This window comes from Schistocerca cancellata, chromosome 7 (assembly GCF_023864275.1).
Source record: "Schistocerca cancellata isolate TAMUIC-IGC-003103 chromosome 7, iqSchCanc2.1, whole genome shotgun sequence".
Lineage (NCBI taxonomy): Eukaryota > Metazoa > Arthropoda > Insecta > Orthoptera > Acrididae > Schistocerca > Schistocerca cancellata.
This window is the reverse complement of record NC_064632.1, coordinates 307995938-308140116: the sequence shown is the minus strand read 5'-3', so window position 1 is coordinate 308140116 and position 144179 is coordinate 307995938. Positions and strand designations below refer to the sequence as shown.

The window sequence follows — 144179 nt, the reverse complement described above, 5'->3', positions numbered from 1 at the left end:
CTTCATTAATTCCAAAGTATTTCACAGTTTTGTCAAAGTATTGTTTACATAACTATATATGTTAATTCCATCATTTAAACAAATAATTTGGCTTAACCCTTGCAGTGGAAGAAACTGTTGAAAAGAGCCGATTTTTTTATTTATTCAGTTAATTTGAAGAGTTAAGTTCCAATTGCAATTTCTGTAAATTTAACATTGAACAATGTGTAGTTTCAGTACCTATTATTGTGAGGATATATAAGAGCCCAATTTTTGGTCCCGAGACAGTCAGTCCACAGCCGAGTTTCAGACAAGAACCTGTGTTGGTCAGAACAACAACAATGTACAACTTAACTGTGAAATAAGTGTAACACAATTAGACTTTGTGTTAAAACAATGACAGTATCTGTTCAATATGCACTGTAACATTTGAAAGACTGTGAAATGTGTGGTTAGGTTTTTAGTGCTCACCGGGGTCAGGGATTTTTCCTGCCTCGAGATGACTGGGTGTTGTTGTGTCGTCTTCATCATCATCATTCATCCCCATTACGGTCGGAGGAAGGCAATGGCAAACCAGCTCCACTAGGACCTTGCCTAGTACGGTGGTGCGGGTCTCCCACATCGTTCCCCTATGCTCCATTACGGAGTATGGGACTTCATCATCATCATCATCATCATCATCAGATGTTCAACAGTAAACTATTGTAGCAGTATGTGGATGTTTGCCTGCAAACTGTTACTGAGGCTTATCAAAAGTTAAACAATAGTGCACTGGCCATATAATTGTGTATTATTGGGGGTTGTGAACAGTGAAAGTAAAGAACTGTGAAACGCAACTCTGCACCTGTTGGCTACATTATTTACAGTAGTCAGTGTTGAAATTACAAACCCCATTTTTGAGCCAGTGTAGCAACACAGTACATTGACACTGAGGACAATCAATGAAGAAATAAAGCAAGGGAACATCACATTTGGTGGCCTGTGTTAGGAATATTATATGTAGGCACAATGAACTAGGACTCTCAAACTTCGAACAGTGAACTCAAGTGGTTTACAGTACAGTTTTAAATGGAGGAGATGCAACAGTCAATCAGCACTTGGGTTTCATGGCCACAGTAGGACAGCAGCCAACCAGTGAGTGGGTTCTATGGAACCCGCCATTGAGTTCAGGAGCAGCCAAGAAGTACACATGTGGACACAGCTGAACAGGATAAACAAGATGCAACAACTTGCAACAGCCATGCAGACAGCAAGTCAAGATGACAACAGCTGCAGCAGGAGACGAGTGATTAAAAATAAGGTTATTTCATAGCAAAAGCTGTTTTGTAATGATATGTAATGAGTGACCTTAATGAACAAGACAGTGGGACTTAGAACAAAGCTGTAGAGGTTAAGTTGTTAAATGAACATAAAGACCTAAGTGGGACTGGTCCTGTAGATGATAGTTGTTATAAATCAGACATGAATGTAACTTTGAGTGATGCAGATGAAAGTCCTATTGTAGATTAAATGATTAAAGTGTCATCTACATTGTGTGGTGATTTGGGCAAAATGGATGAAAACAGTACTGAATTGGATGAAATCATTAAGGTTAAGGAGGAGGAACCTAGTAGCAAAAATCAGCAAGAGCAAAAGTATATGGCAGATGGAAAAGCAGAAGTGATTTTAATGCAAATTATGAGTAGTTTGAGTAGTATGTCTATGAAAGAGGACATTAGTAGTAGGAAAGAAGACATTGGTAGGTTGGAAAGTAGTATGAAAAAAGACATTAGCAGGGTGGAAAAAAAACTGATACCATTAGAACTGACATGGTTAACTTAAAGGATGAACTCAAGAAAGAAATTAAAAAAGAGATTAAGGTAGTCAGCTCTAATATTTTAGAATTAAATAAGAAAGTTGAAGTGGTAGTTAAAGATCATTATGAAAAGATAAAGAAAGTAGAACAGAATACTAAGGATAAATTAATATTAATGAGTAGTAAATGTGTAGAAGAGAGAAAGGAGCTTTGTGATGACTAGTAGGAGGGTGGAGACTTTTGAGGAACAGTGCAAAGATGGAGTCAATGCTGCCAGGAGATTTTGTGCTGAAAACATGGTGAAACTTGAGAACCAAAGTGATTAGATTAAAAACTATTTAAAAACTGGCATAGAAACCAAGTGTGCAGTAGCGGTAGAGGAAAAACTGGTAGAAGTAAATGAAAATGTAGATTCAAAATTGACTGAAATGGAGAAAACGGTGGAAGAGGTACAAAATCTAAAGCATAGAGAAAGTGAAAGTGGGTCTGATTCTGACAGCAGTTGTAATTATGATAGCAATTATGAATTCAGTAGTGATGAGGATGAGGTATTTGAATTTATAATTGATAATGATGGAAATGTGTTAAGCAAAGAAAGAATAAAGGAGGATAAGGTTAGGCCTAATGAAGAGTTAGAGTATGAGAGTGGTAATGAGGATGAGGACCATGTTATCTGTTATTTGACTGTCTGATAATCATTTTGGTAAGCAGGATGATAGTTTTTCCAGGAAAAGGATTAATGAGGATTTGTTGTATGGAGATCACATGGTAAGTAAAACGGAAGTGTGGCACCCCATAATAGCAGCAAGGTTACAAGGGATACATGTTAAGTGTTTACTGGACAGTGGTAGTGACTTGAATGGCATTCCACAGGCATTTTTTGAATCTATTAAGAACACAGAGGGTTTAGTAGTGATGCATGTTTCTGAAATAAAAATTATTAGTGCTACTGGTAAGCTATGAAAGAGTGTGAAACAAGAGGTACTATTGACATCTTGGGTTGTTGGGTGTTCTGCGGGATATCAGCATCATTCTTGCATAATATTTCAGTAATGTAGCTCGTAACCTTCATCAGGTGCAACCTGAGACTGCTCCTCGAGTGGACCTGGTCCAGTACTCATGTCTGTGGCCTTCCCCCTCCACTGGCAGTTGCAGGCATTCCCTCTACAGTCTGTGCCCACTCGCTGTGACCTGCCATTCTGTTTTCCGTCCGCTGCGGTTCTGGGCATTACCTCTGCGGTCCGCACCCTCCAGGTCTGCTCCTGGGTGTTCCATGTAAGGCCTGGTGCATTTGGAGTTCTGTCTGAGTTTCCAAGCGTTCTCTCTATAGTTCTCTCCTGCTCACTGCAATCTTCTGGAGTGTTGCTATTCCGTTTTCAGTCTGCTGCAATTCTGGGTGTTCTCTCTGCAGTCTGCACCCGTCAGACCTGCTCCCGGATGTACCATCTTTGGTCCGTAGAGCCTGGCACTCTGTCTGGGGATCGTTTTCTATATCCACACCTTCAGTAGTTCTATTCATGGAGTGCTGCAGCTGTTTCCATTGCTCCTTTAACAATTCCAGAGCAGGATCACAGGCTCTGCTTAGATGATACCCCTCATCGTGGTTCATGAGATTGTCAGCCTCCTTAACACAGGAAGACTGGAACTGGGCAGACCGTGCCTCCTGGTCTTTAGTGGAGTGTGCCAGAAGGAATCTACAAAGTTTGACCACATGAGCAGGAAAGTACAGCAGATGGAGGAGACTCGCTCTATGATGAAACAACCTTAAAGATACTCAGCAAGGGTCTCAACTTCGCAACACACCCTAGAAATATGCCCATTTCAGGTTTCATCAGTGCAATAGAGCTAGTTGCAGCCACACTTCCACCTAATATGGCAGAGGAAGTCCACCAAGATATTTTCAGGGCTCTCACCAACGACAAGCCACCAAAATCAAACATCACAACTGAAGAGAGGCGTGCACTCAGGAAGCTTCAGGAAGACAACAATATGTAATACTGCCAGCAGACAAAGGGAATTCTACAGTCATTCTGCAGTGGGTGGATTACGATGAGAAAATATACCAACTTCTGAGGGACCCTTCATATAGAGCCTTGGAGTCTGACCCCACTGACAAGGTGGACAAGAAGACCAGGGCTCTTCTGAAGGAGATGGGGATGCCTGATAAGATCATCAGACAACTCCGGGCAACTCCTAAAATACACAGTAATATTGGGGCACCTATGTATGCAACAGCCAAGTACTCAAAAGATCTGCTGTCTCCGTAAGTGCGGAAATGTGTTCACCACATCTGAAACTCGGAAGACTTCCTGTAATGTCTCAAGCAACTACACATCACAGATTTGGACATCATGGTAAGTTTTGATGTGGCATCACTGTTCACTAAGGTCCCACTGAAAGACTCACTAGAATTGATTGCAGACAAATTTGCAGTGCTCTGTTGGACCTGTTCAGGCATACACTGACATCCATGTATTTCCTGTATGGGAACCAATATTACGAGCAAACTGAAGATGTAGCTATGGGCAGCCCACTGTCTCCTGTGGTCACCAACATGTTTATGGAGAGATTTGAGGAGAGGGCATTAGAGACAGCCAGATATACACCCACATGCTTCTTCAGGTATGTGGACGACACCTTCGTGATCTGGCCTCATGGGAAGGACAGGCTGAATGAGTTCCTTGAACATCTGAACTCCTGCTACCCAAATATCAAGTTCACCATAGAACTGGAAAAGAATGCCCAGCTGCTGTTTCTGGATTTACTAGTTAAAAGGAAAGCAGATGGTTTAACTGGCCACAGTGTGTATCAAAAACCCACACACACTTAGTTATATCTGCAGGCCAGCAGCTATCACTGCCCTGTGCAGAAGAATGGGGTTCTTAAGACATTGGTCCATAAAGCATGTATCCTGTCAGACCAAGAGGGTCTACCAACAGAAATAGGGCATCTTAAAACAGTGTTCTGCAAAAAATAGATATACCATCAACCAGTCACTACACTGCAGGTTCCAGAAACAGAGCAAGATGAAGCAAAGAGGGTGGCCTATCTGCCCTATACTGGTCTATTTCTGGCAGAATCAGTAGGATTCTCCTTCAACACAACATCAAGTGCTTTCTCTGTCCACCCAGCAATATCGAGGGACTGGTGCGAAATGTTAAAGATGACCTAGGGTTACAGAAACCAGGCAATTACAATATACCTTGTCAATGTGGCATGTCCTACATTGGCCAGACAACAAGGACAGTGGATACCAGGTGCAAGGAAAATCAAAGACACATCTGATAAAGACAGGTGAGAAATCAGCCATTGATGCACACTGTCTAGAACTAGATCATGCCATGAATTATGATGAAATCAAGATTCTAGCACAGACACCCAGATTTTGGGATAGTGTTATAAGGGAGTCGATAGAGATAAAAGTAACTGACAATCTCATGAACCGCGACATGGGGTACCAGCTTAGTAGAGCATGGGATCTTTAATGTTGATTCTGTCTGTTTTAATTATTTGGGAGTTGATCATCTGGTTTCAAACTTTCTTTGCTTTTTGTGTTTAATTTGATTGGGAAACCGTTGAGATTGAACTTAACATATACACGTATGAAATATTCTGTTGCAGAACAATAAAAATTAATTTCATTGAATATTCCAAAATAATGATTCAAGTTTTACTTTTATTCGAATACTAAAGCTGGTTGTGCAACAATGAAAATATTATTGTCCATCGAACTTAGCAAACATTTTCACATTGCAGTGGATTTTTGTTTTACTGGATATACCCCGACTAGCTTTGAAGCATAAGACTATCTTTACTATATGAAAATGTTTTCCTTTTTTATATTGCTAAGCTCTCATGAAAATTATCCACTTTTAAATACACTTTATGATATGTTCAGAATTTATCACTGAATGAAAATTTACAAATGCTGCAGCTTGTATCCATCTGTGAATGCACAAGATAAAATCTACTATCTCTTTTTATTCTGTGTCTGGAATGCTGTGAAATGGAACACTTTATTATTCTCCTTCACCTCTACCTGCACCCTTTTTAGGATGTGGTCGTTAAATGTTAGCCAGTAAAGACAACTGGTGTGCCATCAGAAGGCTTAATGCATTCTGTCCTTCCTAGCAAACCTAAAGAGCCTAGAGCAGTGGACCTTCTAGGAGCTTTGCCTGCATCTACAGGAGGCTATAAATATATTTTTGTTGGTTTGGACACATTATCAAAATATGTAAAACTGTATACAGTTAAGAAGGCAAATACTAGTATGTACCACAACTGAGAAGTTGACATCTGATTACTTTTTCAATATAGGGGTACCAAAATCACTTTTGTCTGACAATGGTCCACAGTTCATTTCAGAGAGGTTTGAACACTGTATGGCAATACACAAGATAAAACACATAAAGATTTCTACCTATTTTCCACAAGGTAACATAAGTGAAAGGGATATGAAGTAGATTAATCGACTGTGCAGAACTTATTGTAGTAAGAAACACACTGCCTGGGTGGCTCATGTTAAGCATTTTGAAAACATTATCAACAACTTACGGAACAAATCAACAGGATATGCCCCATGTGAGCTTACGTTCAATGAGAGATCCATCAGCGTCATCAGAGAAGAAGTGGATTTCCCTCAAAAGTGAAGTAGCACAGGACAAAAAGATCAGATTGGCAAAAGAGATGATGAAAAAGAAAGCAGTGGGAATGAATCTGACTAGTTTAAAAATAGGTGACCCTGTCCTCATTAAAACCAAAGAAAAATCTAGCAAAGTAAATGATGAGATAAAGAAATTTTTGCATGTGTATCATGGTCCTTTCAGAGTAATACACATTGCACATGACAACTCTTATGAATTAGCTTACACAAAAGCTGGGTTAAAGAACATTATTGACCTGAAACCCTATGTATCACCAATTAGATGTTTGAATATTGATCCACAGCAATTTAAAACGTTTGTAAGCTTGGGTAGTATTGATTTTGTTAGGAGAATGGAGTGTGCATTGAACCAGAAGTGAGGCTGGCAAGTATGGGGTTCAACATTCAGTGTTGGATTCATTATATGGCAATAATGCTTACGCCAGCTCTCTGTCTCAATTTTCATGTTTCCTGACACAGTCAAACTCTTGTCCTATCTTATCTGTAGTTTATAAGTGAATCAGAAACATTCTATCTTCGACTTTCATGTGATTTTGGACAGTAGGAATCTTTAGTATAAGAATATTTTAGAAAATGTTTCTCCATGGAAGAAAGCAAATTGGTATCATGGTTCAAGAATTTCTGTGAAACAAAGAGGTAAGGTAAACAGAAAGTGAAAGGTATCAGCATATGTGGAGGATAATTAACATATGAAGTAATCAGTTCATGGGGGTAGCAGCAGAGATAATATGCGGTATATACCATCCCAAAATTGTGGTATAATAGAAGTGTTTGTGTTCAGTGCAGTCAGTATATTGAGATAACTATTTACCCGTAGAAGTGTCATGGTACAGCCTCTTCTAACATTAAAGAAATAGAACTCTAAACATAGTTGTATGGAGTAATATGCATGGAAAGAAAAAGCAAGATTGGTATGTATATCACCCTGCAGTCTAGAATATCAAGCAATTTGATGGAATACAGTGAAATGATAGTTTGTCTAAGTGATAATTTTGTCTGGTCAGTAATGAGAGTTATGTTTGCCTTCGCATAAGGATCTGTTTCTGTGGAGAGTTTTTCAATACAACCAATTTTGAATTGAATAAGCAGAGCAGGTGGTTATTTATTACTTAATGGAGCAATAATGAAATAATAAATTAATGAATAATGTTAAGGTCTTAATGGTTAGGGAGCCTGTCTCTGCAGTAGGGATATTTTTTGAGTATGCACTCCACTAGCCAACAAGGTAAGGAATGTAAGTAAAATGATGAAGCTGACAAACTTGGCTGAGTAATGGAGAAGATAACTGTATACAAGCAAATATGGTGTAACTATATTGATGATCTGTTTGTGAACTAGGCAACATTGGGTACTGTTTATATTGTGTAGTTCATGACACTGCAGCTGGGAATGAGAGCTTAACAAAAAGAGCAATATTTTAGTGAGGTACAAGTCATATAATGCTGCATCATTGGATTGATAGGTTATCTCAAAACTTCTATTTGTGTTGGTAATAATGGGATGAAGAACAGTAATTTTGCTGATGAACTGACAACTGTGGTGCTAGACAGATGTGAATATTTCTGACAGGTCAACTATTTGGTAATATTTTTTGGTTTTGTGAGGATTTAATTTTATGGTTGAATGAGAGTAGTGCTCAGAGTTGGGTAGAGAAGTAGGCCTAGGATTTGGCACAACTTCCATCCCCTTAATTTTGATTTGAGTGGTATTTAAGTTACGTAATGGTGACTATTCTTTTTTCATAACATAATAATTAGTAAATCTATGCTACTGAACATCTTGAGTTTTCGCAATTTTGGAAATGGGAAAGAAACAAAAGTCTTTCAGGTTTAACCAGTTTCAGACAGTTATGACTTAGAGTAATGTATTGTAGTGTAATGAAGTTGATTTTAAATTTTTTCTAGTCACCACTCTTCATACTATACTCAATTTTAGTGCTAATTATTGTAACATTATGAGAACTATGTAATGTATTTATTTATTATGTAATGTATATCATTTACCATTAGTGTTGTACAATTTTCTTAGGCTTAAGTTAGAAATAGAAGTAAGTGTACTAAAGTAGGGTATTTTGTCTAATTTTTTCATGTAATGTGGTGGAGGAGAACCACCTCCAAGGGAATTGATAGCAGTGCATTTCCTTACTAGCTGCAGCTTGGACCTATTGAAGGCATGGACAACGTGGTGAGACAATGTGAAAAAGCTCATTAAATGTGTGAAAGTGCTTGTGAAAAATACTGAACATTGAGCAAGTGAAATTTTCTGTCTAAAAAAGTGAACTGCAGTGCGCAGTGTAATTTAACTATTTTCGACCCATGAGGATTTATTTTTTTAAAGCAAGACAGGATTGTATAAAGTGGTATGTATCTTTAAATGTAATTCTTGTTTACCCAAAGAGGACATCACTTATGATGCAGATGCATAATTTTTGTGACATTGTACAATACACTGTATGTAAAAATATTGTATGGGGATTTTCATGTGGCCAGTTTGTAAAGTATAAATTTGAAAAAAATATATGTACTGTAGTTTTGGTAAGATTTCTTAGGTAATATTTTTTTGTGCATAGAATTTTTTAAATATATCTTGTGCCCAGATTCACTCTAATTGACAATGGATTCTCCGATGTGATCTGTTGCAGGTCATCTTCTCCATGATGATTATCTCATTTTCCTTTTCCATAGACATGTTCCTTCTTATCAAGTCCTGTCCTTTTTCTTTCTCATTCACACTAAACACACACATGAACTTATTTTTCATCTTAATACTATTATCAATAACATATTCTTCATGACATAAAACATGTAAGAAAAATATTTACATATCTAGAATCAATTCTTCATTCCCCTGAATAACACGTTTGGAATCTGTTAGCATTCCCTCTCTCTTTAACGGAAAATATGTTATCCAATTATTTTTCCAATTCTGCTGCCGCTTTTCGATTCTTATGGCTTTCCTCATTCCGTCTCCTCTTAACACACACAAGGATGTGGGTTTTAAGGGAGAAGGTAAGGAGTCATTCCAAAACTGGGAGCACAAAGGCTTACCTTAGGGGGAAAAAAGGACAGTTATACAGTCGCGCGCACACACACACATCCATCTGCACATATACAGACACAGGCTCTTTGCATTTACACATGTCTGCCTGTGTCTGTATATGTGCGGATGGATGTGTGTATGTGTGCGAGTGTATACCTGTCCTTTTCCCCCCCCCTAAGGTAAGTCTTTCCGCTCCTGGGATTGGAATGACTCCTTACCCTCTCCCTTAGAACTCACGTTCTTTTGTCTTTCCCTCTCCTTCCCTCTTTCCTGATGAAGCAACCAGGGGTTTGTGTTTGTGTTTTTTTATTGTGTTTTTTTTATTGTGTCTATCAACATACCAGTGCTTTCTCATTTGGTAAGTTAAAGCACCTTTGTTTTTATTCCTCCTATGTACATATAATATTTTCATAACAAGAAGAAAATACTCTTCTTGACTGTATATTACCAACACACAATAGCATTCATGATATGCCTTTTTATTATTCATAAGGCTTCATTGCATTCATGGTGTCTCAGTATTAAATTCCTACTTTCTTTTTCTTTCTTGCAGTTTATTTCCATGTTATTGTCCTTCAATTCTAAAAGTATTTCTTAATTTCTGTATGGTGAAACAACCCCTTTATGGTATATGAGCCACAATCAGCTAATATGTAACCTCCTTCATGTGATATTTGAATTATCTTGTGAGGCCTGGTATACAAATAGTGCCACTTTTTGTTAAGATTCTTCTTGCTGGATGGTTCTGGATGATTTCTTAATAGTATTTTCTCACCAACTGTATATCTGATTACATTTGCTTTCCATAGTTTAGCTTGATGTTGTAAGTTCTCATAAACTTTTTGCAGAATATCACCTTGCATATGATCATCTTCTTGAATTCTGTGCCAATTCCCTAACCAATCTTGAAATTCATTTCTTCCACGCATTATCTGGTTTGGTGAACATCCAGTAGAACCATGTGGCAGGTTATTGCAGATCCTCCCAAATTCTGGCAACCCATCAATCCATCGGTATTGTCACTGTGGTGTATGTGCCCATAGAAAGCAGTTTACTTCCCAAAATAGTCTCTCTATTGGATTCCCACAAGGATAAAATCAGGTTATGTATAAATGTTTGATGTTATGTTCCTTCATAGTCCTTTTCCACAAGCCACTAGTAAAATATGCTGCATTGTCAGTCAGAATCATTTTCGGTTTGCCATAATCAGTAATGTAACTGATGATAAATCTCCTTAACATTGGTCGGACATGGAGACTGTAACAGATATAATTTGACATATTTTGAAAAAATGTTGTAACAAGTCAGTATATACTTAAATCTTCCTTGTGCAGTCAGACACGGACCACACACATTGTAAGCTATTAGTGTTAAAGGTTGGTGAGGAATTATGGGATGTAGTTAATTATTTGACAGTAATTTATGGGTTTGGTCTGTTGGCATATTTTGCTTTTCGCCAGAATATTATTTGCTAGTCATTCTAGGTTCGGATAATAACAATATTCACCCATCTTGGCTTTGCATTTAGAAGGCCAAAAATGTCCACACTTCAAATGAGTATACCAAAATGGCTCTATATAACCCTGTGGGGCACAGACTTTCCAGCTGGTACTGGTAGATTCTTTCCTAAATAATACTTCAGATTGTAGGGTATATTGATATTTAGTATTAGTAGGATTTTTGTGTGCTTAATCTTGTCCCTAATAGGCTTCCAATGTAGGTCTTCTTCTTGCAACTGTGGCAGCTTTTGACATAGCTCTGAAACTTGTTCTTCATGATAATTTACTGATATGTCCATTACTTTAAAATTTAAAGACAGTTTATCATCCTCGTTCTCCCTTTTAGTAGTCGAGATAAAGCATCAGAAATTACATTGTCTTTTCCTCTTATGTATTGTATCGAAATATTGTATTCTTGTAACAACAGGGCCCATCGTTAACCGTGAATGAAACATTTGACCTGTCAAGACAAATGATGAAGCCTTATGATCACAGTATATCGCAGTCCCCTTGCCACAAACAAAATATCTGAACTTCTTGATTGCCCAAATGACAGCTAAAACCTCTAATTCAGTGGTACAATATGCTCTCAAGACCCCCAAACACAGGGTACGGCCATTTTCAAAACAATCGGGGAGGTACTATCTATAATAGCCGGTGTCAATCAAGATCTCAATATCGATACCATTTACTACTGCTTGCATGACAGCTTGTAAAATTTGTCCACATTTACTGGAAATATTCGGCACTTCCTCACTCAACTCTTCCCTTAAGTCCATATCATCATTATATCTCAATAGATCTACTGAAAAATGATGCCTGCCCTCCTTCCTATCCCCAGTCATTCTAGGAAGGCTTTTGGAGACCGTTTTTAGTATAACCTTTCGGTGGATATCTTCATCGGTGGTTCATGAACTTTCACTATACGAATATTGTGTTCAGAGGTCGGTATTGGTTTGTCACTCAGTGGTATCGGTCCTGGGGCATTACCTTGCTGATAATCTACCCACAGTTGTATCCTATCAGGGTCTTTTTCCGGATATCCATCATGTCTGCGTTTATGATTAGGTTTTCCTGTGTTGACATAATTTACACGATTACCATTATTCCCATAGGTTTTCTTAGTGTAACAAGCATCACGTTTATATCGATCTCTTTCATTGTTAGTTTTATCATAGTCATAGTGCGTTGTTTGCTTTCCTTCTGTTAGTGTAGGTTTAGAATTCCTATCTCTGTTGTCGTCATTACAACCATCACTACAATTAATACCAGCATCATTACGCTGTGTATGGACCATTGGTTATTATTCCAAGTTCTGGCATCTTCCATAATCAGATCAATAGAATCTACTACAGACAAAAACTATTCCACATCACAATCAGCAATATTTATCAGTTTTTTGAGAATATGAATTGGCTATCTTCCCTTTATAATGCGTATTACTTCCCGATGGGAAATGGGCTCGCTCCAGTATCTCGTTTTTTCAATGTATTTTTCGAAATACTGTTACAGTGAGCTTCACTTGCTGTTATAATATTCAGGTTGGTATACTTCCTCACGCAATCGTTCCTGTTTGCTCTTTGCCCAATATTTGGACAGAAAAAGCTGCTCAAATTCTGCACAAGTTCTCGCTTGCTTCTGTAGCCCACAGTGCTGCTTCACCTGTAATTTTGGATACGATGAACTGAAGCTTATCATGTTCTGGCCAACTATGTGGAAAAATATGCTTGAAGTTATTTACGAAAATTTTGGGACGGATGTTCTCCTCTGACGAAAATGTCGGAAATTGCCTGCTTTTAAATATGCTAACTCTTAGAGATGATAGATACCCTCTCTGTACAGACGGATCATGTCCATTCTTGTAACGTTCAGAAGATTTATCAGGTGCCGTGGTACCACAGTTACATTTACTCTCACTACAGTGTCTACTGTTTTTCGATTTGTCCATTGAATGATTATCGTCAGTCAAAACATTTTGTGATGACCTCCGACCTAAATCAGACATTTTAAAATTCGTGTCATTTTGGCCCTTCGGCAGTTCTTCAATTATCCTTTCTTTAACTGCCTGAAATTCAGCAGTAAACAATTTAACAAGTTCGTCATGTTCCGACTGTCTCCTTTCGATAATTTCGGGTCGTTTCACTTCGAGAGCGTTATTAAATTTCTCCTCAACCTCCTTATTTTTAACCTCAATCCATTCGTTAAGATCTTCCTCCAATTTTGAAGTTTGTTGCTTTAAATACTTATCAATATCTTTACACATATCCTTTTCGAAATCTGTCATTTTTGCTGACAGATCTTCGATCTGCACACCAGTTTTCAGACAACTACTTTCGCAACTACGGACTCTGTTTGATAAATCAGTACGCCCTTGTGAAATAATATTACAGTTACTGTCTACTTCATTTACTTTTCCTGTAATTTCAGAATGTAAATCATTAATATCCTTAGACACTTTTGTTTCAAATTCTTCAAATATAGCATTTAATTATTCTTCCCAGTTAAGCTGTAATTTCTCAAATTTCTCATTTAGGGAACCCATTTCCGTTTTCAATGAACCTGTGTCTGTGTTCAGTGAACACACGTCTGTTTTCAATAATACTAAACATTGAGAAAGTGAAATTTTCTGTCTAAAAAAGTGAACTGAAGTGCGCAGTGTAATTTAACTTTTTTAAACCATGAGGATTTATTTTTTTAAAGCAAGACAGGACTTGTATAAAATGATATGTATCTTTAAATTTAATTCTTGTTTACCCAAAAAGAACATCACTTATGATGCAGATGCATAATTTTTGTTAAAAGTATAACTTGTGGATATTTTGTGACATTGTACAATACACTATATGTAAATATTTTGTATGGGGATTTTCATGTGGCTAGTTCATGTAAGTGTAAATTTGAAAAAATATATGTACTGTAGTTTTGGTAAGATTTCTTAGGTAATATTTTTTTGTGTCTGTCTGGGGTCACTTGCGGTTGTTGTATTGCCCAGTTAGCTATTTGCAATATCTATCTGCTCAGCCCCATGAGGGGGTGATGTGATGAATCAAGCTGGGATACTTTTACTTCCCCCCTTGTTTTGCCATCTGCCTCCTTAAATTCATTTTTTTAAATTTTAACTATTTAACATTAACAAACATGAGTATAATTTTCATTTTCATAAAAGAGAAAGGTTGGCTCTCGTTTAAAATAATATAACACCAGATCTAATTTTGTGCTTAGTTCATGCACGTAATGGATTTCGTAATTTAGTTTGATTAATCCTAGTTAATACTTTCATTATAGGGTGAAATCAGTAATTGTTTGGTAATGTAAATTCTATTGTTGACTTATAAATAAATATTAATTCTATAGTAATTATACACATTTGGAAGATGAATTACTAGTAATCTTAAACTATCTATTTGGCTCTATTCGAAAACATGTTAGCATTAATTTTAAAGAATTTCACAGTTTTGTTAAAGTATTGTTTACGTAACTATATATGTTAATTCCATCATTTAAACAAATAATTTGGCTTAACCCTTGCAGTGGAAGAAACTGTTAAAATGAACCAATTTTTCGATGTATTCAGTTAATTTAACATTGAACAATGTGTAGTTTCAGTACCTATTATTGTGAGGATATATAAGAGTCCAATTTTTGGTCCCGAGACAGTCAGTCCATGGCCGAGTTTCAGACAGGAACCTGTGTTGGTTAGAACAACAACAATGTATCAACTTAACTGTGAAATAAGTGTAACAAAATTAGGCTCTGTGTTAAAACAATGACAGTGTCTGTACAATATGTACCGAAATATTTGAAAGACTGAAATGGGTGGTTAGGTTTTTACTGCTCATAGATGTTCAACAGTAAATTATTATATTAGTATGTGAATGTTTGCCTGCAAACTATTACTGAGGCTTATCGAAAGTTAAACACAACTCTGCACCTGTCAGCTACATTATTTACAGTAATCAGTGTCGAAATTACAAACCCCATTTTTCAGTCAGTGTAGCAACACCGTTAGCCGACACCTAGGACAATCAATGAAGAAATAAAGCAGGCGAACGTCACAACATGAGCATTCTCACATCCTAATGTGCTACATTTATGAACAATGTGCCAAAGCAATTACAGCACTCTAGATAAAAGGGACACTGTACAGTTTGCAGAGTCTCTTGTAAAGAAAACAATGAAAGAACGAGGATTTCCCAGAAAGTAATGCACTGCATTTTTTTTCTGAACCAAAAACAATTCTAAAAATGCAAAACATTAAGTATGTATTATCTGAAGATTCTTGGGTGAGTGTGCCAAGTTTCCATCACATCCAACAGATAGGATAACTGCAGGACAGTTCCAAAATAGCATCTGTATGTGATGTAAGTTACAAGCAGCGTGTTGAATTTCTCACTACAGAGAAAAAACCGGTGGGGAATATTCACAAACACTTGTGCAAAGTCTATGGAGCATCTGCTGTCGACAGAAACACAGTTACTTGCTGGGCACAGAGGGTGAGATCATCAGAAGGCGACTCAGTGAAGCTCCACGATTTGCAGCAGTCATCCATGACTGTCACACCTGACATGTTGTAGTGAGCTAATGCTGTCATTCATTAAAGGATGTCATTCATGAAAGACATTATGAGGGAAATGAGGAGATGATTCACACAGTGAAGCACTGGCTCCACTATCTAGACAAGGGTTGGTACTGACAGGGCATACACACACCCTCGTTTTGCGATGGAGGAAGGTCATAGAATGGGATGGAGATTATGTGGTGAAATAGGCTGTGTAGATAAAACACCATTATTTCGTGTGGTAATTCTCATTATGTTCAGTAAAGAATTGTTGAGGGAAAAAAATGCAAAGCATTACTTTCTGAGCAATCCTCATACTAATGTGCACTGAGACATTTGTCAAGTGTATCAAGGAGATTAGAGCTGTGTGTCACTGTCACCCCAAACACACCTAAGAACATGGTTCACTACACTTATGTTGGTGTGTCTTTCACACCGTTTGATGAGTCAGAGGGTTATGCACTGCTGTATGTTGTAATGGAGCGAGTCCCATAGTCTCTACTATGTTGCACTACACGCAAAGGGCTGGACAGCCATGGGAACATCTAGGCCATCACTATCACAGGTAACAGAGCACCTGCGTAGCTGCATCTGTCAGTCGTGGCAGCCGGCATGGACATCAGGATAATTCTCTGGTCATGCTGGCAACACCTATGGGGTTACATCATCTGTATTGAGACATAGAACTGCTGAGAGATCATGAGCAATAACAAATGAAATGAAGTAGAGTAGGGTAAACATATGTGCATCCCATTTAAGGAACTGTTATTGGAAATAACCATTGTAGAGGTCTCGGACAGACAAATAAGTGGATTCCCTGGAAAGCCCAAAGTTGCAGAGCCACAACTTGGCTATTACGAAGCTCTCCAAAGGGAGAAAGACAACAGCATAATCCCAGCATCACGCCTCAGCATCTGCAATAGGGACACACTGCCCTTGACACAGCAAGCAGCATGTCAGGTGACCTAGATTAGTTGGCCGCCGAAAGCATTTGTCCTTTCTGCCAGTTGTGTTTATACCAGTGCAGTATCAGCATGCATTCAGGCTTCTGTCCATTGTCTGGCCACCACCAGTGTGTAAAACCCGGATTAGTGAACCTTTCAGATACTGACCTCATCGCAATGCTGCCCGGCAAAACCTGCATAATACTACAGCTATGCATTCCGATTCTGCATGGCTGAACAACAACATGACACAAGACACAAGAACCAACATAAACAAAATCGTCATTACTAATTCTACAACTACTTCCTTAATTACGCCATGACTACCTAATAGATCTTCATGTCTACGCATGCAACACATTCACACCATTAGGATACTTAACGAAACTGTGCCACTACCTATTTACCAGTCAAATTAAAATAGTAAAGTGGTCCTGTGAATGAGAGTTGTATGGTTACAGACAGAAAAATGCACTTCTTCTTTTTCTTCTTCTTCTTCTTCTTCTTCAACCTTGTTGGTGTCCTGTCTTTAGTTCAGACTTTATTGCAGAGGAACCTACGTAGAATGTGTGTTAAAAATCTCGTTAGTAAATGTCTTAACCTAAGCTGTTGTACAAAAGGATGAACTGTTCCTGGAATTGAAGCAGATGTAAGCATTGGTGCATCATTTCTATTTGTAGGCCTTGTCTGCTTACTTACAATCCTGCATACTCTGTGCACCTACAAGAGACATAAAAACCAGTTCTAATACATGTGGTAAGTGCAAATGCTCCCTGGTATCATACTTCACAAAATAAAAGAAAATCTCCACTCTCCAAATGTGGGTTCATGCAACAGTGGCGTGGATTTGTCACAAATCAAAGTGGCATCCTTAGAATGCTCAACTGCCACAGACAACCACAACAAATAACAATAGCAAAAAACAACAAACAAACAAAAAATACTTCCGATAATAGGACCCGTTACCCACAGTAGACACAAACGTTTTTCAGTATTCAGAATGAGATTTTCACTCTGCAGCGGAGTGTGCGCCGATATGAAACTTCCTGGCAGATTAAAACTGTGTGCCCGACCGAGACTCGAACTCGGGACCTTTGCCTTTCGCGGGCAAGCGCTCTACCATCTGAGCTACCGAAGCACGACTCACGCCCGGTACTCACAGCTTTACTTCTGCCAGTACCTTGTCTCCTACCTTCCAAACTTTACAGAAGCTCTCCTGCGAGCTTCTGTAAAGTTTGGAAGGTAGGAGACGAGGTACTGGCAGAAGTAAAGCTGTGAGTACCGGGCGTGAGTCGTGCTTCGGTAGCTCAGATGGTAGAGCGCTTGCCCGCGAAAGGCAAAGGTCCCGAGTTCGAGTCTCGGTCGGGCACACAGTTTTAATCTGCCAGGAAGTTTCGTTTTTCAGTATTCTTCCGGAATCAGGTGGTTCACCCTCCATCACAGCCAACTCAGTGTTAGGCACATGGACAGATGAATTATGTACCCACATTTTTTCCCATTTCCACACAACTGTATTTACATGGATTACCTAATAATAATCCAATAATGCAAAGCTATATAAAACAATGCAAAATCATTAAATAAACCTCTTAGCCTACTTATGCTATACTACATACTCCTACAATCCAACGCTGTACTAGTTGATGAATGGTTTCAGGTGGCTAGTGTGGTGAATTCCCATGGATTTCCCAGTCTTGAGTGTCTCCACTTTATACACATTTGGATGTACAACCCATCTATGAATAACACAACACTGTATTCTGGGAAAAAATTATGGCATATATGTTCTTGTCGATCGGAAAGGCAGAAGGATTTCAGCAACACTTTCTCCCCCATTTGATACAGCTGGATCCTTGCTTTCTTGTCAGCATGCTCCTTTCTTTCGAGGGATGCTTCCTGGATTCTACACTATACTTGGTCCACTATCAGCATACCACTGTCATGCTCTGGGTGGCTAACACACAATCTCTCTCAGTTTATTCAGCGGATGTTGATTCTTGAGCTCAGCAATGGGAGACAACATTGTCATGCAATGTGGTGACTCGCTCATCACATCTTGTAATTCCTTAAGAAGGATGTCCCAAGATGTGTGCTGTTTAACACAGTAGAGCCGGCGTAGTTTCCCAGTACCTTCTTGATCCATTCCATGCAATGTGATGATGGATAATGGACTGATATGGAGAATTGATTGATTTTATAGAGTTGTAAGGTCTCCTTCCACTTCTAGGGACTGAATTGTGGACCATTGTCAGATATGAGCAATGTGTTGGAGGAAGTCTTTGCATAATGCTTCAGAGACAGTGTGTCCCGTCACCTTTGCATACAGATAATACCTTCTTGATGCACCTCTCCATATTTTTGAAGTGGCACAACATGTTTAATTTGACAAGGCATTTCCAGGGACCATAATCCGCACAGCTGTGATGCATGTACCATATTATCTTGTTTATTAGATTGTCAGGGATACACTGTACATACATAGAGTCCACCACTTTCCTGTGGTAAAACAAATACCCTTTCTCAGGAGGTAAAACTGCCTGATGTGCTCTTTGCTCCTGTCTTTTCACATGTTCTTCAAATTTACAGGAGCTAGACCTTTGTCCTATTGTCTTGCAATGCCTCTCATTGTTAGAGTAATTTCACTTTACAATACAAACCTTATGCATGTAGAAGACACTGAAATGATTTTCTTCCAGTCACCATGAACCTAACCCACCAGACCTGTCAGACAGTGCTACAGTACGTTGGCAATTATGTTGGTTTTTCCTGGCACATAAGAAATTTTGATATCGAACTTCCGCAACGCTAACACCAATCTAATTAGCCTTTCACTCTTAACTTGGCAGTCAAGAGAAATTCCAGGGCGCTATGATCAGTGAAGATACGTGTCTTGTGACCATACATGAAGTATTGAAACTGCTTAAGGCCCCAGACGAGGGCTAGAGCCTCCAATTCTGTGATCGAGTGGTTTCTCTCACATTTGGTAAGAACTTGACTACCAAGAACAATGGTTTAGTGCACTAGTACACCATTCTCCTTGATCTGTTGAAAGACCAAACTCACACGACTGATTTGGAGCTATCAGTTGCCATACAGCACTCTTGTGAAAAATCGGGGTGTGACGATAAAGGAGCATCTTTCAAAGATAAGAACTCGCTCTCTGCGGCGTATTCCACACCCAAAGTGGACTGGGTGTTGTGTTGTGTTGTGTTGTCATCATCATCATTTCATTCTCATCATCAGCCCCAAGTCGCCCAATGTGGCGCCGACTGAAATAAGACTTGCGTTTGGCGGCCGAACCCGAATCGGACCTAGCAGCCAACAGTGCCATACAATCATTTCATTTTTTTTCTTCTCGAGTATATGGAGAGGGCTGTTACATGTTGACACAGTTTGTTCAATTACTCCATCATTGAGCATCCGCTGTATTCCGAGTTTTACTTTCTTCTTATACACCAGTGGTATTGGCGATAGCATGACAAAGAACTCCTGTTCTTTAACTTTAAATGCACATCGTAAATCCTTAATGACGCCCACTTTCAGTGCAAATGCCTCCATGTTGGAGAGCAGTATGTCACACAGCTGTTCCTTATAGTGGCGGTAGACCTGGTTTATGTGCTCGATTCTTTTGTCAATTTGACTTACAATCTCTTGTATAATCTTGTCATCCTGTGGTTGTTGGTAACGGTAATCATAAAGGTCCTTTCTAGTTTTTGCAGAGCGTTCATGCATATAGTCAAATTTCAGGCAGCTTGCAGGGATTTGGGTGCTTATAGCTTCTTCTTTGAAATGCAACTGGATCTCCTTGCCCTCTTTTAATGTCAACACACTTCTCCCGAGACCGAGTACAGCCTTTTGTTATTTTAAGTCATCTACCCTGATCATGAGGTCAGATGGCAATTTTGGCACCACCACTGCCTCCCATTATCATTATGGTGGTAGAACTGGTTATTCCACCATCGGGTTTGGCGAGGATGGTTGCAGTTGTGTCCTCTATCACCTATGGTTCTATCACCATTAGCATGCCCTTGTTCATAATGCTGCAGATGTTTATTGTCTCTAGAATCAGGCCTGTGTCAGCATTCCCCCACGCTCTTTTCATCCTGTGTGAATTTCAGACTCAGGGTATCTTTGAATGATTCGATATCATTACCACACTTGCCAATCAATAGTTGTTGGAGGTGTGGTGGGAGCTTCATATGGCAGAAGTGGATTATTATGGAATTGCTGCATGGGTCATTGAAGAACCTGTTCTTTTTGACTAGCGCCTTGAATTTCTCAGGGCTCTTTGAGGTGACTATATCCTTCCTAAAAATAATTTCATACTTAATGCATTCCTGCATCTTTGTCGACCAATAGTTTGCCAAAAACGCATCCCTGAACTCTTTGTATGATGAGCATGTTGCCACAATCATATGCATTCTTTCTGTGACACTTCCCTTGAGGTACCCACATACAATATCTAATTTGCACTCGAGAGCCCACCGTGGAAGTAGCGAGAGGTGAAACTGATAAATGAAGATCTTCAGGTGTAGGTTATTTCCATTGTCTCTGTAGTTCTGAAATTTTCTGATGGACACAAAGTTTCTGAAATCGAAGTTGTCGTCCTTATGTCTGCATAATTATGTTCCTGAAAGACTGTCTAGTATCGACTCTGAACTCATAATGCCTGCATTGCTTAGTACAGGACTCGCCGCATTGCTGATGTACTCTCAGTTCTGTGTAGTGGTACACAGTTGTTTATACCACTTGTCTTTCTATGGTCTCATAATACTTGTCGGTTGTTTGTTTGTTTGTTTGGTTCAAGGGGAGAGGGAAAGGAACCAAACTACTTGGTCATCTGTCCCTTGTTCCTATAAAACAAGTCCATGGGGGAAACAATAAAACAAATGAGACTTACTGTACAAAATCGAGAGAAAAGAAAGACCACAAGAATGGCAGAAGGGCAATAAACACTACAATGGACAAAATAGGACAAGAAACAGGTAGAAGGGATTAAAACATGAGAGCAGATGACCGTGACTGGCTGATCATGAGAATAAAAAAGGATAAGCCAGCCACTCTGTAACACTTTAAAACCTCTAACCTAAAAGCACTAGGGTAGAGAACACAGAGTGACAAAGGGATGCGCTAATACTTAGGTAGAACAATAAAACCCTAACTCACGTATAAAACGTAAAACCAAATCAGCTAATGAGGTGTTGTCAGCGAAAATTAACAGTAACAAGTCCGATAACAGAAGATTATGTCACAGGGCAGCCAAAGTAGGACAGCGTAACAGAATGTGGGCCACCATCAACTGGCTGCTGCACCAACACCGAGGTGGATCGTCGTGGTGTAGACGATAGCCATGGGTCACCCAAGTGTGGATGTTGCAGTGGCGGCAGAGAACCACAAAGTCCCTGTGAGAAGCCAGCCTGGGATTGTGACATGTCTAGGATCCAGACAAACAAAACTGAAAGCCCAACCATTACAGGGGGTAGATGGACTCCAGGATGGTCGCTACCAAAGGATGGAGAGGGTAGCACTGGTCAATAGCTTGAAAGCTGCTCAAGGAGTCACTACATTCAAGAAAGGACTCGCCAGAGCATGACTGAATATGCGCAAGAGCAGGAGATATGACCACGAGCTCTGCAGTGAAAACACAGCACCCATCTGGCAAGGAGTGCTGTTCAGTATGTCCTGTGTGAGCAAAGGAGAAGTCAACGTGATCATCAGCCACTGAGCCGTCAGTGTAAACTACTTCAGAACCCCGGGACACATCAAGAATTGAGAGGAAGTGACAGCAGAGAGCCTCAGGAGGAACTGAGTCCTTAGGGCAATGTGAAAGGTACAGACAAAGCTGCTGTCTAGGTATACAGCATGAAGGTATACGCGAATGGACCCAGAGGAGAGATGGTAAAGGAAACGACTCTAGTTCCAACAGACGGAATCGGACACAAACCGCAATCTTAATCCCTGACCTGGGTTGCTGATGCAGGAGATGAACCGCCATGGTTGGGGAAGGAGATGCTAATTTGGATGCTCAGGAGAGCTACGAATGTGCACATGGCATAATTGGCAAGCAGTTGTCGGCATCTGATCTGCAATGGAGGGATCCAAGCCTCCACCAGTACACTGGTCACCGGACTCGTCCTAAAAGCTTCCATCACTAGTCAAACTCCACAGTGGTACACTGGGTCTAGTAACCGCAACACTGAGGGTGTCACCGAACCATAAACCAGACTCTCATAGTCAAGGCAGGATTGAACAAGGGCTTTGTAGAGCCACAGCAGTGTAGAGCAATCTGCACCCAAGTTGGTGTTGCCCAGGCAGTGGAGGACATTGAGGAGCTGCCAGAACTTCTGCTTAAGCTGATGCAGATGAGGAAGCTAAGTTAATCAAGTCTCGAAAATCAGTCCTAACAATCGACATGTCCCCACTACAGCCAGTGGATCGTTATCAAGGTAAAGTTCTGGTTCCAGATGAATGGTATGATGCTGAAGTGCGTGACACACAACTTCGTGGCTGAAAACTGGAAGCCATGGATGGCTCCCTGTAGCTGCCGCTCGGCAACACCAGTACTGGAGGAGCAGTAGGAAATGCAAAAGTCGTCTGCATACAGAGAAGGTGTGACACACAGCCCCATAGCTGCTGCTAGACCGTTAATGGCCACTAAAAATAGAGAACACTCAATACTGAGCTCTGCTGGACCCCATTCTGCTGGGTATGGGAGGAACTATGGGAGACACCATCTTGGATACAGAAAGTATGGAGCGAAAGGAAGTTTTGGATTAAAATCGGGAGTGGGCCCCAGAGACCCCACTCATATAATGTGGCTAGGATATGGTGTCACCAGGTCGTATCGTGAGCTTTTCTTAAATCAAGAAAGATGACAACCAGGTGGTGACTTGTTGAAAAGGCTGTTCAGACGGCAGACTCGAGGGACACTAAATTTTCAGCGGTACAGCAACCCTGGCGGAAACCTCCCTGGCACGGAGCCAGTAGGTCCCATATCTACAGCAGTCAATACAACTGCCAACTCACCATACGTTCTAGCAACTTACAAAGAACATTAGCGAGGCTGATGGGCTGATAGCTATACACATCAAGCAGCTTTTTACCAGGTTAGAGCACTAAAACAATGGTGCTCTCTTACCATTGCAACGGGAACATGCCATCGCTCCAGATGCTGTTGGAGATAATGAGTACATGTCACTGGTAGTGAGAGATGTTTAATCATCTGAGTGTGGATCTGATTTGGCCTAGGAGCTGTGTCAGGGCAATGAGCTAGGGCACTGAGGAGCTCCCACTCAGTAAATGGAGCGCTATATGGTTCACTGTGTAGTTTCGCTTCCACCCGCTGTTTTAGGAAACGAAGGGCTGACACAGAGGCCTGAGCATAGTGCTCAGTAAAGTGCTCATCAATTGCATTTGCGTCGGTAGATAACACTCCATTGATATTAATACCAGGGGTTCATGTCGGGGTCCGGTACCCAAAGACACATCTGATCTTCGTCCAGACTTGTGAAGGCGACATATGGTACCCAATGTTATTTCCTGTGCTGTCGTTATCCTGGCAGCCACAGCTTCAAGAGGAGTTTGTAGGTGCACTGGTTCGCTACATACTGAGGACAGGACAAACACATACTCCTCCTGACACGCTATTATATTCGCTATGGTTTTTGTAAAATCCTCGATAGCTGCAAAGAGCAGGGGTCTGTATTTCTGGGAACCAGGTTTCCTGGAGGGCAATGCAGAAAGCAGGTGTGAAGCTTAAGAGTTCTCATAGCTCAGCCAGATGGTGGAAACAACCACATCAATTCCACTGGAGGAGGACTTTATCTTGAGGCTCGGAAGGCATGAAGCTCTCAAGGAGGCAGGTTACACCTTAGTGTCACCTACTGCCACCAGTTGGGTACCTTTGCGATCTATATCCATTGTGTCTGAGGGTCTGGTGAGATCTAGGTTCTCAAGGGGACGCCAGAATCTCCACCTCATCCTCAGACGCAGAGCTTGTAGGGAGCGATGGTGAGGGTGCCACTGCAATGTATTTGTTTTTGGAAGTCTTATTCTTTTTAGGTTTCTCTCACTGCTCCTTAGGTTTCTCTGGCTTGGAGGGCTTCACTGACTCATTCTCAGGCACTGAGGAGGATCTTGAAACTCTATGACCAACTGCCTGTGGGCTCTTCAGTGACTGGGTGTATGTCCTCTTTCCCCCTAGTAGGAACCTGGGAAGGGAGTGACCCAACGGACTCCTTACAAGTGAGAAAAGTCAAAGGAGATTGATGCTTCTCTGGCTGAGAAGTGGGGACTGATATCCCCGATGGTTGTTGGGGGGGGGGGGGGGGGGGGGGAGGGGAGGCATTGCTCCCATAGTAGGCAGTGTGGGAGCAAGTGGGAGAGGAGAGCCCCTGACCATCAAGGGGGCAGATGTAGTCTTACAGCCCTGAGAGCCAACTATAAATAGTGGAACTGATGGAGCTGGAACCAGGTTGTTCTAGTGACAGTGTAAGATGTCATGCACACAGGATGTAACTTTTCAACTTTCCTCTTAGCCTCGGTGTAGGTCAGTGGGTGCACGGTCTTGTACTCCATGATTTTCCTTTCTTTCTGGAGAATCCAGCTGTCTGGCGTGCAAGGGAAATGGTGCTCACCCCAGTTGACACAGATGGGAGGCAGGGCACATGGAGTATTGGGATGTGAAGGACATCTGCAATCGGCACATATCATGCTGGAAGTGTAGCAGGAAGACATATGCCTGGACTTTCAACACTTAAAGCACCACATTGGGGAGGGAAATATGGTTTACATCACAGCGGTATACCATCACCTTGGCCTTCTTGAGTAATATCTCACCCTCAAGGGCCAAGATGCAGGCACTGGTAGCAACCTGATTATCCTTCTGGACCCTATGACAAAATGGACACCATGTCATTCTAAGTTGGCACGCAACTCACCAGACTGCAATAGAAGGTCCCTGAGGAATATAACACCCTGGATCATATTTAAGCTCGTATGGGCTGTGATGGAAACAGAAACATTCCCCAGCTTGTCACAGGCAAGTAATGCCTGTGACTGGGCAGAGGATGCTGTTTTTATCAGAACTAACCCAGAGTGTATTTTGAACAATCGCTCCACCTCCCAAAACTTGTCCTCTAAATGCTTAACAAAAAACTGAGGCTTCATCAACATGGAGGATTCCCAATCAGCTCTTGTAAATACGAGGTACTGAAGCGAATAAGGTTCACTTCCATCCTTAGCCTAGCATTCCCCCCCATGGCATGGCCAGGGAGGGGATCGATTTGGGGTCATACTCCCTTGCATTAAAGTGAGACCTCAAACGTTTTGAGACTGCTGGTGTTTGACCACCAGCAAAAAATGATGTAGTTCACATCATGGCATGCCATCTGCTATTATGCCACCCACTCTGATCAAGGGGCCTCCCCACAGGCAGCACTCAGCTTCAGCAAAGGCGACCTGGCAGGATGGCCATTGCCAGGGGTCCCAGTGCTGCAGACAGACGAGCATCTACTCAATGTCGTACATGGTGAGTTAACAGTGCAAGCATAAGCAGAGGCATACCTGTGTAGTCAGGGGGCTATAGCCAGTACGGTACATGGCGACCCCACTACAATGGACTGGCTACCATGCTGGATATCAGGTGCAAACAAGTCCATGATCAACGTCAGTGCAGAATACGACACTGCACAGTGGATAGAGGAAAACGCACCCAGGAAGGTGTCCTCGCCCAGCAGCTGGAGAATGAGCGGAATTGTCAATCAATGACAATAAAGTACACTAAAGATCTCAGTGCACGATAGACAAGATGCGCCATGTAAGGCACCCTTCCCCAACTGACTCGCTCTTCGGACAAATGTTGTAGAATGGAGGTCAAACCCTACATAGGACCATCACAGAAAAGTCAAAACCATTGAGACTCCTTTTCGTCACCTCTTACGACAGGCAGGAATACCTCAGCCCTATTCTAACCCTCAGACCAGCAGGGAGTCGTGAAACTAGTTCCATGTGCTCCCACAATTTGGCAAAATCATACGCAATTTCGTCATAACAGACGATGCATTTCATTTCCACCTTATCTAGTTCTTGCTTTATATCGTGACCTTGCTTTCTTAATGTCTTGAACGCTGTGTGAGCCTTCTTCCCCCTCTGACTACTGTAATTGCTCACTGTTTAGCTCCTTGTACCTCCTTCAAGGCACGCACAGCCAGTGTTTGGATCTTTTTGCCTTCCTCTTTGGCTCCCAACTTAATCTCCTCGATCACTACTTGTGCCCTCTGTTGTTCTCTTCACTGCTCTGTCCTCTGCTTCTTTTTTCTATGTTTTTCCCTTTTGTCTGATTCTTTGACCTCATTTTTTAATATTTCCTAAATTCTCATTTGCTTTCTTCCTTCTTAAAAAAAAAAAAAAAAAAAAAAAAAAAAAAAAAAAGACGTGAACAATCGTCCCCACTCTGTTCACCGAGCGAGGTGCGCAGTTGTTAGCACACTGGACTCGCATTCGGGAGGACGACGGTTCAATCCCGTCTCCGGCCATCCTGATTTAGGTTTTCCGTGATTTCCCTAAATCGCTTCAGGCAAATGCCGGGATGGTTCCTTTGAAAGGGCACGGCCGATTTCCTTCCCCATCCTTCCCTCACCCGAGCTTGCGCTCCGTCTCTAATGACCTCGTTGTCAACGGGACGTTAAACACTAATCTCCCCCCCCCCCCCCCCCCCCACTCTGTTCGTTTGTGACCCTACTGTTGAATGAGAATGTGCATGAATTTGGCTGTGATGCGACCTCATCATCGTGCACTCTTACGCCAACGCCACAGTGGTGGATATCGGCCTCAACTTGGATCTGATTCCACTGAACTGCATGATAGAACCCCTATGTGAGACTGGCTGTACCGTAGGAATGACAGCCTGATTTTCCTCCGTGTTGGCGACACTCTCAGCCTGACTGTCCTCTACTTCTGACATTGCATCCACTTATATTACAGTAATTTTTTCCCATGCCTTACCACACGTAATTATGCACACAGAATACTAATGTACACGTTTACCAAACATGAAGCATAATGCAATAGAATCACATAATGAGTGATTCCCTAAAAGATACGTAATAACGATAACATCACCATCTTAGTAGCCTTCACACACACACACACACACACACACACACACACACACACACACACAAAACGGCAGTGTCAGCACCGTTAAACGATACAGAACCCACAGATCCTCAGCACATGTAAAACTGAAGCGACAAAGGAATAGGCACCGGCAAACTAATACTGATCTAATACTAACGTGGAACTAGTAAAGGTTGCCACAAATCGTGAAATCGGATAACAAAATGAAACAAACCTTAGATCAGCTGACTGACTGCGAAAGAGCAAAAGAAAAAGACTGTTCAAAAATCTCCCAAAGAATGAACAACGAGCAGGGGTCACCAAATTATGCAATATCCTGCGGTGTGTGAGACTGCGAGATCTATCAGAGTAATGGGACCTATCCAGTCTCTGTCACACTCCCCTTAAGACTCCATGTTAGCTGTTAATAACACACAGAACCGCTATCTTGAAAAGCACTAACACAGAATGATAAGGCGGGAAACTGCGATAATCCTACTATATCTATCCATTCAATAAATAGAATAAATCATTGACTTGAAAGGAACTACAAGCACCTTCAAATAAAAAACACAAATGAAACATAAGCTGAATAGTTACTATATTAATCAACTACAAAGTATTTGTCTCAGCATTCCACAAAAAAAAAAGAAAATGAGTTGTCGACGAGAACTAACAAGCTAGTCAAGCAGAGGGATGGCTACTGTATCCTTGCTGCACAGCATTACAACCCAACGATTAATTTAAAAACTCCCGTGGTCAATTGGACACCACACCAAATGATACCAATGCATGAATCGGGTTTAGCTGAGCTGTGGAAACGGTATGCTTCCTATATAGCATGAACCGCCATCTAGTGAGCCATGCTGCTCTATACTGTCGCAGTAAGTCGGAGGACAGTGGTCACAGTAGAGAATCAGAATCTCGCTCGTCAGGACTCTGACACCTCCAAGCACCCCAACGTCTCGAACCAGCGATCTTCCTTCATCCACAATTACACCAGGAGTTTTCCTTTTTCTGCCATTAGTTCTCGACTCGGCAATTTGTGCCAATCTGGTCGCAAATGCCTATCACGAAAAACGTTGCAATGCCACGCTTTACAAATTCCCACCCCGGAATGTCGTCAGTCATAGGCCAATCAGAGCACATCTTCCTTGCTAGTTTCTCCCAGAAATTCTCATCTGACGTCAGCCAGCGATGGGCAAATCAGAGCGTTGTTTTACACTTCTGAATTTCCCAAGGTCCCTGTTCTCGCAATGGTTTGCTCCAACATTCCAAGACCTGTACATTTCCGCCATAAATTGTGGTTTGTATGGTTCCAGCAAGCACTTGAAACTGTTGCCCTCGACCATCTGAAGAGGCAACTTGGGCCACAGGCCGCTAATCCCGACTTAGTGAAAAGGACCAGTAGGTTCCGTAAGCTTCCGTCAGTGACTGCTTGACATGTGGAAGCCAGCACAAAGCTCTGCGTGTCCACAACACACGTGCCGCATTCTGAGCAGTGTGCGGGCTGTGCATTTCTCGTGTATTCACAGAGAAAATATTAGCCCCTTTACTGACTACCAGTGACATTTTTATATAACATATTTTCCTATAATAAATCAACGTAATGAGACTAAATGGAAGCAACCAAGTATCCTGCCTATCGCCAGTTGTGACAAGGGGAAAATAAATTTAGTTTAAATGGAAGGAGGCAAGCCAGACGGCTTGTAACATTCCAACTGAAGTACTAAACCAGATTGAAAAGATAGATGTGTATGTAGTTACACTCAGCAAAATGAAGAAAAGGGAAACATGGGTAGAAATATTAAACAACGATATTCATTTTCGGGGTGGTACACCACAACATCTTAGAGCAAAAAGTGGGCTGTCAGTACTGATTGAATCGAAATGGCCTAGCAAGTGATAAGGGTAAAATATATAAATGATCAATTTTTAAAGCTGGACTTCTTAAACTTTGGAGGACCTACAACTATAACTGCAGTAATATGATGAAAAGGACATGTTGCTATTCCAGGATATGGGCAGAGAGAGAAAGGTGCTGTCAGGTGGAGTGTGTGGGGGATATATGGCGGCATGACAAGGTTATCAGATTTATAATTGTGAGGCTGTAGAGCAGGGAGGGGAGGGGGAATTGGGAGTGGGAAAGTAGAGGTGCAGGGAAGCAGAAAAGACTGGTGGGTGGATCGGCACTATTATAAATGAGAATACGAATGTATAGTTGCAGATACCTTATTTCAACACAAGAAAATACACATGCACACTTGGGAGAACCTGATGCGACATACTGGCTTGATGATAGTCTGCAGAACATTCAGGGTGAGAGGTAAGAGTTTTTACGCAACCTGGAAGAGCAGGTAAGCACACTGTATGGTAACAGGCAAAATCATCCCTTAAAAGAAACGCACTGAAGACCCAAAGAAACTGGTACAGCTACCCAATATTATGTAGGATCCCCACAAGCACACAGAAGTGCCACAACACAATGTGGCATTGACTTGACTAATGTCTGAAGTAGTGCTGAAGGGAACTGACACCATGAAACCTGCAGAGCTGTTCATAAATCCGTAAGAGTACTTGGGGGTGGAGATCTCTTTTGAACAGTATGTTGCAAGGTATCCCAGATATGCTCAATAATGTTCATGTCTGGGGAGTTTGGTGGCCAGCAGAAGTGTTTAAACTCAGAAAACGGTTCCTGGAGCCACTCTGTAACAATTGTGGGCATGTGAGGTGTTGCATTGTCCTGCTGGAACTGCCCAAGTCCATTGGAATGCACAATAGACATAAATGGATGCAGGTGATCAGACAGGATGCATACATATGTGTCACCTGTCAGAGTCGTATCCAAACATATCAGGGGTTTCATATCACTGCAACTGTACATGCCCCACACCATTACAGAGTCTCCACCAGCTTGAACAGTCACCTGCTAACATGCAGGGTCCATGGATTCATGAGGTTGTCTCCATACCTATACACGTTCATCTGATTGATACAATTTGAAACGTGACTTGTCCAACTAGGCAACATGTTTCGAGTCATCAACAGTCCAATGTCTATGTTGATGGGCCCAGGCAAGGCATAAAGCTTTGTGTCAGGCAGTCACCGAGGGTACACGTGTGGGCCTTCAGCTCCGAAAGCCCATATCAATGATGTTTTGCTGAATGGTTTGCATGCTGACACTTGTTGATGGCCCAGCATTGAAATCTGCAGCAAATTGGGGAAGGGTTGCACTTGAGTCAGGTAGCACAATTCTCTTCAGTCATCATTGGTCCCATTCTTGCAGGATCTTTTACCGGCCGCAGAAATGTCAGAGATTTGACATTTTACTGGATTCCTAATATTCATGGCACACCCATGAAATGTTCGTATGGGAAAATCCCCACTGCACCACTACCTCAGAGATGCTGTGTCCCATCACTCGTGTGACGACTGTAACAACAAATTCAAACTCACTTAAATCTTGATAACCTGCCATTGTTGCAGCAGTAACTTATCTAACAACTGCACCAGACGCTTACTGTGTTATATAGGCGTTGCCGACCGCAGTGCCGTATTCTGCCTATTTACACCTCTCTATATTTGAATATGCATACCTATACCAGCTGTGATGGGTTATCTATGATAAATTACGAAAACACCAAAAGTAAACAAAGTGCTCTTGCATCGTCAAGAAGTAGTGTGTTTAGTAACTACTGTAAAATAAATAATGACAGCTACAAGAAAGTTTTAAGGGAGCATGAACTTTTGAACAAACCTTATCTACAGAAAGGTGATACAGGCTCTAAGTTCAGAATTAAGGCAAACAGTGACGGTGAGAAGTTGAACATGCCATCTCTTGGACAAAGTAATGGAACTAATGTGACAGACAAAAATTTAGAGCAGTGCAAACACGAAAGTAGTGTTTATTTTTAACGGACAGTCAAGGGAAAAACATGAGACTTTTCAAAGAAAAAAAATACGATGCAACAAGTATTGTGAAGCCAGGAGCACCAACGAAAAACATTATTGGTGTCGACTTACAGTATAAATGATTACGTTGTGTGTATAGCGGGTGCAAATGATATTGCAAAAAACGAAGCAAATAACTGCCTAATGGAACTAAAAATGTTCCTGGAACGCAATAAACAACGAAATACAATAGTTGCAACATATCACACAGATATGGTCTAATGTATCACTCGTGTGTCAACAAAGAAATACGAAAAACTAACATTAAAATAAAACAAATGTGTTCTTTGTTTGGTTAATGTAGCGTCCTTGATATAGGCAAATTGGACAGATGTCAGGATACAAAACACGGAATGCATCTAAATTACGAAGGAAAAAACTTCGTGTGTAAAATGATAAATGAAATCACTGTGAACAGAGAGAGAGAGAGAGAGAGCGAACAGCAAAATTCCATGTACCAGTCTCAGCAGCGGGAGAAGCAGCATCTTCAAAAGCGCAGAATCATCAGGGGCAGGACCAATAGCTGAAACATCAACACATGCAGCAGAAACTGTTGCCCGTCTTACACGCAACAGAAAGCAGATCCAACGTTTTTTATGTTCAGCCACTCATCCCCTTAACAAGACAAGAACTTCACCACCATGCCATCTGAAGAAGCAATCAACATTGGAAAACCCATCAAATGGCCGTATACTAAATGGTTCAAACGGCTCTAAGCACTATGGGACTTAACATCTGAGATCATCAGTCCCCTAGACTTAGAACTACTTAAACCTAACTAACCTAAGGACATCACACACATCCATGCCTGAGGCAGGATTCGAACCTGTGACCGTAGCAGCAGCACAGTTCCGGACAGAAGTGCCTATAAACGCTCGGCCACAGTGGTCGTATACTGAGGAAGAGGAAAGCAGCAGTTCCATCCCATCTCAATGATTTTTTGCTGAAGGGCTACAGCAAAACAACAGTAAGATAAGTGCAATGCTCTTACATATTAATGTGTGGTCTCTTAAGAACAAACTTAATGAATTTCAATATTGGCTGGAAAACTTAAACTGCACTGTTATTTCAATAAATGAACACTGGCTTAGCAATGAGGAACTAAAATTAAGTGTACCATTTGGATATGAATTGGCAACCAGCTACTGTAGAACAAGTATTAAACATGGTGGTGTATCTGTAAATGTTAAAAATAGTGTGAACCTAATCTATGAAGTTGTAGATGTAAGAGGACTGTGCATTAGAAGTAAAATTTGAAGCTGCAGCCCTAATGTTTCCAAACCAGGAAATTATAATTGCTCAGTATACAGCCCTCCAAAACACAATGAAGACATGTTTGTGGAGCTTCTAGAGAAACTGATACTCTTGCTACTCAAATATAAAAACTAGAGAGTACTAATATTTGGTGATATCAGTATAGACATTAGGTTCAAGAATAGACAGGTTGATCACTTGCTAAATACATTAAGATCCCTTCAGTTGCATAAATGACAAACCCACAAGACAGGAAGCATGTCTAGATAACATAATTTGTAATTTTCATAAAAAAAAAGACAGAATTCAACACAATCAAGCTAGGAATTTCAGATCATGAGGGTCTATGGCTCAGACAAACTCTTAACAGAAAGCAACTGAAACTTCCACAGACTGTAGAAAAATTGTAAGACCAATTACTGAATCAAAGCTAAACAACTTGATAAGTAAATTGAATTTAATAAAATGGGTAAAATAATAACCACTGCAGGTGCAAATGAATCTACCAACAAATTTCTAGAATTGTTAACCGAAAATTTTGAAGCATGTTAACCTAAACACTGCAAAAAAAAAAAAAAAAATCAAAGCAAAATTGTTACACCAAACCACAAAATCTAAAAAGTTCGTAGACCCCCAACATCTAAGTAGAATAAGAATCATAATGCTACTCTATTGTGATAGGTCCAAGCACAATAATGCTGACAAGGAAATGTACATGAAAGTGAAAAATATTTACAGGTCTGAAATCAAAGCAGCTAAGTACAAAGGTCTGAAATCAAGGCAGCTAAGTACACAGCAAATGATACATATACACTGAACTCAGTAAATAAATGCAAAGCTGCATGGGAAATTATTAAAACAGAAACTAACTGTGATGATAAAGTATACCAGACACCAATTCCACCTGATTATTCTAAATGTGCATCTTGTCAGTCCTCAATCAGATAACAGCATAATGGAGAACGTGAGTAAGGTAGAGGCACTGCTGCCAGAAATAAACAGGAAGCAGACAGACAGCTTTCACTAGACTTGGGTAACTGAGAAGATGGTCAATGAATCAATAGCTAAGCTCAGTAATTCTAGAGCAGAGGAATACTGCAAATTATGTTACTAAATATATCAGAAATCAAATTGTAATGCCACTGACTAAAATAATCAAGAACATTTTAAATGAAGGTAATCATCCAGAATGTTTAAAAATATTTTTAATTAAACCAGTACATAATAAAGGAGATATTGCATCACCAGATAACTATCAACCAATATCACTTATACCCATAATATAAAAAATAATAGAATACTGCATGCATAAACAGATGTGTCAATATTTTGAACATAATGATATACTTATCTCCTCACAGTATGGCTTGCAAAACACATAACAGCTACAAATATCTTGGTCCTGTCTACTTCAACAAATTACCTGAAAATGCCTACACAGTGCCAGTAAATAAATTTAAAACTAGTCTTTCGAGGTGGATCAAAAGTAAAGTGATTTACTCTGCTCAAGAGTTCCTTGAGTATGTGACAAATGACCCACTTTCCTTATGACAATCAACTATAAACTAACTGCAAACTATACATTTGCCACACTGTGCAACTATTTTATTACTGTTTCATGTACTTGTTGTTAATTATCTGTTTGATTAATTATCTGTCATTCACTGAACTATGTAGTTCATTTATCTTGTAATTGATCTATTAGGAAAGTTCTTGTTGTGTTGTTATTGACATTTGCACAAATATGTATTGTATCCATCCTGGATTATTATATTGTAGTTAATAACATATGTCATGTCAAAGTTTATGTTATTGTTATTATTATTATTATTATTATTATGTAAACAATGATGGCACCAATTGCATTTAAATATGCTCAATGGTGGAATAAAACATTTGTATTCATTCTTTGGCACTTTAGTGTAATATCTACTGTAAGAAAACAAATAAATGAAACAACACACACTTAAAAGAGACCTGCAGAGACAGCATGGTGTTAAGACAGTACACCAAAATAGGCTGGAGAATAAGCTATTTCTCTGTGGGATGGTTACATCAGAACAGTTCTATGATCACTTTAAGAGCAATGTCTCACATGTGGCCACAGAAGCTTTATGGACTGAGACAAGAAGGGACAAGTATATGGAAAAACTGACTGAAGATTTGGACATTTGATTAGGGAGAAGAAACAAAGCCTTCCTTAAATAGTTACCAGATAAAGCTGTTCAATTTAGAAAAAAAAGAGTACATTGTTTTAAGGAATAGGGTCAAGGCAATGTTCAAAAAGGAGAAACAACACCACTGGGAAAATGTGAGGCAATGTTCAAAAAGGAGAAACACCACCACTGGGATAATGTGTGAACATGAAGTGATAGTACCACAGGCTACAACAAATCCAGTAAGCATGGAAGACCATACAGAACTGAGCAGTAGTCAGGGGTGGCTTGCTCGTAATGGCCAGAAGAGTTCGGCCCCATCACAAATTTTGTGGTATAATTTTATTCTCAGTATTTTTCCAGTAGTATATCAAACAGTTTAAGTATGACTTGATATTGGTGTAGCATAAGTTAGAGAGAGACCAGAGGTAATCAGACCCAGTTTCCACTGATCCGTTGCATAGACATGATGTCACTCTGAGTCCTCATAGCTGGGCTAGGCCTTGCTGCTACCCCTCCCTCATCTTCTCCACAGCATTTCCTTTCACAGTGATGAACCTTTTTTCTTTCCTCACGCCATACATCCAATTCTGCACTCCCTCCATGCCCTGATCCAAAAAGCTTCAGTGATAGTGATGTGACCAAGATATTTCCTTCTCTCCACTTCACCCTAGCATAGCTTAGGACCACATCAGGAGGTTTCAGTGAATGGACTAGGTCACACATACTCTCCTGCCCCCCACCCCTCTTTCCTCACGCCTGAGTGAACATTGCTGTCCCTCTCCCTTCTGTATGCACCTGTCAGTACGTCTACTCTGTTTGGGCCTAGCAGGCTTGGGCATGTAGCCAGAGCTACACTGAGCTGATCCTGTATGCCTGGTAGAGCTGCTGAAGCTGTGCACCCTCTCCTCCCCCATGCCCCTAGTCCCCTATCCTTAATCCCTCCACACCTGGCTTCAGAAAACCTACTATTCTGCAATGAAGTGTTATTGAAAAATATTACTTATGTTAGCTATATAGATGAAAAAAATATCATGCACAAGAAATAAAATATATCATTGTAGGAAATAAATTACAAATTGTACAAATTTAATGGCTATGTCATATTCACAAATTTAATGGCTATGTCATATTCTACCAACAAGACAGCTAAATTTGACAGTCTGTTACCTTAAGTAGTTTTTTATATCAACTTTAATTTGCTGAAATTACACTGAAATTGTAATAAAATATCCTCATAGCTATTCTGATGTTTTCATAAGCATCTCGTAACGCATACTTTGCAGGAAAAAAACTCATATCGGAATCTGTGTCAGCACTTTTTATCGGCTCTTTCTATTGGCATCTGAAAGCAGCTATTTTGTTAACAGGCTATGCTAAATAGAAATTTTTTAGATTTGACACTGAAACCTACTGCGTATCTTCAAAAATGATATACAAAGCTCTCATTTAATGCTTTCCTGTCCGGAAATTAAAGTGAGATGAAATGGTGTGTTACATGTAATATCTGTTTCCCACTTCACTTATTATTTTGTCATCTGTTTTGAAACAGACTGGGTTAAACAGTTTCATTCCAGTCCTCAGATGACAGAAATCGGCAAAAATAGGAAGCCTTTGGTTAAAAAATACATTATTTGCATCAAGACCAGGTGGCTAACCTCTGAAATCCTACAATACTGTAGCAAAGAAGCAGCAAAAACACTGTTGTTGAACATGTGCTAGCAGTGTAGGCAGCAGCCACACAAATCAAGTGCACTGTTGACACACAACCTAAATGACGCCTATTTGATGGCAGTCATTTCTTATGGGCTAATTGGATGAAATGACACTGTGAAAACGGCATGCATTTTTAGTGTTGTGCTGAGGGAAAGGCTTCTTCTCACAGGTCAAAGACAGGAACACGTGCCTCTTTCTCATTTGTTTTTTCAACCAGTCAGTTTCTACATCCTTTCCATGCCTGCATGCTTTGCATGGGCCTGTCTCACCATGGCCTTGGTATGGTCCTGTCTACAGCCCGAATTTTCACTCACATCACTTTCAAGCTTCTGGAGCTACGTGGTTGAAACTCAAGTATTCTTGCAGTGATTTTACAATGAATAAAGTAAATTGTTTGCTTTGGTTTATTAAGTATGGAAGAGAAGTAGAAATAAAGTGGCTAGGTGCACATCAATGAACTACAATACAGTATTACACACACACACACACACACACACACACACACACACACACACACACACACAAAAATTGTTGAGTTCACTTCTGTAATATACTTATAACTGCATAATCACCATATTTATTACTTTTCAAGCAATATGACATAAATGACAAGAACAAACAATTTGGAACAATCCTGCTGTAAAGATTATTGACTTTTTGCCCGTGCTCCACCAATGAAAATGAGCAGTGACAGCCACTGGCACTAGTAAAAGAGAGACTTTCAATACAGGTAATATCACCTTATCTGTGGATGACACATTACAATAGACTGTTACAAAAGCATAGAGAGCACTGTATCACAAAGATGGTTGTGTAAGAATGTGAGAGGACAGAGGAAGTAGTAGTGGAAAATGTGAAGAAAGTTCTAAGGAGGGCATGAAGTAACAACATTCCTGGTCCAGAAAATATTAGAATGGTACTCTTGAAATATGGAGGTGAAAAGATTTGTGTGCAATTTTTAACAAAACAGAACAGAACAAGGGGAGGATACACCTAAAGAGTGCAACATGTCTTTTTATTAGCATCTATAGAAAGGGGGACAAAAAGTCTTGCTCAAATTACAGGGAAATTAATTTAATGCTTTCGGAAGCAAAACTTTTCTTTAGTATCCTCAAGGAAAGGATTTAACACAATGTGACAAATTTCTCAGAAGAACAAACTGGCTTTAAGGCTGGTAGATCATGTCTAGGTAACATCCACTGTGTGTGGTTAGCAGTAGAAAAGAATAGAGCTAGTAACTGGGAAACACACATGACTTCCATGGATTTGGAAAAAGCATAACAGGATCTGAGATTAGATCTGCTATGAAGAGATTAAAAGTATAAGATAAATGGATTAATATAATTAAGGGAATGCACAAAGAGACAGTAGCAAAAGTAAAGTTGGCAAATAGAATAACAGAAAGCTTGAAAGCCAACAAAGGCCTTAAATAAGGTTGCAGTCCGTCCCCATTACTTTTTAACATATATGTAAAACAAGCACTGGAGGGATGGTGCAAATAATCTCCAGGAATGGATATTTAAGATGGGCAGGGCATAATGCATACATTATTTTTTGCAGGTGATCAAATTATTTTTGCAAACAGTAGACAAAATATGGAAAACTTGCTGGATAATTTGCAATGAGAATACACAATCTGGGGTCTAAAAATTAATTTTGAAAAGAGAGAGTACATGTATATTAGTAAACAAGGAACAGATACAGTTCTTGAAAGATGGAAAAATTGAAAAATGTGAAAATTTTAAATATATAGGTTTTATTATACACAGTGATGGCATCTGCAACAAAGATATTAAGACCAGAGTATCAATGAGTGAATGGGTGACGAAGTCACTACATGGACTGATCTGGAACAGTAGTGTTAGATCAAAAGAGGATATTCCATAGTATTATAAAGAATATAGTTGCTTTTGGTGCAGAAATGAGGCTATTTATGAATAAGACAAGGGAGATAGTCAGGATAGCAGAATTGGATTTTATGAGAAGATGCCTGCATGTCATCCACGAAGATAAGATCAAAATGTCAAAACTATGGGAGAAAATGGAAGTTATACAGTCCATAACGAGCAGTTTGGAGAATAAAAGTCTTCAGTGGTTTGGGTATGTCAAAAGAATGATGGTTTGGGTATGTCAAAAGAATGAGTAATGACATGTGACCCAACAAGGTGTTAATGTGGACTTAGAGAAAAACTAAAATGGTTGGCCACCTGTGACATGGGAGTCACGCATTGACAGAGTAGTGGATGGGAAGGGATTAACAGCTTTTGAATGGGATAACCACAGCTACTGGAAGGAGCAAATTAACATCTACTGGGAAAATTTGAAGAAGAAGAAGAAGAAGAAAAAGACGAAGACGACTTAACAGCATATTGCCAGCCTGACAGCTGGGAGTGGTAACAGAAACAACATTGCAGGATGTTCCCATGTTCCATTCATTAGTATCTAATGAAAGCTGACAAAGACAGTGATACTGTGTAAAGGCAGCAAGACGCTACTACTAGTTTTTCATACTTCATTCAAGAAGATGGAACTTCACAGCCAATGAGTTGCACATTTCTTACTGACCCAATGAAAAGCAGCTATGGTTGTGAAGGATATGATAACTTTGTGATTAAATCAAGTACATGGGATAATTGTGCAGATGAAGTGTTCTTTTTCACTGTGTGATAATGTTTATTATTATGATTGTCACTGAGAGTGCTTTAAGAACCTAATTAAAATAATTAGAGACAAATGTTCTTAAATGATCTACTACTCCTGCCCTGACAATATAAAAGCCAAGTTAAACGCTCAGTCATTCTTGAGACTCACTCCTTCAAATTCAAACAAGAATGCTTAAAATTTTAATACAAATTCTGTAACAGCACAATAAGAGTATTGGAACAGAAGCTAAAATCAGAAATCGCAATTACATACCAAGTAAATCGATTACCACATCATGCTGAAAACATGTTAAAATCCACTACCTGATATGTCAGTCTGAGGGTACACACATACAAAATTTGACTCAACATTACATAAAATGAAATACAGAGCAGATCAGTCCACAAACTACTCATATCGAGAAAGACCATCTTCCAGGAAAACGTGTGCTTGCTGACATGACTTATACAAGCTAATGCTAACAATACCACATGTCAGTCAGTCATGGTTCAGTTTCTTGACAAGCAACACGTGTTTATATCTTGATCACCCTGTGGTAGCCAGCAGCCACACACCTGCCATGGCGTGGCCTATTGGAGAAACATCCATAACTATGTGCATCGCTGTCAATGTCTTAAATTCCCTAGCCTCAAAATACACAATATAACAACCACACTGAATCCATTAAGAATGTCACCAAGTACCATCTCAGTTTCCACACATTACCACTTCATAATCTGCAGGATTCCACTACCGGTGCACGGAAATCTGTTTCCATCTATGTTAAACCATGCATTCAGGTCCTATAGAACTATTACAATGTCAAATTTCAAGTGATGAACAATGTACTATAAAGTGGATGGATATAACACCCTAGTTGCTCATGTACTTCTCATATCACTAAGACGGAATTCATTCCAACTCTGCTAAAATTACGGTTACACTCCTCATATACAAAAATGGTGACAGAGAAATGCCAGATAACTATACATCAATACCAATTGTCCCTATACTGGCCAAAATCATAGAGAGCTGATCACACTCACTAATTTACATGTATTTTGAGAGCAATGAATTACTTAATGACAGTCAGTTTGCATTTAGAACTAATCAGTCAACCACAAAAGCTATTGAAAGCCTGATAACTGAAATCCACAACGCTTTTGAAAGGAAACTGACCATCTGTGCAACACTCATAAACTTAAGCAAAGCATTTGATTCAGTATCACATGAGATAATTGTTAAAAAATTAGAATATAATGGTATTGCAGACAAACCACTTAATTTGATTAAGTCATACCTAAATAACAGGCAACAGTTAGTGTATGTGAACAATGAAAGGTCAGATATAATGAAAATTAAGAGAGAAATTCCACAGGGCTTCGTTCTTGGACCCTTCCTCTTTGTTATCAATGTTAACGACTTCTGAAACTAAATAGCCTGCAAAAGTGTTTTATATGCTGATGGTATGACCATGATCTCCACCAGTGAGAGTATACAAGAGGTAGTACACAAAAATAATGAACTTTTTGAAAAATGTAGGGTGTGGTGTATTGCTAACCAGTTATGTATAAACAACACAAAAACAGAGGAAATTTATTTTAATCTGAAGGTACAGAAAGTAGAGAATCACAGTGCCAAACTATTGGGACTAAAAATAGACCAAAGGTTTTCATGGGATCACCATATAAGCTAACTGACAAGCAAACTTGCACACATAATACTCCTGCTATATAAACTAAGATATTCTGACAGTAAAAGATTATTGATGCTTAGCAACTATGCATTCTTTCAGTCACAGCTACAATACGGGATTCTGTTATGGGGCAATTCACCAGGCACAAACTATGTATTAAAATGGCAAAAAAAGGCAATTAGATGTATGCAAGGATTGGGTCCAAGAGAAACCTGTAAGGAGCACTTCAGTATATCAAACATAATGACACTCCCAAGTCTTTATATGTATAACAACTGCTTATATACGTAAAAGAAAATATACAACAATTTACACAGAGAATGAATTTACATTTGCACAGCACTCAAAACAACTGCATGTGTGATATACCATATTCTAGGCTGTCACTGACACACAACACTCACAAACAACTAAGTCTAAAGTTCTATAATAAACTGCCACAATCTGTCAAAACCATCACCCTCTTTAGATTTAAGGAGGTACTAGACACATGGCTCAAAAATAAAGCATACTACTCAATTGCAGAATATCTTGGAAGTAATTTGGAAGGAACGTATAAACAATGAATTAATGTATCAATCATTAACTAAATGTGTAAAACCATATAATTAATTCTTGAACATAAACTGTATAATGATTGTGGCAACAGTTGACTGCCAGTGACTTCACTGGCGAAGCGCAGAGTAAAAGGTCTTTGGGGACTCGAGCTTCTTTGGGAGTCCCGTCTGCGTTTTGACTAGTGATACACGCGTCGTGAAATTGAGCATTGTTTTTCTAGTGTTTCTGTAAATATACGAACCATAATAAAAGTGCCTTATCGTAATAAGTTGGAATTTTTGGTGCGTGGACCGTCACTATAGCCATAAAAGCCCACATTGGTGACCCCGAGTCGCAAAAATACGTTGCAGTCGCTCGCTGTGTATCACCGGTTTCGCGCCAATGGACAATGTCGCAGCCTCCAGTTTTTACAGCAGTGCACGACACCACGACCGCAGAATGGACATTCGACTCTGAAGCGCAACACTTCACCCCGTGTGCCACTAATACACCGGGAATGTTCGTATCTCCCGTGTTTGCCTCGCCTGGCCGGACGACTCTAACCTCTGCCGGCATACGACACCGGGCGCTGTACACATCGTCGCAGACACCTTCTATGGCATTCTATGCTCAACAGAACGCCCCTTCAGCACAGGACCCCGGAAACCCCGAGTTTCTACCACACAGCATGGACCACGCGGCTGGCAAGTTTCTGGATCCACATGCACGGTCGCCGTTTAACATGCGCCAACTCGCGCCGGACAATCTATACGCCTACCCATCCTGCTGCCCCGCGCACACCTCGGGCGACACACCTGCCGTGGTTCCGCCCCGTCACTCAGCGCTCAATCGCGATCTCGTGCCTCTGCTCGAGATTCCGGCTGCAGCGGCAGTTGACCCGCCCGCGCCTGCCACGCCGTGATTGTCGTGTGGCCGCACAGATTCCGTGCCTACATGGACTGGATACCACGTCTCACCTACACAGCTAATGGACGTTCAACGCAACACATCGCCTGCCACTGAGGCACATTCCGCAACAGTGAACACCGTGCAGAATCCCCGTGCGTTTCGTGCCCCTCCTACAGCCTCGCAAACACTGGCCCCCGGCCGTTTTCCGAAGCTGCCGCCGTTACAACCGGACAACCCAGTGACATGGTTTACCTTGGTGAACAACATGTTGGACATACACGGTATTGCGGACGACAGCACCCGTTTCGTGTGTTTAGTGAACCACCTGCACGACCACCCTGATCTCATCAGTGACTTATTGCTGAACCCTCCTAAGAGCAACAGTATACCTCTGCTCGCGCATTACTTATCACATGCCTCTCTCGTCCACCGGCCGATACTATTCACAACATAATTTACGACGAGACTTTAGGCGACAGAACACACTCACAGCTGTGGCGACGCTTGCGTGCACAGGTCGGTACCGAGATCCTGCCGAACTTAGCACTCTGGGCATTGTGGTTGGTGAAGCTGCCGCAAGAACTACAGTTACATTTGCTCCCACATACCGCAGCATCACTCGAGGATAAACTATGGCTGGCGGATCAGGCATACGCCATTATTCGACACAGCACAGTGTCTAACACCGCCGAGGTTGGTAACCCTGTGTGTATACTTCCACCGTCGGGCGGTAGAGGCCGGGCGCGTGCGTATCGCGGACAGCACACGGAACAGTAGCCACCTAGCAGCCAAGACCGGGAACCGCCAGCGGGTCAGCAACAGCCGCTCCCCACCCCAACCGGGCTAGCGCCTGCCCGCCCCGCCTTCCCCCCGCCTGACGCTTCGGCTGGCGGGACGAGTATAGCCGATTCACGCATATGCTGGTTTCACACCACTTTCAGGGACGTCGCTTGCAACTGCCGTCCGCCCTGCACGTTCCCAAACGCCGCACACGGGCCGCAGTAGGCGCCACGGCCCGCGGATACAGGCAGGGGCGCCCACAGACATTGCATTCTGTCAGATCCCCCACCCCACAAGGACGTCTGTACGCCTTGTATGTAGGTTCGTGGCGGTATTTTCTCGTCGATACCGGAGCAGACGTTAGTGTCATACCTCCCACATTTCCTGTAAAGGACACGACATCAACCAAACTGTCCCTTCGAGCAGCAAATAAGTCGACACTTCGTGTCGAGTGTTTGGCCAAGTTACCTATTGAACTCATACCTGGTAAACAGTTCACTTGGTCCTTCTACGTGGCTGATGTCGAAGATACAGTATTAGGCATCGACTTCCTTTTCCACTTCGAACTGTCTCCAGATCTTCAGTCAGCCGCATTATTGCACCACGCCTCGTCCACGCACATTGCATCTTTAGTCGCCTCTTCAACCCCCCCTCCCCCTCGGCTGCCCGACGACCTGGGCACAGCTCCCATCAAGTGCTCTTCATCGGCAGACAGCCTCACAATTTCCACCGCCCATCTCCAGCCTGAACGCCCTGCAGTCGACGATCTCCGTCCTCACAACGTCGAACGGAACCGTGCCAGATCATCGGCTACGCAAGCCCTCACCGAGGCACAACGCCTCGTACAACGCCTGCCAACGCCGCCACCACCTGACACCAGAGATGCACCTTGTGGAACTTTGTTGACACCAAAGCAGACTGCTTCCCTGGCACATCAGGTTAGTGACTCTTGTGTGCTACCGATCCCCGTTCACGACGGGCCCCAAATGAGTTTGCCAGCCAAGCTGAACGCTATTACGAATGGCACGACACACAAAATTGTCACGACAGATGGACCTCCAGTGCGCCATAAAGCGCGCCGACTGCCACCACATAAACTACACCTTGCTAAAGCCGCAGTGGAGGAACTTCTAAGGACAGGCATTGTTCACCCATCAGACAGTAACTGGTCCTCCCCCATACATTTAGTTCCCAAAAAGAATGGCACTGTGTGCCTGTGCGGCGACTATCGTCGCCTCAACGCGCGGACGGTATTAGACAATTACCCGATACCTAACATACAAGACTTTGCGCAAGTACTTAGTGGAGCACGCATCTTCAGTGTCTTGGACTGCCGCAAGGCATATTTACAGATACCAATGGAACAGAGTGACATCCCAAAGACAGCAGTAATCACACCTTTGGCCTGTACGAATTTTGTTACATGCCCTATGGTCTCAAAAACGCGGCCCAAACTTGGCAGCATTTATAGACTCACTTCTTTTTAACTGCACATATTGCTACGCATATCTCGATGACATACTAATTTTCTCCCCCTCTGACAGGGAACATTAACTCCACCTGGCCATGATACAGGACTTATTGACACGTAATGGAGTCGAGATCAATAATGACAAGTCACAACTCCGCTGCACCGCTGTCACTTTTCTGGGGTACACAGTCTCCTCGGATGGTATATGCCCCCCGCAGGAGCGGGTTGACTGCATTCGTGAGCTACCCCTCCCAGTGTCGTTTCGCGAATTACGCCGGTTTTTAGGAACTGTCAATTTCTACCGTCGTAACCTGCCGATGGCGGCAGCAATTCAAGCCCCTTTGACTGATGTATTGGCCGGAAAACAAACCTCAGGCAGTCGCCGAGTACCATGGTCTGACAGCATGGTGAGAGCTTTTGAAGACCTTAAATCAGTGTTAGCACGTGGTGTCACTCTCGCCCATCCTTTGCCAGATGCCTGCATCTCGATTACAGCGGATGCAAGTGATTTCGCAATCGGTGCAGTCCTACAACAGCATGTAAATGACACGACTCAACCACTCCATTTTTTTTTCCAAAAAATTATCTACAGCTCAACGTAAATGGTCAGCATTCGACAGAGAATTGCTTGCAGTTTATGAAGCTGTAAAATATTTCTGCACAGACATTGAAGGAAGGAATGTAACAATCTTCACTGACCACAGCCCCCTCGCGGAGGCTATCCGTAACCCCGCTACTGACCTTCCCCCACGTAGGTTCCGGCAAATGGACTTAATTTGCCAATACACAACAGACATCAGTTACATTCGAGGGTCAGAAAATGTGGTGGCTGACTACCTATCACGTATCACTGCAATTTCATCCCCCATTAATTTCAATGAATTGGCCCACTTACAGGACAATGACACCGAATTGCACAACCTCCAACAGGACCCAGATACTTCCCTTCAGATCGTTCCGTGCAACCTACCGGGCTTGGCCAAGCCACTGTGGTGTGATACATCCACGGGCACCGCTCGGCCTATTGTTCCCTCTGCGCTGCGTCGCCAAGTGTTCAGTACTTTACATAACCTGGCACATCCTGGTGCTAAGACTACTACGCGCCTGGTTACAGAACGCTTTGTGTGACCAGGTGTGAAGAGGGATTGTCGTACTTGGGCTCGTGCTTGTTTTCAGTGCCAGCGCAGCAAAGTTGGCAGGCACACACAACCCAGTCTAGGTAAATTCGACATCCCGAAAGGCCGCTTCCGTCATGTACATGTAGATCTTGTAGGACCATTACCCGTGTCGGATGGTTTCAGGTATATCCTGTCCAGCATTGATTGCGTTACACGTTGGGTGGAGGCAATCCCCCTCCAGGACATCACAGCAGATTCCGTAGCACGTGCATTTGTATCCTCCTGGATAGCTCGATTTGGCTGTACTACATCCATCACCACCGACCAGGGAAGACAGTTTGAATCCCTGCTGTTTAACAAACTCTGTGTCCTCTGTGGGGTGGATAGATTCCGCACTGTGGCTTACCACCCCCAGAGCAATGGACTGGTCAAGCGGTGGCACAGAACGCTGAAAGCGGCACTCGTGTGCCACGGTGGTGAGTGGTGCGATGCCCTTCCCTGTATTATGCTAGGAATACGCACCGCTTACAGGACAGACCTCCAGGCTTCACTCGCAGAGCTCCTGTATGGCGAGACCCTAGTCTCCCCGCAGAGTTCGTCAATGACGAAGCAATCGCCGACCTGTCTGATCTCCCCATGCTAGTTGAACGGGTCCGGACACACATAGCCGCGATCCGCACGCCTCCTCCACGGCCACATGCCCGCCCTCGCGTGTTCAGGCATGCGGCACTGGACTCTTGTGAGTTCGTTATGTTACGGGATGACACGGTCAAACCGGCATTACAACCACCCTACTCTGGCCCACATCGAGTAGTGTCTTGCAGGGGCAATACTATGGACATTCTCGTCAGTGGTCGCCGGCAGACAGTTTCCCTCCAATGCGTGAAACCAGCCTGGACGGTCGAAGGATCTGTAACACACCCCCCTGAGTCGAGTTTTCTTCCATCAGATGGTGATGACCCCGATCCCACACAGACCACCCACCCTCCTGCGTCCCACCATGATCGTATGTGCACCGAGCCTACACCCGAGGGCAACTCAGCGGTTGAGTATGATGATATGCTACCCTCGTTCCAAACAGGCACTGCGTGTGACAATCCACAACCTCAGGCTCAACCTCATGTTGCGTGTGACATTACACCATCCCACGTGTTGGTACCCAATACCTCCACAGAGTGTTCCAATGTTTCTCCTGAACTACGTTACTTTTTGCCCCCACCCCCCCTAGTGCACCCTACATCCACTGTCGAAGAAATTTGCATCGCAATCAATGCCTCGCAGTTCCAACGCGATGAGCTTTCCTTGCAGCTCCACGAGGGACTCATCTTCGTCCTCCGCATAGGGGACACTTCACATGGGTCCACACCCACGTCACACATCACCATCCTGCGCACAGTCCCTATCCCAAATGGGGTGGATACGGCTGCCATAACCGCAACGTTCAGCACCGACGGGATGCTCAAGATTTGCATCCCCCTCTCCGCCGGTACTGCAACAACATCTCCTGTGCCCGTCCAGTTCACGCGCGCAGGTCGACCAGTCCGCCCCCCCTCTGTGGCGACAGTCGACTGCCAGTAACTTCACCGGTGAAGCGCAGAGTAAAAGGTCTTTGGGGACTCGAGCTTCTTTGGGAGTCCCGTCTGCGTTTTGACTAATGATACATGCATCGTGAAATTGAGAATTGTTTTTCTTGTGTTTCTGTAAATATACGAACCGTAATAAAAGTGCCTTATCGTAATAAGTTGGAATTTTTTGTGCGTGGACCGTCACTATAGCCATAAAAACCCACATGATTATTGCTGAAATTGTCTGATTAGTAAGAAGTTTATGTATTTATGCATATGTAAAATGATGATGTGAGTAAAATGTACAAATTATTAACTACTAAAAAGATGTATGTATATGTATGCATAATGTAAAAATTAGTAACAACTATACTTGTATGAAGTATGTAACATGTATTTTGACAAAGTCAATTGCATGGTAAACGTGCTGAATGGCTAATAAATAAACATATGAAACATATATAAAATATAGCTATTTATATCACTGTTTAGAGTTACACGACATTCATAAATACATGTTTTAATCTGTGATTTCCAAGAGAGAGAGTAAAATTTTCTCCTTGTTTGCCCAGCCCATAGATCAACAGTTCCACTCAACAACCTAAACCCAGCTGGCTATAAAACTGAATTTTTATTACCATTCACAAATGTCTTTAAAAATCTGTCATTGTATAAATTACATTTTTCACTGGCCAAATCTTATACAAACCTACACTTGAAACTTAAGAAAATTTGTAACTTATGGCTGCTTACATTTAAGTTCTTAATGAGAACTATGAAAACTATCATTTGCTGCAGAAAAAAATTCTCAGCTCCGATTCGAGTATGCAACAAGGGTAACATAGTAACTGAAGGGGTCTCTGATTTTTTGCAACTTTGGTTCCCAACAGGTATCTGCAACATGTTCTTTGTAGGGTCCTTTCTTCGTGGTGGTTGTTTTATATCCAGCAATGTCAGGACAGGACACCACTTCTCTCTCCTACTTTAATACTGCACTTAAAAAGCAATGTTTCAATGAGTAAATTCCTGCTACTTATCTTGGGCCTTCATTCATCTGAGCATGTGTTTTCTTGAGTAATATGAAGTCTCAACTTGTACACTTAAAGATGCCACAGTAAAACTTTCTGCTCAGGTGACATCCACTCAATATTAATACAGAATGTTTTTTTGGGACAGAGCTTGGCCTGGTAGTGGAAAACTCGTAGGATTAACTCCTAACTTTGGAGTTAAAATTATGCCAACTAGTGTAGAGCAGAGTTCAAATAATGTTACACATTGCATCAGTCACAGTCCCATGGTAAGACTCTGTAACCCTCCACATCTCACCACTGTTAAATAGGCTATCTATTGGTTGATGCTTCTCTCACATAGTGTCAGCAACAAATGAATTGAACACAAGCAACTGAAAATTAGCCGTTTTTATCCCTTACAAATAGGCCTATAGTGTGTGGGGATTATTATTATAAATTTGTGGCCTCACTGGACCACTTTATTCAGTGATTTGCGGATCACCTTCAGTAAGCGCTCATTTCATTTCTTCTGAATTGCTCAATATCTTATCACCATTCTGTTTTTCCTCATCTGTAAATTCCACTTCCACTGTTTTGTTTGTACATTTGTGGTTTAAACACTATTTTCTTGTTTTTCGGTTTCTTGAGATTTTGTTTCTTTTTCAGGTCATCAAGATTATTTACTTATTCCACATCCTCTGCAATTTCCTTGATCCATCCTACTTGTTTCAGAGTGCTGAGTTTCTCTATAATTCTTGTTAGTCTGTTTCCAAGTGTTCTCATCAGGAGGAAAAAAGAAAGAAATCTTACATACAGAATCTGTAATAGGCCCCAGCTCCATGTACACTCGATGTGGTGCTATCCTCTACTGTCTTTCTGGCTTTTCTTTATTTTTTATTTGTGTATGTTATAGCTACTTTTAGTTTTGTGGATTGTTTGTCCAACTTTAATAAGAATTACACTCACATGTGTTACCTCTGGCTGGATCACAGTCCTGTAACAAAGCAAAAGCTGTTTGGTCTGTTATAAGAAGCGGAGTTGGCAGTGAGGCAGAGGAAAAAATGCCCTTCTAAAATAGTGATAAATGGTAGGGCCCAGTGCCATTTGTGAATCATTCAATGACTTTTTCATAAACTGTAACAAATTTAGTGACTGTTCACCACCAAAAACAAAGCCCAATGACAGACAGCAATTTCTCATGTTTTAAGTTTTTTCATGTTTTAAGTTTTCTCATGTTTCCACCTCAGATGTCATCAAAATCATAAACTGTAAAATGTGTGACACAATGTTCTACTCAGTTCAGCACTGAACAATAACACACATACAAAAATGAAACTTCCAGCAGTTACACATCAAACACAGGCATGTGCAAGGGTGCTAATTGCATTTCACACCAACACACCACTGGTGCAAAATAATGAATGTTCAGAATTTTTTGAACAGACCTCGTAGCCTCAACGCCGTAGGTATTCAGATCCGCTCAATGTTGCAAGTCTTTAGCTTGTACCACTCAACTCTCACAGATATCGACACAATCATTCAAGCCAAATTTTCCAGTCCACTAGAAGATCCAGAACTGTATGATATATTAGTGAAAAACATGATTCATGGACCACGTGGGCCATTAAACCACAGTTCGCCCTGTACAAGTGACAGAAAAATGTGGAAAAAAAAAAAAAAACTAAACTAAACCATACTTTCACAACACACAAACCGGAGTTGATGGCTATCCCAAATACAAAAGATGATCGACAAAAAAAGGTGTCTTCACAACAAAGATACGAACATGAGGCAGCAACGAACTGGAAATAGATAATCAGGGGGTAGTATCATATAACGTACTACTTTTCAAAATGTTCCAAGCATATACAAATGTAGAATAATGCATTTCAGTGAAAGCCATCAAATACGTCTGCACATATGTGAACAAAGCCAGTGGCATGACGAAATTTCTCATGGCCAAAGACAGCAAGCGGGGCGTGGGGGAGGGGGAGAAAACGAGACCCTTATGTAACAAATGGGAAGATACATCAACAGTAATGAAGCAGCGTAACGGATTTTCAATTTTCCTATACATGAACACAAACCAGCTGTGCAACTTCTAGTAGTACGTTTTGAGAACACAACGCTAACTCCTTTTTGTGAACTGTGCCGAACGGATACATTTGCAAAAGCATTACTGTATGTCGGTGTCACTACCTATTATACATGGAACACAACAGAAAACTCTTTCAATGGTGAAAACAAGGAATTCCAGTAGAAGATCATTCAGGAATCATGAAAATTGGCACACTAGGCCGAGTATACACCATAGATCTGAACAGCTACAAATGTTTCTATCTCCAAACGCTGCTGCACAAAATACAGGGACCAACAAGTTTCACAGATCTCAAGACTGTTGACCATTACGTATCCCAGACATACAAGAAGCAAGCCAATGCTTATGACAACCACTGGAAATTAACACTACAAGAAGCCTCACTCACAGCCTCAGCTGAACAAACGAGAGACAGACTCACCATAATTCTAATAATGTGAAATCAATCAAAACCAAAATAGCTATGGGGCTTCTTCAAAGAGAGTGTGAGTGATGACATACTGCACCAAACCCAACAAGCTCATCATGAAATGACCATCGAATTCGACGATGACATCTTCAATGAAACACTGATTTGCCTAGAAGATAAATATTTAGTAATAAAAAACTTGACCTTAGTACAACTTGGGGTGCAGGCACCACAAGAAGATGCTATCAGTGTGCTAAACTTCAAAATTACAAAGGACAAAAGCTGTAACATCAATGAACTACTTCAATACATTGGTCACAACCTCAATGTGAATCAAAAGGAAATCGTGGATCTGTTTACTTGAGGCTTTCTTCTTTCTTGTTGAAAGCCTCAATGTAAACAGATTCTGGTGCTGCAGTGAACGACAACTGCAGACAGCAACAGGAAAACAGCACTGGAAATGACTGCAGAGAAGCCCCTGCATGTTAGCACGCAAGGTAAGTATAGTCTGCAGCTGCAATCTCAGCTCCAGTCCACCACCAGCAACGGAGGGTGAAGCTTTGACACTACTGGCCACTTACACTGGCAAAATGTCAGAAAAATCATCAGATAAATGTCAGCCGAAGAACCAGAGACAGAAGCCAACAAGCATTTTTTCAACAAGTGGCCACAAAAAAGGCTTAACAATTTTGTAAGCTAGAAATTGTTCAGAACATCCAAATGTATGTCACAATCAAAAGTTATGAGTCTCAACTTGACAGGAGGAATATTTTGGTCAAAATCAACATTTTTACAAAAAAAAAAAAAAAGCTGAAGGCACTGAATATTAGACTCAGGAAGATGAAAATTCGTATTTAGCCTCAGTTTGATATAAAAACGTTAGCTATTTGACTCCATTTAAGCTACCTCTATTAGTTTTCAGGTTATTCACTAAAAACTAAATTTGAAACAAAAACATCTTTATTCATAATAGTTTAAATATCATTTGTATTTGTTATAGGAAGTTCTAATTACAGCTCTCAGATACATCGATGAAATAATGCAGCTGTACCAAGTTTCAGGACTTCAGTGTGAATACCAATCATTACAAGGAGTCTTAAAGAGGCACTTCAAAGGTCTTGTTCAACTGTCAGTTCCATTCTAACAATCTACATCTACATCTACATCTACATCCATACTCCGCAAGCCACCTGACGATGTGTGGCGGAGGGTACCTTCAGTACCTCTATCGGTTCTCCCTTCTATTCCAGCCTCGTATTGTTCATGGAAAGAAGGATTGTCGGTATGCCTCTGTGTGGGCCCTAATCTCTCTGATTTTATCCTCATGGTCTCTTCGCGAGATACACGTAGGAGGGAGCAATATACTGCTTGACTCTTCGGTGAAGGTATGTTCTCGAAACTTTGACAAAAGCCCGTACCGAGCTACTGAGCGTCTCTCCTGCAGAGTCTTCCACTGGAGTTTATCTATCATCTCCATAACACTTTCGCGATTACTAAATGATCCTGTAACGAAGCACGCTGCTCTCCGTTGGATCTTCTGTATATCTTCTATCAACCCTATCTGGTACGGATCCCACACTGCTGAGCAGTATTCAAGCAGTGGGCGAACAAGCGTACTGTAACCTACTTCCTTTGTTTTCGGATTGCATTTCCTTAGGATTCTTCCAATGAATCTCAGTCTGGCATCCGCCCTACCGATGACCAACATTATATGATCATTCCATTTTAAATCACTCCTAATGCGTACTCCCAGATAATTTATGGTATTAACTGCTTCCAGTTGCTGACCTGCTATTTTGTAGCTAAATGATAAAGGATCTATCTTTCTGTGTATTTGCAGCACATTACACTTGTCTACATTGAGATTCAATTGCCGTTCCCTGCACCATGCGTCAATTTGCTGCAGATCCTCCTGCATTTCAGTACAATTTTCCATTGTTACAACCTCTCGATACACCACAGCATCATCTGCAAAAAGCCTCAGTGAACTTCCCATGTCATCCACCAGGTCATTTATGTATATTGTGAATAGCAACGGTCCTATGACACTCCCCTGCGGCACACCTGAAATCACTCTTACTTCGGAAGACTTCTCTCCATTGAGAATAACATGCTGCGTCCTGTTATCTAGGAACTCTTCAATCCAATCACACAATTGGTCTGATAGTCCATATGCTCTTACTTTGTTCATTAAACGACTGTGGGGAACTGTATCTAACGCCTCGCAGAAGTCAAGAAACACGGCATCTACCTGTGAACCCGTGTCTATGGCCCTCTGAGTCTCATGGACGAATAGCGCGAGCTGGGTTTCACATGACCGTCTTTTTCGAAACCCATGCTGATTCCTACAGAGTAGATTTCTAGTCTCCAGAAAAGTCATTATACTCGAACACAATACGTGTTCCAAAATTCTACAACTGATCGACGTTAGAGATATAGGTCTATAGTTCTGCACATCTGTTCGACGTCCCTTCTTGAAAACGGGGATGACCTGTGCCCTTTTCCAATCCTCTGGAACGCTACGCTCTTCTAGAGACCTACGGTACACCGCTGCAAGAAGGGGGGCAAGTTCCTTCGCGTACTCTGTGTAAAATTGAACTGGTATCCCATCAGGTCCAGAGGCCTTTCCTCTTTTGATCAATTTTAATTGTTTCTCTATCCCTCTGTCGTCCATTTCGATATCTGCCATTTTGTCATCTGTGCGACAATCTAGAGAAGGAACTACAGTGCAATCTTCCTCTGTGAAACAACTTTGGAAAAAGACATTTAGTATTTCGGCCTTTAGTCTGTCATCCTCTGTTTCAGTACCATTTTGGTCACAGAGTGTCTGAACATTTTGTTTTGATCCACCTACCGCTTCGACATAAGACCAAAATTTCTTAGGATTTTCTACCAAGTCAGTACATAGAACTTTACTTTCGAATTCATTGAACGCCTCTCGCATAGCCCTCCTCACACTACATTTCGCTTCGCGTAATTTTTGTTTGTCTGCAAGGCTTTGGCTATGTTTATGTTTGCTGTGAAGTTCCCTTTGCTTCCGCAGCAGTTTTCTAACTCGGTTGTTGTACCACGGTGGCTCAATTCGAGCTGGTAAAGTTTAAATGTAGTAGAGTTAAAATTTTTTCAACAACTAAAGCCAACTTAGCTCTGTTTGCATAAAATTAAGAAGACTCTAAATTGCTAAATAACAGAGATATTAATTAATACATGCCCAATAAAGGGGACATTTAGATGCTGCTATCTGTGCCTACAACAGTTAATGGCTGATAATGTGTTCAGCAGTCCACTGCACCCATACATAAATATAGCCCAAGAAGCAGTAAGAAGAGAAACTTTTCACCAAGACACAAATCTTGACCGTGTCAGTCAAATGCCTGCATGTACCATGCCTTGGATGACATCACAGCCAAATTGCTACCAAACATGTTTTCGGTAAAAGTAGGAAGTGAACTCACGAGGACTGTACACTGCCTAGATCACTTAGTTTTCGTGGATGTAACTGTCCGTGTGCCACCCGTAATGTTGACAACACTGCATGGCAAGTGGCTACATTATTTTGCACTTTCAAGGCATAGTTAGAAGTCAGGGTGATATACCACTTTACATGGAACTTACCACAGAGGTTGCCTCTGAACTGCCAATAGTGCTGCTTCCGATATGTGCATAATTATTATGATCAAGAATATTATTATGTTTGTGTGTGTGAACTTTTACTGAATATATGAATCAGTTATGATTCAAAACTTTTATTTATACTCACAGTTCCTGACCCACTAAGTAAATAGCAATTTGGAGCATATTTTTTCTTTGAGTATGAAGAGTAATGTGTACTTGCAGAATGGAAATTATGGTCAGCGTGTTCTCCATCGCTTTCTATCTGACCGCAGAAATGGTTTTCAGGCTCTTGTAAAATGGTGAAGCCATTTTAAACACCGCCCCAAATATGGTTCATTGGCTGGGAAACTGAACAGTTAAAGTGACTGGTAAAAAACAGGGAACTTGATAGGCACTAACAGGATGTTGTTGTTGTTCTGGTCTTCAGTCCTGAGACTGGTTTGATGCAGCTCTCCATGCTACCCTATCCTGTGCAAGTTTCTTCATTCCCAGTACCTACTGCAACCTACATCCTTCTGAATCTGCTTAGTGTATTCATCTCTTGGTCTCCCTCTACGATTTTTACCCTCCATGCTGCCCTCCAATGCTAAATTTGTGATCCCTTGATGCCTCAGAACATGTCCTACCAACCGGTCCCTTCTTCTCGTCAAGTTGTGCCACAAACTCCTCTTCTCCCCAATTCTATTCAATACCTCCTCATTAGTTATACTAACAGGATAACGAAGTGAAATATGGCGAAACCAGTGAGAGAACAGTGTTAAGATTTGTCTGCAAGTGTGGGAACTAAATTTTAAATGTTAGGTGTTCCACAATGGGAGGACACTGTATTGTGACAGTTAGCAAAGTAGCGTACCATTGGCTACAGAACTGATGAATACCTCTACCAACCTTCTTGGCACTCTTAGGAGTAACAGAAAAGGTAACTCACAAAATGTAATATCTGCAGAAGTGAAAAAATGGCAGACAGTATGTTCACAGAACAACACAAAAATCTCTGTGATCAAATCGAAAGATAAACACAATGTTTTTATGATTTCTACCAAACATAATGGTACAGTGCCTGTAAAAAATAAAATGGTGTGGAAGTTTTGAAACCCAAAGCAGTCATTTATTGATGTATTCGATCAGATGAACCTTTGGCGTATGGTTAAAGGGTACAGAAAGATCTGTTTTGTACATCTTTGTTGGAACATCTGCTGTAAATGCTCAAGTGCTGTACAACTTGGCAAGCAAAGGACCCAAGTCTCACATACAAATAATTCCTTTCAGGGAGCGCTTGACTCTACTGCTATTGAATGCCAAAGATCCACAACCACAAGCAACACTAAAACCATTCCACGAAGGTAACAGCCTTCGCCTTGTGACAGTAGAGGGACCAAAGCAGAGCAGTCAAAGAAAGTGTTTGTCCTGTTATAATCACCTGCAAAGAACACAAGAAAGAAAGTGTTTGTCCTGTTATAATCACCTGCAAAGAACACAAGAAAGAAAGGATGCTGCTAAGAAAGTGAAGAGGGTGTACACTAAATGCAATGAATGTGACAGTTTTATGTGCAATGAGAGTTCAAATGGTTCAAATGGCTCTGAGCACTATGGGACTTAACATCTGAGGTCATCAGTCCCGTAGAACTTAAAACTACTTAAACCTAACTAACCTAAGGACAGCACACACATCCATGCCTGACACAGGATTCGAACCTCCGACAGTAGGAGTCGCACGGTTCTGGACTAAGCGCCAGAACTGCTCGGCCACCGCGGCTGGCTGCAATGAGTGTTTTAGTGACATTCACAGTGCCGTGTTGAAGAATTAGAATATTCTAAGATCTTTATTCATGAACATTATTGTCAGATCAATTAAAAAATTGTAAATAATAATAATATTATATGTACTAATATAATCAAATAAACTAAGTGCTTGAATAATTTCTTGCAAAACGATTTTTTATACCAATTGTTTTAAATCTTGAGCCACATGTGGTTTGTGTGGCCACAGATTATAATTGTGTTAAAATGTTGTTGTTGGGCCATGTGAGCCATAAACAGCTCACACCTGTTATCAGTCAAACTGCCATAATTAACTTCATTCTACATGTTCAAAAGAAGACACCTGATACAAAAAATCAATTTGGCTTCAGAAGTAATTTTCATGATTTCAATGTGGCATAGCAACACATGGTCCAAATTTCATCATGGCAGTCAATGTATTAAATATGTACCTGGGAAGAATAATCCGGTAACTGATGGGCTATCAAGAAGTGCTGAGTTATGCAGGGAATCAGAAGTTCCTTTAGCAGATAGGAATGAAGTGTGCCTCTTGGCCATACATGAGCTCAAGAAGTGCCTTAACAGCATATAAAAATTTAAGGGAACAGAATGATCAGTTGAGATTAGTCAAAAGCCACTTACGGGTCCTTAAATATACAAAAATAATGCAGTATAAAGGGATTTTATCCCGAAGAAGGAAGTTAGATTCAACTGAATGGAAAATCTGTTTTCCTTTGAAACATGTGGATTTGCTGCTAGATTATGTGCATCTACAACATAGCCATTATGGAGCCAAGAAATACATTGCTAAATTAAGTGAGTAGCACGGAGTTGTGTATCAGAAAGTGTGTGCAGTAAATAGTGTAATGCAGGGAGATATGCACAATGTAGATCAATGTGAATCCATGGAATTATGTACAGCCGATCTCTTTTGAACTCTCACAGCATCCAAAGGAGATGTATCCATGTTTTTGTGATAACTGACAGTTTTAGCAAGTACCTCAAACTATATCCAATAAAGAGAGAGAGTGACAAAATCCCCCCCATGAACCATAGATCTTGCCGTTGGTGGGGAGGCTTGCGTGCCTCAGCAATACAGATAACCGTACTGTAGGTGCAACCACAACGGAGGGGTATCTGTTGAGAGGCCAGACAAATGTGTGGTTCCTGAAGAGGGGGCAAGCAGCCTTTTCAATAGTTGCAGGGCCAACAGTCTGGATTATTAACTGATCTGGCCTTGTAACACTAACCAAAATGGCCTTGCTGTGCTGGTACTGTGAACAGCTGAAAGCAAGGGGAAACTACAGCTGTAATTTTTCCTGAGGGCATGCAGCTTTACTGTATGTAAGCATGGAGAGCTGTATCAAAGCAGTCTCAGGACTGAAGACCACAACAAGAACAACAACAATGACAAAATACTGGTAGACAAGCTAGAGCAAGCCTAAGAGTCTCTTATTGGATAATGGTCTGCAGTTTTTATCTGGAAAATTTGAAGCATGTCGAGAAAAAGCCAAAATTCACCATGTAAAGATCTTGGTGTATTTTCTACAGAGAAATATGAGCAAAATGGTTATGGGTGAGCTAAGCAGATTGTGTAGAAGTTATTGTGCCAGGAAGCATTCACCTTGTCCCAATCATATCAAAAACTTTGAAGAAATCTTCAACAACTTTAAACAAGATGAAACAGGCTTTGCTGCTTGTGAAGTAATGTTTAATTGGGAACCTCATAACATTCTCAAACATGGCTGATTTTTCAGTCCTGCCTCACAGCTATATAGATGAAAAGAAGAAACAGGCTAGAACAAACATACAAGAAAGAGCCTTAAACAGAAAAAGAAGGCATGATGCAAAATCTTCCCCACTAGTTTTAGCATTGGTAAACTAGCATTAGTTAAAACTAAAGAAAAATCTAGGAGAATTTCAGTAGAAACAAAGAAGTTATGCATGTTTATCAAGGACTATTGAGGACAGTAGGCAAGCCTCATGCAAACCAGTAGCGTTTGGAATACCCAAAAAGTAAGTACGAACTAGGTCTATGAAACAACATAGACCTGAAGCGCTTCAAGACTAACTGGAATTAAATGCTGTAGGAAGTCTGCCACTCTTTAGTAGATAGACAGTTGGGCATACTGTGCAGTCCCAGCTGGATGAAACTATTTCCCTTCCAAGTTTATTCTTTTCTCCTATCCTAAATACAGTAAGTTAGGAATAAATGTCTTCATGTTGTGCATACACTATTAGTTAATATCTTCACAGCAAGTAAGAACTGATTTCTGAAAATGACTAAACCCAAATATTGACTCACCAGAGAATATGAGAGGTAGTTTGCAGTAGTAAATTCTGAGTATTAAAAAGAGAATGGGTGACATTTGAGCACCAATGACAGGAAAATAATGACTGAAGTAAACAGATAATAAATGAGATCAACAAAAAGGATTAGTAGCAGTAGAGTACAGATACTTTGTGCCAAGAGAAGCACTTGTGGCTGGAATTTCCTAAAATCTGAAACAATAAACTCTACATAAAATAATAATTTTCAGTTGGAAGAAATATTGTTTGTAGGTCAAAAAGAGTAATAGAATATTGCCACTAGATGCATGCCAAAGCGTTTGGAAATTAAGCAAAATGTGTGGAAACAGTGTACAGATCATGCCAAATATATATATAAATAATGAGGTCAATAGGATGATGATGATGATGATGAAAGGGAGAAAGAAGCATCAAAATATATGGATAAGTGAAATTAGAGAGAAATAAGGGTAATGAAGTCAGTAGGCTGACATATAGGGTAAACTGGTGGAAAATTGGCGTGCAATTCCCTCGTGTCCTATACAAAGGGTTGAGAAATACGTAATATTGTTTAAGACAGATCGTCATTTAACAGATAAATACTGACAGATATAGACAATGATACAGGTAAATGAATGTGATAAGGAATGCAGATTATAGAATATTGGTGTGGTACAATAAAACAGCTTTTGGATTCTGTGAGTGACGAAGCAAAGTAACTACTGTCAAGCAAAAAATGTCTTCAGCATACTAATCTGTACGATAACTGAGCCATATGAGGATAGGACCTACCAAGGTTACTCAATTTTCTATGTAAAGCAACATCTAATGTAATGAAGTAAATTGCCCACTAGCCCAAAATGTGATTGTTTTAAAAACCTATGTTGACTTTCAAAACATACTAGCTATGGCTAAGAAAAAATTGCAAACTTCATGATTCAAGCTTAGTAGTGAAGTAAAGAGATACAGATGTGAGCGAGAGTGTAGGGACTTACCACTGTTCATCACTACTAGCACCACATCATTGTAAAGCACCTGTGCATACCATATGAAGTACTCCGCCATAATCTAAGAATGAAATTGAAAACTAAAATACTTCTTCCAAACTTCGTTGAGAACACAATCAGTCCCTTTATTCACACCCTTGTTGGAGTGTATACTGTGATAGGTGGCTCCTCCTCAGTGTGGCCCACTCTACAAATGCAAGCAATTGTTCAATGGAGGAGATTTACGCAACCTATCAGCAACAATTAATGATGAGAGACGTGTAGTACTTTTCTGGTCTACCAGCAAGTGACAACACATTCACACAGCTTTAAAATACACTGTCAATAACAGACAGCAGCAAGATGTCACACTTACCACTCCTACCCCCTCCCCATCAAGACTACATAGGTCAGTAATAAAATCACACTTAGAAATGAAACACATATCATCCATTGTTTGCAGAAATGTATTTTACCCAGTAGCTCACATAAGACACGAAGAACGTATTCATTTAATAACCTGAAAGTAACTCCACAATATAAACACAAGAGCTCACTGAATTTATTTTTTCTACCCACATAAGAGAACTGGGCAGATAATGCTGTAAGATATAGTCTGTCTGTAAAGTGAAAATTGAGCAGCAATTGTAGTGGGGGATATTGCCTTTCCTAGAGTAACACTAGAGCTGTCACACAGGATGACTAAGAATCAATTTTCCTTGTAGCAGTGTAAACAGTGTGCCAGAATTTACAGAGTTTCTGTCCATAAGTATTACTTGTATTAGCATTATTAGTATATACACTGAAGCACCAAAGATACTGGTACAGGATTGCGTACTCAAATACAGAGATATGTGAACAGGGAGAATATGGTGCTGCAGTCAGCAATGCCTATATAAGACAAGTGTCTAGCACAGTTGTTTGATCGGTTACTGCTGCTAATAGCAAGTTATCAATATTTAAGTGAGTTTGAATGTGGTGTTATAGTCGGTGCAGGGGTTATGGAACACACTATCTCCAAGGTAGCGATGAAGTGGGGATTTTCCCATACGACCATTTCATGAGTGTGCCGTGAATATCAGGAATCTGGTAAAACAACTGCAGTTGGAAAAAGATCTTGAAAGAACAGGGCCAACAACGACTGAAGAGGTTGTTCAATGTGACAGAAGTGCAACCCTTCTGACAAGTGTCAGTGTGCGAACCATTCAATGAAACATCTCAATATGCGCTTTCAGGGCCGAATGCCCATTCGTCTATCTTGATGACTCCATGACACAAACTTTATGCCTCACCTGGGCCCATCAACACTGACAGTGGATTATTGTTGACTGGAAACATGTTGCCTCGCCAGACGAGTCTCTTCTCAAATTGTACTGAGTGGGTGGACGTGTGTAGGTAGGGAGACAACCTCATGAACACATGGACCCTGCATATCATCAGAGAACTGTTCAAGATGTTGGAGGCTCTGTAATGGTGTTTCAGTGATATGGGACCTCAGATACATCTAGATATGACTGACAGGTGACACGTGAGCATCCTGTCTGATCATCTGCATCCATTCATGTCATTGTGCATTCCAACAGACTTGGGCAATTCCAGCAGGACATTGCAACACCCCATACATCCAAATTGCTACAGAGTGGCCACAGGAACTGTCTTCTGAGTTTAAATACTTCTGCTGGCCACCAAACTCCCCAGAGATGAACATTATTGAGCGTATCTGGGATGCCTTGCAACATTAGTAGAGTCCATGCTATGTCATGTTGTGGCACTTCTGTGCACTTGCTGGGGCCCTACATGATATCAGCCAAGTGTACCAATTTCTCTGGCTCTTCAGTGCATTTATGTTCCAGGCAGTGTTAATGCATTTTGTCCACATTGAGTCACCAGGGCTTCAAAAGGCACACTGTGGAGAGTCGATGTAACTTTGACAAACAGCCTGAAGTTGCTCTTGTGGAGTGGGGAATCACCTGCTCAATCTTCAATTTGCAGACTTATGTAGGAGCAAGTGCATGAACACAATCCTCACACTTCCACTCCACACATCACCCCCTTCATCCTGTTATACCAACAAAATACAATTTATCTCTTAATATGGCTTTATTGCACTTCAGACATTGGTCACACAGTTAATATTTCTTATCAGCTCACTTGATTTAAAGATAAACAATTTTATAACAATGGCAATATTTTTAATAGCCTGTGATTTTTTCATTCCCTGCAATGTGGAAAACATTACCCCAGAGAAAAAAAGAATAGGACCTTTTTGTAGGAATCAGGATTTTCAGTACGTTTTTCAGGACACTCCCCTCTAGTACCATGTGAAAATTTGTGACAACACGATTTTACTTTTTTGAGTAGTTTTCCTTCATTGGCCGGACTAATTGTGAGTGTCAGTTTTATCATTTTCATTCATTTGGGGTAAAGTCTCTCTCTCTCTCTCTCTCTCTCTCTCTCTGACTGACACACACACACACACACACACACACACACACACACACACACACACACACACACCAAGTTCTGTTGGCAATCTCTCAAAGAATGAACTACTATTTAAATTAAAATAAGACAATAATTTGAAAGAAGCTCATAAAATATAATTTTCACTCTATATTCAACAAATGATTATGTGTACATGAGTGTTCAAATAATCAAGCACATTTATTGTGATTGCTCTGTTTCACAGAACAAATTAAGGCAGCAGAGAGACATGTCCAATATTGGCAATAGTTACACAGTATAATTACAATTTATAATCTTTATAACTGCTGAAACCAATGCTCAAAATAAATTTCACTAACATTACCAAATTCTGAGTGTACAAGAAGGCACACAAATATGTAATATTCTTAATAAATTCTACAATCTATTATAACATTGACATGTAGGAAAACTAATACCTCATTTCACTTAACTGCAAAAACCTTTTGTGAAAGAAGGAATAGCCTAGCCACCATGCAAGAAACCTTGCTCTAAGTATAGTATGTCATCACATTAAAATAACTGTATAACTGAGTCATGTTCATGAAATGGCTTGTTTATATATATAAAATTTACAAAAGTTAGATATATTTTCTTTAACATGAAGTGACATAATTAAGAAACTCATGCAGATACTTCAGGAACAGCATTATGTAGATATTACAAATGTATTTGTACACGTTGAGGTTTACCCACAGATACTGCAGAAGAGTGCACAATATTAGGACCATTAAATAACTTGGTTCAATTAACTGCACAATACTAAAAGCAGTCTTTCTTTTTTGGTACAAATGTATATACAACTAAATTAAAATTAATTTACAATACATGATTCCAATGAAGAACTTCAGATTTGATTATTCTCCACAGCCTTACAAAGGCTAAGTCATGTGTCTTCGAGAAAGTTTTCACATTTAATTACCGCTATGACACTTTCTCAATATAATATGCAGATCCTAGCCATAACTAACAACAGTTCTGGTAAATATACCCTTCAACCAATGATGATGACAAAATTAACAATAATAGTTTTCTGGAGACATCATGGTATTTTAGGGGTGTTACAGTAGAGTGCGCACGTCTAAATTATTTGTTTTAGATAGTTTATTCTACAGCAGCCACATTAACTTGCCACAAGAAATTACCAATTTCAGCCATCATCACTATCTTCAGATCTACATGATAGACAATTCTGCAGACCTTCTCATGGCCAGTGAGGTCAAAACTGTAAAGTTCTTGGACAAATTTTATGTAACTGGGCCTAATAAAAAAATGCATTTAAAATACCCACAAACAGTTTAAAATACTCACAGACATCATCATCAGGACCAAATGTCATTCTTTCCAGAATTTCTCAGTTAGACTCAAGAAATTGGCATTACTAATTCAAAAGTAAGTTAAAATTGAAACAATGGAAACTCCAGGTTGGAATACCAACAATTTAAGGAAAAGGTGGATTACCACTTACTGTAAAGATGGCACATTAAGTTGCAGACAAGCAGAACTAAAAGACACTTACACATTAGCTTTCAACCACAGCCTTTGTCAGAAAAAGAAACACACACATTCATCCACAAATGCAAGCACATCTCTCACAAACTTGACCAGCAGCTCGGGTCAGATTCTGAAGATGGCAGTTATGTGTGTATGAAGTGTGCTTGCTTGTGTGTGTGTGTGTGTGTGTGTGTGTGTGTGTGTGTGTGTGTGTGTGTGTGTGTTCCTCCTCACAAAGACTGTGCCTGAAAACTAATGTATAAGTGTCTTAGTCGTGCCTGTCTGCAACTTTACGTGTCCTCTTTACAGTAAGTAGCAATTACCTTTTCCTTGCATTTCTGCAGTTAAAATCAAAAGTTGATTTCAGTCAGTGTGTACATTATCCATTAATTTTATTCCTCAAAGTCAGTTATATCTCCGGCTATTCCATCCACCTCCAGTGGTTTGAATTTTCAGCATTACAACAACAAACAGCTTGCAAATGTGAAGTCCTCAGTCTTTTAAGTGTAGTGCAGATCAAGTCCTTTTTCATAAGCAGCTTCTCCCAAACCAGCCACTAATGTGACTGAGTCAATTGAGTGTGGACCCTCACGAACTGGACCATCAGCTACATGATTTGCTTCATCATCGCTGCCCCCGTCTGTGGCATGGCCATTGGTTTCTATTGGTGCAAGTCCAATTATCCTGCGGACAGCATCAGGGAGTTCTGTGGCCTCAGACAACTGCAGATAAATACTTTCTGCCTTGCACAGAATGAGCTCCAAGTCAATATGCAGGGACAGATCATTTACATGCTGCAAAAAACATAGAATTTAACAAACTTAAATGAGGACAAAAAGCAAGAAAATAGCTTAAGAGAAAACTCTGATGATCTATAGAGTAATAAATTTTACATCAGCTTAATATGGCATATCAGTTTAGTAAAGGACATTTATCAACAGCAGACACATATACAAACAAAATTCCATTAACAACAGTGTTTTGTAGCCAAGATTCCTTCGAACTTGGAAAAAGACAGCAACCGGTCGCAGGGAAAAATTGTCATTATTGTCGACATGGACAGCTAACACTTGCTCTGTTCAAATAGTAATTCAAGTTCGTCTTTCCAGAATATGTAGCTGTGATGAAATTAATTGCTCTAGTAGAAAGATACAGCTGTCATGAACTCTTACGGTGGGTTTCAACACCACTATGCTTTGCTACAGTCTATTTAAAGTAATTTAGAGTTAACAGCTGTAACAGAAGTAGGGGGATGAAGTCCATGTGGGAACCACAACAAACATTCCAGCAATCTCATGAGACTTTTAGCTGTAGGAAGTAAGACGCCCCTGCGGTTATGAAACTGTCAACTGCGCCCCCCCCTCCCCCCAAAAAAACAACCTTTCCTGTTTGCACTATGCTTCAGTTTCAGTTTCTGCCACACTGAGGCAGCTTGCTGTCCCATGTGATTGTTGCACCGTGATTTTGTTTGTTTTAATTCTTACTGTTGTAGGAGTTAAGGCTTTATTTGTTATTACTATTTTTGTTGTGTGGTACTGAACAATGTGATGTGGCTCAATGAAATACAAGTCAATTCTTGACATGATGTCAAGCAGTGCTGGACAGACAACTGGAAAAAACAATGGTAATGCTTTCTGTCAAGGGCCCGAACATATTCTTCTGCCTTCACAGAGTTTTCTCTCAAACGATCTCCTGCTTCTCAAATCAATTGAGGCACAATATCATGAAGGAGAAATGAAACCTGTCATATTTACCATGAGTTTTATGGACACACTAATATCAAATCTGGGAAATCACCAACAGTTTTTCTAGATCAGGGGTGGCCATTAATTTTTGGTGCACTTAAGACACAATTTTTATCTGGTTCACACTATCGGCATAATACAGACAGATGCAGACAATTTCACGGATTTCCGTAGTGAGGTTGAAATGTAATCATAACTTATTTAGTTTCACGATCAAGGAAGATCCTTCACATAAATAGGTCGATAAAATATCATAGCAGTTTTGCAACTTCTTTATGGAGACATGAAAACTCTACCTGTGGAAAGCAAAATATATGTCCTGGACAGTGTTGACAGAGGATTTTTCATTAAAACAAGCATTACCTTGCAGGTCAATCAGTTATCTCTCCACATGCACACAAGAGGTTCCAACTGAAATGGCAGATGGTCTTTAAACACAGCTCAAAACAAGTAAGACTGGCAGTGTCCTCAAACTGTTTAGGAAACTTTACTCTTTATTCTTTCATGGCCAGACCTGTGTCTGTAAGAATGTGTCCCTTTTACAGCTTTATTTTCTTCTTAAATGCATCCCTAACCAGAAAGAAATTGTTCCTCGCCTTGCAATGTCTTGCTGCAGGCAGTACGCAGTCAAGCCGTCTCAGAATCAGAGGTCTGTAATTCATTCCACATGTTCTACTTTTCGTTACTACTCTTCTTTTTCCATAATAAATTCAACAGCAAGTTTTAAATCAAAAAATAATTCTAGGCATGCCCTTTATCTTAATGAATGTACCTTGTAGTTGTATATAATATTTCCATATTTTTTGTTCAGTTCCATGGAAAACAGTTCCAACTAATAGAAGAATAATGCCTGTGACTTCAGGAATTTTTCTATTCATACCACCAATTTCTTCACGAGCTTGATGCCTGCAAATTTAGCACAAAGTGCTTCCTGATGTACAGAACAATGAATCTTGTCCATTGATCATTGCAGTTTTTTTGTTCTTTCATTGCCAATTAAATCTTTAAATCCTTCTTGCATGGTACTGTAATTTTTCATAGCAAATTTGTAGTACCCATCAATTATGCAACTGCATAATGGATATTCAGAATTCTCATCCCGCTGTTCCGTCATTCCCATTCAGTTCTAAAAACTTGTGATGATAGGTCAATAGCCTAGTGATCTATTGTCACAAGCCTGCCTCTTTTTGTACAAACAGCCACTGGACCTGCAAACATCTGTACCAGAACAAATCGCGAAGGATACACAGTGCTTCCACTGTGATTCTGCCAAACTGAAGAGAAATTTTCCGACTGAAAAATGCCACACTGGAGTACTAAATGAAATGTAGCACTGTACTGACTGCTTGTGAGAAGGAACAAGACAGGCTGAGACTTGGCCCACATGTGGCCTGCACACCAGGCCCACGTGAAATCTGGCATGCCATGGAGCAGATTCTGCTGAATGTTTGAAGTATGCAGTTTGCAAGAAGTTCAATAACAAAATAAAATAATAATTTGCTAGTTCTGACTTTTGAATAAGAAGGAAATTATTAGCAACTGACTCCAAATGCAGATTATTTCAAGAATTCAATCTGTATCACACAAAACATATGTCACTGTTTACTATATAAAATTTGCTGCAAAACTGAGTTGCTGTTTTTTGTATCATTTTCATCCTTTCTCCCAACACCAGTTGGCCTATTTAAAATACATTTTGTACCACTGTAAAGATGTGTAAATCTATTTTTTTGTTATGTTAGAAACAAATAGACAAATCAGATAACTTAATACATTAATTGTAGACCCAGCAATCCATTTCTCTTAACGAAACCATGCAGAGGGACTTCTTAATATGTGCGAATGGACCATTATGCTTCATATCTCATTGAAATTATTTCATTTTAGAATACTCTGACAGAATTCTAACTTCGAGAAGGTGAAAAATTGATGTACTCTTACATTTTGTTAGCAAAAATGTATTCAAGTAGCCTCTACAACACACTAAGAAAATTTAGTAACCTAGTAAAATCATTAGAATGATACAGCTATACACAGATGGCTTACAGGCAGAACTGAAGTTCAGAGGATCCATATCCCCCAACTTCCCAATCAAACGAGGCTTGGGATAAGGATATGCTCTTTCATTTGTTCTCTTCAACCTTGCGTTGGAGAAAGTTGTTTGAGACAGTAATTTACAGCCATACAATGGTCTCAGATTCGAACACAGTGAAGTAAATAAAAGTCCTGGCATTCACAGATGATGTAGTCTTAATCAGTAAAGCAGAAGAAGAGCTGAAGGACATATACAGATCTGTCAGACACAGTGCCAGGCTTTTGATAAAGCAAGAGAAAACACAATATACGGAAATAGGTTGAGTCATAAACCCAAATCCACACTTTGAAATTGACCACCATTCTAGATTCAGAAAAGATTATCAGTTTAAATACCTCAGATTGTGCTTCAGCAATAAAAATATCATAACACTGGATATAAATGAGAGAATTGCCTCAGGATCAAGATGTCTGTATGCAGCCCACTCAAAAGTAAAGCTTTGTCAGTCACGACAAAGATGAAGATACATGCTGACAATTATTGACCTAAATGAAATAAAATTGTCATAACTTCTCAACAGTTTGCATTAGGACATTCAAACTGCATGGTTGGCTGTGGGGTATGATGGTTTGGTTTAGCAACAAAGTCCACTTTCAATAAGCAAAACTGGCACATTTGGGGGACTGAGAATCCGCATTTCTCAATTGAGAAGTCTTTTCACCCTCAACAGGTGACTTTGTGGTGTGCAATGCCCACACAGAATAACCGGTGCAATATTTCTTGATGGCATAGAGATTACCGAATGGTACATATAGGTCTGGAATATTTTCATCCTCATTATCCAAAAAGACTCTGATTTTGACAAAATGGGGTTCATACAAGACAGAGCTCTATACCATTGAAGCAGGAGTGTGTTTCATGTCCTGGAGGAGCACTCTGGGGATGGCATTCTGGCTCTGCGGTACCCTGAGGCCATTGGAATGGACCCCAATTAGCCACCATATTCTCCAGATCTGAACACATGCGACTCCTTTTTGTGGGGTTATATTAAAGACAAGGTGTACAGCAATAACCCCAAAACCATTGCTGAGCTGAAAACAGCCATTCAGGAGCTCATCGACAGCATCGATGTTCCGACACTTCAGCGGGTTATTCAGAATTTTGCTATTCATCTGCGCCACATCATAACCAATGATAGCAGGCATATTGAACAGGTCATACCTAAATCCAAATACCTGTAGGGATGTTTACATGTTGAATAAAATGTGTGCACACCGTAGTTTGTAACTAATTAACTGTTTTTTTTTTCATATAGTTCAGTAATTGTTATGAATATAATAGAGGGAAACATTCCACGTGGGAAAAATATATTTAACAAGAAAGATGATGAGACTTACCAAACAAAAGTGCTGGCAGGTCGATAGACACACAAACAAACACAAACATACACACAAAATTCTAGCTTTCGCAACCAACAGCTGCCTCGTCAGGAAAGAGGGAAGGAGAGGGGAAGACAAATGGATATGGGTTTTAAGGGAGAGGGTAAGGAGTCATTCCAATCCCGGGAGCGGAAAGACTTACCTTAGGGGGAAAAAAGGACAGGTATACACTCGCGCGCGCACACACACACACACACACACACACACACACACACACACACATCCATCCGCATATACACAGACACAAGCAGCTTGTGTCTGTGTATATGCGGATGGATATGTGTGTGTGTGCGAGTGTATACCTGTCCTTTTTTCCCCCTAAGGTAAGTCTTTCCGCTCCCGGGATTGGAATGACTCCTTACCCTCTCCCTTAAAACCCATATCCTTTTGTCTTTCCCTCTCCTTCCCTCTTTCCTGACGAGGCAGCTGTTGGTTGCGAAAGCTAGAATTTTGTGTGTATGTTTGTGTTTGTTTGTGTGTCTATCGACCTGCCAGCGCTTTTGTTTGGTAAGTCTCATCATCTTTCAGTAATTGTTATGCCGCATATAACACCATCTGCCCAGTAGTACTGTATGGTTTGGAAAGCTGGAAGATTACCACAAAAGAGAGAGAGAAAAACAATGTTTTCAAAAGAAAAGTGATGAGAAAAATCTGGGGACATGTATCGGAAAATGACATCTGGAGACTTTGAAAGAAGACTGAAACGCATGGGTTAATAAAGCAACCAACTATCGTCTAGAAATTAGAAAGTAGGAGACTGCAATGGACTGGGCATGTGGCTAGAATGGAAAGCAACAGAATTCCTAAGAAGGCATCTGAGGGCACTCTCCAAGCAACAAGACCACTGGCCCAAACTCGCAAACAGTTGAAAGATGACAGAAGGACGTCACAGCATTAGGAATCCCCACACAGTGCAGAGAGATAGCGAGATACAGAAGATGGAAGCAGATCGTTGATACAGCACTTGGTCTACAGGGACTGATCACTGAAAAGACGAATGCATTTAATTCCAGTAAAATAAAAATTTAAAAAAAAATTCTTGCTTATAAAAAATTTCATAATGTTGGCCGGAAGAGTATCTTCATAAACTGCTGTTACAATGTCTTAATTTGCCACAACAAATAAAACTAACATTAAAACTTAATGCAGCTCGTCCAGAACACACTGCAGCCAGGCTCATTTGTGCACTGAATAGTTTGCAAGTTCAAGCAACCTGAATGAAATGTTAGCTTACTTGTGTTTTCTGTATGGGTTGTGGAAACACTGCTCTATGCCTCCAGCTGCTCTTGCTGAGCTGCCAATGAAATAAACGTAAACGGCACAGTCCTACTGGAACTGACATACCATTGCCTTAACTCTAAACGACAGTGCAGCTTGCAATATTTCATATTAACAAATATCGCCAGATATGAAGAAAGAGATTAGTGACAGAAAAAATCCTAGGACTAAGCAGGAATCAAATGCTAGATTTTTTAATTTGTAGTTTGGCACCTAACCAATGATCTACCAAGGGTAATAAACTCCCAAACCGAATTTACGATACAGAAGGTTTGTCACCATAGAGTGTCTACGGATAGGAAATCCCAGCAATAAAGTCAAAGGAGGAATTTCACAAATGAGATGAGATTTGCTTTCACCCCTGAAACAGGCATAGTTTCCAGACTCAGTCATTGCAATTTATGTAACTTCTATGCATTTCAGGTATCATGGCTAAATGGTAAATCATTATGTTGCTCCTTTTTGAACCTAATCATGAACAATGAGGTGAAATTAGCCAAGCCTACCTTCAATATTTCAGTAAAACCATATCTGTTGCCAATAAGGTTGTTTTTCTCCGTGTCCAAAATAGCTACGCACATAAGAAGATGAAAGTTTGGGCATGGCAAATCTGTCCATAGTACCTGGAAAAGATGATTACAGTGTTTACTTTATGTGCACTAGTCAGATATCAAACAACAGAGAAATAAAACTAATGAAAATAGCTCTGAAGCAATGTCAATATAATGCAATATCGCCCCAAGTTCCGAAGAGACATTCTCAGCTTACCTCCCAAAGACGCATGACATCATGTAAAGGAAATTCTCTCTTGAAAAGAACAAGTAGCCAACGGAAACAGAAGAACATATTTGCAGAATCATTTTGATCAAGGTATGTTGCTAACTGAGGCTCCGCAGCAGCTAAAAGAGTGTGTAGCTGCTGGAGTTGCAGCTTCATACCAGCCTGGTCCAACTCAAAATTTGAGAACTGAGAGAGGAAAAAACAACCATTACTACACAATACAACAATTACACAAATTAGATATTAATTATAAATAATTAGATATTAATTGCAAATTGAGCTATGACACAGTGTACTCTTGCAAATAGGTATTTCAGACACACAAGATACAATTAGCCCAGTTCATATGTGCTGTATGTTAGGGAGCAGAATTACATTTCACTGGCCCTTAAATTTTGCACCACACTTTTCTGCAAAAACATGGGGTGGATATGCAGGTGAAATAACATCTACCATCTTATTCAAGTACAAAAAGTAACTAGTTAAATGCAGTTTGCTCTAGTCTGTATGTTACTAGCACATGAGGATGTCCTATTGTTGGAGTAGGAAAGCCATGGGTCATTTTAATTTATCCCATTTTATCAAAAAGAAAAGTCTACAAAGTTATGAGACAACTGTTTACCAGACCTTAAAGTTCAGGAGGAAGGGCAGTACTGCGCGCGCACACACACACACACACACACGGGGAGAGGGGGAGAGGGGGAGAGGGGGAGAGGGGGAGAGGGGGAGAGGGGGAGAGGGGGAGAGGGGGAGAGGGGGAGAGGGGGAGAGGGGGAGAGGGGGAGAGGGGGAGAGGGGGAGAGGGGGAGAGGGGGAGAGGGGGAGAGGGGGAGAGGGGGAGAGGGGGAGAGGGGGAGAGGGGGAGAGGGGGAGAGGGGGAGAGGGGGAGAGGGGGAGAGGGGGAGAGGGGGAGAGGGGGAGAGGGGGAGAGGGGGAGAGGGGGAGAGGGGGAGAGGGGGAGAGGGGGAGAGGGGGAGAGGGGGAGAGGGGGAGAGGGGGAGAGGGGGAGAGGGGGAGAGGGGGAGAGGGGGAGAGGGGGAGAGGGGGAGAGGGGGAGAGGGGGAGAGGGGGAGAGGGGGAGAGGGGGAGAGGGGGAGAGGGGGAGAGGGGGAGAGGGGGAGAGGGGGAGAGGGGGAGAGGGGGAGAGGGGGAGAGGGGGAGAGGGGGAGAGGGGGAGAGGGGGAGAGGGGGGAGAGGGGGAGAGGGGGAGAGGGGGAGAGGGGGAGAGGGGGAGAGGGGGAGAGGGGGAGAGGGGGAGAGGGGAGTTTTGAGTTCTTCTGGTGTTACACTTGTAGTGACCTCAACTCACAGGTTACTCCACACATACAAACTGACAATGTTAGCTATGACTGACACTGAATGACCACACTCTCTCCAGCAGACAGTATATTGCTACTTGCTGTGGTCGTGAGGATCTGAGTGTGTGCAGTTGTTATATGGGCATACATAAAATAACCATTGGGATGACAATAGTACATTATGGGATAGTAGTTATTTATCTTGTTGTTGCACATACACCAATAAAGAGTTTTATATGTATGTGAAGCATACCGTTTATGAAGTACCTACAAAATGGTGCCCCACCGATTAAATGATCATGGAATGGTTACAACAGCAACAAGAACAAATGGAAGAACTAGAGCAACAATTTAAGTGCTGGTAACAACTACTACAACAGCAGCAGTTATTGTGCAATCAGCATATGGAAGAGAAGCACATGCTGCAACAGCAAAACTGGTGTGTGCTATGAACACGGTCAGAAGCAGAATGAACACCAACAATGCAACTACAAGAGTCACTGCAGTCGCATTGTCAGGCACACAGGCATCACCTGCCAACCACTCGCCAGCTGTCAACACCAGTTCACTTACACCCTGGATGTGACCCTGCTTGTACCTGCCTGCAGCCACAAAACCATCGAGTCTTATCACCTACGGCCACCCTTCTAGAACTACCCCAGCAATGGAAATGAACTGTGTGGCAGTTAAGGTAACTGCCTTCTGGGCAGACTATCACTTTTGTCCACAGTAACATAATGCAAGATTGAACATAATACATACATATAGTCACAAATTAGACAGACACTCTGCCACTGATGTTAACGTCTTATCACAAACCCACCTGCCTCTAGAAAATATAACTTACTGAAAGGCGAACACTTTTGGCAGTTTTCACTATCCAACATGCAACAGGTAGGACAATTGTTGCACAAAGAGGAAATTGGCAACAGGAAGCTTTTACAGTTCCCATGACACCTTCCCAACTTGGCTGGACTGGACATCAAGACCCACTCCAACGGTCAATCTGGATGTCTTGCTTGCCGGAGACTCATCACACCCTGCTCTCGGTAAGGCAAGAGACAAACTTGAGTAAACTGGCAGAGATTTCAGACAAAGTACCCATAGCCTCAGCTCCACACATGTTTACTACAGTGCCCACCAGAGAGACTGAAAATCATCAACTCTCCTCTATAGTTAATGTGACAGTTCACAGTCCTTGGCATATACAAACGACCTCAACTGCACACCATCAAACAGACAACACAGAATACGTTCCTTGCCCTCACCAGACTGGAACCAGAGCTTTTATCACCAACAAAGCAAGTACGTGTAGGCTACCATGTTTATCTATGGGAAATGCAAAAACCAGCCCCCCCTGCCCCGCCCCCCCCCCCCCCCCCCCATGCCTGGTGGTCAAGTCTGCCAGAAGCACTATCCCAGGAAACTATTGAGATATTTAATGGTAAGAGACAGGCCCTTAAGTTGCAGTTTCTGGTGGATACCGGTTTGCATGTGAGTGTATTTCCCATGAGCCTGCTTTGGCAACTGTGACCAAATGCAAATTACGAATTAGCAGCTGCAAATGGTTTGCTCAGAGCTACAGATTGGATTGTGACTTTAAATTTGAACAACAGTTTGTTAGGATCATTTGAGTTGCAATTTATTATCACAGATATGGACTGCACTACCATCGAGCTAGACTTTCCTTGCTATAATTTTGGACTGGGTCACATCATTCACACTCCATCCCTTGGTACACTTTCTGATCTCACCATAGCTATATGTGTGCCTGCTAAATGTTTTCTTAGCACCCACTCAGGATGATAAGGTGCTGTCATTTGTTCCAGCACTCAACAATCAATCACATCAGGACCGTGCCTTGTCCTCTTACTTTCTCGTGTCCCAGATGGCTGGCCCTCAACAAACTATACACTGCAAAAGCATAATTTGATCCAATGCTACAAGCAGGCATGGCAAGACCTTTAGAAAACAATTCGGCTTCTCCCCCTCACCTCGTACCAAAGAAGCCAGATGGCTGGCACACCTGTGGCAACTAAGAGAAATCTACCAGCTCACTACTGCAGTCTGGTATCTGTGTACCACCACTGCCGGCACCAAAATACCAGGTTCCACAGCTGTTACTTGGACTAATGAAATACAGCGAGCATTTGAAGCCTGCCATACAAGCCACATGCAAGCCATGCTGCTCTTGCATTTGAACACCGTTGGTCCACTAGCGATTTTCTCAGACGCCTCATCCTATGCTGTTTGTGCCATGCTATAACAGAATGTAATTGAACACTGGCAGTCTTTGAGTTTCTTCAAGAATACAACAGAAATAAAATAACCATTTTATACAGACGTTTAGCAGTCAAGGAAGCATGGCTGAAGGTGCATTCCTTCACTATACATACAGACCATCGACCACTGCCTTTCACGTTTTCACACCCAGAAATAACTATCTCCCAGTGCAAATTAGCCAACTAAATTTTATTTTGCAGCTAACACTAGAAACTCGGCGGGTACGTGGTTCAAAAAATTTGAACGCCAATGCTTTGTATAGAAAGAAAAGCATTTCCACAACTGCAGATTTCACAAAGCTGGTGACAGCACAAAACGATGAAGAGTTAAAGGACCTTCTGAAAGGCAAGATGGCCCTGCTCTTGCATCACATGCCACTGCCAGCCACTGAAGAGTCAATTTGCTGCAATGAGTCAGCTGGTCAACAGTGGCTGTATGTACTGCCGTTACAACAACAGATTTTTTTACTTCACACTAACTCAGCTATCCAGGAATCCACATTATGAGGGCACTAGTAACACAATTTTATGTGACCCAGTATTAAGGAGGACTGATGTACATGGACTCAGACATGCATTCCCTGCCAGATGTGCAAAGTAACATGGCACCTACAAGTGCCACTCAAAAACGTTTACACGTATCCACCTGTATTTTGTAGGACACTCCCCAGTCGCACGTAACTACTGCTACTGGGTCACAGTTACTTATACAACTAAGTGGCGAGACCTATTCCCACTGGAAACAGACTGCTGAGAATGTGACATATGTGTTCACCTGTGATCGGATTTCACATTTTGGATGTTCCTTGCAAGTGACTTATGACCAGGGTCAGCTGTGGCAGGCAGAAATATTTCATTTAATGACTCATTTGTATGGGACACATATTGTGTTTTCATCAATGCCTACATCATGGTGCCTGCTGCCACATGGCTGTGGCTCACACATCCAGCAGTTTCCAGCTCATGAGGATCACCACCCACCCAGACAGTGCAGCCATGGCCGCTGCACATAGCTGCCTCTGTAGTATCATAGCAAAACCTAACCAGTGCATTCTCACCACAAAATAGCTTCACAACAGCACTGCTCCAATCACCCCATGCTACACTACTGCAGACTCAATGATGGTGGGCATATTCCTACACCATCATGCCTTCATAAGCTCACGTAACACCACATTCAGGCAGTCTTTTGCTGGACTTTGCCAAAACTGTTACCATGACACCACAACACTCTGAGTGTCCTCGTCTGGACTGACTGCTTGGAACTGAACTATTGTGAAATTTCATTTACCCAGCACTCTGACCACTGGTCTCATCCATAGACTTCGCTAATCGCTGTCCCTGTTGCCGCAATAGCCCAGTCATTGAAGTTCTGTATAGTTCTGTTTTTGTCTTTGTTTCTTGAGGAATGAACTGTGTTGGTTACTTATACCTTACATTATTTGCTGTACCTCCATTCACAGACACAACACATATGACACGGACTTTCCCATATCATACTGCATTGTGGAGCTCCTACATCTTCCTTGAAGGCTGCTATAACATGTCACATGAGTGATTTGTGGACTGACGCCGTAACAGTAGTGCTGTTGTGATTGAGCTGTGTGTTAATAAGGCTTGCAGCTCTTCCTGGTAATCTTGGTGTATGGCAAACCTCTGTGTATACCAGGATAGTTTTTCAAATGACGACAACCTAGCCCCTGCACTCTACTCGAGATTTCCTATTGGATCCCCAGAGGCAAATGGAGTCCATGCAACCGCTTGAAACTACGCGGCATGGAAAACATGGTATTTTTATTTCCAAACACAAGGCAATGACAAAACATGTTTTCCTCGACACAGTCCACTGCACAGATCACTGCAGCTGGCCTACCAAAGCCCATCCACAGCTACAGGATGAAATAACAGGACACACACACTCCACATTAAAGGGGTATACAAAGTAGAGTGTATCAACTGATGCAAACAAGCCTACCTAAGTGAACACATACCATGTCACAGCTACTATACTGCAACATCATCCAGAACACTGCATTCCATCTGGAAACCACCACCCACAGGCAGCAGTCACCTTGCAAACTCACCATCCAGCCACAACAGAAGCCATTTACAAATTGAAAGAGTAGTTCTGTTTTGAGCTGACAGACATTCCATAGCTCAAATTGGTTAAATTTTTTATCTTTTCATTGTGGAGGTGTAGTGCAGCAACTTCGGCTTGCAGGTCATTCCACACCTATCATTTGGCAATCTCACCAAATCCCGACTCTGGAAAGACCACACTCCAGCATACGATATATTGCTACCTGCTGCAGCGTGAGAATCAAAGAGTGTGAGGTTGGCAGATGTGTGGTACAGAAAATAACCAGCTGAACAATAATAGTATATTATGTGATGAAAGCTGTTTATCTTCTTGCTGTACCGACCAATAAAGGGTCTTATCCTTACATGAAGTGCACCATTTATGAAGTACTAATACCTACATCTACATCTATATTCTGCTCGCCACCAAGCGGTGTGTGGCGGAGGGCACAATTCGCGCCAAAGTCTTATTCCCCCCCTCTCTGTTCCACTCGCAGATTGCACGAGGGAAAAACCACTGTCTGAACGCCTCAGTACAAGCTCTTATTTCCCTTAACTTTGAATGATGATCATTACGCGATTTGAAAGTTGGTGGTAATCTTATATGCACTACATCCTCGACGAAGATTCAATTTCGGAATTTAGTGAGCAACCCTTCTGTTTAGCGCGTCGTCTATACGCAAGTGTGTCCCACTTCAAACTTTCTATGAGATTTGTAATGCTCTCGTGATTGCTAAATGTACCAGTCACGAATCTTGCCGCTCTTCTTTGGACCTTCTCAGTCTCCTGTATCAGACCCAACTGGTAAGACAAACAATACTCTAAGACTGGACGAACTAATGTATCGTAAGCTGTTTCTTTTGTTGAAGGACTGCATCGCTTCAGGATTCTACCAACAAACCGCAATCTAGAGTTCGACTTACCCGTTACTTGTGTAATCCGATCATTCCATTTGAGATCATTTCGAATAGTCATACCCAGATACTTGATTGATGTTACCATTTCCAAAGACTGATCCTTTATTTTGTACTCATACATTAATGGGGATTTTCACCTTGATCTATGCAGTAGGTTAAACTTACTAATATAGAGAGAAAACTGCCAGTCATTACACCACACATTTATTTTCTGCAAATCCTTATTGATTTGTTCACAACTTTCGTGTGATACTACTTTCCTGTAGACTACAGCATCATCGGCAAACAGTCTAAGGCTGCTGTCAATACCATCAACCAGATCGTTTATGTAAATTGTAAAAAGCAGAGGACCTATTACGCTGCCCTGGGGCACACCTGAAGTTACTCTTGTTTCTGTTGAAGTTACCCCATTCAGGACGACATACTGCTATCTGTCTGTTAGAAAACTTTCTATCCAACCGCATATGTCATTGGATAGACCGTAAGCACACACTTTTTGTAGCAAACGACAGTGCAGAACTGAGTTGAATGCCTTTCAAAAGTCGAGAAATATGGCATCAACCCGGGAGCCGGTATCTAGACTGTTGTATATCATGCACAAAGAGGGCCAGCTGTGTGTCACATGACCGCTGTTTCCTAAAACCGTGCTGGTTTCTGCAGATGAGTTTCTCAGAGTCTAGGAAGGTCATTATGTCTGAACACAAAATATGTTCCATGATTCTGCAACAAATCGATGTCAGTGAAATTTGCCGGTAATTATGTGCATCCGATTTTCTACCCTTTTTATAGATTGCTATGACCTGGGCCTTCTTCCAGTCCCATGGAACTTTCCGCCATTCCAATGATCTCTGATAGATGACGGGTAAGAATGGTGCTATATCTGTAGCATAGTCAACAAAAAAATCTTACGGGGATACCGTCTGGGCCAGATGCCTTTCTGGCGTCTAAGGATCTTAACTGTTTTACAATCCCAGATACACTAAACACTGTCAGCCATCCTTTCGTTTGTTTGATAATTGAAAGGGGGAATGGTGCTGCAGTCCTCTATCGTAAACAAGTTTTTGAAAGCTAGGTCTAGAATTTCGGCCTTCTGTTTATCATCATTAGTTACATTACCCGTACTGTCAGCAAGAGAAGGTATTGAATTATTTGTAGCGTTCATAGATTTTACATACAACCAAAATTTTTTGGGGTTATTTTTAGAATCTGCAGATAAAATATTGCTTTCAAATTCGTTAAAAGAGTCTCTCATTTTCCTCCTGACAGCTGCTTTCATTTCACATCATTTCTGTTTGTCAGCGGGGCAGTGACTATGTTTAAAATGACTGTGCAAAATTCTCTGCTTTCTCAGCAACTTCCTAATATGTTTGTTGTACCAAGGTGGATCCTTTCCCTCCCCTATACTTTTGCTAGGAACATACTTTTCTAGCACATGGTGGACAATACCTTTAAATTCCGACCAAAGATGCTCAATATCTTTGTGTCCCGCGGTGAATGCTTGGAGCTGAGCACAAAAATCATTCTTCTTGTTTTAACTGCCTTTTGTTACTTTTGTAACAACTGCCTTGAGGTCATTGATACTAGTTTCAATGTGGACATCTTCCAAAACGTAAGATCTACTTGTTGCCATTAGATCTAACCAATTTCCATCACGAACCGGCATCTGAACTATCAGTTCTAAGTCTTTTTAGAGAATACAGGATTGCTTGTCAGGCCCAACATTTAAAAAGTAAAGCTGTCATCAAGCCAAATATTAGTTTGAACACCACAGTGCTTTACTAGGTATGATCTTGGTAGAGGGAATATGCCGTTATCTTTCTCTGACCTTTGAACTGACTTACGCAGCCAGTTACAGAGGGACACTATGATGTGACCTTCAAACCACGATGCAACTCTGGCATTTTTCACACCAACAAAAATTCTCATAGGAGAAGGAAGTAATAAGTGAGAGAAAAAATCCTAAGAATGATTATAGAACTGTAATCATCCTAATCAATTACTGAATGATGACAGTAGGACTAGAGAATATAAGTATTAGTGAGACGAAGTTTTCTTTGAAGTAATTTATTACATCTGGGAGTGAATGTGGAAGTCAATTGGAGGACCCAATTATGTAAGTATGACCACTCTTTATGCTGAGTCTCATCCAAACAACTTCACCTGAAACTTCATTTACTACCTCAGTACATTTGAGTTTTTATCGGTTAATAGCAGTGGATAAAAGATTTAGATGTACTTCCAAAATCTCACGGTAGTCAGTTTCATGTTTTAGCCAGTTTTCTGTATCTGGTACTGTAAGACCCCCTATACTAATGCTTTGGGATCTTTAACACTTAATTGCCTGGACAGGATAGGGAATCATCTGATGTAAGAAACATTGGGTGCACCCCACACAGTCAGCTATGTGGTGAGCAGTTTCTGATGTTCAGTCATCCTGATCCATTAGAGAGACCCTACAGATATAAACACTGTGATGCACACCAAGAACTTCACAGCCCACTCTTTAACACCAGTTCCTGAGACAATGTTGCATATTGAGAGCTTTGGTGAATTTCTGTGAGCACAGATGGTCTTCTCAATCTTCTCCGACAGTTGCTGGAATGACCGAAGTGTGACCTCTGAGCCCAAGAGGTAAGCACTGTCCATTTGTGCCACAATATGCTGGGTGCACCTTGCTCTCTCAAATGATGCCTGGAACATCCTCTTCACTGTACTGAGATGATGTTTGGTTTGTGGGGCGCTCAACTGCGTGGTTATCAGCGCCCGTACAATTACCCAATCTTTGCTCAGTCCAATTTCGCCACTTTCCTGGATGATGATGAAATGATGAGGACAACACGAACACCCAGTCATCTCGAGGCAGGGAAAATCCCTGACCCCGCCGGGAATCGAACCCGGGACCCCGTGCTCGGGAAGCGAGAACGCTACCGCGAGACCACGAGCGGCGGACTCTTCACTGTACTGAATGAGGCCCATAGGCATATTCATTTCATGCACATGGTGATCCTACTTTGAATGCTTTTCTCTGACAGGACAATAAGCTTCTTACTGGCTTAGTATGATTAAATTTTAGCTGGAGATACATCTCAGCCTTCTGCCACTGAGCAGTGTGTCAGCAGTGTGCAAGTAGCAGCAAGTGACTTATTTAGTGTTCATATAAGTGTTGTAGTCAAGTTGAAAATTTGTTTGAGTGTTCTTAGCGCACTTGTTTAGTTAAATCATTGTGTAGTTTCGTATTTAGCAGAGGCAGATTTGCATTTTAATATCTGTGACCTGTAAAGTCGCGTAGTCATCTGTCATGTGTTTATTTTTTTCAAATAGTCTTTGTACATTACTGACAGTACAGTTAGCCTTCTGCCGCCGAGCAGTGTGTCAGCAGTGCGCAAGTAGCAGCATTACTGCATTTACTAGGCAGTCTTGTATTTTAATAACTGTTTAAATTTTGTGTCTAACTGTTTGTGCTCTCTGTAGATAGTTCAGATGTATTTAGCATGGATAGGGACTGCGACTGCTGTGTTCGGACGCGCGCTAAGTTGACATCCCTTCGCTCCCAGCTTCAGGCAGTGTTGGCTTCGGTTACACAGCTTGAGGCTGTTGCCAACAGGTATCACTGTGGGGGTCCGGACGGGGGTTTGTCGGGGACAGCCAGCTAGTCCCATACATCCCCCAATTGGACTTCAGCTGTGGTTGCCCAGGATACTGCCCACTGCTCACATTGATGCTGACCCCTCACCCGTGATAGAGTGGGAAGTTGTCTCGAGGTGTGGCAGGTGGCGAAAGACATTCCAGAGAGCTGAACAGAAGGCCTCTCCAGTTTGTCTGACGAACCGGTTTCAAGCTCTGTCTCCAGCTGATACTGATCTTCGGCAGGACATGGCTGCTTGTCCTGTTCCAGAGGTTGCCCCTCAGTCTGCAAGATCCGGGTGGTTGCAGAGAGTGGGCTTACTGGTAGTTGGGAGCTCCAACGTCAGGAACATAATGGGGCCCCTTAGGGATATAGCTGCAAGGGAGGGGAAGAAAACCAATGTGCACTCCATGTGCATACCAGGGGGAGCCATTCCAGATGTGGAAAGGGTCCTTCTGGATGCCATGAAGGGTACAGGGTGCACCCATCTGCAGATGGTCGCTCATGTCGGCACCAATGATGTGTGTCGCTATGGATCGGAGGAAATCCTCTCTGGCTTCCAGCGGCTATCTGATTTGGTGAAGTCTGCCAGTTTCGCTAGTGGAATGAAAGCAGAGCTCACCATCTGCAGCATTGTCGACAGAACTGACTGCGGACCTTTGGTACAGAGCCGAGTGGAGGGTCTGAATCAGAGGCTGAGACGGTTCTGTGACCATGTGGGCTGCAGATTCCTCGACTTGCGCCATAGGGTGGTGGGGTTTCGCGTTCCGCTGGATAGGTCAGGAGTTCACTACACACAGCAGGTGGCTACACGGGTAGCAGGGGTTGGGTGGCGTGGACTGGGCGTTTTTTAGGTTAGATGGCCTCGGGCAAGCACAGAAAGGCAACAGCCTCAAAGGGTTCAGGGCAAAGTCAGGACATGCGGGGACAAAGCAGCAATCGGTATTGTAATTGTAAACTGTCAAAGCTGTGTTGGTAAAGTACCGAAACTTCAAGCGCTGATAGAAAGCACCGAAGCTGGAATCGTTATAGGTACAGAAAGCTGGCTAAAGCCAGAGATAAATTCTGCCAAAATTTTTACAAAGGCACAGATGGTGTTTAGAAAGGATAGATTTGCATGCAACCGGTGGTGGCGTGTTTGTCACTGTTAGTAGTAGCTTATCCTGTAGTGAAATAGAAGTGGATAGTTCCTGTGAATTATTATGGGTGGAGGTTATACTCAACAACTGAGCTAGGTTAATAATTGGCTCCTTTTAACGACCTCCCGACTCAGCAGTATTAGTGGCAGAACAACTGAGAGAAAATCTGGAATACATTTCACATAAATTTCCTCAGCATGTTATAGTCTTAGGTGGAGATTTCAATTTACCAGATATAGACCTTGACACTCTGATGTTTAGGACGGGTTGTAGGGACAGTGCATCGAGTGACATCATACTGAGTGCACTATCTGAAAATTACCTCGAGTAATTAAACAGAGAACCGAGTCATGGAGGTAACATCTTGGACCTACTGATAACAAACAGACCCGAACTTTTCGACTCTGTAAGCACAGAGCAGGGAATCAGTGGTCATAAGGCCGTTACAGCATCCCTGAATATGGAAGTAAATAGGAATATAAAAAAGGGGGGGGGGGAGGTTTATCTGTTTAGCAAGAGTAATAGGAGGCAGATTTCAGACTACCTAACAGATCAAAACGAAAATTTCTGTTCCGACACTGACAATGTTGAGTGTTTATTGAAAAAGTTCAAGGCAATCGTAAAATGCGTTTTAGACAGGTACGTGCCGAGTAAAACTGTGAGGGACAGGAAAAACCCACCGCGGTTCAACAACAAAGTTAGGAAACTACTGCGAAATCAAAGAGAGCTTCACTGCAAATTTAAATGCAGCCAAAACCTCTCCGAGACACAGAAGCTAAACGATGTCAAAGTTAGCATAAGGAGAGCTATGCGTGAAGCGTTCAGTGAATTCGAAAGAAGAATTCTATGTACCGACTTGACAGAAAACCCTAGGACATTCTGGTCTTACGTTAAATCAGTTGTGGCTCGAAACAGCACATCCAGACACTCTGGGATGATTATGGCATTGAAAAAGAGGATGACATGCATAAAGCTGAAATACTAAACATCTTTTTCCAAAGCCGTTTCACAGAGGAAGACCGCACTGCAGTTCCTCCTCTAAATCCTCACACAAACAAAAAAATGGCTGACATTGAAATAAGTGCCCAAGGAATAAAAAAGCAACTGAAATCACTCAACAGAGGAAAGTCCACTGGACCTGATGGGATACCAATTCGATTCTAGACAGAGTAGGCGAAAGAACTTGCCCCCCTTGTAACAGCCGTGTACCGCAAGTCCCTAATGGAACGGAACATTCCAAATGATTGGAAAAGAGCACAAGTAGTTCCAGTTTTCAAGAAGGGTCATCGAGCAGATGCGCAAAACTATAGGCCTGTATCTCTGACATCTGTTTTAGAATTTTAGAACATGTTGTTTGCTCGCATATCATGTCATTTCTGGAAACCCAGAATCTACTCTGTAGGAATCAACATGGATTCCGGAAACAGCGATCGTGTGAGACCCAACTCGCTTTATTTGTTGATGAGACCCAGAAAATATTAGATACAGGCTCCCAGGAAGACACAATTTTCCTTGACTTCCGGAAGGTGTTCGACACAGTTCCGCACTGTCGCCTGATAAAGTAAGAGCCTGCGGAATATCGGACCAGCTGTGTGGCTGGATTGAAGAGTTTTTAGCAAACAGAACACAGCATGTTGTTCTCAATGGAGAGACATCTACAGACGTTAAAGTAACCTCTGTTGTGCCACAGGGGGGTGTTATGGGACCACTGCCTTTCACAATATACACTACTGGCCGTTAAAATTGCTACACCAAGAAGAAATGCAGATGATAAACGAGTATTCACTGGACAAATATATTATACTAGAACTGACATGTGATTACATTTTCATGCAGTTTGGGTGCATAGATCCTGAGAAATCAGTACCCAGAACAACTACCTCTGGCCGTAATGACGGCCTCGATACACCTGGGCATTGAGTCAAACAGAGCTTGGATGGCGTGTACAGGTACGGCTGCTCACGCAGCTTCAATACGATACCACAGTTCATCAAGAGTAGTGACTGGCGTATTGTGACGAGCCAGCTGCTCGGCCACCATTGACCAGACATTTTCAATTGGTGAGAGATCTGCGGAATGTGCTGGCCAGGGCAGCAGTCGAACATTTTCTGTATCCAGAAAGGCCCGTACAGGACCTGCAACATGCGGTCATGCATTATTCTGCTGAAATGTAGGGTTTCACAGGGACCGAACGAAGGGTAGAGCCACGGGTCATAACACATCTGAAATGTAACATCCCTGTTCGAAGTGCCATGAATGTGAACAAGAGGTGACCGAGACACGTAACCAATGGCACCCCTTACCATCACGCTGGGTGATACACCAGTATGGCGATGACGAATACATGCTTCCCATGTATGATCACCGTGATGTCGCCATACACGGATGCGACCATCATGATGCTGTAAACAGAACCTGGATTCATCCAAAAAAATGACATTTTGCCACTCGTGCACCCAGGTTTGTCATTGAGTACACCATCGCAGGCACTCCTGTCTGTGATGCAGCATCAAGGGTAACCGCAGCCATGGTCTCCGATCTGATAGTCCATGCTGCTGCAAACGTCGTCGAACTGTTCGTGCAGATGGTTGTCTTGCAAACGTCCCCGTCTGTTGACTCAATGATCGAGACGTAGCTGCATGATCTGTTACAGCCAAGCGGATAAGATGGCTGTCATCTCGACTGCTAGTGATACAAGGGCGTTGGGATCCAGCACGGCATTCCGTATTACCCTCCTGAACCCACCCATTCCATATTCTGCTAACAGTCATTGGATCTCAACCAACGTGAGCACCAATGTCGTGATACAATAAACCGCAATCGCAATAGGCTACAATCCGATCTTTATCAAAGTCGGAAATATGATGGTACGCATTTCTCCTTCTTACATGAGGCATCACAACAATGTTTCACCCGGCAACGCCAGTCAACTGCTGTTTGTGTATGAGAAATTTGTTGGAAATTTTCCTCACGTCAGCACGTTGTAGGTGTCGCCACCAGCGCCAATCTTGTGTGAATGCTTTGAAAAGCTAATCATTTGCATATCACAGCATCTTCTTCATGTCGGTTAAATTTTGCGTCTGTAGTATGTCATCTTCATGGTGTAGCAATTTTAATGGCCAGTAGTGTATATAAATGACCTAGTAGATAGTGTCGGAAATTCCATGCGGCTTTTCGTGGATGATGCTGCAGTATACAGAGAAGTTGCAGCATTAGAAAATTGCAGCGAAATGCAGGAAGATCTGCAGCAGATAGGCAATTGGTGCAGGGAGTGGCAACTGACCCCTAACATAGACAAATGTAATGTATTGCGAATACATAGAAAGAAGGATCCTTCATTGTATGATTGTATGATAGCGGAACAAACACTGGTAGCAGTTACTTCTGTAAAATATCTGGGAGTATGCGTACGGAACGATTTGAAGTGGAATGATCATATAAAATTAATTGTTGGAAGGTGGGTGCCAGGTTGAGATTCATTGGGAAAGTCCCAAGAAAATGTAGTACATCAACAAAGCAGGTGGCTTACAAAACACTCGTTTGACCTATACTTGAGTATTGCTCATCAGTGTGGGATCCGTACAGGTCGGGTTGACAGAGGGGATAGAGAAGATCCAAACAAGACCGGCGCGTTTCATCACAGGATTAGTTGGTAAGCGTGATAGCATTACAGCGATGTTTAGCAAACTCAAGTGCTGGAGTCTGCAAGAGAGGTGCTCTGTATTGCGGTGTAGCTTGCTGTTCAGGTTTCGAGAGGGTGCGTTTCTGCATGAGGTATCGGATATATTGCTTCCCACTACTTTTACCTCCCGAGGAGATCACAAATGTAAAATTACAGAGATTCGAGCATGCACGGGGCTTTCCAGCAGTCTTTCTTCCCGCAAACCATATTCGACTGGAACAGGAAATGGAGGTAATGACAGTGGCATGTAAAGTGCCCTCCGCCACACACCATTGGGTGGCTTGTGGAGTATAAAATTAATGTAGATGTAGGTAAGGGGGAAAGTATAGCATCTTGAGATCCCCCTGCACTCTGTCTTCTCTGTTCAGCATCCCTAGACCTGCCACTGACTCACAGTTCACTGTTTAGCTGTATGCTTACGTTCCAGCATAGCTATTGCGGCAGTACAAGATTTTCCCGGTATTTTATAGCCAAAGTTTGGAAAGAAATAATTTGTTGAATGGAAGTGAAATCTTGTACTAATTTTGAATATAAATGAACAAGCTTTATTAGTAGTACTATATGCATTTTGTCATCCAGAATAATCATCGCTAATACAAAGCTTAAACTGTTACGTAAGAAGAGTTATTATTGGACAAGTCCTGTTTTGTGTATTTTATTATTTGCGTGAGGTATTCCACCTGGTCTGTGCCATTCCAATAGAGTTGGAGACGTGTGTGAAATCTTGACGTGCGAAGTAGTCAACGGTGGCAAAGAGCCTTCTGCACCAGCCTCACTGTCAAGGACTACCAATGACCAGAAGTTTAGATCAATAAAGAGTATTTATTTATTGAAAAACTACTACTTATACATTACCCAGAAGGTCTCCTGTAACAACATACTTATCAGCTAATGAGTTTTATTTAAAAGCACAATAGAAGCCTTAAAAGATTGGAGTTGCTAAGTCCTGGTAGTTAGTAAAAATTAAGTTATTCTATGGATAAGAAGAATATTTAACAAGCCGGGGTTTGCAGACTACTCTGAGCTGAAGATCACAATGAGGTAACTTAAAATATTAACAAGCTGTTGCACTATAGCGTGCCTGAAAGAATTTAAACTGAACCTGGCACCTGTAACCTAGCACAACATGGGGAGACAATTACAACTGGACGAGACACCCCTAGCACTCTTATTTGTGGAGGTGGAGTAAAGGTCTTGCATAAAGAATACACTAAAAGAAATGAAGCAATTTCTACCAAATTGTTACATATACGACTTGCTTCCTGGCAAAAGTTATGTTTGGCAAGGCACCACTAGTGGTGGCCTTAGGAATGGAGTATGAGTGTTAAGGGTGTAAGGATACTGTAACCTTACATAAAATCATTACTGTACATGATATGAATGCAACATTTCCTATAATATAACAACGAAAATAATCTGTTTTCAACAACGTAATGCAATTGGATAAATAAAAATATCTACTCACTGCAGCAGCAGGAGAACAGACATTAAAGACAGTTATACTCATGCAAACTTTTGGAGCCAGTGGCTCCTCCTCCTGGGAGAAAGGTTAAATGAGAAGGAAGAGGGGTGAAGGAAAAGATCTGGAGAGGTCTAGGAAAACAGGTAGAACCACAGATCAGGAGAGACAGACTGGACGGGATGAAAAGGAAAGACTTCCTTCTCATCCCATTCAGTAAGTCTCCCCAGACTCATGGTTCTGGGTGACTTTTCTGAAATCTACCCCTTTTCCTAAATCTCTCCAGTCCTTTTCGTTCACCCCTCTTCCTTCCCCTTCAATCCTTCTGCCAGGAGGAGGAACCAGTGGCTCCACTAGCTTGTTTAAGTATAACCTCCTTTTATGTGTGCATTCTTCTGCTGCCGCTTGGTGAACAAAATGTTTCATCTACCCCATCACATATTTCCTACAATATGAAGTTTATCACTGATGCCAACAATTCCTTTCAGAACGTGCCACTTCTTTTTCATGGACAGGCTGCTTAAAAGATAAACTACCTTCTCTCTATTTCAATAATTTCAGAGTGTAATTGGGGCACACATTAACAGTCAAGGTGTATTTTTATACAAATAACAGTCAAGGTGTATTTTTATACATGTGAGAATGAAAGCTACATTGTTCATTGATAAATATGGCATCAACTAGAACAATGGAAAATCCAGGATGGAATGTAACAATACTATGAGAAGGAAAGTTGCTACTCACCATATAGCGGAGATGCTTAGTCACAGATATGCACAACAAAAATACACACACAATTATAGCTTTCAGCCACAAAGGCCTTCGTCAACAATAGACACACATACACACACGCGCACACTCTCACACAAACTCAACTCACACACTCGACAGCAGGCTCAGGCAACTGAAACCACAGTTTCAGTGGTTTCATTTGCCTGAGACTGCAGTCGTGTGTGGGGGTTGCATTTGAGCGAGTGTAAGTGTGTGCCCACACACATTCGTGTGTCTATTGTTGACAAAGACCTTTATGGGCGAAAGCTGTAACTGTGAGAGTCTTTCTGTTGTGCCTATCTGCAACTAAGCATTTCCGCTCTATGGTGAGAAGCATCTTTTCTTCTCATAATACTGTTTCGTCAACTTGACAAAGACATTGTCTGACTCCAAAGTAGGTGACCAAACAGAAATATACAGTCATCACACCAGGTGTTAAGCATAAAAGGAGGTGGTAGCCTTAAAAGGGGCAGAAACAAAATTAAATGGAAACTGTACATAGGTAGCAAAAAGAATAAAATCCAATGTATTCAGCTAGTATAACAACAATATGGCAAGGATAGATTGCTACTCATGATGTAGGTGGTGCCGAGTCACTGACAGGCACACTGAAAAAGAATGCTAGAAATGTTTCAACTTTCTGACAAAGTCTTCCTCCAGAAGCAGGAAACATTATATCAAAATGTTAGAAGTAGTCACAATCAAGTTACAGTAGTCCATTACAGACAAAATTATAATGTGCTTCAAAATGTTACTAGGAAGGCAAAGAGTATATGAATATGTGGTACGAAAATAGAATAACTAAGTCACAGGACAAAACTAAAACCAAATAGTCAGTTGTGAAGGAAGTCTCATCAGCAGCAAAAGGTTGACAATATAAAGTCAGTTTGTACTAAAAATATTTCTGTTACTGACAAATCAGATATAGGCTATGTACAATATTTAACAATCATTTTCTGAGCATTGCTGGTGAATTAAATAAAAATTTAGTTTCTATAGGGAACCATAACTTTCTTGGCAAATGCATTTCCGAGATTGAAATACTCGTCTGTGATACAGACGAGGGGGAGATTGAGTCAATAAGTACACCACTGAAGACTAAGGACTCTCATGGATATGATGGAGTGCCTAACAATGTTAAAGTACTGTGCAGCACGTTATCCCCATATTTAGCCATATTTGTAATTTTTCCTTTAGGAATGGTCAGTTTCCTGAACGATTAAAGTACTCAGTAGTAAAGCCGCTTTATAAAAGGGGGGGGGATGATAATTTAGACAATTTTTGAGCTATTTCCATGTCATTAATGTTATTCAAAAGGCTGTGTATGTAAGGATAATTGATCATTTTATATCACACGATTTACTATCAAATGTACAGTTCGGCTTTAGAAGTCGTTTAGCAACTGAAAATGCTCGATTCTCTTTGCTCTGTGAGGTACTGAATGGGTTAGAAGGTTTCGAACGCTAAGCATATTTTTTTATTTAACTAAAGCGTTTGATTATGTTAAGCACAAAGTATTGCTCCAGAAGTTGGACCATTACGGAATACGCGGAGTAGCTCACAATTGGTTTAGCAACAGACAGCAAAAGGTCATTATTCACAATGTTAAGAATGGCTGTTATGTAGGGTCTGAGAGGTGTACAGTCAAGTAGGGTGTGCCCCAGGGATCAGTGTTGGGACCACTCCCGTTCCTTATTTATATAAATGATATGCCCTCTAGTATTAAGGGTAACTCCAAAATATTTCTGTTTGCTGAAGATATTAACTTGGTAGTAAAGGTTGTTGTGTCCAACACTGGCCTGATTTCAAATAGTGCAGTTCGTGACCTAAGTTCATGGCTTGTAGAAAATAAACTAATGCTAAATCACAGTTAAGACTCACGTTTTTACAGTTTCTAACACACAATTCAACAAAACCTGCCATTTTAATTTCACAGAATGGGCATATGATTAGTGGAACTGAACATTTCAAAGTTCTAGGTGTTCAGGTAGATAGTACACTGTTGTGGAAAGCCCACATTCAGGATCTTGTTCAAAGACTTAATGCTGCCATTTTTACTATTTGAAGTGAGTGATCTTTCAACACAAAAATTAGTCTAATTTGCTTATGTCGTATGGCATTAGATTTTGAGGTAACTCCCCATTCGAAAAGGATATTTTTTACTCAGAAATGGGCAGTCTGGGCAACGAGTGGTGTAAGTTCACGAACCTCTTGTTGACCCCTGCTCACGAGTCTGGTTATTTTGACACTGGCCTTTCAATATATATATATTCCTTACTGTCATTTCTTGTTATCAATATTAGCTTATTCCCAAGAACAAGCAGCTTTCACTCAGTTAATACACGGCAGAGATCAAACCTGCATTTGGATCGGACTTCCTTAATCCTTATGTGGAAAGGTGTGCAGTATATTGCTGCATCAATTTTCAGTAAGCTACGACCTAATTTAAAAAATCTTAGGTTTAATCCATGAAATTTCAAATCGAAACTGAAGAGTTTCCTCGTGGGTCACTCCTATTCTGTTGAGGGGTTCCTTGAAAAATTAAGTTGGTTCTTGTTGTATTGTAGATTGTGTTTAATTAAACTTATGGATTGACTTTTTTCGGTTTCATGAACATTTTATTTTTATCTGTACATACTTTTATGTTGTAATTTCATGTACTGACATGTTCCATGACCTTTTGCTCCTCAATTTGGTCCTACGGAACTTGACATGTAAATAAAAATATACACACACACACACACACACACACACACACACACACACACACAAGCGCGCGCGCGCGCGACCACTGTCTTGAGGCACAAAGGTCCTCGGTGCCCACAGACAGTGACCATGTGTGTACAAGTTGTGTCAATGTAGGTTTCGTACTTCTGAAGAAGGATTTTGTCTGAATGCTGCAATATTTCTAACATTCGTTTTGATTGTGCTTGTCTGTGAAAACATTTTCTCCATGTAGTGCGTAGCAATCTATCCTTTTCATATTGTTATTCCATTCTGGACTTCCTGCTTCAGCATGGATGTAGGACATAGGGTAAGCACTGAAAGTTCACATGGACTGCCTGATTATCTCACCGTGAATAGCATTGATTTTGCAGTAAACTGATCTCTCAGATCCATAGTGTAACATATACTAATTGAAATTTATGGTAGACATATTCATGAGAAAATTTGAAGAGAACTGAGGAACTACTGCAACATGTAAATTTTCCACTTTTAAAAGTGCCATTGTACTTCAATTTGACACACTACGATGTTTCTGTGGTACCTACATCTAAAATAAAACTCAAACTTACCACTTTGTCCATAAAACCCACAAAACACCAGAATGCTTCCACTTCATTGTTCATAATGACAAGTATTGGCGACAGGAGATCACTCATTCCTTGGACATATCCCAAATCAAAATTATACATGACGTATGTCATCAGGACATCTGACAATACTTGAAGATTGCAATTGTTATCACCAGCAAAGAATTGTATTGTACGATCAGTGCGGTTGACATCCTTCTCTGCCAAGAAAATAATAAAAGAAAGAGTACTAATAAAGCACCACAAATTATTATTCATGTAAGAACATTCAAAGGAAAAAACAAAAGGACAGTTATATAAACAAGAATAACCTGTACTAGAATTTAATATATAGCAAACAATGGCAAAAATACAAGGGACTGTGGGCAACAACATTTATAACAAAGTTAAGAAACCACCAACCAATGAGGCTTTTCCTCTCCCGAAAGTCTGAAAACCTCAGTTCCTGTGATGGTGTTATGGTCCGCCACTGCAGTTTCATTTGGTAGTACTCATCAGTTTTATTTCTTTTTATTTGCTGTCTTTCTTCTTCTGTAGAAGTCCAGGGGTAGTATCCCAGGAGGTATTTCCATACATCTAACCGGATATTTGGTAAAACACCCTATAAAAGGGAACCAATCATAATTACTTTATTGATAACATATATACGGCTTACAGTTTTTGAACATGGCTGTTATTCAGCAACTATATACTAGTTTCAATATGGGATTCAAGAGCCAACCAGTTGCACATAAACATTAAGTACGTAGTCCTAAGTTTTGACACCTACTAGGGATGCCTTCATCAGATTGAACAGTCGCTGAATCATAAAATTACATTGCTAAAAAGCAATAGTCAGAATGTGGAGCAGCTATGCTCAAGACAAAAGTGAAACAAAATTTTGTAGCCTTGCAACATGTACCCAGCTGGGACACGTGTCTGATGTTCCCAGCTGGGTACAGGAGGCAAAGGTTACTACATTTTGTTTCACTTTTGACTTGAGCATAGCAGCTCCAAATTCTGACTATTGCTCTTTAGCAATGTAATTTTATGATTCAGCAACTGTTCAATCTGATGATGACACTCCTAATAGGTGTCAAAATCTAGATCAATGTACCTAACATTTATGTGCAACTGGTTGACTTTTAATATGCAACAGAACAGTACAGCTGATTGGAAAATGTTCCAAGAAAAAGGAAATACTTGATGATATGAGCACAAATACAACTTTACAGCCTGGAAACTAGTTATGTTAAAAACTTTGCGACACAAGGTAGCCACATTAGGAATGTGATACCAGTGAGCTCATTCTGGTTGCAGATAAGGAGTTGTGTGCAGCACATGATGACATGGAGAGGTGGATTGGGAGGGGGAGTAGACCAGAGGAAGGGGAGATTCCAAAAGTGGTATTCTACTGCTCACACAATCTACACAACATCCTAGTTCCTCCTTATGCCACACCTACACTCAAACACTTGCAACAAGGCTCGTACCTCAGTGAAGACACAGAGGTGCAATACCTGTTCAATACACACACCAAACATCCTAATCCAGTCCGATCACATGCATGTCTTATATGGTAGGGTTACTTACAAAAGCAGCCTTGTTATATAAATTGAAGTGCCAAAGAAACTGGTACAGGCATGTGTTTTCAAATACGGGGATGTGTAAACACACAGAATACGGCGCTGTGTCGGCAATGTCTATATAAGACAAGTGTCTGACACAGTTGTTAGATCGGTTGCTGCTGCTGCTACAATGGAGATTATCAAGATTTAAGCAAGTTTGAACGTGGTATTATAGTCGGCACACGACCGATCGGATACAGCATCTCTGACATTGTGATGAAGTGGGGATTTTCCCGTACAACCATTTCATGAGTGTAGCGTGAATATCAGGAATCTAGTAAAACATCAAATCTCCGACATCACTGCAATAGGAAAAAGATCCTCCAAGAACAGGACCAACGACGCATGAAGAGAATCATTCAACATGACAGAAGTGCAACCCTTCTGCAAACTGCTGCAGATTTCAATTCTCAACCATTCACAAAGTATCAGTGTGTGAGCCATTCAACGAAACATAATCGATATGGGCTTTCGGAGCCAAAGACCCACTCGTGGTCTCTTTCTGACTGCACGAAACAAACCTTTATGCCTTGCCTGGACCTGTCAACACCAACTTTGGACTCTTGATGTCTGGAAACGTGTTACCTGGTCGGACGAGGCTCGTTTCAAATTGTATCAAGCAGATGGATGTGTACGGGTATTGAGACTATCTCATGAATTCTTGTCAGCAGGGAACTGTTCAATCCGGTGAAGGGTCTGTAATAGTGTGGGGCACGTGCAGTTGGAGTGATATGGAGCCCCTGACTTGTCTAGATATGACTGACAGATGACACATAAGTAAGTGTCCTATTTGATCACCTGTGTTATGTTCATGTCCATTGTGCAGTGTGACACCCCGCACATCCAGAATTGCTACAGAATGGCTTCAGGAACACACTATAAAAGTGCAAACACTTCTGCTGGCCACCAAACTCCCCAGCCATGAACATTATTGAGTTTATCTGGGATGACTTGCAACATGATGTTCAGAAGAGATCTCCACCCCCTCGTATTCTTACGGATTTGTGAACAGACCTGCAGAATTCATGGTGTCAATTCGCTCCAGCACTACTTCAGATATTAGCCAAGTCTACGCCACACCGTGTTGCGTCACTTCTGCATGCTCGTGGGGGCCCAGCATGACATTAGGCAGGTGTACCAGTTTCTTTGGCTCTTCAGTGTATTAGCTCTGTTGTAATTTCTGCACACTATTTTATGTGGGCAACTCTACCAACCAGCTGTTCATCCAAAACCACGGCCACGGTCAAACTGCGGCCAACAGCAAAGTTTATCACCCAGTAGCAGAACTCTCTTTCGGATAAAACCCCAACACTAGCGTCTATGAATAGATGAGATTTGTTCTTTGAACACATCCTTCGATCCTGTAATCCTCTTGGCCCCACTTTCCACTAGGCTCCTGTCCAATGTTCACCTTCTTCCCTAAAAACACACACACACACACACACACACACACACACACACACACACACACACTCTGTGAGTGCATGCACCCTGCCCCCACTCACACACAAATATACATTCACCCATAGGCAAACTTCTATTGTAATTAGTAAAGACACACCCCAGTCTCCAAACTGGAGGAGAATTAAACCTCAAAAAAATAAAGCTTACATCCATGACCATGTCTAACATTTCAATTAGATTAGTTAATAAATTCATCAACTTGTGGCTAACATGAAGCTAGCTGCACAACATGTCAATCTATGACGTGCAATTGTCTTAAGAAGGATTTGGTTAGGAATCTTCTTCAGTTAGGTACCTATCTTATTGTTCTGAAGCACAAAAATAAATTCATACAACGCTACAGAAGATCCCTTCATAAGGTTTTCAAGGTTTTGTTATAGCTACTACTAATTTTTACAAGTTAGTCCTGTAGCCTGAATCAAATATTTCAAAAGCAAGCTACTTTTATTGGCAGAGTTCATGTTCTGGTAGCACGAACAGTACTGCAGACCAGACACTCATTATGGACAATGCCTAAAGGAAATGGCAGTGGCTTTATTAAAAAAATCATCATTTGAAAACATAACTGGAAACAGCAGAAGTCACTACCATAAGTTCTTCGAACATCACAAATTACGATGTTAAATATAAGGGGCATTCAATAAGTAATGCAACACACAAATTTTTCTCAGCCAGTTTCAGTTGAAAAAATGTGAAATTTGTTATGGGACATCATGGAATATTCCCACTGCAGCTCCTATAGTTTCATGAAATTCGAACAGGTGGAAGCACTATACTTAGCCTTCAAACTGACGTTTCTAACAGAGGTACATTCCAAGCAGAGAGCTGTAATTTGGTTTCTTTTGGAGAAAAACCAGGGCATCACAGACATTCCTAGACACTTGCAGAATGTCTATGGAAACCTGGCAGTGAACAAAAGTACAGCGAGTCATTCAGCGAGGTGCCTCTCATCATCGCAACAAGGTCAGGCACACCTGTCCGATCTCTTGCATGCCAGCCAGCCACACACAGCTGTGATTGCTGCAATGTTGTAATGTGCAGACACACCGATAGATCACAGTCAAACACCTTGCTACACAAGTGGACGTCTCTGTTGGTAGTGCTGACAGTCGCCTACCAGATGGCACACTCAAAGGTGTGGTCTGTTGTTTTTCATACACCTTTCAGTTCAGACCTCGCACCTGCCAAGTTCTATCTATTTGGTCCAATGAAGGATGCAATCTGACAAGCAGTGCATGGCTAATGAGGAGGTTATTGATGCAGCAAGACATCGGCTCCGATGTTGGCCAGTATAGTGGTACCATGTGGGCATGCAGGCCCTCCCAGTAAGGTGGTGTAAAGCCATCGCATTGAACGATGATTACGTTGAAAAATAGGGATTTGTAACAAAGAGAGTGGGGAATAATGTGGTGTATTGGAATCTTGAATAAAACCAACCTTTCAGAAAAATCTGTTGCCTTACTTATTAAATGACCTTAGTATTATCAAGCACTGAAGTTCTAACCCCTCTGAAAATGGTAGCTTTGATTTTATCAACATCTCGATGACAGGGGTCAGCAGTGATAAAAGCCGACCATTCCTCCGCCGACAGTGGTGGTCCCCGACGAACACTTTGGCGGGGTGGTAGCACACGCCCAATCACTTCATAGCCTTCTGCTGCTCCTGGTGGTGGAGATGGTGTCCCCTCCAGTGACAGACTTCGATTTAATAATTCTGCTACTTCCTGTTCCTCAGGCTCATTTGGTTTGTACACTGTGAATGTAAGTCAGAAAAAAGGTGTAAGCTGGGAACCCATGAAAAGCAAGCAAATCTAATTTTTTATTCTCTTTACTATTATCACAATAATGAGAATGTACAAAACTCAATTTGAAAACGAAATTTACGTCAAAATACACATTGATGGATCACAGTGGAACACTTCACTACACAACTGCCAAAACTGATAAGTGTACAATTTATATACCTATCTAGCGAACTGTTTGAATAATACTGAAATGTAGTTGCTTTCAATTCAGGAGCTGAACAGTTCTTAAGGTCTCATTTGCAAATAACTTAATAAACCATTTGAACAATGTAACACAATTTACTGCAAATCATGTGCTAAGAAAAAGCAAATTTTATTTTAGTAGTTCTGCTCAATTTGTCATTTTCTCATAATCCCATACCCTAAGAACCAGCTGCACACTGTAGTCAACTATTTGTTATATCTTTATTGATGAGAGCACTTACAGCAAAAATTCGAATGACAGTAACCAGTGTTTTCTAGCTAGAACATGGAAATGATTTTCAAGAGATTGGCATCAGTTCTCATGTTCTGTAGACAGTGAAATGTTTTACATAAGCCAAACACTGAGTTTCATCAAGTTGTCAAGGACACAGTTGTGAAGTGGAACTTTATACACAACATGGAATTTATGTCAGAAATTTCAAGCTTTGAAGACTGAAGTGGTTAAGAGAATGAGCATGAAACCAAAAAAATGGCAGTGCTTAAAATCAAATGGAAACTGGAGAAACATAAAAAATGAAGTAGAACAAATAAGCAGGAAAAAATAGCCAATAAATCAAAATATGAAACTGCATCCAGAGAGAGAGAGAGAGAGAGAGAGAGAGAGAGAGAGAGAGAGAGCACGTGTAGAGGCAACAGATGATGGCAGTAGAAATGAAAACTGAAAGAAAGGTTAATATAGTTACAGGTGGAACAGCAAGGTCATTTTGAATAAGGATACAAACCAGAAAATTACATTTCAAATGAGCTGTTATAGAATTCAGCTTTAGAAATTTAGAGAAACCATGGCACACTTAAATCTAGGCAGTTACACACGGATTTGAGGACTGCTGCCCCCATTGTATAAAACATTGCACCATCTCGTGAGGTATCCCAATGGTACAGAGAGAAATGCAAGAAGTCTATGTGGTTCCTGTCTACATCTACATCCATGCTTTAGAAACCACAGTGAAGTGCATGGTGGAGGGTACTTTTCATTGTCTCACTTTTTAGGGCTTCTTCCCTTTCCATTCACAGCTGGTGTATGAAACCATTATGAAAACAGAAGAAAATCTCATTCCTAGAATTTCCATCTTCGCTGGTAACATTGCAGACATTCTGGAATCTTCGAAGGGACAACAATGGTCTGACAACGTACTGCACACATATGGGCCATGGTCATGCATTCAAGTGGTTCCCATATGTACCATGTCCAAATGTACTTGTTTTGATGTTGTCTATTTCCTGGATTAATTTGAATGAATAATTTTGGAACATCCTGTATAGTATGGTTGAGTAGTTAGTCAATTTTGTTTTTTTTTTTTTTTGTTTTTGTAAATACTAGTTGTGACGGGGCAATAATTTATTGTTTTCGTTTTTTAACATTTCATTAAAGACATATAGAAAAACCTTTTTTGTAAGGCCTAATTGTTCCCTCAGAATAAAGTGTTGTGACCTGGAGCTATGGATGTAAATTCCAAGTTCTTTAGGTAGATTCATTTTCTTTTGTTTGCTGATTGCGTGTAGTATCTGCAGGTTGCCTTCAACGAGTGCAGCAGTTTGGTCACTTTCTTTCAGATGAGTCGCAAAAGAGGATTTATGTAATTTATTTAGCTGAAAGGCATCCATGTGTTCTCGGTATGTTAAGAGAGGACTGTAGGCAAATGTCACATGAAAGTTTGTAAATACTTGATTTGTTGTAGCACTAGCTATTTGTTTTGCTGCAATAAATGATGTGTTATAGCTTATTGTTAGTGCTGAAGGATAATTGAATGTCACGTACACTACTCGCCATTAAAATTGCTACACCACGAAGATGATGTGCTACAGACGCGAAATTTAACCGACAGGAAGAAGATGCTGTGACATGCAAATGATTAGCTTTTCAGAGCATTCACACAAGGTTGGCGCCGGTGGCGACACCTACAACGTGCTGACGTGAGGAAAGTTTCCAACCGATTTCTCATACACAAACAGCAGTTGACTGGCGTTGCCTGGTGAAACGTTGTTGTGATGCCTCATATAAGGAGGAGAAATGCGTACCATCACATTTCCGACTTTGATAAAGATTGGATTGTAGCCTTTTGCGATTGCGGTTTATTGTATCGCGACATTGCTGCTGGATTTGGTTGAGATCCAATGACTGTTAGCAGAATATGGAATCGGTGGGTTCAGGAGGGTAATACGGAATGCCGTGCTGGATCTCAACGGCCTCGTATCACTAGCAGTCAATATGACAGCCATCTTATTCGCACGGCTGTAACGGACCGTGCAGCCACGTCTCGATCCCTGAGTCAACAGATGGGAACGTTTGCAAGACAACAACCATCTGCTCGAGCAGTTCGACGACGTTTACAGCAGCATAGACTATCAGCTCTGAGAACATAGCTGTGGTTACCCTTGACGCTGCGTCACAGACAGGGGCGCTTGCGATGGTGTACTCAACGACGAACCTGGGTGCACGAATGACAAAACGTCACTTTTTCGGATTAATCCAGGTTCTGTTTACAGCATCATGATGGTCGCATCCGTGTTTGGCGACATCACAGTGAACACACATTGGAAGCGCGTATTTATCATCGCCGTACTGGCGTATCACCTGGCATGGTGGTATGGGGTGCCATTGGTTACACATCTCTGTCACCTCTTGTTTGCATTGACGGCACTTTGAAGAGTGGACGTTGCATTTCAGATGTGTTACGACCCCCCTTCATTCGATCCCTTCGAAACCCTACATTTCAGCAGGATAATGCATGACTGCATGTTGCAGCTCCTGTACGGGCCTTTCTGGATACAGAAAATGTTCGACTGCTGCCCTGGCCAGCACATTCTGCAGAACACTCACCAATTGAAAATGTCTGGTCAATGGTGGCCGAGCAACTGGCTCATCACAATACGCCAGTCACTACTCTTGGTGAACTGTGGTATCGTGTTGAAGCTGCATGGGCTGCTGTACCTGTACACACCATCCAAGCTCTGTTTGACTCAATGCCCAGGTGTATCGAGGCCGTTATTACAGCCAGAGGTGGTTGTTCTGGGTACTGATTTCTCAGGATCTATGCACCCAAACTGCGTGAAAATGTAATCACATGTCAGTTCTAGTATAATATATTTGTCCAATGAATACCCATTTATCATCTGCATTTCTTCTTTGTGTAGCAATTTTAATGGCCAGTAGGGTATACAATTAAGTGTAAATCCGAAGAATGCCATTTTATGTTGTACTGAGCGAGAGGAGGAGTTATTTATAGCAACATCACTGCTTATGGGTTCATGAAGAGACATTTTCAGACATCAGAGTCAGATAACAGGAAATCAGATTAGCTGGGTTTGAAATTTGGGTGTGGGGTCATTTTGCATTTCATGTATGTTGCGTTTATGAAAACATCCCTAAGTTTTGCTGATATACTCAGATTCATACATAACTGATTTCCCTTTGTCATATTTCATGCCTTGTCAAGAACCCGCCAGCACCGAAACTACATTCACAACCAAAAATTCATAAGCATAATTGTCCTGTTATATCCTGAAGTCCACTCAGGAAATAGTGCAGCTTATTTTATCAGCTACAACCAGAAATATATCCTCAGCAATTTCTCAATTAAGAATAGCTACAATCATATAGAAGATATCAAAGATATGCTCGTATCAGAGGGTGCCAAATTTGCATCGATGGACGTAGTAAACCTTTACACCAACACACCTATTTATGACAATCCACATAATTAAAAACATTGCATTAAAACACAAAAAGTTATCTAAGGCTGAGATATTTAAACTCCTTCATCTGATTGAACTACTACTTTCACACAATTGTTTCTCTTTTAACAACAAACTTTATAAGCAGGAAGATGGTCTTCCAATGGGCAGCAGTTTGGCAGCAATCATAGCAGATAGTCACGGTAAATACACAGAAAAACTATTCAAGGCACAACATTTATTTAATGATTAACTAATTCATTACATGAGGCATGTTGATACCGTTATCCTGTACAATAGTAGAATTAAGAAGGTTGAAAAACTTGCAAATTCTCTCAGTAGCATGCACAAGAATGTTAACTTCACTGTCAAATAAAGTGGATAAAAGGAATCCATTTCTTTGATCTTACGATCTCTAATGTAAGTGACAAACGTGTGTTTCAAATTTACCACAAACCAACCATTAGTGATGTTGCCATAACTCCGGTCTCCCAACACAAGACAAAATGGCATTTTTCAGATCTATGTTTAACTGCTTACACAAAGTTCCACTTAGTCCCATTGATGAACGAAAAGAAATTAACATTATTACAGGAATTGCATACAAGAATGGATACAACCCAGATACAGCTGCTAAACTTCAGAGCAAAATCAAAATGAAAGAAGGCACACCACCTAAATCAGATTCATAAACACAAAAAACACATTTGCTCACATCCCCTTTATAGGAAAAAATTCATACGAAGTTGATACCCTTGTTGTATTCAAATATCATTCAGCATTAATAATAAGCTACAACAGCACATCATTCACTGCTGCAAGACAATTATCCAGCGCCATTGCAAATCGTGTATTTACACACTTTAATGTGACAATTATTGCCCACAGTTCTATGTAGGCCAGACAGGATGGAATTTCACTATAAGATACTGGGAACACTGCAGGCCATATGGCAAAATAACTTTTATAAATCCACTTTTGCAACACATCAGAAAAACACAGCCATCAGCCACAGTCGTTATAGACAACCTGCAGATACAAACACTGTCAGCAAACAAAGAAGACAATCTTCCATAAGAACTCTAAATTTACATCCATAACTCCAACTCACATCTCATTCTCGTTGAACAAGTAGACATTGCAAACAAGTCAATTTCTACACATCTTTAATGAAATATTTAAGAACAAAAACTTTATCTCATTGCCCCTCGGAACTCTTATTACAAAAATTAAAAACCAGAATTGAGTGACTATTTAATCTCATACAAATGGCCAGCAACCATTCTACATATTATACATGAAATTTTGGTTCCACAACTGTGTACATTTCCTTTTCATCCTCTGACATCTTAAATTTCTGTGTGTGCAACATCTCTGTATTTTGTACATCTATGATCTTAGACCACAACCACTGTTCTCCTGTGCGAACACACAGGATATTGTAAATGCATGTGCTTCTGAAGTCAGTAACATTTAAAGTGTCACCTACTATATCACAGAAATATGGAATTACCGTTAATTACAATGGTTATTAATATACAGTTAACATGTAAAAATTGAAATATTTTTGTAATAAATGTAATGTGGCAATGATATGGATACTTCAGCTACATTTATGTACCTTAATATTTTTCAATAAATGGTTTTTTATTTAATCTGTGATCTCCAACATTGACTATGAAAACATGCAGCTCACCAAACCACCTGACCATGAGAACAATCATGAAACTGGTCACTTGTCAAATAAAATCATCTTCTGTTAGGACTGGTACCAGATATTTTAACCCAATAAAGGGCCTGTCACTGAGTTCAACTGCAAGCTTTGTGGGTAACATTCATTCACTGAGCTGATATTGTATTCTAACCCCAGAAGGATCGGCCTATCAGCCTTCCATATTACATGGACTTTTTTTTGTGCTTTTCAAATGTTACTGATGTGAGGAGAATGTCCCCATATGTGAGTGTGAAATTTGTCAATCAGAGATAATTATTACTGACCATATCTCAGTTTCTAGATGAGGTACGACACACAGTGATCTTTTGACAAACTTTATTGATATGCTCTTCCCAATAGAATTTGGTGTCAATATGTATTCCTTAGACAGTCCTAACATATGCTTTGGATTCTGTCATGATTACAAAAAAGTTTACTGGCTGCAAATCAATTTAATGCAGGGTCAATTGTCTCTTACACAATGCTACCACAATTTGGGAAATCATGATTCAAAGTAAGTAAACTTGTCTCATCAGCATAGCCGAATACAGACTGTGATACACAATGGAGCAGGTCATTGATAGCCACAATAAAGAAAGGAGGCCAATAACGGAGCCCTGTGGAACACCCAAAGCAATTTCTACAAACAAGGAGTGTGTATTTACAATTAAGAAGCTTTCAGCTGTTGTTCAGGTAGGAACAAATTACTGTTAATGTAAACATGTGTATACAATAACACTCCAATTTTGTTAGTAATCTGTTTAAAGGAATGCATATGAATGCTTTATTTAGGTCACATAAGTGACACCACCTTCTTACTTCTGAAAACTGTGGAAGTCTGATGAACAAGAGATCTTGAGTTATCTGGAGAAACTCCACACTTTAAAAATTCATTAAAAATAAAGCTCAGTGGCTTAATTATCAAGCGGATTGTTCATTTAACAACATTATTAGAAATTAAGTAACAGTCAATACTTTTGGAATTAGACAATTTGGAAAGAGTTTTACAGAACTCATCTGAAGTGACTTCATCCAAATGAAACCGAAGATCGTCAGACAGTGGGAGAATAAGCAGATCCCTTGCAGATATGACAGTGGCTTTAATTTTATCCAAAAGTTCTGACTGATGTGACAAAGTAGTCATTACACCCATCAGGACTACGAAAAGTACTTTGAGGTGGATACCTTCCTTTCTTGGCACCTGCATTTCTTTCATTCTCTTCCTGTGAACTTCCTTTCTCTCTTCAGACTATGTTGTTCCAATCTTCTTCCCTGGTTTTTTCCTCTTTGTTACCTTGCCATTTGCAAATTATGGACCTGAATATTTCATGGTTTTTGATATCGCCAGAAGCAATTCTTGCCAATGTCAGATCAGTTCTGATCTCACCAATCCATTTTATCATGTCTGTTTTAGCTTTGCTACTAGTATCAAAAAAGTTACCTGTCTGTTTAGTAACTCTGTTTGGGTTCATTCTTTTATTGTATCCATAGAATCTTAAGCAACATTTTCTAATGTCACTACAGATATTTGTATATTTTTTTATTTCTTGACTGCTTCTGAGTCAGTATTGTTTAGCCTCAAGTTTCAGGCCTAGAATTTTTCTCATGATTTTGCTTTCCTTCCTTCCTTCTCAACTTTTTCAATGTGTTTTTCTGTTTAAGTAAGTTTTTATGATCCATAGAAGTATTCTGGTTTAATTACTGTACTGTAATATCTTAATTTTGTGGACTTGGGGATACGTTTCTTGTTGTAGATATTTTAGGTAGACTGGTATCCAGTTCCATCTTTTGGTATCTAATTTTATTTGTTTTTGTTCTGATTCCATTTTCCCCTAATGGTTTCACCGATATACTTAAATTGTGTAACTTGTTCAGTTTTGCTGTGTAACATAAATTTTGGAGCCTGTCCTTGTTGCAGGTCACATACTCTGTCTTATCAAAAGAAATTTGGAGACGGTCCATTTCCGTAGTTTCTTTGGAATTGGAAAGTTCAATCCGATTTTGGGAAATGTCGCAAGTTAATATCACTAAATTGTCTGCAAATGCTAGGCGATCTACAGGTGACTTGCCTCTACAACTGAATAATAATAATAATAATAATAATAATAATAATAATAATATCGACATAAAAAACCTACATTATGGACAAGTAGATAATTTAAGAAAATTCTTTATAGAACGAGCAGAAACTAGCAAAATACACAAAGCAATCACTCATATAAATACATCGGCTACACCACTGCAATTTCATAATCACTTCTACAACCCTTTAGATCACATAACAACAGATACGAAGAAAGTAAATTGGAAAAAGAAAACACTACATGGCAAGCACCCGTATCATCTAACACAGCCACACATCGATCAAGACGCATCCAACACATGGCTAAGAAAAGGCAATATATACAGTGAGATGGAAGGATTCATGATTGCAATACAGGATCAAACAATAAACACCAGATATTACAGCAAGCATATTATTAAAGATCCCAATACCACAACAGATAAATGCAGACTTTGCAAACAACAAATAGAAACAATAGATCATATCACAAGCGGATGTACAATACTAGCAAATACAGAATACCCCAGAAGACATGACAATGTAGCAAAAACAATACATCAACAGCTTGCCTTACAACATAAACTTATAAAACAACACGTTCCCACATACAAGTATGCACCACAAAATGTACTGGAGAATGATGAATACAAATTATACTGGAAAAGAACCATTATAACAGATAAAACAACACCACATAACAAACCTGACATCATACTCACCAATAAAAATAAGAAATTAACACAACTAATCTAAATATCCATACCCAATACAACAAATATACAAAAGAAAACAGGAGAAAAAATTGAAAAATACATCCAACTGGCTGAAGAAGTCAAGGACATGTGGCATCAGGATAAAGTTGACATTATACCAATTATGCTATCAACTACAGGAGTCATACCACACAATATCCACCAGTACATCAACGCAATACAGCTACATCCAAACTTATATATACAACTACAGAAATCTGTAATTATTGATACATGTTCAATTACCCGAAAGTTCCTAAATGCAATGTAATATATACCGCACAGTTAAAAGGAAGTCACGCTTGATCAAGGTCCGCATCACTTTCTGTTTTTAACCAGACCTAAGGTCTGAGAAAGGAAAGAAGATAATAATATTAACTATTATTAATCACCACCACCACTGTGGCCATTCTACTGGCTGATTAAATTTCTTTAATTTTCCAGGACTTTTCTTGAGTTTTATTATATTTTTTCCCAAACAGTCTTTTCAGTGGTGGAACCTGAATGATGAGCATGCTAACATACTCAGGCAAATTGACATTTCAATGTACCATCAAACAACAAAGTGAATTGCAAAACATTAGATAAAGGACAACATATTTGACAAGAAATATTCCAGATACAAAGCATAGATATTTTCAATCAAGCCCTAAAATAAGATTAAATTAACTGGTTTGGCCATCAAAAATTGTGATAAACATTGAAAATAACACATTTATTTGAGTGCAAACTTAAGATTAAATAATGTCTTATTACTTAAATAAAAAATACTGGCAAAATATTTCAAATTTAATTCAAATCTGAAATTCACAATTTTTGGAGTACTTCTTGTGAACTGTTATTTAATAAAAATCTCCTTTTTGATGATGCGGAAAGTGTAATTCCTTATATTTTACTGTTACTCATATGAATATTCACTGTAACAAGATACTATGTCTTCTTCTTCTTCTTCTTCACCACCACCACCACCACCACCACCACCACCACCACCACCACCACCACCACCACCACCACCACCAGGTATTGCAGCTCGGATGGTAGGCTGTCTTTGTCGCATAATTCGTGCACCTTATGTACCAGGGTAGTCAGTACTGTTTGTCTTTGTGCTGGATGGTGGCAGCTTGTTGCATGAAGGTATAGCTCTGTGTGTGTCTTCTTCCTGTGTACTGTATGGCATAGTGAACCATCTGCCTTCCTCTTAATTAAAATATCACAGAGTGTATACATGGACAAGGAAAAAAAGTTCCCGGATTTTTCCCGGTTAAAAATACACTTTCTCCCGGGTGAAGATACACTTTTTCCATGTTAAGTGGCAGTATACTCTTATTCGGCACTGTAATACTCATCAACCCTTTAAATGTTTATGGTTTTTATACCGGAGTAGAATTTCCCGGCACTTTAGAAAACGAAACTTACGAGGGAAAAATACATTTTGAAAGACCTTTGATGTGCAGCAACATGTACGCTGCACATTTTCGTATTACGAAGTTATAAATTCGAATTCACCAAACACTGCATGTCACTTTCCAAAGCCCCTCATAGCTAATGTCGCGTGATCTCACCAGCTGATGACAGCATAGGACACGTGATGTAGTCAGCAAATAGCAAGATCTCTCTTATGTAGCACGAACACACAAATAAGAAAAGTTAATGGTTTAAATTAATATACATAGCATTCACATGTAATATTGGTCTCCAAGATTAATAAGCTGGAAGAGAAGCTAAGATTCTACATATAATGTTTATCTTTTTTGTGCTTGTTACACTTTATTATACATCACACAAATGAGTAAAATTTTTAATAACGACGTAAATGTCTGATCTGGGCTCTAAATTCTTCTAAATGGTCATCCTCAAAGAGTTGATTTTTAAATGAGAGTCAAACGCTTTGTGATTTAATAAATTCACCATACATTCTTGCACATAGCTCATCTACAGTTAAAGGAAATCTGCTTTGAATGTAACGCTTTTCAAACGACCATTCCTAATATTTTCCTGCGACCTGTTAGAAATAGGTTCATTTCTGCAGTTTTAAGAGAGCGCCAGGTAAGAAGCGTCACCGCGCTTGCACAGCTACAATGAAGCAGGAAGCCCATATGTTCGTACGTGTAAAACGTTAAAAGATCTTACATTATGTCATAAAAGAAACAAGACATCAGAGGATACTTCAAGAGCTTCGGAATTTCATGAACCATACTAAAACGCATAATTTGGTTTAAAATGCACTTTCATATGTAAATTTTCTTTGAGTACCAGTACTGTATTATCACATGTTTGGTTCTTTATTATGGCATAATGCCATACGTGCACTTGAAATGCAGTGAACAGTTGAAACTAGCCAATAGTGTGAAATTAAACACTTGGTTTCAAATAAATTGACTGCCTCAACAGAAAAGATTAATAAAAGCCAAATCTCTTTGGCAAACCGGCAAAAATAACTTCATTGTTCTGTAAAGCAATAAATGTTTGACTGCCAGAAAGGTGAAAATAAAATCTAAAACTAATAACATATTTTAGCCTTCCGTAATAACACGAATGTATTTTAATTCATTTGATAGCTCCCGGCCACAAAAATCCGTTTTGTTATCATTTAACGTGAGAGCAATAAAGGAAGAGAAAACAACAAAATCACTAAATGTGAACACAAGTCATGTGGAGACGACCACCTCCCCACCACAAGCCAGACTACTCTGTGCATCAGCCCCAGATTTACTAATTTCTGAACCGGGGCAATATTAAGTAGTGGCGCCCAGCCACACTTCTGTAACCAGAAGCAGGAAAAGGTATTGCTCATATGTGACTCAACTGGGCTTGCGCAATAACCCGACCGCAACTGCTCAAATGAATCTAATTTAAACAGTTGTCACGCCACGCTTATCAGAGGCAATTTGTTGTTACAAAGCATTGCATAGTCTTCCTACAGCTTTTGACACATTTTGCTGTTGGCAGACGCTTGTATGAGCACTGTTTTGTTGATGTATATGGCGCATTTCCTTTGAAACTTAAGTTTTATTTTCTTTTTTTTCTCTCTTGTCCATGTTTTGTTGCTACAGTATTATTCTGCAGTAGCAGGATACAGTAATATCCTTTGTTAGAGTATTGGTTCTTACCAGTCAAAATCACAAAAATTTAACTGAAAACTAAAACAATGAAAACTTCCCAGAATTCTAAACAATTCCCGGATTTTTCCTGGTTTTCTCCCGGATGAAAAAATTCCCGGGTTTTTCCTGGATCTCCCGGTTTTCCTGGGTTGTATACACCCTGTATCAAGGAAGGGGAGGCATCCATTTTCCTCCATTTCCATTGCAAAATTTGATGTTCGAATAGATGCTGTTGAGGTGTTCCAGAAACTCATCTAGCGCCTGTTTGCCAAGTCCCAACACAACAAAAGTGTCATCAACATAGCGGAAGAAGTGCTTTGGTTTCTGTCTGGCTGTTTGAAGGGCCACCTCCTCGAAATGTTCCATATAGAGGTTTGCAATCGCAGGAGCCAGTGGGGAGCCCATGGCCACACCATCGATCTGCTAGAAGAATTCCCCGTTGCACTGAAAGTAGGTAGTTGTTAGTGCGTGTTCAAAGAGGCTGACTGTTTGTGGTTCAAAGTGCTGAGCTAAAAGTGCCAAGGAATCTTGAAGGGGCACTTTCATGAAAAGCGACGTCACGTTGAAGCTCACGAGTAGGTCCTCCCTTTGTAGTCACATATCCCTGAGTATTTTTACGAATTCGGCTGAGTTTCTCACATGCTGCTGCAGTGTCCCACAAGGGGTTTGAGCAGTGTCCCTAGGTATTTTGCAAGTCCATAACTGTGAGAGTTGATGAAGTTCACAATCGGTCTCAGAGGTACCCCTTCCATATGGATTTTGGGGAGTCCATAGAGGCGTGGTATCGCTGGCGCTCTGGGGTACAGCCGCTTCTTCATTGGCTCAGGTAAGTCAGCAGAGCTATCGTCTTTCTACTCATCATCAGGGTTGGATCCTTCTTCAGTCTCTTGTAGGCCTCGTCTTGTAGCAGCAGGATTATTTTCTGTCAGTACTTGGCAGTGCTTAATAGCACTGTAGCGTTCCCTTTGTTCACTGGTAGGATCGTTATATCAGGGTCATCTCTTATCAGGATCATCTCTAAGGGCCGGAGAGCTGCTCGTTCTTCTGCAGATACGTTATTTTTAGGTAATCAAGATCTGTTGATTATTCTGCAAGTTCCCCGTCTAACTTCCTCTGCTTCCTCCTTTGGAAGCCCTCGTACTGCTTCATCCACACCGCTGATAATGTCTCATTTCGGGATCATTCTGGGAATGGGGGCGAAATTCAGTCCTTTTTGAGGACTGCGATTGTGGCAGCATCCAATTGTTTTCCAATCAAATTGACCACAGCTCTGTTGTCATTCATCTCCTTTTTTGTCGTCTAAGTCCCTGCTAGTCTGCTGAATTTGCTGAGTTGCTTAGATTTAGAGCCCCGTTTTTGCACCTCACTGTTGGAGTACGTGCTACAGTCAACCCATTCCCACAGATAGGCTGGTAACGTCCTTGCCAGTTGTAGGTGGCATGTGAGGAGGATGCACGCATTCCTGCCAAGCTCCTTCCGAGTGAAATGAATTCACTCCCTTACTAAGGTTATGCCTGCCTGTCATAATATCTGGATGGTCTTCTTAGATTTTACTGGATATCGAACCACTTCAAACCTTGGTAAAATGTTCTTGTCTCGACAGCATTGTAGGAAAGCCAGTGTGCTGAGTAGTTTCGCTTTCCTGGTGCGTTCTTTCTGCAGCCGTTTGAAGCTGCAGACTATTTCCTCCCTGTAGAGGTGTCATCTACGTGACTGTAGGCTTTCCCGGCACAAACTGTTGATGAAGGTTTCTCAGGTCCCCAGCCAAGTGGTAGCATTGATGTCTTGCGACATTTCAGGAAGTGTCATACTACCCATTCTCTGGTGAAGTGTCAAGATTCGCAGAGAGCGGGCTATTTATATGCACGGTCACCCCCTTCCACTAGACCTCTGGTGACTGTGGTGGACCAGTTGCGTGCGCGCGGTGGTGGGGATAGCAGTCACCCCCGGTGGTCATGTTTCGTTCTCGGTGTAAGCATTCTGTCTGTGTCAGTGGTGGAGGACGTTGACGGGCACACTCCTGATGGATTGCCGCTATCACAGGGTTCCACTGCGCGCACGCTGCTGCTCCACCACAGCCACCCGAGGTCTAGTGGAGGGGGATGACCGCGCATACAAATAGCCCGCTCTCTGCAAATCTAGACACTTTGCCAGAAGATGGGTAGTACGACACTTCCCGAAATGTCACGAGATATCAATGCTATCACTCGGCTGGAGACCCGAGAAACCTTCATCAACAGTTTATGCCAGGAAAGCCTACAGTCATATATATCACAAAAATTTTAATTTTTCCATATAAACACATTTTAAATCTGAGGACAGCAACTTACTAATACTCTTAACTGACAGAAAATGTTAAAACCCCATTTTGACTTATCTCCCAAATCTGAAGTTAGTGTACACTCTTAAACTGACAATCCATTTCCCACATAACTAACTTTCATGTGACAACCAGAACAGCACCGATATTAAAAAAAAACACAACAACAACAAAACGTGTACACTGACTTCTGTAAACTAACCATCGAAGTCAGAATGAAGATAATGAATTTGACAAGAAAAACACCAAAATTTAAGGAAAAAAAGAAAGAAAGGCTGAGTTTTGCAAAATAACCAACACCGATTCTGGCAAAAAAAAGTAACAAAATTAGAAAAACATGGCTAAAAGTAACACCAATTTAGCCAAAAGTAATGCTAAATATGACGAAAAAAATGAAACTTTATTCCTGTCCCTAGTAATAATGTATGACAAGGTATGGCTGCTGCATTTTCATTGAGAAAATCAGTGACCAGCACAGGAAATAATTTCAAAACACGAGATAATCAAAACCAGGTTTTCATCCTAGTATTTTAAATCATCAACATTCAGAAGTGAGTTCAAGTGTTACTAGTAGTGCATATCGTTTGGTCCAGATTGGAAGGTGGCTAAGTTGATTAGCTTTGGTTTTCATTAATCAAGCAGCCTTCACTGTTGACTTCTGCATCACAGTACAAAAGAAAACATTATGTACTGAGCAACATATTGTCCACAAATCTAAGGTCCTGCTTCAAACCCGTGGAAGGAAAAAAAAGGTTGTCAATATCATTAACACAAACTTTTGAAAATGTTAAACCGTTTTGCAGTTTACTAAATATTATTCACTAAATGAACGTTTGTACCAAAAGCAACATCAATACCCCCAGCTCTCCTCACATTTAACAGTCCTTAATAACCTTTCCAATTTCACATAGTTGTTAACATTAAACTTCCTGTGCAAATGGCTTAAAAAAAAGTGTGTGTAAAAAAGTTTTGTGTGTGTGTGTGTGTGTGTAGAGTTATCACTAACAACCACCTGAGATTCATGCACTTAAATGATAGTCTGGTTCTTGTAATCCCACAGGATGTATTCATGGATGACTCCATACTATTGACTCATCTATGTTTGGTGGTGTGGCTGTGTGCACCACAGGGTGGCAGGTCACATGGGCCTATCAGCCAGTAGATTTACAACAAAACGGTCACGTGGTCACAGACCCATTCTCACTTCTATTTGATAGCTAATGTGTTCCTCTCCACGGCTAGCTGATGGACTGAAGACAGCACTGCACCACATCTCTTATATCTGAATATTCTCTGGACTGACTGTGTTGTGCCTTCATGATGACTAGGGATACTTGGGATCTGAATACAGTGACTTCTACCCATTACCATCAAAAGTTCTCCTTTGGTTGACTGTAATACCATTTGGTCAAGAGTGATTTTTGCCTTGACCACGAGTGGTTCCCACACCCTAAATTCAAGTTTTTTAATTCGAAATTGTTCGTACTGGTACTCGAGAATTCACATGCTACATAACTTATAAACAATGTGTCATTTATTCTGTGGTAACTGTATTCACTAATCTGTTAATAAGTCACTTGTGAACTAAATGGAGAACAACAAAATTGTTAAATGAGTGCAGTAATCTATGCAACATACAGCAATTTTGAGTAGATCTTTGTTGTACAACTGTTTTGTAAACTTTTTGTTGATTTGTGTTTCAACACACGAGTGATTATGTTTAACTGTTCACCAAGAGGGTTGGGTTGGGTTGTTTGGGGGAAGAGACCAAACAGTGAGATCATCGGTCTCATCAGATTAGGGAAAGAAGTCGGCCGTGCCCTTTCAAAGGAACCATCCCGGCATTTGCCTGGAACAATTTAGGGAAATCACGGAAAACCTAAATCAGGATGGTCGGACGCGGGACTGAACCTTCGTCCTCCCGAATGTGAGTCCAGTGTGCTAACCACTGCGCCACCTCGCTCGGTGTTCACCAGGAACCAGACTGAATTACATATACAAAAATATCTGCTTTGCCAACCTTAAAAGGCATTACCTTTTGTCATTACGTGTTCATAGAAATTGAGAGGAATAATACAGAATTTCTCAATTACATACGCAAAACATCAGTCAGCTTGCTGAATGCCTCCATTGTTGTCTCATAAGGGTGATTGTGAAGGTTTTTGACAAACTTCCATACTGCATAAGTTGTATTTTCTGTGAACAGATCCAGCTCGGCAAAGGATCGATCTAGAACTTGGCTCTCTGGCTGGTCCAGAATCAAGTACAGATTCTTATCCTTTTTAGACCTGAAAAACATGACATTACTGTGAGAAATATATTCTGCAAGCAAAAAGCAGCAATTAACAGATTGTTATACTTATGATCAACATAAGCTGCAGTCTGGCAAATCAATATGAATATTAACCTAACATGGCAGAGTCTGAAATTCAAAACTGTAAAAACTTGCCAGGATTCAAGACTGGAATTCCTTATGACTACATGGCATTTTAACATGTTTCTTGCAAAGAAAATATAATTTCTCGGGAGGTTCTAAAGAAATATAGCAAGCCCTTAACCATTCTTCCAGTACAGATTACAATTGCTCAATATCATTCATATAATCCATTATGGGGACCTTCAGACGTGCTACTTCAACATTAAAATCAGCAAACCACTATTTTTGTCATGAGAGTGGGAGTAGTACCTTGCAACATGCAATCCCTACTGAAAATAAGACATATTACATTGAATGAATTGAATTAGCTAAAATTATTTCATATTTCTTAATAGTTATCTTCTGTCCAATCATGTCTGTAAAAGAGCAAAAGAAAATATCTTGGCCTGGCAGTGAAAGACTTTAGAGACACACAGACATTTCAGTCCTGTCGGAGTCCCGCTTCAGGGCAATGCACTTTGCACACATTTTTACCAGTGAACATGTGCCACTTCAAGAATTCAATCATGGGAAGTTTATGGAATACCCATACCTCTTCAATGGAATCTACCGGTATATGTTCTTGGTTCTCCATTGCCAAACGATCTTTGGAGGCATATCCTTTGTCTCGATAATGGTGGTTCCATCTTCAACAATCTTAGTGCCTCAAGCATTTATCAGCTAATCTGCCCAGAATAATTCCATATTTATAACCAGTTACTCTTTTACCATTTTCATGGTGTAAGCATGCAGCACCTTACTCTTATACAGTCTCTGGGCTGAGTGGGTAATGTGGTGAATAATGTGGGGATGTTTCGCCCCGGTAGCTGAGTGGTCAGCGTGACAGACTGTCAATCCTAAGGGCCCGGGATCGATTCCCAGCTGGGTCAGAAATTTTCTCCGCTCAGGGACTGGGTGTTGTGTTGTCCTAATCATCATCATTTCAACCCCATCGACGCGCAGGTCGCCGAAGTGGCGTCAAATCGAAAGACCTGCACCAGGCGAACAGTCTACCCGACGGGAGGCCCTAGCCACACGACATTTCCATTTCAATGTGGGGATTCTATCTTTTCCACAAGTTATTTGGCAATTACATGCTCTTTACTAGCCTGACCATGGTTGGGAGTCATTGCTGCTGTATGGTCTTCTATGACCGAAGTCCACACATAATGCAGTTTTCACTGAGATCTGCTCTCTAGATATGAAAAAGTTCCACAGTCTCTTTTATGTCCACTGCTGATATTTACATATCTGAGCCATCAGATTATAAAGCTGTGCAATGTTACAAGGAAAAATACGCAGCTTTGCAAGCAAAATATCAAATATACAAGAAAGGGATGAACAGTACACACTACACAAACAAGATCAAATTGACTGTAGATATCAAACTTCTGCTGTCTGAATATTTTTTATTGCCTTTGAGCATATTGTCAGTAGTATAGGTATTGCATAGATTCTTGTACAATTACAAGTTTTGCACATTTCTGATCCCCATATTAATGAATAATGTCTTCATGATGTGAAAGCTAATAGTGCATTACATAGGAGTCAGCAAATGGGGTCTAGGAATAAGGTGACTATGACAATGTGTTCATATAATCTTCTTTCATCCCTATGGTTACTTTTATATGCATTTTATCAATTACAAAGTATCTGTCATGACCGACAAATATTCATAATTCAATTCCACAAATATCTTTGCATAATACTTTAAACTTCAATCATAATTATAGTAAGAAGATAATTAAAACATATGGTGATACATGATTTTCACCATACATGGAAATCACAAATCTGTTGCCAACAAGAAAAGAACTACAAAGCAACAGTTATTTTCTCACAAATAAAAGAAAAAGGTTATCTTACCTCACAGTCTTTAAATTTCCTTTCAGCGCATCTACAAAACAATCTGCATTTCCATTCTGAAAGAAGAATGAACTGTGTACTGATCCATCTCTCTGCATTACAGTGAGCTGTTGCTTATTTCTTGTGACTCTGAAACTTTTGACATCCGATAAAGGAATTCGAAGACATCTGCTTTGTGCCTGACTATCAGAACTTGAAGCTATAACAAATAATGAAAAACTACACTGTTACGTAAGATCACACTAACGAGACTTAAAAGTAAGAGTTTCATAACCAGAATAAAAGTAACACTCACAACTCACTGTTCGATTACGGTTCCCGACAGTATGTACAACAGACCAATCTTGGTCATGAGTCTCGGAATCAACAGACACCTCTGATGTTTTCCACTCAATAGCCTTTCCTGTGGGCTAAGTTTCATACTCAGTATTAAAAAGTAGTATAGTGCATGAATACTACAGGGTGCAGCAATGAAACTTGCAGATTTGAATGGGGTGCTGTAAAGGGATATATTGTAGGTCAAGAGTGGGGATGGTCTCATTCAAAGCACTGGACTAGTAAATTCGTTACCACTTGCCCCAGCACCAAAACCACCTTGGCCAAATGTGCAACACAGGTGTTTGTTGCAGAGGTCTACTTTTTCAAATACCAGTTGATTGTCACTGCGCATCATTCATTTTGTGCACACTACAATATTCCTCACAAACCCCTTCTTTCTGGCAGCAAATCAGTTTTTTTCATGGGTGGACAGCTTCAAGACAACTGGGAATGTGCAAAGAGGAAAAATGCAGTTACCTCAGCTCATGTGTTCACGACAAAACATCGAAGCAGTTAGACACTAAATTTTTTAAATTCATTGGCACTCAGTATGTAAGCATACATCTGACCTCCAACTTTCTGATCATTCTGAGGTCTATCTTCATGATAATGTTAGTTTCCATCGGCAAAAGTTGGATGTTGAGCAAGAAATCAGTGTACACAATTATTTTGCACGGCAAAATGCATGGAAAGAGCTGCTTGAGAAGTTGCCTCAGAACTTGCTAGTGTTTTTTTGTGATGAGCTTTGTGAAGTCTTAGCAATTTGTTAACATATCTGAGAACTACTACTTACCCAGTCTTTAACAAATTGATTTTGGGAATGCATTTTTTCAGCAAAATGGAGACATGAGAAATGCAATGCATGTTTTAAAGGGAAGTTCTCTGGAGACTGGATCTTGACAGGTTATTTTCTGAGATCAGAGCACGTGCTCAATATAGCCTTTTGCTATTCTTTTTTTAAATGAGGCTATATAAAATCATCATTACCATCAGTTGTCTATGGATCTTTTACACCCGAAGGACAAAATTCGTCTAGCAATAGCCCACAAAACCAACAATGTGCTCAAAAGAGCTAACTTAAGAAATTGATGAAATCGATGTACTGACAATATACGGTATTTACTACATATTTTTTAAGTGTATAATTCTGATTTCCCAAATAGGTAGAAACACAAGAAGAAATAAGTCATGCACTTTTTTTTTTGTTTTGTTTTATTGATCTTTTGAGTAATCAAGTTTTGCTGCTGCACCCTGAAATATGAGGATTGTACTGAGACTCATAAGCAAACAGTTTATATATGTACATCACCATAATCTACAAATTTTTCTATTACTTTTCATTTTCTGTTACTTTTCAACAACCTCCATTTCTTAGCACACGTTCCACACACTTATCCATGTATAAAAAATTCCTTTTCTGTAGATGTACTACTTCTGGATGTCTTCCAACGTCTCATAGTATTGCACTAACAGCTGTTTTCTCACAGAACCATAAAGACGGTATAATGACAAACTGGGACAAAAAGGCAGGGTATGGAAGGCTAATTTTCTTCACAATGACAAGCAGTGAGAGATCATGTACTACCATGGTTCAAGATGACTATCTTCCCAGGGCACTTATGGAATGATATATTATGGAGGTTCCAAGATGCCTGGACATAGTGGAGGGCATTTATGGTGTGTCCAGAATACAGGAGATCAAACAGAACACAATACACTGCACCTCAAAAGCCAACACCAATAGTTTCCCAGCAGATCATATGATTCTTGCTTTCTATTTTGATGGAGAATCAAAATTGTACCATTCTATACTCGGGTGTTTTCTTTCAGGTTTGTAACGAGAACTAGTTTTTATCATCTGTTGGAGTATTTGCTAAATAAACTTCCGCTCCATTTTGAAATCTCTGAAGAAATTTTAACATGATGGTTCTTCCCTGAACTTTGTGGTCTTGGGTAAATAAATGCCCCATGGACACAAATGTTTTGACAACCTACACTATCAATCATTCTGTACACTGCATCATACCCTACTGCAAGTTTTGATGTGATTTCATTCACAGTGGCATGTCCATCATCTCTTGTGAACCTGTTAACTCTTGGTGTTGTGTATTGCACAGGCACTTCTAATGTGAAGACAGTCTTAGAAGAAATTCCAAAGCAGCTTTTGTTCTTTTATGAGGAATTTAATGACAGTACACAATAAAATAAAATCTTAATAAGTTAATGACATCACAATATGTCAACACAGTGGAAAGTCTGTAGATTATGAAAATTTAGTCTTTTTATCAGTTTGTTAGAATTGCAGTTCTAAAAACAGGTTAGCACACTAATTTCAGTATGATCCTCATAATACAATACATGCTAAAACATGACAAGGGGATATACACTTAGGAATTCACTGTAATTTCTACATTACTGTAATCTTTGCAACTGTAATGACTACTTTTAACAATAAGGTTAATTGTAATTGAAGGTCATACTGTACTGATATAGTTCGCATCACAGTGCTGACCAACTGCAAGCTTTCTAAACACATTACTTGACGAATGAATATGTTCAAAGATCATCTAGATTCACTTCTGTGTAGTATATGGGACAAGTTTTATTTTTATTTTCTTGTTTTATCTTTAGCCATCCAAGGATCATCTCTCAATGATATAATAATTGTCACAATACTACAATGAAAATCCATAGCTCAAAACAGACAGAACAAAATGTTTTATGAAAATATTAACATACTTAATATTTGATGTGTAGTAACCATCTACTGTGGAGCCTTTGGATTACTCGTTCACTCACTTTACCCAAGGCTGTGTTCACCAGCTGGGAAAGCCTCTGTCATGATTCAATATTCCATCACTATATACAATGCACTAATTCATCTGGACAAAGGTAGTTGAAGCAATTTACATGAAGCATGGAAAACCCAATACTGTTCAGAAACCAGTAATTCTGTAAGCCAAATTTCTTAATCATTGGGTCACCTTATATTGGGTGAGTGTGCAAGGGGCAGTAGTCAGATCAAGAATACTCTTCTTGAAAACCAAAATAAATTTAATATGCAAGCGAGAAGTATTGTATATGTGAACTATATGAATACAGTTCTCAGTTGCTGGATATGTATTTAGCATGTCTGCACCTATAATTTGGGACTAAATGGCATCCACTGCACCCACAAAGAGAACAGTTTTATGTAAATCAAGCTAAACTACATCCATTTCTGAAGTTCGTGTTCCGAGTAGCATCTTACTTTCTGCACACACACACACACACACACACACACACACACACACACACACAAAAGAAACATTGTTTCTGAATTAGTGTGTTTTCTTTGCTACGCATTATCTCTCATGTCCTTTTATGAAAACTATTCAGTGAAAAAAAAAATAATTATTCCCCTTATTATGGGTTACAGTCTCATCACTGCTTGATAATAAATGGACTCTCTTCGTTACTGGTAACAGTTTCTATGATACTTCAAAATTAAGTAATTTAATGATTTCCAACAGAACACTCTTGTTAATTCCCTTTTTTCATATTGTTTTTACAGATTACGGGAAGCAGTCTTAGAAATATACTAAGGGGATATTACTGCAAATGAAGTATGCAAGTTCCTATAGATTTTTTGAAAATGAATCTTTCGACAAGACTTTCTCTTTTGTATTAGAAGTGGCAGCCACTGCTTGAATTTATGTGGTAAGGCACAATGGAACAAACTGAAATATCTCAGAACTGTGAATTTCTATAGGAAAAATCAACAACTGTTGTCCAGGACCCCAGTGTAGCCAACCCCCCCCCCCCCCCCCATTTTTGCGGGCTGCTCACAGAAAAATTTTGCTTACACAAAAAAGGATAAAAAATTATTAAGGGAGTACCAGTGCAATCATCCACCACATTTATACTCAAAGAATTATGTATTGCCAGTTCTCTGCATTTTAATTCTACACAGTATACTTCAGATTGGGGGGGGGGGCTTGTTTAAGAGTAAAAGCCACAAAACAATTTAACCTCCTCCTCTAGAACATTAAATTAACACCTCATTTTTGACTGCTGTTGTAGCATAATGGATAGTGTAAATGACTGGAAAAAGAATTTAACATTCATAATATTTATTTTAAAATTTTTTCTTAATTTTTATTTTTCTTCAGTTATTTGCTTCAAATGTAATATTTTTAAATTTTCTAAGCCTTTAGCAAGTTATTGTAACCATTGTTTTAACTTTCTTATTTGTTCTCATTTCTCCCTTGGGCTCAAAATCATTGGTGGATTTGCAGTTACCAATCACAAATCAATTCTTTTTTGTTTATTTTTTTGCATTTTCCTCTCACATTTGCTTTGCGAGTCTGCAGCAAATAGTACTGATAAGAGGCAATTACAATCCAAACATTCTTAATAATACCAATCAAATGGGTTGCAATTAAAAATCAACGTATCATCTATCACTGGAATTTCTGGGATCAAAAACAGTGTAATGCAAGAGAGATTTGGCGACAGCTACACATTCATATACACCGCAATATACATTGACATTCACAAGGGGATTGCTGGCACAAGCGTTCTTACATATGCTGGAGGCCAGAAATAAATTTAGACCTAAAGTTGCTAAAGAAATTGAAAATTTGGAGTCAGAATACTGAAACGTGGCCGTCACCTGCTCAAAATCAGGAAAATTAACGAAAGCTGTACAGACAATATGTGCAATCTGTAATGAAACCATACATAAAAGAAAATGACTTTGTTACTAGTTTATTCAAGGAGTGGTAAGATGGTCAACACTTTATACAACAAAATATTGGTGAACAGTGTTGGAGGGTCAACAGAAGCGACCGATCCCACGCGTCGGCTTTGACCCGTGACGTAAGGGTGTTGTCGTGTGTGACGTCATGACAGCGCGGAGTTTGGTTTGTAAGTGTGGCGTGTTTGTAGATGTCGTCATGTTGTGGTTTGTTGTGCTCTCTGGTGGTATGTTCAGGGTTTTCGTTTGTGTGGTGTAATGGGCTCAGCTTGCTTTTGCTCATTATCCAGAATTGTTAGTGTCGGCTGTGTTTGTAGTGGAATTCTTTTCAGTGAGTTAACGATTTTGTGTGAAGGTTAATTTAGTGTTGTTCGCTGTACGTCGTGTGGTAATTTAAGTAAAATTAATCGGTTGTTGTTTTTGTTCAGGAATGGATATGAAGGATAAAATTAACAGTGCGCAGGTCAAGGGAAGTGTTCGATCCCAATGTGTGGCTGTGTATATTGATATTTGTATCGGGAGATGTTTTTGTGCTATATAGGCCAAAGGAAGTGTTTGATCCTAATTTATGGGATCGGGAGCTGCTGTTGAGGTCAAGGGAAGTGTCAAGGGAAGTGTCAAGGGAAGTGTCAAGGGAAGTGTCAAGGGAAGTGTCAAGGGAAGTGTCAAGGGAAGTGTCAAGGGAAGTGTCAAGGGAAGTGTCAAGGGAAGTGTCAAGGGAAGTGTCAAGGGAAGTGTCAAGGGAAGTGTCAAGGGAAGTGTCAAGGGAAGTGTCAAGGGAAGTGTCAAGGGAAGTGTCAAGGGAAGTGTCAAGGGAAGTGTCAAGGGAAGTGTCAAGGGAAGTGTCAAGGGAAGTGTCAAGGGAAGTGTCAAGGGAAGTGTCAAGGGAAGTGTCAAGGGAAGTGTCAAGGGAAGTGCCAAGGGAAGTGCCAAGGGAAGTGCCAAGGGAAGTGCCAAGGGAAGTGCCAAGGGAAGTGCCAAGGGAAGTGCCAAGGGAAGTGCCAAGGGAAGTGCCAAGGGAAGTGCCAAGGGAAGTGCCAAGGGAAGTGCCAAGGGAAGTGCCAAGGGAAGTGCCAAGGGAAGTGCCAAGGGAAGTGCCAAGGGAAGTGCCAAGGGAAGTGCCAAGGGAAGTGCCAAGGGAAGTGCCAAGGGAAGTGCCAAGGGAAGTGTCAAGGGAAGTGTCAAGGGAAGTGTCAAGGGAAGTGTCAAGGGAAGTGTCAAGGGAAGTGTCAAGGGAAGTGTCAAGGGAAGTGTCAAGGGAAGTGTCAAGGGAAGTGTCAAGGGAAGTGTCAAGGGAAGTGTCAAGGGAAGTGTCAAGGGAAGTGTCAAGGGAAGTGTCAAGGGAAGTGTCAAGGGAAGTGTCCGATTCCAGATGATAACTGTGTTTAGTGGTATTTGGGGAGTTTTGTGATATCGGTTTTTTTTGTGGTTTTGCATGGAGGTGGGTGTCTAAATTTGTTTATATTTAGTTTGCCCCCCACCCAAAAACACCTCATTTCCCGCTCTTGTCCTGTTAGTGTCATTAGGCTTTTTGAGGAAACTGTGTGTGTTTGTTTTTCGATGTATTTTCGTCCTCATAATGTGTACGTACCGACTTTATATGCGCCACATTGGAATCGCGGTGTTCGGTGGTTTCCGCCATATTTTTGACGTCATGGGTCAAAGCAAACGGGCGGGATCGGACGCTTCCGTATTTCCGTGTTGGAAATGCTACATGCACTGTCAAAATCATTCCTCAAAAGTGTACTCCTGTGTCAGCCATGTGACGTATATTTTTATTGTCAGGTGAAAAATATTATTAAAAGATGCCAGAGCACACCTGAATTACTTCAAGATAAATCTGAAATTGCTACATGTGGAGACGTAATCAAAATACATTCCACTCTTCATTGGATTCTTTGTGCACCAGTCTTTCAAAACATAAGGTATGCCTGGTATGGATCGAAGATGCAGTGAAAAGACATTATTTCATAACATGAACGAAGTGTGCTTCCCATTGAATTTGATGAAGAAACTATGTAAATGCAGAAAGATAGCTTTCATAGTTTGTCCATTGTGCAAGAAAAATTTATGTTTCAAATGTTTGTATGACAATTACCACCCAAAAAACTACACCTCACAATGGAAAATTTTTGTGACTGTTGCACTGTCAATATGAATACTAATAACTATTTCACTTTTCTGTTGCTTGATCGGTATTTTTAAATGACTAAATATTACAATACATAAATAAAAAAGAATTAAAACCATATGGACAAAGATTTCAAATGAAAAAAGAATGGCAGGAAGACAATATGAGAGCAAATAAAGAATACAATTGTTATAATGACTTTACAAAGGATTAGAAAATTTAAAGGTTTACATTTGAAGCAAATACTGAAGAAACTAGATTTTTTTAAAAAAAAGAATCATTAATGAATGTGACAAAATTCCAGCCGCCACTTCAGTTTCCTAGTCTTCCAAGCTATCCATTATACTACAATGGCAGTCGAGCATATGGCATTAATTTAATATTCCAGAGGATCAGGATAAATTGTTTTTCAGCTGTTACTCATAAACAAGGGCCCACCAGGGTGAACATCTTTAGGGAGTGATACCTGGGTTCTTAACCTACACCACCCTATAGGTGGTTGCAAACAGTCAACTGCACAGCTGGGGACATCTCCTTTTAAGACAGACATGAAACCAACACACACTGTAACACTACAAGTTTACAAGTCAAGTAGTTCCACAGATGACATTGAAATAATGTACCTATGACGTGATAAAAGAAATTATACTGGTGGTTAAGGGAGACCAAAGTTTGCGAAGGGGGACTGGAATTCAATATTAACAAGAGGAAGAGAAGGAAAAATAGTATGAGAATATGGACTGGGAGAAAGAAATTAACCAGGGAGAACTTTACTCAGGGCATAATTTGATCATCACTAATACTTGATTTAAGAATCATGAAAGAAGTTTCTTTAAATGGAAGAGACCTGGAGACAGTAAGGTCACAGGTTGATTATATAATGGCAAGACAGATTACACACCTAGATTTTAAACTGGAAGACACTTCCATGGGCAGATGCAGACACTGACCATAATTTATTGGTTATGAACTGCTGATTAAAAGCAAAGAATTTGCAAAAGGTTGCAAAATAAAGAGATGATACCAAAGGTAACTTTGAGAGATGAAACAGTGAAGGCTGCAGTGGACCAAACAGGCAAAAAAGATGAGGCCTAATAGAAATTCTTGCATCTCTCATAAGATACTGAATTTCATTGAAAAAGAATGGAGATGTCCAAGAAATGAGATTGACCGAGACTGCAAAACAGCTAACAAGAAATGGCTAGAGGGAAACGCTACTATACAGATGCACACACAACTAAGGAAAAGACAAATGCTGCCTATAGGAAAATCAGACCCATTTGGAAAAACGAGAAACAGCTGTATGACTATTACATCTCAGATGGCAAGCCAGTGTATTTATAAGGACAGAAATGCAGGAAGAGCCAACCCTCCCAAAGCCCCACCAACACACACCACTATATAGAACTGTACTCTTCTTTCAACTTTATAAACAGGTAAAACTAGTACAAAGTTGAAAAAATAACAGAAATGTGTGACTGCTGAAAGACTAGAATGATCAGCATTCTATTAAAACAAGAAAATCTTAGTGTTTTTGGCATCCAGCAACCTCTTTTAACTGCAGAATGCTTACAATATTCATCCGATTGTTACTAAAATGGATGGTTGCTGGTTACCTAACAAGAGCACCAAACTGCTATGATACTCTAGGCATGTGGACAAGCAAGACTACATTGCTTAAGACTTTACTTGCTTATATACTGGTATAGTAAAGCAAGACTACATCGCATAATACTTCACTTGCTTATATACTGGTATAGTAAATTGTCTCTGTAAAACGAAACCAAAACTGCCTGTACAAAACTAATTAACAACAGGAGCTTTAGAAGTATAAACCTGTTTAACCTAGATGTGGTTGGCTTATTACTAAAACAAAGAACTTATCTCTTAATGTTTTAAGAAGTCATACCTCAAAAAATTCAAAATATACTCTACATTTAACCATCCTCTTCTAAAACAGAGACAAAAGTAAATCCCCAGATAAGTTGAGAATGATTTAGTCAGTAAATAAAAGACACCCAGTTAAATAAATATAGTATTTAAAGTGATACACCATTTCCTTCATATACCGTTTTGATCATCACACTAAAGGACTTGTGTATAAAAGAGCACTATCTTAACTCTCCGTCTGGCACTATAATTTATTAGGATTGGTGAGACACTTATCAGACCCAATTGTTCTGCTGACTACCTGCAGTTTGTTTTTTGCTACTTCCAACCACTGTTTCCCAGAGACATACAATCCTACTACTCGGCAGTGATTTGATAGAATGTTGTGGGATTGCACACGGCATTTTGAATTCCTACTACCAAGTAGCATGTTAACCTTTTCTTTTTATCTGCTACAAAGCATTTTGGATATTCGGAATTACTTTTTCCTGGTGGGTTCAGTTGCTACACTGCTGTTATGGGATACAGTGATGGCTTCTCACTCCTTCCAGTAAGTTAAGAGTGTGCACACTTCTATGCACTAATTTGTTAGTTGCTGGGCAAGGAGAAATCCAAAATCGTGACCAGAGAAAACAGTTGACAATTTGAGTGTATCCCTCCAATTTGACACAATATACATATAATAAAATCAAGAAACACCATTGAAATAACTCCTTCAGATACTAATACACAAATAATGCTGACACAGCGTACTAAGCACCTTATAAATATTCTTTATAAAATTCCATCAGAGAGTACTTGTCAGTGCCTTGTGCTCATCTGCTGTGGCATTTAAAAAGTTCTTTGATTTTATGAAATTTGCTCTTACATATTACTGGTCTCATACCCACATTTGTAAAAAAATTCGACCCCTGGTACCTCTGCCATGCACCACACAGTGGCTTATGGAGTACATAGTACGTACATCCAGAAATTTACATCATTCTTCTTCTGCTCATTCTTTCAGCCCTTCAATGGTCAGGTGTAATCACCAAATTATGGCTGTAAGGTTGGGTGAAGAGAAGGGGATTGCAAAATAATATATGAACAGAGTATTTAATGGAGATGACATACTGTTATAAATCATTATGTAACATTTGAAACACTTTGCTAAGGTACACAATTCTCTCAGATAGTGGGGTCTGATGCATCACTAACTACACATTAGTGGAAGCACTGCTTGCAAAGAAAGGACTAAATATGTTTTAGCAAATATCCTTGCATACTCTATTTGAAAAGTGATAAAATCGGTCATATTTCAAAGATGTTTCACGTAAAATGCAAATTATTGGCTTTGGCCAGTGACAATGATAATAGCTGCTATCACCTCACCTATTGGTGCATATATTCACAGTTTTGTCATTAGCTGGCAAAGCCAACAAATTTAATATCTATACACTTGATCTGTAGCTTAACCCAAAGTATAGGTTAGGTTGGAAGGGAAGAGTTCAGTTGTGAGTTGGCGAAGCCAATGCATTTAGTACTAAAACAACCTGGTTGTGGTGTGAGGGAATGCGGTTAAGACCATTTGGGATTGGGGGGTAGGGGGGGGGAAACGAGAATACAATATCCTACAATATCCAATATCGTATGGGATTTCCCAGAAACAAATAGTAGTAGTAGTAGTAGTAGTAGTAGTAGTAATTATAATCAAATGATATCACAATTTAGAGCTACATGACTGTTTACAATGTCCCCACATGCTGCAAACAGATAAAAGCTATAATTTTATATATGAATAGGCTACCTGTAATATGTTTTTGAAGGCTGTTGTTTTGAAGAGTTCATTTCTGAGTAGTCAACTGATCAACATGAGAGAAAGAACATGGTTATGCTCTACAGGTTTAACCAAAGTAGCCAAGATTTCAAAAAAAAAAAAAAAAAAAAAAAAGTATCCAAATCATTAGAAGTTTACCTAATTAGCAGCTTGCAAGGAAGTGGCTTATTGTATGGGTCTCAATAGCTTATCATAACTGCAGATGTCTCCTCACAGCTTTATATTTTATCTAATACAGTCTATTAACTAATGACATGTCATGTATTAAAACTGAATCATCACCTTTTAACTATTTTAGAAGCCTGCATAAACACCTATGTAACTTAAGAACCTCTAAAAGAATTTACACTGATCAAACAAATTAAGATACTGATAAGCTTTAAAGACAAACTAATACAAATAATTTTGGGATCAATTGCCTCAAGAAACAGGCTGTCTTGGTCTTCAGGACAGCTAGTGTCAGACTACCTAGTGCAACTTTGTATGGGGAGAATTTAATGGCAGTTCACAGGTTTCAACTTTCACTTTTAGTGAGAGGGGATTGTTTCATTTTGAATACAAACCCATCTTTAAAGTTCTATTTATCTGTGCTAAAAACGATACAAATTAATGATACACCTTCCCATATTTTCAATGAAAGGAAAATGGCGATTCAGAATGACTCAAGTAAGCACTGCATTAGTGACCATGTAAATAATGTGGTAATGATGCCCAGGTTTTAACTTTTGTTTTTGTGGGTTAGGATGTGTACCAACAATTCAAGAAGGGAAAGGATATGCTGGCAGTGTCATTAACATTCTTTCAGTCATTGTATTCAGGAAGTGGAATGCACAGCTTTGAATATTTAATACCGCAGCACAGAAACTGTATTTTCCCTAGTCAAAATGGTACCTGCTTGGCCTTCACCGCAAGCTGTCAAAAGTTTTATGAACAATGGAAATATACGATGCACCAGTCGGCAAAAAGTATGACATGTCAACGAAATATTTTAAGTCTCCATAATAACATTGTTTCGGACTCATGTTGGTCAATTTGTTTTCTTTGTAACTAAATGACTCCATTACTAAGAAACCACAACAGCGTTGACTAATTAGAAGACATAAGTTGCAGTGCCTGTACTTTTGTATTAGAGTGCTAGGTTGATCTAACGTAATACTATACACAGATCTGCTTTCTTTACACTCAGACACAATTTATCAAGTTTTCAGTGACCTTTGAGTATTTTGCTACAAACGACCTGTGACCTCTGGTGAACATATCACTAGCCTATGGACTAACAGTGCAATGTGCCAACCATGTAACTTGGTAGTAGTCTTGTCAACTTCGTGCATTAACTATTACACTCCAGCTGTAACACTTACAAATTCCACAATACTCAAGGTGCCCAAACTATGGCCGTCATCATCTTTTCCATGACTTCCATGAATCTTCAACAGCACTCCGTGGTGGCTGTAGAGATCCTAAAAATGTCAGAAGAATATAATACTTCTGCACAAGTATCGCCATCACCATAGGACGCAATAAATTTATTTCAGGAGAGATGACAGTACGTAACACTCACAGTTCCATTTCCATTGTATTCTTCCATATCGAAAACTATATGTATAGACGTCGCAATCCGTTTCTTCACTATTCACTTAACTTTGTTTACTATCTGCCAATATCACCTTTTCCATCTACATGACACTCATGACGCAACCACATGTACAAGGATCACATGACCACAAAGTTTACGGGTATCAGTCGTCTCTACTTATCGACTTAATGCTAGCATCTCTGACTTCCACATCCATGAGTCCTAGGGAAAAAAAAAAAAAAAAATACAACTAGCCTAGCTTGCTGAAATAATCTTCGATTTCTTAAAAAATAAATCTTATAAATACCTCTCAAAGTCAAGTTTTAAGTCTATGGTTTTTCTTGCAATCTTTCAGTCTTTACTACTGAAATGAAACTCTAAATCGCATTTACTTTGCTTCAGTTTTGGACAATTTTTCAAACAAAATCATGTAATTCATAACAATTTCGTAAAAGGACTCTGAAAATGAGGTTAGTCTAATGCAGATTGACGTGGAAACCTTTAGAGTACCACACAAAGATACCAAATATTTATTTTTTACATTTTATAGAGTTCTAAAAATTGGAGCAAAGCACTCCACTTAATATAAACACTATTTTGATACAGGATAGTAGTTTGGGCAATGTTACCCTCTTTAAAATTTATTGTCTTACCTTATAGTAAACCAACATTAATTGTAATTTTTGGTATTAAAAGGACAAAAGCAATAAAACTTCAGGGTAGCGTCAGTTTTTTTAAATTTAAGATGTAAAAAAAGTAACAAACGTGAACAAAATTTAGGTTTTTTTGTTATCAAATAAAAGGAAAAAGCTTCATAAGTTATGTTGGTCTGACAAAATGTCAGCATCTATACCAGAGAAATACAGGAAAATATTTTGCAAAATTCATCACATCGACCAACTCTGGCACTGAGAAAATGGCTCTTTCGCTTAAACATTTTGACAGAGTCATATCTTCAACTATACCACCCAATTTATGAAAAAGTACATCTTTGTTTACAGGCTATTTCCAGTTGCCGAGACATGACATCAAGATATTTATGATCGCACCAGCTTCGATAAAACTTGCAATAACACCAGGGTAATGTTTATTTCCGTATTGTATAACCAGAAATAGGGCAATTGCTAGCTAATTGATTTCAGTTTTGCACTTTTGAGAGGCTCTCTGCATTATTAGTGGATGTCGCTGAGCTCCCATTTGAATTCTTTTGTATGGTTGCCAATCTTTGTCTGAACTGCATGAAGAATTTGTTCTTTAACAGGCCTTCATCATTAAAGAATCAAGCACTGTCTGGATATCCTCTGCTTAGGTCATTCACTAGTACCTGCATTGGATTAGAAGAGTTTTGTGACATCTCAAGCAAGTGTTACGTTTCTAACCGATTTCCATCTTTTTATCAGGTTTTCTATGGTGTAAACTGCAGGGAGGTCCTAGCTTCTGTTTACACACATACCATATTATAACAACATTAATCTTTTAGCATTGCTCAATTTCAGCATAATAAGATTCATCCCAAGCTGAATCAGGTCTAGAACAAGTAATGAAAATCATTTGGAACTATTTTACCCACGTTGTCAATGGTGCAAAGTTGGTCCATTTTTCCCACAAAATAACACTCACAGCTATTTTAGATCATACAGTTATAAATAACATCTCAATTACAATCTTCTGGGTATGACTTAGATAATAACTAATTTCTGTACATAAATAAATGTCATTTGCCTTCTGTTTCATTAGTTTTCTGTTAGGAAAATATCAGTTTTTCTTGACAAAAATTTCCTAAAAAATACTGCAATACACAGTACAGATTTAGTCGGCAGTAAATATTCAAGAAACGAGTAGCAGAATAATTCAAACACATGAACTAGTAGAAATTATCAATTGGTAGAGAGAATAAAAACTGTTCCAAACTGTTTATTAGAATAGGTGATAGGTAGGAATGAATCTTTTTTCAGAGTTGAAGCAAATTTTCCCCCACAAGGGGGAGGGATTATGTACTTAATTAATTAATTTCATGTTCCATAGATCATCTGAATGACAAATCAAAGTGATCTCAAACAAGTTTTTTATATTCAAATTAAAAATTATTTTGTAAATATGGCTACAAGCTGTTGATTTTCAAGCATTTTTGTCTTTTTTCAACATACAGATGTGAGGTATAACTCCTACGACTTTTTACACATAACAATAAAAGAAATACCTCTGTGAAGTAGAAGGAATTATCATAGAGAAACTTTTTGAATTTATTTCCAAATTTTACTTTTGCTTTCTGTCAGAAGTTTTATGTCACTGGGTCAGTGATCAAAAACTTTGCTTGGAGCATTGTGTACCCCTTCTTGTGCTAAAAACAACCACAATATGGCATAATGAATGTCATTTTTTCTATATTGTATTGTAATAATGTACACCAAGGATCCTTTTAAAATGTAGTCGACTATTTACAACAAACTTCATGGGGAAGCACACATACTGTGAAGCAGTAGTCAAACTGCCTAAATGCTTTAACAAATGTCTTCATGATGATCATAGGTGAGCATCATATATTAGTCTTATAGCACGTTTTTGATCAATGAAGAATTTCATTTTTAAAGACAATACCCAAGAACATTATTCTGCACATCACTGAATCAAAATGGGCAAAATATATCAACTTACGGATATTTGAAGAACTCTTCTTGGGTGATCAGCCAAGTGGTGGTGTCGTCTTGTCACAACGTTTCAATGAGTTTTGTACCCATCATCGTCAAACGAGTTGTCAGGATGCTGTGCTGCTCATATCTGTGTAGTTACTTGCAGGCAGTCCAATCATGCACCTCTGGAAACGGGTGCCGAGTGGCGTGGCCGGTTGTGGGGGATCACTGTGCGGCTGCTGGTGGGGCACCACGGCGCGACTCTGGTGCAAGTGTCAAGTCACGGTCGCTGTCCATTCTGTCAGCGGACGCCGCCATCTTCCGAACATAGCTTTCCTGATGTATCTTCTTAATTGCAGAATCCCACTTTGGGCTAAGTTCGAATCCCCTATCTCGGTTATCCAGATTGTTGTGGAAACGTATTTCCACCGCCTCCTTGAAGACAGAGTCCCAGAATCCGTTGGCACTGCATATCTTCTTCGTTTCTTCAAAGCTGAAGGTGTGCCCCTCGTTAGTGCTATGCTCTGCTACCACGGACTTTCTTATTTGCCATAAGAATTGTTTGTTTGATGTTTGTTCGATGTACTGCCTTCCACATCCGCACTCGATACTGTAGATGCCAGATGTCTCTAATCCTAAGGGTCTTTGGTCGAACCCAATGTGTCCTTTACTTTTCGCGTTGCATGGAACATGGCTTTTATACTGTGTTTTTTCAGTATACTAACGGTTTTGGCTGTTGGCGAACCAGCATAGGGCACCCAACTCTTCTCTGAACGCAACGCTCAAGTGTTATCTGAGTCTCGCTGTTGCTGGTTTTTCGTAAAATTTCCCGCAGGTGCTGCAACTCCTATGCAAACTCCTCCTGTCGCAGATGGAGCCGGCTCTATGTAACAATATGTTTTGTACCGAGTTGTGATGTGCTGGCTGGTGGCAACTCTGAACATTAAGATAAAGGCCCATGTGCATCTCCTTCCTGTAGACCAAGTGTCCCAACGTATCACCCGGATTTCTCTTGATTAAAATGTCCAGGAAGGATAGACATCCGTTTTCTTCTACTTCCATAGTGTACTTGATATTTTCATGAGTGCCATTGAGATAACGCAGAAACGTCTGTAGGTTTTCTTTGCCATGTGGCCACACCACAAAAGTGTCATCAACGTATCTATAGGACACCTTTGGTTTTAGGTGGGCGGTATCCAGTGCTACATCTTCAAAGTCCTTCATGTAAAGGTTGGCAATATCTGGAGCTAAGGGGGAGCTCATGGCAACCCAGTCTATTTGTTCATAGAATTTCCCACCACATTTGAAATAGGTGGTAGTTAGCACATGATGGAAGAGTCTCATTGAGTCTCCACCAAAGTGTCCCTTGGCACTAAGGAATCGTCGAGCGACACACAAGTGAAAGGAATGTAGCATCAAAGTTGATTAATAGGTCGTTCTCATCTATGCGCAGCTCCTGGAGTACATTAACAAATTCTGTCGAGTTCTTGACGTGGTGTGGGCAGTGACCCACAAGTGTTTTTAGTAGTTGTGCTAGATGTTTGCTTGTCCCATATGTTGGTAAGATTATGGTGTTCAGTATCAGACATAGTGGAACCTTCTTCTTATGGATCTCCGGAAGGCCATATAGTCGTTGAGGTGTTGGTGCTCTGTGGTAAAACCTTCTGATGGTGTTTCTGTCTAGTACCGAGCTGCTGAGAAGATCTATGGTCTTACGTCCAACTGCAGTAGTTGCAATGTTTCGATGAGTTTTGTACCCATCATCCTCAAGCGAGGTGTTGGGATGTTGTGCTGCACATATCTATATAGTTACTTGACCATTGTGCTCTTCTGCAGGCGAAACGTTGCGACAAGACGACGCCATCTCTGGGCTGATCAGCCGAGAAGAGTTCGTCAATGGATGCCGAGAAAGCCTGCAATCGCATTTGTCACACCTTTACGGGGAGGACATCCAACGCAGCTACAAGATGCTGCATAAACTATGAATGAAGAAGGAGAAGCTGCTCAGCAGGTTGGCCTTCTTGCTAACTTGTTGGGATAAGAATGTGATGTTGCAGTTTTCTAACCTACAGCATCACATCAGCACAGGCATGACAAAATGCATATTATGATGAGCCAGTTCAGCACTGGTATAGTAGCACATCCGTATTACTAGAATGGAACTCGACAAGAACACGAGGAATTTGTTCTCTCACCACTTGTACCTGGCTTCCATTCAGCCAGCACATACCTGAGAGTGGCTAGATGGCAACAATTATGCAAGTAGTGAGCTCCACAAGATGAAAGCCAGCGAGAAACAGTGCGACAAGTTTCTCCACCTTACAGGGGCTTGGCAGCAGGAAGACAAATCAAACAGTGTCAAGACCAGCATGAACCTGACTGAGAGAAAACTAGATGAACCAACACTCTCCGTCCTGTCGAAAGGACTGAACATTGCTCCAGTTCCTAGAACTCTACCAAACCGTGACATCGTCAGCAATGTTGAGCAAGTCACATGTGAGCTCTCTTCGGAGACCAATGAAGAAGTGAGGAGGGAGACTTGCAGAATACTCGAGAAAGCAGGATTGCCAAAGAACAACATTTCAGCAGCAGTACACAAGGCGCTGAAAGCCCTCCGTGACTATCAAAGATATAGTGGGCTTAGCAGCAGATAAAGACAATGCAACTGTACTACTGCAGACAGAAGATTGCTGGCAAAAGATCCAGACTTTGCTGCAAGACCCTGCATACAAATACGCGAAGAAAGAAGGGACAACTGCAGTCACATGTAAGACCACAGATCTTCCCAACATCTCTGCACTAGACAGGAACACCATCAGAAGGCTTTAACCCAGGGCACCGGCGCCTCAACGATTATATGGCTTCCTGAAGATCCATAAGGAGAAGGTTCCACTATGTCTGATACTGAACACCAGAAACTCACCAACAAATGTGATAGCCAAACATGCAGCACAACTGCTAAAAGCACTTGTGGGTCACTGCCCACAACACATACGAACTCGACAGAATTTGTTAAAGTACTCCAAGAGCTTTGCATAGATGAGGACCTTCTAGTCAACTTTGATGTTACATCCCTTCTCCACTCACGTACCACTCGACGATTCCTTAGTGTTTCTCAAGGGACACTTTGCTGGAGACTCAATGAGACTCTTCCATCATGTGCTAACTACCACCTATTTCAAATGTGGTGAGAAATTCTATGAACAAATAGACTGGGTTGCCATGAGCTCCCCCTTAGCTCCAGGTATTGCCAACCTTTACATGAAGGACTTTGAATATGTAGCACTGGATACCGCCCACCTAAAACCAAAGGTGTCCTATAGATACGTTGATGACACTTTTGTGGTGTGGCCACATGGCAAGAAAAACCCACAGACGTTTCTACGTTATCTCAATGGCACTCATGAAAATATCAAGTACACTATGGAAGTAGAAGAGAACGGATGTCTACCCTTCCTGGACATTTTAATCAAGAGAAATCCGGATGGCACGTGGGACACTTGGTCTACAGGAAGAAGATGCACATGGACCTTTATCTTAATGCTCGGAGTTGCCACCAGCCAGCACAATGCAACTCCGTACTAAACACGTTAGTACATAGAGTCAGCTCCATCTGTGCTAGGGGGAGTTTGCCATAGGAGTTGCAGCATCTGCGGGAAACTTCCCATAAAAAAGGCTACAGCGAGACGCAGATAACACGTGCGAGTTATGGACAGAGAAGAGGCGGGTGCACTATGCTAGCTCGCCAACAGCCAAAATCGTTAGAATACTGAAAAAGCAGGCCAATGATGCTACTCCAAGCATGTGTTAAAAAGAACGTGCGCAATGGAAAATACTGAATGCGAAAATGAAGATTTGTCCCTATCTGACAACCCCCTGGAGATCTTGTAATCTCTCAATGATGATATTATTTCCTCCTTCTTACTCTTTAACACATAAATTACAACATGAAACATAAATGAATGATAAGGGAACTAGTAACTACAAAATGATAAATGAAGTTTCTGCTTATTCATTTATTGTAGATTAAAACCTCGTTTATATATCACAAATGTTTATTGTATATCAATGTCCAGTGGACATAACGAGATACAAATAAATTTCCTAACTAATATTACCGATCAATTGCCCAAATCTTTCCTTTTTACGGATACGCGATCTAATACAAATAACGCGTGAAAAATGACTGATATCATCTAGGTACCAAATACTAGAAGACACTACTTTCAAAGATGATCTACAGTGCTGTGCAACCTCAGTGGAAATAAACTTACATGATCACAGCTATTTAGCTTTATATCGCCAACAAGCTGAAGCAATTAGCAAAATCACCATATGTACTGCATCTGGTGCATCAGAGTGATGGTTCTCATACATGTCTGCGACGATGGAAGAACTCCAGTCACAAAATATAAAAAAAGACTAATTCAAACACTAGGATGGCAGAAGGCGATACTCTGACTAGCATAATCTATTACTGTCTTCTCCTCTCTGTGTTCTACAGAAGAGAAACGCGAACTCCCAGCCACAAGGACGGAATTCATATAACATCTCAATGTGAGTATAGACAGAAGTAGTGCTCTCAATCATTGAATGCTGTGTATTTAACATCGAATCCCTACCCAGAGGCGAAGTATAGAATCGTATAAGTTCGCAGCAGTACAGTGTCTAACCGTTCACTAACAATAAAATCTCCTGAGAGCAAAGACAGCAAGTCCATCTGTAACAACAAAAGCTGATACTGAACGACTATCAAACATGGGTGCTCAAAACGGAAGATCACTTTCTCTTCATTGCTAGCTACCCAGCAAAGGGCCGGCCGGAGTGGCCGAGCGGTTCTAGGCGCTACAGTCTGGAACCGCGAGACCGCTACGGTCGCAGGTTCGAATCCTGCCTCGGGTATGGGTGTGTGTGATGTCCTTAGGTTAGTTAGATTTAAGTAGTTCTAAGTTATAGGGGACTGATGACCTCAGAAGTTAAGTCCCATAGTGCTCAGAGTCATTTGAACTTCCCAGCAAAGCTCGGCTCCCCACCCTCGTAACTGCAGAAGGTGAATCATATTCTCGAAACCACGGAACATCCTCACCCTCTACAGATTCTTCCAAACGCCGACCAACCATATTTTAGTCTTTTGCCGTCCAGCGCGGAAAGTTTATGAGGAAATACCTATTCCCGTTAATTAGGAAGCCATACAATGGTACACTTCTCAGAGTAAAAATCCTCGAAAATAACCCAGCTTGCGTGATTTTCGAGGTAATGCTTCCTCTTTCCTGTCTGTCGTGTCCAAGATTTTCAGAGATTCCGAAGTATTGTCTGGGTATCCTTCCGGCCTCGCTACAATACTGGCCGGCCGCCGCTCAGCACTCAGGTGCCCCGATCGTCTGTCTTGGGCCTGTGTTAAGCAGGACCAACACACCTGTGCGGGCTTTTCCACCCAGGGCCTGAATTATGCCTGCCGTTTCATTTCCACTGGCGTTACAAGCTCTGCTAGTATAGGCAATCATTCATTCCGCCTTTTTGATAATAAACACAAACCGTTCATGCAATAAGCGTTAACAACTATTTACAAGGTGTAGGTGACAATGTCAGTCTTCTTTAAATATTCATATATGCGATGTACAACCAATCAAAAATGTTCAAATGTGTGTGAAATCTTATGGAACTTAACTGCTAAGGTCATCAGTCCCTAAGCTTACACACTACTTAACCTAAATTATCCTAAGGAAAAACACACACACCCATGCCCGACGGAGGACTCGAACCTCCGCCGGGACCAGCCGCACAGTCCATGGCTGCAGCGCCCAGACCGCTCGGCTAATCCCGCGCGGCTACAACCAATCAAATGATACCTAATTCCAGCTGTAAATCATGCAAAGTATGTAGATGAGTCCTTCTAAGGTGCGAAATTATAGCCACCTTACACACGGTATAAAAGCCATTTCCCACGCAACGTGGAATGTAAAGGACATATGTGGCTCGACCAAAGACTCTTTGGATTACAGATGCCGGGTATCTACAGTATCGAGTGTGAATGTGGAAGAAAGTACATCAAACAAACACAACGGTGTATATCACAGCTCTGTACGGAGCACGTCAGAAACGTGCGCTTATGGCAAATAAGAAAGTCCGCGGTAGCAGAACATAGCATTAACGAGAGGCACACCTTCAACTTTGAAGAAACGAAGAAGATATGCACTGCCAACTGATTCTGGGACTCCACCTTTAAGGGGACAGTGGAAATACGTCTCCACAACAGTCTGGTCAACCTGGATAAGGGATTTCAACTTAGTGCAGCGTGGGATTCCGCAACTGAGAAGATACGTCAGGAACACTCCATTCGGAAGGTGGTGGCGTCCGCGGACGGAATGGACAGCGATCAGGACTCGACGCCCGCACCAGAGCCACACTGTGGTCCCCTACCACCGGCCGCGCTGTTATCCTCCACCACCGGCCGAGCCGCTCGGCACCTTTTTCCGGAGGCGCATGATAGGCCTGCTGGCAAGTAACTCTATAGAAATATGCAGCACAGCGTCCTGACAACTCGCTTGAGGATGATGGGTATGACACTCATCGAAACGTTTTGACAAGACGACACCACCACTTTGCTCATCACCTGAGAAGAGTTCATCAGTGGAATACCCTGAGAGAGTCTTCAATCGAACTTACTAATATATCTCTCCCCAAGATTTGCAAATATTCTAATCGAAATGTGACTGAAGAAAATTGTTTCAGGAGTTACAAAATGTGCTTTTACCAGTTTAATCTCATCAGTACGGACACCTTTGAATTCTGAAGTTTCCACCCTATTTATGATTTCCTCACTATGTGTTATACTTATCACTGGTCTAGTACCTAGATGTGTAGAACTGAATATATTATGTCTTTTTAAAATTCAGAGTGGGACTATATGCAGAAACTAGTCATTGATGCTTTTAAGAACATTGCTTACCATTACTTTTGTTGCTAGATATAGGTTTGGACTGGTTACAATACTAGTGTCATCTGCAACAAGAACTAATTCGGCTAGGTTGTATATAACATAGAAGAAGGTGCACATGAATGAGGAACAATGGTGTACCAAAGATTGAGCATTGAGGATCTTCTTATGTGGTTTCTCTGCAGTCAGAATTATCCCCCCTGCTTACATTGGATTACTTACTAAGTACAACTTTCTGCACTCTTTTGGCTACATATGACGTTATCCATTGGTTGGCAATACATTCAATCCCATAAAATCTCAGTTTCTCTGGCAGAATATTGTAATTCTATTTGCTATTACTATTTTGTTATTTAATGCTTGTAAAATTTGGCGAGTGGATGTCTAAGTGGTACTCTCAGTTGAGCAAGCCTTATGTAATCCCAGCTGTGACTTACTGAGGATATTATTGTTGCTCAGGTGAAATAATGTTCTAGAATACATCATCTTCCCAAACGTTTTGGAAAATGATGTCAGTAGTGAAACAGGTTTTTAGTTATTAATATCTCCCATCATCTATCATCTTTCTTATAGATAGCTTTATCAATGGTACATTTCCTGGCAAAAATGCGTTGAGTTAGATAAGCTTTTTCAGCTAAGGCAGGTCTTATTATATGGGGACATATCATTAGTGTTGTGTTGGAAACACCATCAAATCCAAATGAGCTTTTGTTTTTGAAAGACTATATAATTTTCTTAATTTGAGAAGAAGAAGTTGATGACACAATCACATGATTGAGTTTTATGAGAGTTGCTATTTCAGCAGTTATGACTTTTCTCTAAACTGCTTGTTCTTACATTTTTACTTTGTTTAAGAAATAATTACTATCCGTATTTGCTACCTGTGAATAATCATTTATGGCCCTTCATTTTATTCAATAGTGATGTTATCTCATTCCATAGTTAGTTGTCCTGTGTCTCGTTTCAATACATTCCGTATTGACAGCCTTAAGTCTGTTGTAGGAATTACATAATGTGCATATTCCTTGATTCTTAATAACTTTTCTTAGCAGTTTGGTTAGTTTTTATAATTTGCCACTACTGCAGGATCTATACTTGTTTTTTTTTTTTTCAAACACGTTTTCTGTCACATGTTAATTGAATCCGACTAGTGATCCATTAGTTTTTTACATGTCTACAAGGATATCGCTACAACGGCGGCACGAAGTTCTTCCCAAGTGGAAGGACAACCACGAAAAACAAAATGTGACTTATCCGCCGCTCGCATTCCCCTCAGGACAATTGAAACTAACTCCCGTTCTCGCAAGTCGACTAACAAGGCCAAATAGGCTGTCTTAACTCTTTCCACATATTGATGCAATTCCTCCCTACCTTGCTGCATCTACCAAATATAGCGACACTCGAACTGCTTACGAACTCCCGTGGTCAATCTTTCGCTGATCACAAGCTCCCTCAACTGCTGCAATGAAAACCCTTCTGCCATGGCCCTGGATACCAGAGACCTCAATTCGCCTCTAGTTAAAGGATACGATAGAGAGAAAACACATCAGCGTGTTGCTCAGAGCGAACCAAGAAGCATAACAACCTTTCAATTTGCTCAAGTCGGTCTATAGCTAATTCTGTGATGTCCCGAAACAGATGCACCAGGGGATTAGGCAATTAAGCAAACGCCCCGGCTAACCCCTCGGAGGACATAAGGGCGTTATTCCGGGGTTCGCTAGCGCACCGTTCGGAAGATAACAAATCCTGCTCCCCTGTCCTCTTCCCATCAAGCTCTAACCATGTGACCTTAAACTGCAATTTATTGACCAAGGACGCCAATTCAGCGGTTGATTCCATATCACAATCCTCTAACTTTAACGGCCTTAAATCAGATATTCATTTGGTTAAATGTATCAACTGTGCCAGCACCCTGTCTAACTGACTGCCACTAGGTTGAGTGCCCTCTGAAAAGCCGATGTTGACCTCAAGATTCCAAACAGCTTTAAACAAAACCTCAATGGCTGCCTTTGTCTCACCCACAACATCTGGCATGACGTCCACCGGCTGAAGAGCAGTAGCACACAAGCGGACTGCTAAGTCCGGAACACTACCCTCAATAGGCTGGCGTCTTATCGCCAACTCACAAGTGAGGTGGTCCCTCCTCAATAGACCGATCCCGGGGCACTGCCTGACCGCCATTACAGAGTTGATCACCTAAAACAGAACACAATACCAAAGGCAGAAATCGTAGAACACTCACAAACATTAACAAATCAAACCAACAGCCACTGAAATGACGATATTACAATCGTAACCACGCTCTGCTGCCAGTTGAAACCTGGTGGTAGTCAACGGAAGGCAGGATTTGGTTACGATTGTGGACAGGGCCTTAACCAGTTACTATTAGTTGCCTTTACAATTACACACAATTTATTTTAAAGCAGTAATTTCAGACTCAACAATAAATAAAAAATACCACATGTTATTAATGAAGAAATAAACAACAGTGTAAATAATAGTGTTTTCAGTGAGTTACAATTTAGCAAATCACCATTAAATACCGACACAACAGATAGTGTTTTAAAAGCAAGCCATTGTGATCTGGGCAGAAGGCCTTACACGCCAGGAATGGCAATAAATTAAGAATTGTTTAAAACTCGCTGCAACTTACAAATTACAGGTATTGGAATATTAAAGGCAAGTCGCCACAAACACAGCAGACGGCTTCAGGCGCCAGGAATGGCAGTAAATAAGGTTTTAAAGCCTTACTCCGTAAATACAAATACGAAATTTGAGTTTTAAGGCAAATGACCACAGTCACAGATGGAAGCCTTACACGTCAGGAATGGCAACAATATAAAAATTTTTGAAACCTGCTGTTAAACAGCAAATACAATAGCAAAAGTTAATTAAAAAAAAAAAAAAAACAAGCAACTGATCCCGACAGTGCATCCAGGAATTGACCTCTGAGAAGGTCCGGCTACAAACACTTTCGCGAGCGATGAGATAGGCTGCCAAGAGTTGCATTCACTTTACAAGATGGTAACTCAGACTAGTGGCAGTCTAACGAATGACTAATGATAATCTTGCTGAAGCTACCTGACGTCCGATAAACCAAATGCAACGATGGAACAATACGCCAAAACCGGAACTGGCGGTCTGCACTACGTCCAGAATACTGTGTTTAGAGCCCCCAGAACGAGAAAGGAATCATTACCACCAGAGTAGAGGAATCACCAACCGGCCTACAATCAAAAAGCTGTCAAAACTACACGTCTTACCCTATAGCAGCGGCAAGGCTAGGAAATGTACACTGTCGTTACATACACCAATCCCCAGGGCAGGTAACTGAGGCGTTAGTGGCCACCAGCCAAGAAAAATTACCACTGGTTCAACTTAATAAATTGTAACCAGTTGAACGCAGAAATAATTATAAGAAGTCGAGGAAAGCGATTCAGATCCGCCTTCCCCAAGAACTCCACTCGTTGCTCTTCGTCTCGGCGACATTACGAGTAGCAATATGAACCCAAGTCATTGGAGAATCGCGAGATATCACAGTTGTGGAGGTTTCTTTACTTGGATCGAAATGCACTCATCTTAAAGCTTGTTGGATGCGATTTACGACGAGGTCGTGCACCCTCGTGACCACAGCCCTTCCATCTGTCAGGCCATGCGTGCCGCCAGCAGTCCCGGCGTGTTCTGGCACTGCACAGACCTGGCTCCTCCAGAGTCCCCAACCGAACTCTTACACTCACACGACCCGGAAAAACAACAGCGTCGCCTCAAAGATAGGGCAACAGTTACTACATATCGATAACCACCGCTGCTGCCACTGGCGGACAGGCAACGCTTGCGGAACCGAGTGGCGCCAGTCAACACGAGAAGAAGACAAGCAACCCCAGCCAAGCCAACTAAACGATACCGTCTGGCCTGCAACAGAGGGCAGATATCTACAAACAGCACCAACGCAAACTGCAGCACGGCTCAGTGATACAAAAAACTTATGATAATACAGAGTACTGATGGTTATTTGCACAGTGTTTATACTTGTTATAGATAGATTACTCTGATACTTAAAATGTAAGCACGATTATCTTCACAGTATATCTTTTTGTAACAAGGTAATATTAAAATGATTATGGATATGACACATTTATGAAGCTGACAATTTAAAGTTACATTCTTCTAAATTAAATATGACATTTTTCAACAAAGTGATCAGAAGGTTAGGAAATAAAGCAGTAAAATATTTGAAAAGGTATTTTTTATTCATTTACTGACAATTTCAAAATAATACTTAACGTGACCCCTCATGAAACATAGATCTTGCTGTTGGTGGCGAGGCTTGCATACCTCAGTGGTACAGACAGCCGTACTTTAAGTGCAAACACAATGGAGGCATATCTCTTGAGATCCTAGACAAACATGTGGTTCCTGAAGAGGTGTTCAAATGGCTCAAACCTAACTAACCTAAGGACATCACACACATCCATGCCCGAGGCAGGATTCGAACCTGCGACCGTAGCGGTCGCTCGGTTCCAGACTGTAGCGCCTAGAACCGCACGGCCACTCCGGCCGGCTGAAGAGGTGTAGCAGCCTTTGTGATAGTTGCAGGGGCGGGGGTCTGGATAACTGACCGATCTGCCCTTGTATTGTTAGCCAAAATGGCCCTGCTGTGCTGGTACTGTGAACAGTTGAAAGCAACGATAAACCATAGCAGTAATTTTTCCCGGGGGCATCCAGCTCTACTGTATGGTTAAATGATGATGACACCCTCTTGCGTAAAATATTCTGGAGGTAAAGTAGGTCCCCATTCAGACCCCGGCCAGGGACTACCCAGGAGAATGTTGTTATCAGTAGAAACAAAACTTCTATGAATCACCTAGAAAATTTAAAAACGATAATGTATAGGTTAAAGGTAGATGTAGTGGGAATCAGTGGAGTTTCATAGCAGGAGGAACAGTGCTTCTAGTTGGGTGAATACAGGATTATAAATACAAAATCAAACAGGGGTAATGCAGTTGTGGGTTTAGTATTGAACAAGAAAATAGGAGTGTGGGTAAGCTATTATGAACAGCATAGTGAACACGTTATTGTAGTCAAGACAGGCACAAAGCCCACACCCCCCACAGCAGTACAAGCTTCTATGCCAACTAGCTCCACTGACAATGAAGAGATTGAAAACACATACGATGAGATAAAAGAAATTATCCAGATAGTTATGGGAGACGAAAATTTAATAGTTCTGGGGGACTGGTATACGATAGCAGGAAAAGGAAGAGAAGGAAAGATAGTAGGTGAATATGGACTGGGGGAAAGGAATGAAAGAGGAGGCCACCTGGTAGAATTCTGCACAGAGCATAATTTAATCATCGCTAACATTTAGTTTAAGAATCATGAAAGAATGCTGTATACATGAAAGACAGCTGGAGACACTGGAAGGTTGCAAATTGATTGTACAGGATGAGTCACTAACTATTGCCACCAAGAATAACTCTGAAAGTATGATAGGAGCTGAAAAGTTCGTGGGACAAAAGTTGCATGGGACAACGGGGTTTTTTGGTTGGTTTTTGGTTGCTAGGTGGGGTCCCTTCAGAGATATGAAACTCAACTTTTTTAAATGGGATGCTGTAGGTTGGTTATTGTTTTCTGATAGTGGCTATCAAGACGAATCCAATGATGTGTAACAGTAACTTCTTTGAAGGTCAATGAAGGTCACAAAAGTGCAGCAACGCCCATTTACAGAAGGTGTTCGAAGTGATGACCATTGGTATCAATGCAGTGCTACAATTTTCTTATCGTGGATTGAGTGGTATTCCTTATCACATCGGCACTTATCGAAGCACATGCTCTGACAATTCTCTCTCGCATATCTTCAGGTGTAGTTGGAACGTCTTTATAAACAATGTCTTTTATGAATCCCCACAAGAAAAGATCCAGAGGCGTCAAGTCTGGCGAACGAGCCGGCCATGACACGTCTCCTCCGCGTCCAATCCAATGATTTGGGAATTGTCTGTGCAGCTTATTTCAAGCCATCAACGAAAAATGTGCTGGACACCCATCGTGTTGATACCACATTCTGTACCTTGTTCCTAAAGGTATTTCTTCCAATAACATACCTACATGTGTCTTGTAGGAATGTGGTTTACTTCCCAGCATTAAGATTTCCTTCGATGAAATAGGGGCCTATAGTTCATTCCTCCAGAATCCCACACCATACATTCACAAACCACAGTGTTTTGTATGCAACTTGCAGCCGCTAATATGGATTTTCAGTTGCCCAATAATGCATGTTATGCAAATTAACATTTCCACGGTTTGTGAATACAGTCTCGTCAGTAAATAAAATAAAATTAATAAATGTGTCATCCCTCTGAATCTGAAGTTGAGTCCGCCGGCAGAATTCAATGCGACGCATTCAATCCGTAACAGTTAATTTTTGGTGGAGACCAATATGGTAAGGATGATATTTATGGCGATGTAGAACACGAACAACACTACTCTGGCTCATGTCAGATTCCCTTGCGATTTGACGTGAACTAACACAAGGATCTCGAACCACAGTGGGAAAAGTACCAATTTTCGCTTCCTTGTTAGTAACTTCTCTTTGCCAAATACGTTTCCGATGCGTTAAATACCCAGTTGTTCTCAATTTATCATACACATATTTCAATGTACGACGTGTAGGGCGAGTATGTTGAAGATATCTGTCAGCGTATAAGTCTCTAGCTCTCACTGAACTTAGTTCGCTTTCTTCGTGAATGAGAGGTATATCGACTTGTTCTTCGCAGGAATACATAATTCACATTCGCTTGAGTCGACGATACTAGTCTTACCGTTCCTGTTAGTGTTGTATTGCGAATCTGTCGACTGGTGTTTACATATCAAGGGTAATTTAGATGGATACTCCGTTTTCGGCGAATATTTACTATTTACACGATATACAAGAGAGAACTGTCAGAACATGTGCTTCGATAAGTGCCGAAGTGATAAGGAATACCACTCAATCCATGATAAGAAGAGTGCAGCACTGCATTGATACCAATATTTATTACTTCGAACACCTTCTGTAAATAGACGTTCATGCCACCTTTTTTACCTTCGTTGACATTCAAATACCTTACTGTTACACATCGTATGTAGAAACACGTGAGGCAATATTAACACATTGACTTATCATAGAAGATACGTTAAGGAAAGGCAAAGCTACGTTTATAGCATTTGCAGACTTAGAGGGAGCTTTTGACAATGCTGATTGGAATACTCTCTTCGAAATTCTGAGGATAGCAGGGGTAAACTACAGGGTGCGAAAGGCTATTTACAATTTGTACAGAAACAACACAGCAGTTATAACAGTTGAGGGGCATGAAAAGGAAACATTGGCTGAGAAGAGAGTGAGACAGGGTTATAGCCTGATGCCTACACTGTTCAATCTGTACATTGAGCAAGCAGTAACGTAAACAAAAGAAAAATCTGCAGAAGGAATAAAGTCCAGGGAGCAGAAATAAAAGCTGTGAGATTTTCCAATGATATTGTAATTCTGTCAGAGACAGCAAAGGACTTGGCAGAACAGTTGAACAGAATGAACAGTGTCTTTAAAGGACGATCTAAGATGAACATCAACAAAAGCAAAACAAGGATAATGTAATGTAGTCGAATTAAATCAGGTTATGCTGACGGAAGTAGATTAGGAAAAGAAACACTTAAAGTAGTAGATGAGTTTTGCTATTTGGAAAGCAAAATAAATGACGATGGCTTAATTAAAGAGGATATAAAACATAGACTGGCAATGG

General features: G+C 40.6%; 1 protein-coding gene across 2 annotated transcripts; it reads right to left on the bottom strand.

The window, feature by feature from the left end:
* Positions 1-62137: 62137 nt before the first annotated feature.
* LOC126092031 (TBC1 domain family member 15) lies at positions 62138-126988 on the bottom strand. Of its 2 annotated transcripts, XM_049907427.1 has the most exons (11): positions 126823-126988; positions 126623-126721; positions 114664-114778; positions 114369-114567; positions 112184-112374; positions 95956-96203; positions 91783-91981; positions 91363-91580; positions 70803-71000; positions 70541-70657; positions 62138-64331 (listed from the first exon to the last, which is right to left on the bottom strand). In XM_049907427.1, exons 1-11 carry the CDS (start codon positions 126847-126849, stop codon positions 64038-64040), a joined length of 1905 nt encoding a protein of 634 aa, XP_049763384.1. In that variant the 5' UTR covers positions 126850-126988; the 3' UTR covers positions 62138-64037. The 2 variants fall into 2 exon arrangements, with proteins under 2 accessions (XP_049763384.1, XP_049763385.1); XM_049907428.1 differs by lacking the exons at positions 126623-126721; positions 126823-126988 and having other exon boundaries at positions 114369-114587.
* Between the last annotated feature and the right edge of the window lie 17191 nt (positions 126989-144179).

Excerpts from the sequence above, each read along its gene's own strand:
- LOC126092031 (XM_049907427.1), bottom strand. The coding sequence starts at position 126,849 with ATGGAAGAATACAATGGAAATGGAACT. Across the intron at positions 70,658-70,802 it reads ATGTCATGCGTCTTTGGGAG|GTACTATGGACAGATTTGCC; the intron begins GTAAGCTGAGAA and ends CATCTTTTCCAG. Across the intron at positions 64,332-70,540 it reads GTTTTACTGAAATATTGAAG|CATGTAAATGATCTGTCCCT; the intron begins GTAGGCTTGGCT and ends TGTTTTTTGCAG.